Raw genomic sequence first — 114,214 nt, forward strand, 5'->3', positions numbered from 1 at the left:
GAATCTAGGTAAATCATTTAGGTAAACCAAGTTTTTAGAAGTTGTCCTTTTTGCTTTTTAGATTGATGTTTTGCCTCCATGTCTGTGCATGTGTACAGCCTACAAAAGCCAGGAAGAGGGCCTCAGATCCCCTGGAATTACAGATGATTGGCTATGGGGATTTTGTTGAAAATTATAACATTGGAAAAAAATTCAAAATATACTGTGTTCATAGATTGGCAAGAGGTCTTGGCTAGTTTTATGTCATCTTGACAAACTAGACTCATCTGGGAGAAGGGAACCTCAAAGAAAATGTCCCTGGTGACAGTGGCATAGACCTACCTTTAATAACAGCATTTGGGAGGCAAAGGCAGGTGGCTGGAGTTCTAGGTCATTTTACAACTGTCCCCACATCACCATATACTCTCACCCCAGCACTGCTAACATGACGATTATTCTGTTTCTGTGGACACTCTGGAGTGTTCAAGAAGCAGACACTGTAGTCCAGTTTATGCCAAGAGTGTTACCCTAACAAAACATCCAGGAGCAAGCACCCCATGCAGACCTTGAGCCCAGCATAGCAGTTACATACTGAACACCTGTGGAGGAAAAATACCTTCCCCATGATTGCTGGGTCTTCCCAACAGCTGCTAATTTGAGGGCAAAAGCCCTCTTTGTAGAATGTTCTATTAAATGGAGCTATCAACAGATGTCACGTGGAAGTAAAAAAAAAAGTTCATAAGGTACAGGCTAGCCCCGAATACCCATACAAAGAGGAGTTTTCCATTCTAAGACTCAAGAGGAAACATTTCAACCTATCAGATTGAAATTGTTCACGAAGGAAAACGTCAAAGCCCCTACCTTCCCAAGAAAACTTACAAACAAACCCAGGCACACCCCCTTACCCTGGTTGACACCACTGTCCTTCAACTAGGCACGCTGACCAACTTTGCTAAACTAAAGGGAGGGAACTGAGAGCAACAGCTCTCCACCATGTCCTGAGAGCATGCTAGGATCCCCCCAAGTCCAAGACTAGGCTTCTAAGTGTTCGGCACCCCCCAACAGTAAGAACAATGCAAACTTGTTTTCAGGTTTATTGAAAATATGGCATAACAGACTAAACAGCTCCACGTGGTGTTTTGAAATTCATCCCAACTGTAGGCTGAGTGACCTGAAGGTTAGAGAGACTGCCAAAGTCCTGCAAAACAACAGACACATGGTGAGTGGGCACAGGTGTACTCTGCCAGCCCTGCCTGTCTGACAAGGGGCTTACCACCCCCAGGAACTTGTCAACACATACCCAACTGATGAAACACCCCTCAAAATGAAATTCTCTACTTCGATCCAAACCGCCAGGCTTCAGCAGTATTCCCTAGCAGGACACAGAACTGGCCTACACACCACCAAACCCCATAACAAAAACCACGCCTGGCCTCCACCTCCAAGGATTCAACACTCTTTTGCCACTACACTGCACCTAACTAAAGCCTAAAAGCCTGTAAGCATTTTCTTGGCCAAAGTAAAGCTACAGAAGCAGTACTGGTCACACTGCACACACCCTGGTGGTCAGAGGGGCTTAGAGGTAGAGCCCAAAACACTCCCCCAATACGCAAAGCACTAAGGAGTGGAGGACCAGGCCTGTCCCCATGCAAACTCAGCACCCAGGAGGCCCACCATGCCCTGGAGCCAAATGGTTTCAGAAGAAGGGCTATGCAGAGACCAGCAGTGGGTACACGGGGAGAATATTTTGCTATTTTTTTAATGCCTCAAACTGCTCAAAATCACTAAAAGCATGTTGGATTCCAGAGCCTATCTTACCTTCAGATACTTATGAAAACGGGCCAAGTCTCAGTCCTTTTGCCTGATAAGCCACATTGAAGACACCTGAGCTGTGACTAGCCTATTCTAGAAATGAGGGCTTTCTCCAAGGAAAGCAGGTAATCACAGAGCCAGAGCTGAAGGGGGATATCACAATTTAGAAGCCAGCCCCAGAACAAGGAAAAAACAGAGAACTCAGTATATCCCACACTCCTGAATTGTCTCGTGAAAGCTATTTCAGCACAAGGAACAAGCAACCACAGCCGTTTAGAAACCAGCCTCACTCAAGCAGTGGGCCAACACTCACCAGAAGCTTCAGCATTTCCTTGGTGTCAGGATCTACCTCAATGATCTCCTGGTCTAGGGCTGAGACCTAAGAGAAAGAATGAAGTCCAAAGTATGTGTTATCTTTCAACTCCTCTGCTCCCACTCAAGACTAGAGTTTCTCCATATAACCTTGTCTGTCCCAGAACTCACTATGTAGACCAGGCTGGCCTCAAGCTCAGAGATCTGCCTCTGCCTCCCAAATGCTGAAATTAAGACTACTTTATTATTATGTCGGAATCATCTAGTGTGCATTCAGAAAGCCTTAAGGTGGGTTCACACTTGTATGTCAAGCTAAGAAGTCGGAAGGCACTCTCACTAGAAGGAGGAAACTGCATTTAGATATGGCAGAAACGCTAATAAATAGGCTGATAACAAGCACCCCAGCTGGGCGCGGCGACCACGCCTTTAATCCCAGCACTCACAAGGCAGGGGTAGCCAGATCTCTTACCAGTTTGAGCCCAGCTAAGACTTCCCACACATTCAGCTGAGTTCCCACCACAAATGAGCCGCCATTACCACCTGAGCAGGTAAGAGGTACAGAGAAAGACCCACAAAGTTTACCTCAGGAACATAATTATCTCTCCTCTCTCTCTCTTCTTCCTGCAACTTGATAGAGATACCTCTCACAGGACCTCTCTGAATCCGCTTCATCAGATGCGTGACATAGCTACAAGCACACAAGCCAGGAACAACAGTGACCACTTGCAGCCTAGTACCCAGAAGGTCTGGATACAAAACCTACTTCGTTTCCACATCGAGGTCGGACTCCCCGTCGGAGAGCCTCGCCCGCCCCCACAATCCTCACACTCCACCAACACCCCGCCTTCCGTCCCAGGCACCACTCTCTGGCACTTGTACCTTGACACAGCACTGCTAACTTTTCCTACAACACGGCCACAGTGACAAATGCTGAAAGCAGGTACCTCAGCGGCCCACCGAGAACAGCGCGCGGCTGCGGCTGCGGCTGCGGCGGCGCGACAGCTGTCCCAGGCAGCCGCCGGGCCGCCACTCACCCTGCTATCTTGTTCCGAAGTTTCTTGCTGGGGATAATGGCGATCTCCTCGCACACGCGCTTGTTGGTGTGGAAGTCATTTCCCAGGCGCGTGTAGTACTTCTCGATGATGACCCTGGCCGCCTTCTTCACAGTCTTGGTGCGGACGCGGCCCTGAAGGTGGAGAGGGCAAAGTCACTGCGGCGGCCGAGCCTCCCGTGGGGGAAGCCGGCGCCGGATCCCGGAGGGGCCGGTGAGGGCAGAACTTCAAGCGGAAGCCCGCCAGGCCGCCAGCCCGTCGCTGCGGACTTGAGGCCGCGACAAGCGGAGGATGGGCGCGGATTGAAAAGGACAGAGCTCTCAGAGCCAAACACCTACCATGTTGGCGGGTCTCGGTAAAAGAGGAAACAGGAAACACAAGAGAGGCCTATAAAGCGCAGGCCAGAGAGCCGCTTCCGCCCGGCTTTAGCGGCGTGAAGCTCGCGAGAGTACCACAGCGGCCCCTAGCGGAGAGGAGTGACAGTGCCTGGCTGTGGGCGGGGCGAAAGTCTGCGCGTGCGCACGCCGATAGCTCGGCCGTCTTGGTTCCCGTTCCAAATAGTTCTGTGCTTCTCTCGGGCGTTCAGTGTGCTTTAATCTAGGCGATACTTTAAGGCTCTGAGATGAGGCAGCTAGGAGGCCCGAGCTATGAAAGGTGTAGTAGCAGAGGGGGTCATCCCTGATCTCCGCTCCGCGCGTGCCTCTCTACTCAGAGCTTAGTAGAGTCTAGCCTAATTGGAGAGGTTCCTCTCCTTTCCCGGTGTTAACACCAATCAACACCCAACCAGAGTGGCTTTTCTTTACATCCCAGCACAGTATTCCATTAGAGCTGCTCTTAAACGTCTTAGCATATTTTACTTTTCTCAACCGTATGAGCTAAACAGGAAGGGCTAACCTCGAGTGCTTAAAACAGCGGCTGGCTCACAGAGAGCTTTCAAACATATCAACAAATTAAGATCTGTTAACTATACTGCTCCCTATCAGTGAAGACACTATCTCCAAGCTTCAGCTTCTTCAGGTTATTCTGCCATACCCAAGCCCAAAGCAAGCTCTTAGGCTTTGATCTAATGGCCTCATCTGTCCAGGGAGGACAGTTCCTTCAGCTGTTTCCTGGGACAGGGTCCTGTGCTCAACCCTAAGGAGACTGTGCTGGCCAATGCATATATCAAGGGGCCAAGGCTGTGCTTCATCCTTCAACTCATCTATGTCACTTTGGTCAGATAAACAGCAGAAAGCCCTTACTCTAAAAGTAGCTCATGGAGGGAGGAAAAAAAAGATGACCTTGTCTATGGAACTGGAAGACAACTGAAGGGATCAAAGCATCAGTCATCTCTGGGGGTTGCAGCTTAGTTTACCAGTGAATTTCCAATGAAGTGGAGGCCAGGCTCCAGGTAGAAGACTAGACCTTACAGTCTTGCAGGAAGAAAACTCTTGTATTCTGATTAGTAGTGAGTTTTTGCATCTTACAAGGATGTTTAGTACCTAGGAGTCCCTCTCCCTTGGACTAGTTTCCCAAAGGATCTGTTCAGCAGGCTGACTCAAAACTTCTCTACTTGAAAAATCATCAGACCTGTCATAAAGCCATGGAGTCTATAAGAAAACTAGTGTAAAGGCTGTCAAGAAACAAAAGTACTGCTGGGTATGCTGTGCATACCTGTAATCCCAGTACTTGGGATGCCTAACAGGCAGATTTCCTGAGGCTAGGCTGGTTTACATAAGGAGTTCTAGGACAAGGCCACAAAGAAAGACCCTGAATTAAAAAAGGAAAGTAGTGGGCTGGAGAGCTGGCTCAGGGGTTAAGAGCACTGACTGCTCTTCCAGAGGTCCTGAGTTCAATTCCCAGCAATCACATGGTGGCTCACAACCATCTGTAATGAGATCTGATGCCCTCTTCTGGTGTGTGTCTGAAGACAGCTACAGTGTGCTCAAATAAAAATAAATAAATAAATAAAAAAGTAGTAATCAACACTCAGATACTACATCAGAACAAGTAAGTCCAAGAGGAAGGAGGAACACATCAGTGCTCACAGGAAAGCAGCTAACAAGTGGCTCCTGACATCTTGGCAGTTGTGCTTCTAGCATTGGGGCTGCACCTTGAGGGGGCGAAGAAGTGAAATGTATAGGCCTCTTATTTCAGACAGATTGTAATCACCCAAGTACTGGATACTCCAGAGTGACTGACCAGGATGTAACAAAGTTCCACATAGGAGGAGGTCTCCAAATACACATACCATCCCTCCGGGCTGGTATCCCATTAGTGAGAATCCATGAAAAGAGGACTTGTCTCTGGAATCTTCTTCCCTGCTTGCTACCACACACCTCAGACACAGAGACAAAACCACAACTCTGCTGCAACGTGTTTATTATGTGCCAAAAAAAGTACACCACAGCTTACTCCACACATCTGTAGGAGAGTGCAGTCTTGCCTGCATATACAACAATGAGGTAGAGACTTCACACACAGCTTCACAAAACCCACAGAGTAGCTGGGATATGCAACAGTGCAACATCAGCTCAGCAGGGGGGGGTATGACACTGGTTCTTTGGCACACAGCATCCCTAAGAGGGGCAAGTCGTAATTAAATTAAAAAGAAAAGAGTCAAGTTTTCAATTCCAGTAGCATTTTTGTCAACTGTAACTGTTGATTCATACATTCTTCAAATAAAAGTTGTAAGGAAGGGTACTTGCCCCTCTAGGAGAAAGGGCTCCTGTGAGCCTTCACCTGCCCCCACCAAAAAGCAGCCCTTTTTTTAAATTTTTAAGCTTAGTTACAAAAGAAAAAGTCCTGTGACTGTGATTAAAAACTTCTATCCACCCTCCCCCAACGTAAGTGCAACATAAGGTGCGACAAACCATTTAAAACTATATACAGCAGCTGCTCAGACTTAATTTTTCCTCCGGTCCAGTTTTAAATAAAATAATTTTTCTCTTGGTTACAAATGCTTTGATTTGCAACTGTGACCAGCAGTCCCCCAGACACAAATTTGCTATAATGTTAAAAGCTGCCAAGAAAGAAAAAAAAAATCTATTGTTCCAAACGACTTAAAAACTGTTTTAAGGAGTGTAAAAAGGAACCAGTAAAAACCCTCGAGCGTAAACTATGAAATATGATTTGGTTTAAATGAAGAGCAAAGTCTCCTTTGTTTATTACAGTAAAAAACACCAGCTGAACACTCAATTTATGCCGTTCAGGTGGGGGTTAAATAAATGGAAAGGCACTGTATGGCAACTGCAGAATGAACCAATGAGACCTGCACATCACCACCGTCAGTATTGCAAGGAATGTAACAAGCGCTTTAATAAATAAACCTAAGTGTAGGCATCTGTGTCAACACCTTCTGGACACATAGTTTTTTGTTGTTTTCATTTGCAAAATGAACTAGAATCTGGGAACACTACAGTAGCTTGAGGGTGCGCCTGAGGGTCCTTGCTCTGACGCACCCCACTGAAAACAAAACCTGACAAAAACTCATTGTGCATTAATTAGTGCAGAAACAAAGACAGAGTTAGCAAGTACAAAGGTGACTACAATTCTCCCTTGTCTGCGGAAAGCTAGCTCCTTAGGCGCCTGTGCAGGGAACAGGCTGCTGCCTGACTTGCCAGCCTCTGGCGCCACAGGGCACTGGGCAAGGCCAGCTTCTCTAGCTGGAATCTCAGTTCTTCTGGTTCCTCATTAGGGGGCTGTGGTGGCGTAGGCCTTCCATGCTGTGTCGCCAGTGCCAGCAGCTTCGGCAAAAGTACTTGAAGCAGACCTAGGTTAGGGGTATATATAGAGAGAAGTGTGTTAACACTAGATATAAAGGTTCTGCTTTAAGAGGAAATTAAAACCCCTGGCTTTTGTGGGGGCTACAAGAGAGACGTCCTGCTAGCCCTCTCATCCCAACAGAGCTTTGGCTGACCAAAGGGAACGCAGCCCTGTTTTTATGGGTAATCTTATGCAAACATTTTAGGCTTCTGGTGTGCACATGTGAGATCATGCAGCTTCCCAATTTTCCACCCTTCTCTTCTACACAGCAGTTCAATTTCATGGCTGCCAACATGAGAGAATGCTGAAGAACTGGTTACAAATTCAAGTATTAGGAGACAAGACTTTCTCTTCTCAGTAAGAAGTGACTGGCTTTGCTAGCTGGGTAACCAACCCCAAGCAGTCATAACCTCCTAATAAGAATATGCAGTTGAGGAGTCACTGTGAAAGTTACTAATCCATAGATGCTGACTTAGAAAGATAATTGTTTTCAGGCTTTATCTTTTTTATTTTTATTTGTTTGTTTATTTATTTATTTATTTGTTTGTTTATTTTTGGTTTTTCGAGACAGGGTTTCTCTGTATAGCCCTGGCTGTCCTGGAACTCACTCTGTAGACCAGGCTGGCCTTGAACTCAGAAATCCGCCTGCCTCTGCCTCCCAAGTGCTGGGATTAAAGGCGTGCACCACCACCGCCCGCCTAGGTTTTATCTTACTATCTAAACCCATTGTAAACTCAAGGGAGCCTCTGTTTGACTATTTATTTATAGTCTCTATAAAAATAACAGCATCATTTTAAGTCAAACTAAGCATGGATGGATTGCTCAAGTCTGGAAGGCTCCCAAACATCTCATATAAGGTTGAAAATGTGGTTCAATGGTTGTGCCTGTACAAGATTAACCCAGTGAACATTCCAGAATGAATGGCAACAGGAAAAGGCTCACAAGCAACTTCTCCTAGCTGAGAGCTACTGATAGCTGATGGCTTCTGGAAAAAGGAAAGCAGGTTTTCTTCAAGAGTTAACTCTCTGGTAGATGAACCACTGCAGTGTATGAGTGTATGAGCAGCGTAAATGGGACTAGGTGTTGATACACACACACACACACACACACACACACACACACACACGTGAGTGAGTGAGTGAGAGAGGCAGACAGACAGAGACAGAGACAGAGAGAGTGTGTTAGTTAATGGTGACATGTGCCAGCGATTCTAATGCTCAGGTAGGAGCAGTGGGTAACAGGCTTGCTGAGAGATCAAAGCCAGCTTAGTTATAGCCAGGACTGAACAGTAAGACCATTTCCAACAATAATAAACAAAGCACCCACCATTACCAATGCCATATTGTACGACAGCAGCAGCCCAGGAAGGGAAGGGCCAAAAATTCAACAAGCACTTTTCCTATGCCTAGAGTGGATCAATCTATGTACAGGGTGTTCTCAACTACGTGTCTCTATGCTCTCAGAGATAAGTTACCTCAGAAGTCTACTTCTCATGTCATAAATGTGCCTTAATAATTTTTAAAATGTGGTAGGGACTTCATAGACATCTATATGCCCAGAGGACTCACCTGATCTCGGCAGAAGAAGGGACCAGGCTGTGAACTGCAGATAAGACACAGAGAATCTTCTAGATAGGGGTCAATCTGAACCTGAGGAACAAAAGAAGATAAAATGGCTCTATGGGTCAGAGGAACTGTAGTTACACAGTATTGAGTATACAGGAAAGCAGGGTGTTTGTTCTTAAGGAGGCTAGACAGAATTGTAGGCAAGGGCTGAATACAGATCCCAAATGATAGGCTTATCTCATCCAGAGACAGAGCTGGTGGCTTGTAGCCTTTGGACACCACAGACCTTACTGCCTGCTCTTTCAGGTGGAACGAACCCTAGTCCTCTATCAATCAGCAGCTAAGTGTTCAAAGGATTAAAGTTGCTACTTAGCAGTTTCAGACAAATGTCACAATAAGAACACTTCTTCCCACCCACACTCATTTGCACACAAGCAGCTGACAGTCTGAGTCTCCAGAGGTAAAATCCCACCTCAGTCCCGAACTCAGGTTAACTCTGCAGTTGGGCTCACTTCTCCAGTCTTGGAACTACACTATTTATAACTGATCCGAGTCTCAAAATATGAACACTAACCACACACTCACCTTCTTAGTAAACTTGGTGGTTTTGATCTCCACAAAAGCAGCGGTGACTGCTTTCAGGTAACTGCGTTGGTTATTGAAAGTCACACGGCCAGACCCTAGGAAAATAGGCACAAGCTTATACCTTCTGCTCAAATTCTCTTAAATCCTCTTCAACATTCAAGAAACCTTGTTTCTACACCAGTGCTATCTGACATAAAGGTAAGTGTTTATTAATTTCTAATTTAATTGTGGTTGTCACAGCAAAATCAAAAGCAGTGGAATTTTAGTAATATATTTTACCTAAGCGTTCAAGTTATTTTAACACACAGGAGAAGCTGCATTTCAAGTACTTTAACAGCTATCACACTGGTCCGAAGACACATTGATATAAACCATTAGGTAATGAGGAAAGGAAAGGGGCTCCCCTCTAGTGCAGGTAGAGGCACAGAGAAGGACTAAGGGCTCAGGCAGAAACCACTGCAGACTAAACTGCAGGAATAACAATCAAGCCCTGACTTGCCCAGAGGTACTGTAGAGAACTAGAAACTAGCAGGAGAGCTAGGAGAATCCCTGTCTTGCCAAGTGCTGCCCCCCTGTCCCGCCCCCTCTATAGCCTCTCAAGTCCTAGTTCTCCATCTGCAGCTTAGTACTGACAAGCACACAGTGCTTCTCCCTGACCAGACTCATTGTGGGTGGGCAGACCAGGCATCTGAGAAGGGGCTTAACTACAAGCCTTGATCCAGCTCTACTTCTAAGCACAATCACTGAGATTACTGTACTATGTCTGGAAAACCTCCTTTCTCAGAAAGGCTGATCAAAACTCAGTCAAAACATGGACATCAAGATAGAACAGCTCAATGGGTATGCCATTTAAAAAAAAAATTATCCAGAAAGTACCTGACCTTGTCTGATTCTAGACATTATCAAAGATTTAAAATCAAAAACAAATTTCCCTTCCTTTTCCTTCTTCCCATTTCCCTTCTTTCCTGACACGGTATCAATATGTAGTCCTGGATGCCTTTGAATTCAGAGATCCACCTGCCTCTATCTCCCAAGTATTGGGATTACAGGCACATGACACTTTGCCTGGGAAGAACTTTTAATGAAGGAAAGTTCTTAATAAAATGTAGTCTTTAGGCCTGGCGGTGGTGGTGCACGTCTTTAATCCCAGCACTTGGGAGGCAGAGGCAGGCGGATTTCTGAGTTTGAGGCCAGCCTGGTCTACAGAGTGAATTCCAGGACAGCCAGGGCTACACAGAGAAACCCTGTCTCGAAAAACCAAAAAAAAAAAAAAAAAAAAAAAAAAGAGTAGTCTTTAAATGCATAGTTTTTGACTGTGTACTTTGAATTTCCAACAAACTTCTTTCATCCTTTTCACCAATACTACTATAGTCCTACAATTACCCTTTTTCCCAGTATGTGAAACAGTAGCAGAAGCAAGATGCAGATGGGCCAGTACTGTTAACTTCTAGAGGAAAAGATGATCTGCAAACCTGGGTCAGGTCTCTCTACACTCCCAAGGGGTAAGTATTACAATCTTAATCTACTCCCAGGGGCACCAAGCCTTCCCACACAGAAGTAGGACACTCACCAATGGGGTACTTGTGCTTATCTGTGTCAATCCCAGCATACACCACTCCACCAAATAGGTCATTCAAGATGGCAGCCAGAGCCTCAGCATTGAGCATCCCGTGCAAGGCACCAACAAACACCGTCCTGCTGGGATCCAGCCTCTGAGATGGGCTCCAGACAAAGTTGCTGTCAGCCAAGACCCAAGGGATTACCTGTACCTGAAAACCCCGAAAAGGTTTATCAGCTGACATCTTCAGAAAGACGGAGCTTCCTGAGCAGTAGGGTGCGTGCTCTGAATACTACAGCCGCAGCTACTGTGACTACACAGAGGTGAATGGGCACCGTCACCCATCTGGGGCACACAGGCTTTACCCAACACAATTTAAGTTGAATTTCCTTTGTTCATAATGATAAAAGTGAATACAACAGACCTTGCTCATTGTGCAGAGTAATCAGAAAGGACCAAACTGACAGGCCCAGAATAGTATAACTCCAACCAAGGGCCACAGGAACTAACAGAGCATGAGGTCTCAAGAAAGAAAACAAGAGTCCTTGTGACAGGAGATCTCACAGAACATTTCAAAGTTAGAAGCATGAAGGATAGAAAGATGGAAATGCTTATATCACTGAGAAAGTTACTGGCAAAACCAAGGTATTTAGAGGCCTTTGTGCCAGCAACAGTGAGAACATCTCCCCCTGCCCTTTGTATGTCTGTCTGTCTGTCTGTCTGTCTGTCTCTCTCTCTCTCTCTCTCTGTGTATGTCTCTCCATCTGTCTGTCTCTTTGTGTCTGCCCCCTCGCCCCCCCCCCCCCGCCACCTCTATCTCTCTGTGGCCATACACAGATATCTGAAGTGTTAAAAATTTCACTAACACCAGTGTAAGTGCTGACATCTTTCCTCTGAGTCTCTGACCCCAGAATCAAGCCTAGTATAGCAGGCAGAGGGCTTTACAATCAACTAGGCTTACAGATGCCAGGAACTATTTATGTTAAATTAGCTAGATTTTCTTTAATGTTTTGAAGCAGGAAGAGAACTGAGGCAAACACCAAGAGGTGTTAAAAGAAGATCTGAACAACGTTGGTGGCAATGGTCACAGGTCACAAGATATTCTTCAATGGAAATCTGCAGAGGTCATACTTTCTGAGTGGGAAGTAAGGAGGAACCAGAAAGGGCCTGAAGTCTGAAGAACCTGGTAGAGAAGGTGCATGGGAAAGCCAACAGCCATACAAATTCAAAAAAGACTACTTTGCACATAGGGCAATCTACAGTTACAGGATATATCAAAGAATATAGGGCCCAGGTAGGACAGGTTAGACAGGTAAATCTGGGTCTAAAAACAGTAGAACCACAAAATGAATACATTAACTGAGGTAGAAAAGATGACAGGAGGATGGAGGCCACAGTAGGATGTGCAGTCACAGAAGAGAGATGGCTGGGGGAGCCGGAGCATCAAAGGGACACTCAGTCTCTGAGGTGATATGGAGGGGTGGGAGATGGGAAGGTATGATCAGGGCGTGAGCAGGCTGGCTGTCCTGTAGCTATGCCAGTCTCATGTGTGAAGGCAGGGGACAAGGGAGGAAAGAGTAGATGATGTAATCTTACCTACAATGAGCTGCTTGAACAAGAGAAACATGGGGGAAGCTTCTATAAAGCAAAGAACCAGACGAGTCAATAAACTATCTAAAAGTGGTGTGGCCATCCCAATTAGCATTTCCCTCTTTTGAGATACAGATTTTTAAAAAAACGGACTTTAGTTTCTAAGAATTGATTTAGGTTCACAGTAAAACTGCACAAAAGAGCTGACATTCCCACATACTGCCCCCCTCAAGCCCCTCAACTAGCAATGCTCTGTCTGCACCAAAAGACCAGTTTGTTCCAGCTGATGACCTCACACTGACAATCATCATCACCTCAAAGCTAGAGTGAGCACTGGGCTTTCTCCATGTCTGCTGCACAGCACTGGTTAGAGGGAATGTGTGGTGACTTTCTAACACCGCAATGGCAACTGAACGTCATCTCACAGCCCCCAAAAAATCCTTTGTGCTTTACCTAGTCTGTTTTCCTCCCCTGGAAAGCACTGGTCTTTTTAATTAGAGATATTTTTGGCTTCCTGTCTTACAGATGAGCAATACAATTTCACAATAGCTTTATTTCACAAAAGTGGTGTTCTTTAGAATCATCCTAATAAAAACAGGACAACAACTTTTAAACTCAAAACAACTGGTTCTCAAAACTATCCAGTTAGGGAGCCTGATTAAAAGAGATTCCTAAACTCTTAACAAATGATTCAATAAGCCTGGGGTAAGAATCAGCAATGAGGTTCCCCAATGTGAAATCAGTATGCTATCCAGGACACACCAGCTTCTGTCAAGAATATGTAGAGAGGTATCATATTGACAGAGCTATGTAACTAAGAAAGGCCCAAGAGGGAGTGAAGCAGCCACGGCTGGGTGTGTGCTGAGGGGACTAACTCACTCATCATACATTATGGGGTCAGGAAGCAGAACTAGAGGGAAATATCTGCAGATTTTTATCAGTTTCATACAAGCTGAAAAGCTTGCTGCTTTCAATTTCATCTCTAAGATGAGGGTTGAGATTTAAGTGTAGATCAGAAAAGAACAGAAAAGGCTGGGAAGGCTCGACCCCCCCCCACCCCCCACACTGGTTCCAGGATTGTGTGTGCACATTCACATACCTCCCTTTCATCTCAGTAAGGCTTAACAGCTGGATTTTTAAAAAATGCAATCTAGAAAATAGTGGATGTATTTACCGTGGGCCAAACAAAACAAAACAAAACAAAACAACCAACCAACCAACCAACCAACCAACCAGATGTCTTTCCTTAGCAAGAACTGGTGCCAAGAAAATCTAGTGCCATGATATGTCAAATATCAAGAAAGGAAGGGTGTGTTGGTTTGAATGAGAATTGTCTCCCAAAGTCTTGGGTATTTGAATGGTGTCCCCAGTAGGTGGTGCAGTTAAAAAATTTTGGTGGTATAGCCTTGTAGGAGGAACTGAGTCACCCTGAGAAGGCTTTGAGATGAAAATTCTTTCACTTCCAACTTGCTCTCTCTGTTTTGTGCTTATGGTAAAGGATGTAAGCTTTTAACATTTGTTCCTGCAGCTATCTTGTTCCTGCCATTATGAACTCTTATCCTTGTAGAACCATAAGCCCAAATAAATTCTTCTGTAAGTTGCCTTAAGTCATGGTGACTATGACTTAAGTCATGGTTTACCAGTGACTATGCTGGTTTCAGTAAGAATGTTTGAATGCTTAGTCCTCAGTTGGTGGAACTACTTGGGAACAATTAGGAGCTGTGGCCTTGTTGGACATGGAGTGTCGGGGGGGGGGGGGGAAGAAGGCTTTGAGGTTTAGAATACTCCTGTCACTATATTTCCCACGTGCTCTCTGCCTCCTGCTTAGGCTGAGATGTGACCTCTCTGCTGTTGCTGCTGCCACGCCTTTACTCCACATGAGCTTTAACCTTCTGAAGCCATAAGCCAAATTAAATGTTCTCTTTTATAGGTTACCTTGGCCATGGTGTTTTATCACAGCAATAAAAAAGTAACTAACACAGCAACGTAAAGTAACTAATATAGGATTACCAAACTAACTCACCTCTTTGCAGCGCATCCTCCGGCTGGACATCTTGAAATAATATTCACTCAGGCCATCTGGGCTCAGCGGGTCATGAGAACAAGCCTGAAGCAAGGCCCGGACGGACTTCTCTAGTTCAAACACCAAATATACATACCCTATACTCAACAAAAGAAAAAGAAGCCTTAATACCCCTCAGGTGGCAATTTAACATCCTCTAGTGTGGCTGAAGAGTCAAAGCTTCGAGCAGGGAGTTTCTTCTAAGGGAGGAAGTGTCAAGTGCAAGGCACATTTTTTGGAGGGTACTGCATGCTAGGCAAGCACTCCACTACTGAATCGAATCCCTTACCCCAAGGTACATTTTGTTCTACTTCTGAAAAGGCTTCTCAGACCATTTACTATGCCTTATGCTATACTAAGGGAGAGAGATTTATATCAAATTTTGCTAAGGAAAGGTCCTGTCAGGCTGGGACAGATGACCTCATCTATAGCCATATAGCTCTCTCTACCCCAGAATACAAGAGTATGCTCAGGTCAACAGAGCCAGGAAAAATAGCAGGTCTGTGGTCAGTTTACAGAGAACGCAAGTACTGCTTTAAAAGCCTAGTTAAACCACTGGTTCAAGTTCAGTGAAGATGGGGGATGGGGCAGAGTGAAAATAGCACCCGCTTCTTTCTACAGGGCAGAATCTCATTTTAGACCAGTGAGGAATCAGCTATTTGGTCCTCATTCCTGCCAACTCTAAAGGGAATCTCAGAAGTGGGTCAGACAACAACCCTTGGGGCAGCAAAGGCAGGCAAAAGAACACTCTTGAAGTGAATACCTTATTCAAGAGGGAAGGCACTGGTGGGGGTTTAGGTTCAGAGGGAGGTGCTCAGGAAGGGGTCTGATGGCATCTCCCCACATCACTGCAAGTTTGGACAGATGGACAAAGGAGTGTGCAAAATAGAAGAGGGTGTGTTGACTTTACCCTGGAGTGCCTACTTTACCAGCATGCGTCTGTGACAGCCCAGCAACACATGGTGCAGTACATGTGAGGGAGAAGGGAAAAAAAAAGTCCTACCATGTCTTTATTACCTTTAGGCATATTACCTTTGGGAGGACACCGGGGGTGCTTGCCATCCTTACCAGGCCACTCCACACTCAGAGAGCCAAAAACACGGAAGGTGTTAACCAATCCAGCTGCACAGATGGGGAAGAACAACAGAAACCAATACATAGTCTACTCAGGAAAGACAAACACAGGATCACCAGTACTCCTCCCAAGGTTCACTGCTCCTGAGAAACAACTCAGAACTGACTTCTGGTCTCGTGTGTAAGCGGACACATAGAGCTCTACAAAAGCTTATGAAATGTACTTTCTCTCTCAGCTGCTTCTGTAACACCTGTGCTGAGGCTCAGGCTCTAACCTGGAGCCTGGGGTTCACACTCTTGAAAGATATGCTCCACTTAACTCGTAAGAGATCTCAGAGGCAGCTCACCTTCTGTAATATCCCAAGGAACACCTCCTAGGAACACCTTGCATGAGTAGATGGGGTTCTTATAGTTCCGGGGAGGAAGCTGGCCACTCCAGGTACACGTAGCTTCATTCACAGCTTTGGGAGGAGACAAAAAAAAAAAGGGGGGGGGAGGGTTCAGACAATCAACGAAGTCACTACCCTTCTCTGAAATAGACTTGTTGAGGAAATGGAACATTCACAATTCCAATTGGGTTTCCCAGGAAAGTATCCATGATTATTCTGAAAGACAGAACACTTTATGTCTCCTCAAATATTTAAGGTAACTTTGATAATCCTACCTCATCAGCTTTGCCTCCAATAAAATTGAAAGGAGTACCAGATGTATAGGGTAAAAAAATATCACAACTAAAGTTATTTTGACTATATAACTTATTAACTATCAACGAAGCAGCTTTATCTTGCTATCTATAGTATTAAGTAGATTTGTAAGATTTAGGAGTAGATTGAATGAGCACATATCCAAGTTCCTGACCCTAGCAGACTTTCTCCCTCAGTTAAAGGAATGCTCTGCTGTTTTCTTGTCTCTGAATTCATCCACCACAGAAGTCAAGACACTGTCAGTAGAAACACAACTCAACAGTAAACACATCTCCATGCTCCACCACCCGACCCACAAGCACTGGAGTAGGCACTGAATTTCCCTGCTGCCCACACAGTATGATAATGGATTTCTGTCCAAACCCTCTGCTTCCTACTTATGTCAAACCCAAATATGTCAAGAGACCCTTTTTGCTGTATATGCTTGGACCGCTCTTCAGATTGGCTTGTCCTGCTAATTTCCAGAGGTCTGTTCTCAGAGGTCAGTTGAAGCCCTTCCCATTATAAGGTGACCTGGGTGAAGACTTCTCGACACATTACCCTTTCCTTCAGCACTGAGGAAGACATTCAAGGAGACGAGACATTACCCCTCCCATGAACAGGGCTAATGTGTTCTGTGACAGGAAACTGGGCACCACTCTCTCACATAAAAACAGGTAGCCTCCAGAAAGCATCCGGAACAGTGACCACACAGTAAACACAGACATGGGCGATCAGAATCACTAGATGAACAGGGTATTCACACTACTAGGGAGAACGAGATAAGGATGAGCTCTATGCAAAATGTGTAATAGAGAAATAATGTTCATTCAGTCAGGTACCAGACCACAGAGCCATTACTTGGGTGGAAAACAATGAAGACATTAGTAGTTAATGATATAAGTAGCTCATTTTCTTCCAAGCTCAGGTGTAATATTAAAAAAAAAAAAAGATTTAACATATACTTAAGACTATGCACCTGGACATGGTGGCACATAACTCTAATCCCAACACTCAGGAGGCAGAAGCAGGTGGATCTCTAAGTTCAAGGCCAGCCTGACCTACAGTGCAGTCCAGGACAGCCAGGGCTATGTAGAGAGACCCTGTCTCAAAATTCAGAAAAAAAAAGACTATTAAAATGATTTTTAAGATTTTTATTTTTTGACCTCCAGTTGAACCAGCACCATTTGCTGAAAATGCTGTCCTTTTTCCACTGGATGGTTCAACATGTAGAAGGATGCAAATCAATCCATTCTTATCTCCTTGTACATAGCTCAAGTCCAAGTGGATAAAGGACCTTCATATAAAACCAGATACACTGAAACTAATAGAAGAGAAGGTGTAGAAGACCCTTGAATACCTGGGCACAGGGGAAAAGTTCCTGAACAGAACACCAATGGCTTATGCTCTAAGATCAAGAATTGACAAATGGGACTTCATAAGATTACAAAGTTTCTGTACAGCAAAGGACACTCTCAATAAGACAAAGTGGCAACCAACAGATTGGGAAAAGATCTTTACCAATCCTATATCTGATATAGGGCTAATATCCAAGATATACAAAGAACTCAAGAAATTATACTTCAGACAACCAAATAACCCTATTTAAAAAAACGGGGTACAGAGCTAAACAAAGAATTGTCAAAGGAGGAAACTCGAATGGCCGAGAAGCACCTTAATAAATGTTCAACATCCTTAGTCATCAGGGAAATGCAAATCAAAACAACCCTGAGATTCCACCTCACACCAGTCAGAATGGCTAAGATCTAAAACTCAGGTGATAGTAGATGCTGGCTAGGATGTGGAGCACTCCTCCATTGTTGGTGAGATTGCAAGCTGGTACAACCACTCTGGAAATCAGTCTGGTGGTTCCTCAGAAAACTGGACATAGCATTACCTGAGGATCCAGCTATATCACTCCTGGGCATATACCCAGAAGATGTTCCAACATATAACAAGGACATATGCTCCACTATGTTCATAGCAGCCAGAAGCTGGAAAGAACCCAGATGTCCCTCAACAGAGGAATGGATTAAAAAAATGTGGTACATTTACACATGGAGTATTAGCTATTAAAAATAATGAATTAGAGAAATTCTTAGGTAAATGGATGGAACTAGAAATTACCATCCTGAGTGAGTTAACCCAATCACAAAAGAACACACATGGTATTTACTCACTGATAATCGGATGTTAGCCCAAAAGCTTGGAATAACAAAGACTCAACTCACAGACCATATGAAGCTCATGAAGAAGGAAGACCAAGTGTGGATGCCTCAGTCCTACTTAGAAGGAGTAACAAAAATACTCAAGGGAGCAAATATGGAAACAAAACATGGGACAGAAACTGAAGGAGGGGCCATCTGGAGACCATTCCACCTGGGTATCCATCCCATGTACAGTCACCTAAGCTAGACACTGATGTGGATGGCTGGAAGTGCATGCTGACAAGAACCTAATATAGCTGTCTCCTTAGAGGTCTGCCAGAGACTGACACATTCAGAGGACGATGCTCACAGCTAACCACTGATCTGCTCAAGGGTTTTCCAATGGAGAGATTAGAGAGAAGACTGAAGGAGCAGAAAGGGTTTGTGACCCCATGAGGAGAGCAACAATACCAACCAACCAGAGCTCCCCAAGGTCTAAACCACCAGCCTGGGAGCACATAGGGAGGGACCCATGACTCCAGCTATATATGTAGGGGAGGATGACCTTGTCGGGCATTGGTGGGAGAGGAGATTCTTGGTCCCATGAAGGATGAACACCGAGTGGGGGGGGAATGTAAGGGTGGGGAGGTGGGAGGGGGTTAGGTGGGGGGCACAGCCTTATAGAAGCATGAGGATGGGGGATGGGATAGGAGGTTTCTGGGTGGTGGGGGGAGGTAGTGGGGTAAGGGAATAAAATTTGAAATGTAAATATAATACCCAATAAAAAAAGATTTTTATTTTTTATGTATATAGGTGTCTTGCTTGCACATACACTGTGTACATACCTGATGCCTACAGAGGCTACAAAGGGTTTGAATCCTCAAGAACTGGAGCTATAGATAATCATAATGTGTCATATGGCTGGTAGGAACTGAACACCGGGTCCTCTGGAAGAGCAACCAGTGCTCTTAACCACTGAGCCATCTCTCCAGCTTGCACATCAAGATTATTTAAAGAAACTAATGGACTTCAAAGAGATCAGAGCACTTGGTGATATCCTACATCTTAGAAGTTAACAACAAGACAACCTACCCTGAATGTACCAATCCCCCCACCCCCCAAAAAAAATCTCGGCAGAAAGTCAGAAAATGAACTTTGGATGCTATGACTTCCAATTAGAAATAAGGAAGGTAGACAAAACCGTAGACATTATTTTCAAGGTTTTGTCTTTCTCATGCAACAATAAAAAACAAGGGCACTGAACATCTTCCACAGAAGCCCAGAGTAAGAGGTGGGCCAGCCATCTTCTGCTGCAGCACGGCCTGTGTACCAGGCTGTCTGCCCTCCTTCACTCAATCTCAAGGCTGTCCTTTATTCTACAGAACACATGGCTCTTTAGACCTGGAACTTTACCACACTATCAAACCCTCTTCCAGAAGAGTTCGTCACTATGTGAATAAATAATAATTTTTTTCACTCTGTGAAAAAATTCTGTCTGTAGAAAGAGGTCTCAGGCTTCACACATAGCCACATCTATACAGCACTTACCTGCAGCCTGCCGGTGGAGTCTAGCCTCTCTCTCTATGCTGAATGGGTCTTTAGGAGCTCCAAGAATGTCCCAAGATGGCCACACAGAAGCTCCTGGCCATCTCTTTGGAGCACTGGTTGGAGAGGGAGCAACTGCAGCAAGAGCAGCTTGTTCTTGGTCCATTCGAGACCCAACTCCCATCTTTAGAGGGTCTCTGGGACCATTTCCCGTCATAGAAAGAAAGGGCAGAGGAGGGGAAATGCGAAGGCTTGACTAGAGGAGGAAAAAGAAGACAAAGATTTTAAAAGACAGTTTTGTTATAAAGTAATAATCACATAGCAGAAATAGGAAAACTATCTAATATAACATTTATAATTTGCATTTATAATCTGATATATTTTCTTTCAGTCTGTCTTCCTATTCATTTTTAAGATTAGTTATAGATCATTTTTAAGATTAGTTATATAGATAGTTATATAGAGATATAATTAAAATAAACTGTCTCTCAACATAGACATTTTTTCTTGCCAGAGAATTTTCCTAAAAATTTTGATAAATTTATCAAATTTTATTTATCACCAGTTACCTATTGCTACTATTGCTAAACATCTTTTTTTCCTCTGACACATTTATGTTCTATTAGAAATGTATTTGAACATGTTATACTATATATTTGTGTTAAAGCTTGAAATTCTGAGAGTCAAACTTGTGTATTATTAAAATTTAATAGAATATTTTCTATAAATACAAAAACTTTCTCATTTCTTCTTCTGTGTTAGCTTTGTCTCCTTCCAAATTAATCCTTAGATGTGGTATCTGAGAGAGCTATATTTGTCAGGCATGAGGTAAATTCCCAAGATGAGTTCTAAGTAATGAAACAAAGCAAGTACCTTGTGAACCTGTCCCACAGGGTATAACCTCAAGTCCAGAGAAGTAAAGGACCTGATTGTAGCTGTTATTCTAGAAGTTAGTCTGGACAGAGTAAATGAGTGGGCAACTAGAATACTAATCAATGCCAGTGTTCAAAGTTCAGGACAGGTGGAAGATGACAACAGGGTGGGTTCTAAAAGCCATGAATGGGTAACCATAAAGACAAGAAGGTGAGAAATGAGCCCTCCTATTTGGTTAAACATTTAGCTCATGGCATTTAGTAACTGAAAAGCAAAGTTGAGGTGGTACCTTAAAATGTATCTTATTTTGGAAAATTGTCTCATTGCCTCTTTACCTTCAAGACACATACGTAATTACTTTTACCCTCTAGCTAGACTGTCTATGCTATCCTATATATGCTATTTATACCATCTTCCCCACCCAGCCTAATCCATTTCCTAACTGTAATTAACATGGAGCCTGCACATGTCACCTTTCACTGTAGGTTTTATATATATATTTGATGATAGTTTCTGACTGTGAGTTGGCATGGGTCAGTGTAAAAGTATAGGAGCTGAAGTCAAATCTAAGTCAAAATTCCAGTGTTAATGATTAATTATGACTTATTAATGTCACTTATTAAAATACCACTTATGAACTTTGGGACATTATACATAGAGGTATATAATTATAGTTTTTAAAGACTAAAAAGAAAACATCCATGTACTTCAACACTGACAAGATGCTTATATTTACTTTGAAATCTACTGTTCTCTAACAGCTCTTTGAGTAACAAGTAAAAGATACTGGGTTCTAAAATATATTTCTCATGGACATTCAAAGTGTCTGTGAGTTTGCTAAGGATGAACAGCTATATAAAGGTGCCTGATGACCCATCTCTCTTGCCTGCATCCTACTGTGAGGCACCCATTTCAAGTTCTAAGACAGACACTGTAGCATCTTTCCCCTAGGACACACAGATAACTCCACCTCTACACTCCCACTCCTGAGCATGTTACATACAATCAAATCTGAGAGATGGTCTGATCCAGAGCTGAAGCCACTCGTGTCTGAGTCAGAGGGGCTGCTAGAACGGGAGTCCAGGATGGGCCGGGTGTCCAGGCGAGATCCTCTAACTGAGGGTGCTGGGAACTTGTCCAAGTCAGACCCAAGGGGATCCAGAGACAGGAAGCTCAAGGGGGTTTTTCCTAAGACATTCCCCAGTGGATTTTGGAGCATGCTTAATACTAGGATGACAAAAAATAAACAAAAAAATAAATAATAAAAAAGAAAAGGAATGCTCGTAACCTTTTTAATTTTCTTTCCAGACAAGACCTCCTCCCCCCTTTTTTTCTCCCATAGTCACCCAAGGCAGATTTAACCTTTGAGAGCAATTCAGAAACACAGAACATAATGTACAAATAACTGATGGTTTGGGAGAGCTGGTTACCCAGTCCTCATTAGAAGTTGCAGGATGACTGAATACCAGAACTCTTTCTACTAAAGCAATAGCAAAACTATTCTCTGCCACCAGGCTTAAGGAGTAGTGCCACCATCTGAGACTTTGCCACTGGGGACTTTGGTTATAGTTGCTATTAACGTCTGGATACACCTGCAGTACAACTGGGAAGTCAAAACCATATTCCTTCACTGGCTTTCAGTGTGTTTACTAGATTATTGCTTTTCTGGTGACATTTTGTTTAAACACAGCATTGCACGTAACATACCACAGACTTATACAGCATAAGCATGTCTCATTTGGTAAGTTCTCTTCTGAAAACTTCTAGCATGCACAACTTTTCTATGCAGCCCCAAATTTCAAATATTTAGGATGGAAGCAGAATGATTTCATAAAGCTCACTATCTGAGGAAGCAAACCTGGTACGAAACCCCTGGTATGAGACCTCTTTCAGACAGTTGTAACTCTGAAAAGCTCACCTGGATCTATCTGTCTTTGAGTCTCGTCTTTCTTCGCACTGGCCTCTTGAGTGAAATACTAACTATTTCATAACACTGCTCGCCAGGTTCAATAATCAGACCATAGATGGAAAGTGCTCAGCAGAAATGCCCACTCATAATAAACAAACGCTTACGTCAAAAAGAACAAGCCAGACGTGGAGACACTCCTGCAACCCCAGTCACCTGAGAGGCTGAGGCAAGAGGATTTTGAGTTCCAGGAGAGCTTGGGATATTGTCTTAAAAAAAAAATAAGTAAGTAAGGAAGGAAGGAAGAAGGGAGGGAGGAAGGGAGGGACGGAGGGAGGGAGGGAGGGAGGGAAGAGGAGGAAAGGATTGAAGGAGAGAGGGGGAAGGGGGAAAGGAAGGAAAAAGAGAAAAAGAGAAAGGAAGGAATGAGAGACCCGAGAAAACTGTATCTTTCATCTACAAGGACAAGGAAGAAAAGGGCTTTACTATGAAGTGTGGACGCATTAATGTTAAGATAGAAGCTTTGACACTTCATTCATCTGAAGAATAAAGAAAACAGTTGTCTTAGTGTGTCCATGATGACAAAGCAGAGGCAGCAGGCAGCAGGCAAGAGCTCAGACCACAAGCTAGAGGTCGAGAGCTAAATGGACTGAGTATCAGAAACCTCAAAGCCCACCCCCAGGAGACAGACTTCCTCCAGCAAGGGCACACCTCCTAATCCTCCCCAAGCAGCCAACTTGGGGTATCAGAAAACAAAAAACAAACAAACGAACAAAACCAGGCTTATGGGAGTATATCATTCAAAGCACTGCACCATCCATCTCTCAAGATAAATCCAAATAACACAAGTATTTAACAGTGAGTACAACTGTCCCATACTTCAGCCCTGAGTAGCAATTAAGTGAAACACAACCCATCTAGAGCTGGTTTCTTACCAGATGTCCAAACACAAGAATAAACCTGTCCAAGTCTGGAATCAAAATCAAGGCATCACTTGGGGTACCAAACTAACTGCCATTCATGATAGATCATGACAGAACTTTACACACAAGACTCAAAATAGCTGTTTCCATGGCATTAGGCCATACCATTATCCTCAGGCAAATGACCTCCTCCCAGATAAAGACAAGATATATGTGTATGTTTTTAGCCTTTATTTCCTAAAGTCAGGCAACATTGGTTTTTTGTTTTGTTTTGTTTTTTTTTTTTTTTTTTTTTTGGTTGTTTTGTTTTGGTTTTTTTTTTTAAAAAAGGTTTCTCTGTGTAGCCCTGGCTGTCCTGGAACTCACTCTGTAGACCAGGCTAGCCTCGAATTCAGAAATCTGCTTGCCTCTGCCTCCCAAGTGCTGGGATTAAAGGTGTGTGCTACCACTGCCCGGCTTGGCAACATTGTTAATGTGTTTATCCAATTATTATTCTATAGTGGCAAAAATGCTTAAATTAAATGTCATTCCCATCACAAGTTCAGTCCCTTTATATCTTAACCAATACCTGGTACAATCAATCTTTTATTACTGCTATTGTTACCATATTGGTTTGTGTGTGTGTGCACGCGTACACATGCGTGTGAGATATGTGATATGTGCGTGTGGGTACCATGCCATGATGTCCAAGAACAACTCTGTCAAGTTTAGTCTGTCATTCTAACTTTATGTGGGTTCAGAGGATAGACTTTGAAGCACAAGAATGAGTGGCACATGCCTTTACCACTGAGACATCTCACCAGTCTGTGGTCACTTTTTTTTTTTTTTTAATTATAGGATGTGTATTATCTACAGGGCACAGGGAGCCAAACTTATCCACAAAGGAGTTAGTTTATTATTTTGCTTTTCAAGGAAACAGGTTTTTTTTTTTTTTACCCCAGGCTTTTCAAAGTGGTTTTCAAGTACTAGCACTTAACTGCATGCTAGAACTAAATGTCTCAAAATGCTTAGATTCTAACCCAGCACAAACAATCCTTGATAAATTTCTCAAGTAATCCTTGTTTTATCAAACTCCTTGCCTGAAATAACTGAAATAATCCATGCTTTTGAGATCATGCTTTAAAAGGACAAGAGGTGAGCAGAGTTCAGCTTCCTCTCTAGTGTTCCAAAGCCTGGCAAAATAGTACTGTTAAATGTATAGACCATTATACTCACTAGTTATTAAAATGGCATCATACCCTAGAGCAGTGGTTCTCAACCTTCCTAATGCTGCAGCCCTTTAATACAGTTCTTCATGTTGTGATAACCCCAACCATAAAATTATTTTCATTGCTACTTCATAACTGTAATTTTGCTGTTACAAATATAAATATCTATGTATTCAGATGGTCTTAAGCAATCCCTGTGAAAGGGTCATTTAACCCCCAAAGGGGTTGCCACCCACAAGTTGAGAACCACTGCCCTAGAGGGACACTTCCTTCCTCACATTTTACAAAAACAAGCTTTGAGTTGTCAACAATGAAGTGACAATCAAATCATAAAAGAGGGGCAGGAGGATGACTCAGTGTTAAATGCACTTGCTATTCTTGCATGGGACCCAGGTTCAGTTGCCAGTCTCCATATGATGGCTCATGACCATCTGCAACTCCATTCCAGAAGATCTGATGCTTCTGACCTCTGTGGATACGTGCATGTGATGCACATACTTGCATGCAGGAAAAATACACACATGAAATATAATAAACAAACCTAAAAATCACCACAGAGCCAACTATGATAAAAAGTTTTTGGTTCTGTAATAGAAGATAAAAAAGCCACTGAAGAGACGGTCTGAGGAGCTACTGAGGATGGCAGAGAGGCTGGCCACAAAACCTGAGGATGTCCTGCCGTATCTACCATCCAGGTGAGAGACAAAACACTTAAAATTGGACTTCAGCATATTCTCCATCACAGCTAAGGAACCCACAGTGGGCCATGATCATTTTCCCTTATGGGACATGGAATACTATTAGATGGTGACAACTAGAGAGGGGTTAAGGAGCTGGTAACATGCTACAAGTTAAAGACAGAAGCATGATAAAACAGATCAGGAGCGAATGAACAGTGGGCTAAGGAATGGAGAAGGCAAGAACACAAATCCTTCACAGTTCTAAGGACAATGAGGTCCAGGATGTGGAACTGTAGGTGGCTACATAGAATATATTAAGTCTAAACACTGGATAGGTTTAACCAAACAGACATTTGAGAGATCCATGGTTGATAGCTGAATCCAGGGTTTAAACAAATGCCAGGCAGTGGTGGTGTTTGCTTTTAATTCAGCACTCAGGAGGCAGAGCCAGGCAGATTTCTGAGTTCAAGACCAGCATGGTCTACAGAGTGAGTTCCAGGACAGCCAAGGCTACACAGAGAAACCCTGTCTCGAAAAACAAAAACCAAAGCCAAACAAATGAAAATGCAAGGTGTTGAAAGAATCTGAGACAGGGAAGTACTTGCAAGCAGAAAAGGGCTGGGGTGAGGAGGAACAATGCTGAGGTAGATGAGGCTGAGAAAACAAATAGGCTCCATACCTGGGCAAAACAGCAACTTAAAAGCTTCAAATCCATCCTCCCTGAGGATTTATGTGCAGTTGACAGAGGAGTGACATTTTCTTCAACAATGGAAGCACTGGAAAACTAAGGTGCCCATATCCTATAAACTATCCTAATGAAACCCTTTAGATCTATCTCTGTCTCTCCCCTCCCTTCCCTCTCCCCCCACACATCCCTTAAGAAAATTCTTTTGGAGCTGAACAAATAAGCCCCAAGCTACCACTATCCCCAAAGGCTAAGAATGTCAACAGATAACATCTGAAGTTTATAGCAGAGACTTTCAAGCTTTGCTATAATCTGTCTACCTGGCATTTCAATCAGTGGCTTTTTGTTTGTTTGTTTGTTTGTCTATTGAGTCAGGGTCTTACCATTAATCGCTTGCTGGCCTAGGATTGTCTATGTACACTAGGCTGGCCTCAAACTAGTGATTTTCTTATCTCCCAAGTGCTGAGATTACAGCATATAACTACTACACCTGGTTATCATCAGTGTATTTTTTATAGGTATTGATGCTTGCAAAAAAATTTTTTTTATTGGAAATTTTATTTACATTTCAGATGTTATCCCCTTTCCCCATCCCCCCCTTATCCCAGGAATGCAGGGATGGTTAAATATTCAGAAATCCATCAACATAATCTACTATATAAACAAACTCAAAGAAAAAAAAACACATGATCATCTCACTAGATGCTGAGAAAGCATTTGACAAAATTCAACATCCCTTCATGGTAAAAGTCTTAGAAAGATCAGGAATTCAAGGCCCATACCTAAACATAGTAAAAGCAATATACAGCAAGCCAGTAGCCAACATCAAACTAAATGGAGAGAAACTTGAAGCAATCTCACTAAAATCAGGGACTAGACAAGGCCGCCCACTCTCTTCCTACCTATTCAATATAGTACTGGAAGTCTTAGCTAGAGCAATTAGACAACAAAAAGAAGTCAAAGGGATACAAATAGAAAAGGAAGAAGTCAAAATATCACTATTTGCAGATGATATGATAGTATACATAAGTGACCCTAAAACCTCTACCAGAGAACTCCTAAACCTGATAAACAACTTCAGTAAAGTGGCTGGATATAAAACCAACTCAAAAAAAATCAGTAGCCTTCCTCTACTCAAAGGATAAACAGGCTGAGAAAGAAATTAGGGAAATGACACCTTTCACAGCAGTCACAAATAATATAAAATATCTTGGTGTGAATCTAATCAAGCAGGTGAAAGATCTGTATGACAAGAATTTCAAGTCTCTGAAGAAAGAAATCAAAAAAGATCTCAGAAGATGAAAAGATCTCCCATGCTCATGAATTGGCAGGATTAATATAGTAAAACTGGCCATCTTGCCAAAAACAATTTACAGATTTAATGCAATCCCCATCAAAATTCCAACTCAATTCTTCATAGAGATAGAAAGAGCAATTTACAAATTCATTTGGAATAACAAAACAAAAAACAAAACCAAAAACCAAAAAACCCAGGATAGCGAGAACTATTCTCAACAATAAAAGAACTTCTGGGGGAATCTCCATTCCTGACCTCAAGCTATATTACAGAGCAATAGTGATAAAAACTGCATGGTACAGGTACAGAGACAGGCAGGGAGATCAATGGAATAGAATTGAAGACACAGAAATGAACCCACACATCTATGGTCACTTGATCTTTGACAAAGGAGCTAAAACCATCCAGTGGAAAAAGAACAGCGTTTTCAACAAATGGTGCTGGATCAACTGGATGGCAGCATGTAGAAGAATGCAAATGAATCTATTCTTATCCCCTTGTACATAGCTCAAGTCCAAGTGGATAAAGGACCTTCACATAAAACCAGATACACTGAAATTAAAAGAAGAGAAGGTGGGGAAGAACCTCAAATACCTGGGCACAGGGGAAAAGTTCCTGAACAAAACACCAATGGCTTATGCGCTAAGATCAAGAATTGACAAATGGGACCTCATAAAATTACAAAGCTTCTGTACAGCAAAGGACACTGTCAATAAGACAAAGTGGCAACCAACAGATTGGGAAAAGATCTTTACCAATCCTACATCTGATAGAGGGCTAATATCTAAGATATACAAAGAACTCAAGAAATTATACTCCAGACAACCAAATAACCCTATTAAAAAACTGGGTACAGAGCTAAACAAAGAATTCTCACTGGGCAGTGGTGGCACATGCCTTTAATTCTAGCACTTAGAAGGCAGAGGCAGGGGGATTTCTGAGTTCAGGGCCAGCCTGATCTACAGAGTTCCAGGATAGCTCACAGAGAAACCCTGTCTCGAAAAACAAAACAAAACAAAAAGAATTCTCAACTGAGAAGCACCTAAAGAAATGTTCAACATCCTTAGTCATCAGGGAAATGCAAATCAAAACAACCCTGAGATTCCACCTCACACCTGTCAGAATGGCTAAGATCAAAAACTCAGGTGATAGCAGATGCTGCCGAGAATGTGGAGAAAGAGGAACACTCCTCCATTGTTGGTGGGATTGCAAGCTGGTACAACCACTCTGGAAATCAGTCTGGCCGTTTTTCAGAAAATTGGACATAGCATTACCTGAGGATCCAGCTATACCACTCCTGGGCATATACCCAGAAAAGATGTTCTAACATATAACAAGGACATATGCTCCACTATGTTCATAGCAGCCTTATTTATAATAGCCAGAAGCTGAAAAAAAACCCAGATGCCCTTCAACAGAGGAATGGATACAGAAATGTGGTACATTTTCATCAGTGTATTTTTAAAGTGTTTTAATTTATGACCTTTTTTTACTATAAAAATTGTATCAAACTGTTACCACATTGGAACACAGTATTTGGGATAACCTGAATTTGTGTTCCCAAGCTATGGTCATTCATACTGGGCTCAAATATAAACTACTTCTATTTTCTTTTAGGTGAGACCTGTGTTTTTACATCATCACATAGCACAAAGACATATGCAAAAAAAATTCTAAGAGAAAATAACTAGATTAAAGGGGTTATACCTACGGATACCAAGGACAAGAATGGGCTATGGGAATTATGCTTTTACCCCAAATGGTTTTGATTTGGTTTTGTAAGTGCATTGTAAATAGCCCAAAACCAACATGGTAGCCAACACAGGTGACTTTCCTCATCTTCCAGTTTACGATACTCTCTTGTATTGATGCATGTTTTACCAGCTACAAATTCTGTTTATCTCCGCTAACTTGCAAACAGTTAGTATCTTGGTATTCTTGCAAATTATCCTGTCAACAGGAATTGTATCTATAGAAAGCTTCTACTGTGTGACTTGGCGTGATGGCATGCTCCAAATCCCAATACTTGGAAGTTAGGCAGGTGGATCTCTGTGAGTTCCAGGGAAGCCTGGCCTATACAGGATGCTTTAAGCCAGCTAAAATTACAAAGTAAGATCCACCTTCCTCAAATATCAAAAAGAAATCCTCTACTATGGCAACAATCCTATGATTTGGATCAGGTTCAATTAAGTTCCTACTAATAGCAACTTTTCTATTTACTGAACATCAAAAACACATCTCAGATATGAATCTTTCCCTAAATTCTAATAAGTATTAGCCTATCTTAACAAAGTTTTGAGGTTAGCAATGTACAATCCCATAGTACAGCACAGTCCAGAAGTGCATCATTCACTAGCTACATTATAAATCATTACTGAGACCTTGTGTCTACTTATTTTTATGTCCTTGGCACATCTCCCTTTTGTTCAAATCTTTTAAGATCATCAACCACAGATGAGAAATCTCACCTACCAGAAGGACAAGGGACCTAAAGGAAAAGTTTCAAAAGTTAGCAATGGCCATAGTAGGAACTCATTAAAATGTACCTTAGACACTGCTTGAGGTCTGGACCAGAATCTGCATTTTAAGAAGATTCCCTGTGAGATTTGTATATATACATTAAAGCTTTGAAAACTCCAGCCAAAAAACCCTAGGTTTTATTACTTTACGTTTCTAATTACTGTACCCTTACTACACCCAAACATGCTTCATATGAAATTATTTATCTTAATTTAAAGATTAGAGCTTATAAATAAAGCTCTTACACTACAATGAAGACTAACATTCAAGGACATAGGAAGCGAAAATGACTATACAGGACATTTCACAAAGAGCCTGATTTCTAAAAACACTGTGTGGGAGTAGGGGGAGAAGCAGAGAGGCAGAGAGACATAGCATCACGAATAATAAAGACTATAAAAAGAATGACATGGAATATAATACTTTCAGGAAAGTGATGGCCGGAACTAGCTGCATCCTGTAAAAAGCTCACATTGAACAGAAACAAAAGAGCTAAGGCCTACTGCTTCAGGCAGATATGTGTTTTAAAAAGCAAGACAATTGCTACAGAAGACATTGCTGGAGCTAGAGATGGCTCAGTCATTAAAGGCTAAGGGCATACACACACAAAAAGACATTACTGCATCACTGGGCACAGGACACATTTAGAATATAAAAATAATAGTTTAATAAGTGAATGTATCTATTTTAAACTGTCCAAAGTTCATTACTGTTTTGTTATTAACAAATTTAGGTAAGATTGTTCACAAAGAATGTGTATACACAAATACATGTAGAGGAAATGCACAGCTGATAAAGGGGTAAAACAAATGTCAACAATAGGAGAATCTGAACTAAGCTGGTTTGAGATCTCTTTCAGCCAACAAAATGAGCCAAGTTTCTGGAAACTGTGACCCACAGTCAGATGCCCTCAAGTGACCTGACTGTCCCTTTACAGCCCAACCCGGCAGAAGGTTCCAACTCATTAATGCCATTTCAGAGCACAAGAGACCAAATCAGCAGTAATTATTTTTAGACTGATTTTAAACTTTCTCTACTTTCACCCTTCTCTCTATGCCAGGTCTCCAGTTTTTCAGCTGAGTCATTGTTGGAATTTTCTGAAGCCTCCCTCTCCAAGAGTCTAAAGGTGCCCAGATCTGATGATAGCATTGGCAACAGCAGCAGGGCTGGACTGGATGCCTTTACTACAAGATACACCTCTCAGCTCAAGCTCACAGTTAAAGTGGGACTAGGCCCAGGACACAATCATCAAATACTTGTAATCTAGTAAGAGTAGTTACAGAGAAAATCTAGGAACCATTGTTCCAACACTAGATATATAGCTGTATACTGGAAGTCTTCATTCCTATGTGTACCCTTAGTTCTGAGGCTGCTTACAGAGAGTTGAAGCAAATCTGCAAGATAACTTAGCTGGGCCCTGGAAATCCATATTCCATATAGGAGAAACCTAACCCTATTTGGAATGTTGGCTCATCAACAGTTTGAAAAAGGTTGGGAGAGCAGAACAAAAAGGTATTTGTATCATCCCAGGCTGCTCTACCCTGGGATGTCTGCAAATGAAACAGCACAGGGAACATTACATTCAACTGGTTAACAGGACAGAAACCAAAGAAGGTGACTAGATTAATCTCATGAGACTTCTAAAAGGGAATTAGAATAGACAAGAGATGTCCTCTGGCATCCTCAGGCTGAGTATCTCACTTGCCCACTGGGCTTCTGTACAAAGTGGCCATTAAGAGTCCTTTTTTTCCAGGTCCCTCAAGGTAGATTTGAAATGTCACTTCACTCTCCTGCTGAGTAATGCTGCATACAGAAGCGTCATAAGGGGAAAGGCAGAAAGACAAATCCAGTGGGTGGTTAAGCTGATGAACTGAGACCAAGGGTGGACAGTGAGTGGAAATTGTCTGTCAAGTGCCCTCATTTTAAGAGATTTCATCAATGAACAGATCACCCCAGGCTACTTAGCCTTTGTACTACATGAGGTTACCTTAAGTCTGGTCTAACATATTAAGGTTCTGGTCCTAGAAAAGGGGTTTAATAGGAAGAATGGGAGTTTTAGAACAAAAGACACCAGGTTTGGAATGCTCAGACAGTATGCCACTTTTATGTACTTTTATGTACTTTTGCAAGTTTTTCCTCATCTGTACAAGCATTAAAATCATAAGGTATGTTCAGCATTAAAAAAATCAATATATGTTGGTTGTACATTACTCCATTCCTTATCACAGGGTACATAGCCCTGACATACTATTAAAGGACCTTTCCCTTGATAGTCATGGTGATTTTCTTTTTAAAAAAAAAAAAATCTGGGGACTGAAGAGATGGCTCAGTGGTTAAGATCACTGGTTGCTCTTCCAGAGGTCCTGAGTTTAATTCCCAGCAACCACATGGTGGCTTACAACCCTCTGTAATGGGATCTGATGCACTCTTCTGTGTGTTTAAAGACAGCTACAGTGTACTTGTATAAATAATAATACATTTTAAAAAATCTGTTTATTTCCTCTGGGTGTACCCATATATGCACATGTGTGTAGGTAAGAAAAATTTTGGGAGTTGGTGCTCTTCTTCTACCATGTGGGTCCCAGGGATCAAGTTGTCAGGCTTGATGGCAAGTGCCTTTACCTGCTGAGCCAACTTACCAGCCCTGGAACTTCTTAATGATAACGACTGCATCTTATTCACTGACATACCTTCAGTACCCAACAGCTTCTGGCAGATAGTGTTTAATGCCTGAGTGAATATTATAGTCAAGATCTTCAGTCAAGAGCCCTACTCTCCAAAAGTGGTAAAAGACAGTTTGGTGTGGCGCTACAACTTACTGGAGAAAGTATCACCAACCAGAGTCTAAGCAATAACAGGCTCCACACAGACAACAAAATACTAGGCTGCTTGCAAGTACGACTCACAGATTTTCTGACGATACTGAACTATCTCCTCCCTTCCTCAAGAAACTGAGTGAAATTGGTTTTCAGATGGAAAGGCAGTGTGGGCACTGGAATGTGGGCTGTGTGTTCCCGCATTACTGGCAAGGGTGCACGATCTGGCACTGCAGCTGGCTGGTGGGAGGGCTCCATCCTACTCTAGGAGATGGCACCCTCATATGGGCTTTCCACGAAGGCACAAAGCTTAGGAAAAGGAGAAGGCTATCACAACAGCTCCTAAAGACAAACACAGAATGGAGACGAGGAATGAGTATGTTTTAACCCCCAGAATGCAAGAGATACTCATGTTAACCTAGCCAGATCACTGCATTGAGGCCAGTATCAGGTCTTTATGAATGTTGAAATTCAGACTGCAGCCCTTCCCTGGTCCACAAAATCATGTAACTATTTATTACTAAGTGCTTGAGATGGAAGGTAAAGAAAAACACTCCTTTTCAGACTAACAACTATAAGATCTGATCTTCAGAGGGTGGGAAAGCTGATACAATTATGCCTAGACCTAGCTTTTCTTTTTCTTTTCTTTCCTTCTTGAGACAAGGTCCTGCTACATTGCCCAGGTTGGCCATGAATTCCTGAGCAGACAACTACCTTACTGTATAGCTGTTAGAACAGGCTTTCTAAGCCTCAAGATGGACACATCTAAATTTCCATAGAACTAGTTATAGTTCAGAAGCTAAGTCTGTAGCTAAGAGAAACAGGAGGACAGAAGGGCCACACCCCAATTGATGCCAGCACAATCAGACACTGATGACCACACACAGGTGCCCATCTCCTGTGTGAGCTCTTCTTTTGCTCAGATCCTGTAGGAGTAAAAAAAGGACAAGGCTGTTTCAAAGAACACATAAAAGGAAGTACTGTGGCCTCCAAAGCAAATGACATTGAATAGTGACACATTTCCTGGCCTAGGAATCAGAATATTTATCTTTTCCTCAACCCCCCCCCCACCTCAAAAAAAGCTAGATAGCATTCAAGATAACTTTACCTTCAAGGGATCCTACCAACTGAAAAAAAAAAAAAAATCAACCTTCCTCTTCCCCCAAAGCAATTTACTAAAACAAAAGGGCATTAAAACGTCTAACAAACATTAAGTGTACCAGACTCTGCAAAGCATTCTTAAAAAAAAAAAAAAACAAACAACCCACCTGCACCACATAGGATGGAGGCCAGAGAAACCAAGACAGTAGTACCTTGCTGCCATGACTCCTGGTCCCAGACTGGGGAGGTATGTGAAAGGACAGCAAGCTCAGTGTACCCCACTGCCAACGTCAATAGCAAATGGCTACACACACACCAGTTCTCCATTTCCCCATAGAATCTGCTAATACTTTTGTATTGTGACATAAAGTAAAATATATTGATTTTTGAGTAATACTACAGCATTTAAATTCACAATTCTTCCTGGAAAATTTTACGATTTTTATCTGGCTAATCTTCCCCCAAATACCACAAGAAGGAAATAAACAGGTAATGGGAAGGTCTGAGCAGAAGCAGTTCAAAGATTTGTCAATAACTCCCTGTAATGTGTTCCCATTAATCCTATATCAAGAAGATAAGAGATCCTAAAGGGGAGTGGCCTCTTATCCATTAGTTACCTTCAACAAACAGACAGCCTCCTCCTGTATCTGGGAGTTACTCTATCTATCCTCCTCCCCAGCCAGTTCCTTTCCAGGATTGATGCTCTTAACCCAATGTTAAGGCAGTCCCAATATTCAAATAAAATTGCTCAGTTAATCTTCTCTCGCTATGACTCAGGGCTACCCAACCTTCACATATAGCTCATTAGTTTTAAAACCACTAAACAGAATTTGGTCATCCAGTAATCAGTTCCTTAACTCCCCTCCCCCACCTAAAAGTGTTTTGCTTCATCATCTCCAAGACGGCCTAGGCACCAGAGGCTTAGATGGATCATATCTGCATAAGGTTGAAACCTTGGGGACCCTTGTCAGGGCTACCTCAGGTGTATACTAAAAACTCCAGGGAATTTGTCAGGGCAAATAGAAAAGCCGTATCTGCCTTTGCTAGCAGTCTCTATCTGTCATGCAACACTCACAGCTACCATTGCTTGCAAAACAGCTCGGTGTATGTATATAGAGGGAGTGATGCAAAGGGGAATAGAACAACTGTTGCTTTGGCATCATAGCTCACCACCCCACTCGGCCCCCTCCCCTAGCCAGCCACAGTATTTTTGCACTCACCTGACTGTGTGCTGCTCTGGGCTGAGGAGTCTGAGTCCTGGGTGCTCCAGGGTCGGTCCCAGCCAGTCAGACTGAGTGATTGCAGGCCAAGGCACAAACCATTTGCATCTAGGAGGCCACGGGGAGATTCTTGCGCAGAGGTGGGGAAAAGCATCCTGCTTGTAACTGTTTCTTCAGAGTCCTGGAAGTCTGCTTTGGAAAGGAGAACAGCAAAACAAACCCCTAGAGTTAAGGGTTGTTTTTCTCAATACTATCAACAATAAATACCACCAATATTAGTTTCCTCAGGTTTAGGGACAAGACCTCCAAGCTGGCTGGATGCTGCAGCTGCTGCCTCTGTACTTTTGGCAGCGTTCAAGCAAGAATAGTTGCCATATATCCCCCTCCCCACACACACCCCTATCCCGTCTGCATTACAGACTAGGTAGCATGTGATCAGGCTGCTGATGCTTCCCGCTGCCAGTGACATCAGCTGGCTGAGCCTAGCAATAGAGAACCGCATCATCTCTCACAGAACGGGGGGGGGGGGGGGGGGGGGGGGAGGAGCAGGAGGGGACGACTGGGAGGAGACTCGCCTCCAAAAGAAAGATAGCATGAGAGCTACTTGGAATAGTCCGATGCAGTATGGTTAAGTCAGGGCTGTGAACAGCGCCGTCCCTCCAGTCTCGCCAATGGTGGTCAGTCTGCTGACAGCAAAGCCAAAAGCAAAGCAATGTGGACTGCTTGCCTGCACTGCTCTGCGCTCCTGCCACTCCCTCTCTCTCCTCCTGCTCTCCACCTCAAACCCCTAAACGCACTAGTCCTGGACTTTCTCCAGCTGCTGGCTCAGACCCTGGTTTTGTAGCCCAATGAGAAGCTTCACAATCCTGCTAACAAAAATAAATAAGTAAAGAAATAGTATCTGTGTTCGCCAAGTGGCCTCTGAGAAGCACCTTGACACAGCATTGTTTACCACTGAAGAATGGGATAACCATCAGAAAAACACTGTATATTTGGACCCTTGAGAACAACACCTGGTGCTCTGGGATTGTCTGGAGCTGCTTATCACAGAGAAGAGGGAACAGCCTGTATGTGTGTTGGGGGGTGAATTTATGAGGCTGTTCCAGGTACATCTCACAGGGCCTAGCCCACAACTTATGTATCGGAGGGATACGGGAAAGATCCATTTTACCCAGGCTCCCTTATACACCAACAGGATATATATTAGCCACAGGTGGACAGCTCTTCTTTTCCCTCTTGCAACTAAAGGCACAGATGGAAGAACTACTCCCAAAGTAGTATCTGACAAACCACACTAAGAGAAACAATCTCAGAGCTACTGTTATGTTCAATTAGTACTCAATACCCAGGAGCTCACATCATCTGGCTGTCAGTACTGTTTCCCTTGCATTTGTCTTTTCATGATCCCTCAGGGTGATGGTTGGCAAGCTAGGAATACTACTGACACCTTTAACTCCTATGCTTTCTTCAGCGATGCTGCCCAGGAAGAACCTATTCCAGTGACCCCACCCCTACCAGCTACGATGACAAAATTCAACTTTTTGAGCTTCTGTCATTTCCTTTTTACTAATATCTCCTTCCATATAAATCTTTTCCCAATGTCTTCTTTAAGGGCCAAACTTGCTTATGCCTCTACAAGGCTGGCTGGCAGTATTCCACTTGCCTGTTCACACCCTTGTTGCAAGGGAAAGCAAGCAGGTAATCAGAAATATGCCAACCTGCAACTGATCTTGACAGTCTGAGTCAGTTAAGACAGTGGGGTCTGTGATGTTAGCCTGGGGAATGTCTGGTCACAACTTTCTGCAGCATATTCTGAACACACTCAGGCAAAGACCCTGGAGGGGGAAACATCAGTCTTGGGGGGGTGTCCTTCCTTTGGAGGATTTTTTAAAGCTGTGCTGCTGTGTCATCCACCTACATTATTCCTGTTTGGCTGAGATACCCTGCTTGCTCTCTGTCTCTGTGTCAAAGCTGTATTCTTATCACTGAACAGGCTGAGGAAAAATGCACCCATATTAGAGCTGTCCCTACCCCAAACTCCGCTTTTTTGCTCTGCTATGCCCACCCTTCCTCCAAGCTAAGACTATACTTTTAAATTAACTCATGTCTTAAATACAAAAAAAAAATTCCTTTTAAGCCATCCACATATAGGTCAGCAGAATGGCTCAATGGATAAAAGCACTTGCCACCAAACCTCATGACCAAGTTCAATTTCCAAGACCCACAAGGTGGAAGGAGAGAACCGATTCATGCAGTTGTCCTCTGATCTCCACACATGTGCCTTGATATGCACATGCATGAACCTGCGCACAAGCACGTGCACAATAAAGGAACAAATTGACTTCAAGAAAGCATTAGGTTGGGTTTATTCTGGAGATACAGAGATGGTCAAATATGGATAAATCAGTGAATGTTATAAATTACATAAATGAACTCAAGGACAGTGTTCACCTAGTATCTCAATGGATAAAGAAAAGACATCTGACAATATCCAACATCCCTTCATGATAGCAGTCCTAAAATAATTCAGAGTAGAATGAACAAACATAGTTCAGCATAATAAAGTCAAGATATGACAAACTTATAGACAGTATTATGTTAAGTGGGAGGCTCAAGCATGTCTACTGAAATCAGGAATGAGAAAAAGTGTTTACCTTCTTTATTATCATTCAATATAGTGCTAGCTAGAGCAGGACAACAAAGAAAGGGGACACAAATAGAAAAACAAGGAGTCAAAACAACACTATTTGTAGATGTTACAGCTCCATATATGAAATCCTAAGGACTCCACCAGAAAACCCTTAGAATTGACAAACGCTTGCAGCAAAGTGGCAGGAAACAAAATTTAGACAAAACCAGTAGCCTTCCAAGATACCAATAACAAACTGAAAAGGGAAATAATATAATTCACAAGTTAAAAAATAAACTTGGGACTGAAGAGATGGCTAAATGGTTAAGAGACCTCTGGCTGCCCTTCCAGAGAACCCAGGTTCAATTTCCAGCATCCATATGGTAGCTCACAACTGTCTGACACCTGCACACCAAAGGACATAAAATTAAATAAATTATTTAAAAATATACATTATATAATATTATATGCTATATACTATATTAGAACATAAAATAAATTATATGTAAGTATAAATTATAAGTATAAATTATAAAACATTGTTTTATTGTGCTATATTAGCACATACAATTATACATTATATAATAACCTATATATTATATAATTTCTATAACAAAATAGTGTATTATAAATAACATATATATACATATATGTATGTGTATATATACATATATACATATATACATATATATATACACACATACACACATATGTATATATGTATATATACACATACATATATGTATATATATATATACACACACATACACACACACTTTAAAACATTGAAAAAAGAATCTGAAGAAGAACCAGAAGATAGAAACTTATACCACGTTCATGAACTGGGAAAAAATTGATATTATGAAAATGGCTATATTACTAAGAGAAACATGCAGACTGACTGCAATTTCAAGAAAAATTTCAGTAACATTCTTCACAGAAATACAACAATCTTTAAATTCATGTGGAAGCACAAGTGACCCTGGACAGGCAAAGCAGCCCTGAGCAAAAAATAATATTGCTGAAGGCTTCACCACTCCTAATTTCACTGTGCTACAGAACCAGAGTAATACAGACAGACATATATTCATCAACGAAAAATAACAAGACCCAGATACTAGACCACACAACTATAGGCACCCGATTTGGAGAAAAGACAGCATCAACAAATGGTGCTAAAAAACAGGATATATACACATAGAAGAACAAATTTAATCCCAACCTGCACAAAATCCACTCCAAAAGGATTAAGGACCTCAACTTAAGATCAAAAGCGACAAGAGGGAAACAGCATGAGGCACCCTTTAAGGGCTTTCAGAATAGGACTCTGATTTCTCAAGAAGGTCAATAATCAACAATTAGTCTTCATAAAATTCAACAGCTTTTGTTCATCAGAGGAAACTGTCAAGTAAGTGAGGTGTTTCAGCTTACAGAATGCCAGCTATGTATTGGATAGAGGACTAAATATTTAGAATATATAAAGAACTCAAGAAACTAAACATTAAGAAAACAACCAAATCAAAAAAAAAAAAAATGGGCCATAGAACTGAACAGAGATCACAAAGAAATGCAAATGGCTAATAAACATTTTTTTTGTGTTTTAAAATTTTTGTTTGGTTTTTTAGACAAGGTCTCACTGTGTAGCCCTGTCTGGCCTGGAACTCACCTGCTAACAAGGTCAAATTTACAAAGACTGCCCTGTCTCTGCATCTCGAGTACTAGGATTAAAGGTGTGTGGTACCATGTCCAGCATCTAATAAGTAATTTTTAAAATGGCTTATGCTCTAAGATCAAGAATTGACAAATGGGACCTCATAAAATTGCAAAGCTTCTGTACAGCAAAGGACACTGTCAATAAGACAAAGTGGCAACCAACAGATTGGGAAAAGATCTTTACCAATCCTACATCTGATAAAGGGCTAATATCTAATATATACAAAGAACTCAAGAAATTAGACTCCAGACAACCAAATAACCCTATTAAAAATGGAATACAGAGCTAAACAAAGAATTCTCAACTGAGGAAACTCAAATGGCCAAGAAGCACCTAAAGAAATGTTCAACATCCTTAGTCATCAGGGAAATGCAAATCAAAACAACCCTGAGATTCCACCTCACACCAGTCACAAAGGCTAAGATCAAAAACTCTGGTGATAGTAGATGTTGGCGAGGATGTGGAGAAAGAGGAGCATTCCTCCATTGTTGGTGGGATTAGCTGGTACAACCACTCTGGAAATCAGTCTGGCGGTTTTTCAGAAAATTGGACATAGCATTACCTGAGGACCCAGCTATACCACTCCTGGGCATATACCCAGAAGATGCTCTAACATATAACAACAACACCTGCTCCACTATGTTCATAGCAGCCTTATTTATAATAGCCAGAAGCTGGAAAGAACCCAGATGTCCTTCAACAGAGGAATGGATACAGAAAATGTGGTAAATTCACACAATGGAATATTACTCAGCTATTAAAAACAATGAATTCGAGAAATTCTTAGGCAAATGGATGGAACTAGAAAATATCCTGAGGTAACCCAATAACAGAAGAACACACATGGTATGCACTCACTGATAATTGAATATTAGCCCCAAAGCTCGAAATACCCAAGATTCAACTCACAGACCACATGAAGCTCATGAAGAAGGAAGACCAAAGTGTGGGTGCTTCAGTCCTTCTTAGAAGGAGAAACAAAATACTCATGGGAGCAAATATGGAGACAAAGCATGGGACAGAAACTGAAGGAGGGGACTGAAACTCGTCTGGAGACTGTTCCACCTGGGTATCCATCCCATGTGCAGTCACCAAAGGTAGATGCTGATGTGGATGGCAGAAGTGCATGCTGACAGGAGCCTGATATAGCTGTCTCCTTAGAGGTCTGCCAGAGTCTGACCTCTAAGATGACCTCTAAGATCAGAGGATGGTGCTCATAGCTAACCATTGAACTGATCAAGGGGTTCCCAATGGAGAAGTTAGAGAGAAGACTGAAGGAGCTGAAAGGGTTTGTGGCCCCATGAAGAGAGCAACAATACCAACCAACCAGAGCCTCCAGGGTCTAAACCACCAGCCTGGGAGCACATAGGGAGGGACCCATGGCTCCAGCTGTATATGTAGGGGAGGATGTCATTGTCAGGCATAGGTGGGAGAGGAAGTCCTTGGTCTAGTGAAGGCTGGATGCCCCAGTGTGGGGGAATTCGTGGGTGGGGAGGTGAAAGGGGGCACATCCTCATAGAAGCAGGAGGAGGGGGGATAGGATAGGGGGTTGCTGGGTGGGAGGGAAATGGGGAGAGAGGAATCACATCTGAAATGTAAATAAAATATCCAATAAAGAAAAAGAAATAGAATGTTCAACACAAATGAAAAATACAAATTAAACTACTTTGAAATTTTATCAAATTCCAGCCAGAATTACTATCATCAAGAAATCAAAGAACAGATGCAAGCAAGGGTAACACTAAGTAGGGGGGACACTAACTCACTGCTGGTGGGCATGTAAATGGGTGCAGCCACCACAGAGTACGCGGAAGGCCATGGCTCCAGCTGCATGTGTAGCAGAGGAAGGCCTGTCAGTATCAATGGAAGGAAAGGCCCTTGGCTATATGAAGGCTCACTGCCCCAGTGTAGGGGAATGCTAGGGTGGTGAGGTGGGAGTGGTGAGGTGGGAGTGGTCAGGTGGGTGGGAGAGCATACTCATAGAAGCAGGGGCAGAGGGGATAGGATAAGGGTTTGTGGAAGGGAAACAGGGAAAGGGGATAACATTCGAAATATAAATAAAATAATCAATTAAAAAATTAGTGTACAAGTGTCTCAAAAAGCTAAAAATAGAACTCCCATGATCTACCTCTACATTTTAAGGCATATACTCAAAGGACTTCCTATCTTCCTATAGAGAATCAGACACATCTATGTGCACTGTGGTTCTGTCCAGAGTAATTATGAATGGAATCAGCCTAGATGTCCATGAAGTGATGAATGGATAGTGAAAAATGTGGCATATAAATGCCAAATTTTACAGGCATAGAAATAAAATGAAAATTTCAGCTGAAATACATGCAGCTGGAAAAAAAAGACACTAACTGAAGCAACCCAAGTCCAGAAGACAAATGCTGCATCTTCTCTCTCATGTGTAGATCTTAGCTTCAAAATTTTTCATTTAAGTATTTAATTTAGAGTAACTGTAGAGGGCATTAGGGATACAAGGGCTTATAAGAGAGAAGGGAAAGGACTGTAAGGTAAAGGGATGAGAGCAGAACACATATGATATGGAAGGAGGTGGCGATCTGAAAAAGTTTAAGTGAGGCTGAGTAGAACAGGTGAGTGGAGGGTATGGAGAAGAGTAACTAAAGATAAGGATGTATGCTAAACTCTCATAGAAATCTACTACTCTGTAGATAATTCTTGTATTAGTCGCAGTTCTATCACTGTGAAGAGTCACTATGACCAAGGCAACTCTTATAAAAGAAAGCATTTACTTGGGGGCTTGCTTACAGGCTTAGTACATTATCATCATGGCAGAAAGCACAGTAGCAGGCAAGTGTGTACTGGAGAAGTAACAGAGCCTAGCATGTAATAATCCTGATCCATAGGCAGAAAGGCACCGAGCTTCGCTTGAGCATCTGAAACATCAACACACTCCAACAAGACCCTACTTCCTAGTCTTTCTAATCCTTTCAAACCCATCTACTTCCTGGTGATTAAGCATCCAAGTTTATGAGCCTATGGAAGTCATTCATATTTAAACCACCACAATTCTAGATTTATTTTTATGTCAGGCACTGATGGAACATTCCTTTAGTTCCAACAATTGGAAGGCAGAGACAGATGGATCTCTGTAAGTTCAAGGCCAGCCTGGTCTACAGAGTAAGTTCCAGGACAGCCAGGGCTACACAGAAAAACCTTGTTTTAAAAAAAGAGGATTTCTTTTTATCTTACATTATAGGTTTTTATATGCATGTGTGTATTCCTGATGCCACGAGAGGCCAGAATGAGCACCAGTGGCTTTGGAATTAAGAGTTATGGTTTGTTGTGATTTTAATATGTGGGTGCTAGGGCTTGAACACAGTCACTTTGGAGGAGCAGTCAGTATTTTCAACACATGAGCTCTCTCTCTCTCCAGCCTTGGAAACCCATTACTTTGTAAGTTAAATTAAAAATGCAATTTAAAAAAGGAGTTGAAACACATTCGTAGACTATACTTCTCATAGAAGATATGAGTTATTAAATGAAAATCTCAGTACTAGTGTCTATACTTTCTTACCAGTTATTGGTCAGGTAAGCCTCCACAGCAACATTGGAATTGCCACTGCTCTTAGTTGCACATCATAACTAGATAAAAATACTTACTGAACATACAACGCACTTTGGTTGCAGCAGTATAAATATAAGCCAATCTGGAAATGACCTGAAAGTTTCCGGCTGCCTGGCCTTCACCTCAATTAAAGTTGCTATGCAAGCCATTGGAGGAGAAAAGTCATCAATGGTCTTACTCAGCAGTGAACTCTGAATGCTGCAATACCAACTTGCCAGGTAAGATGTGCCCACTGGTAAAATAGAAGTACAGAAGTTACAGAGATGTAGCCGGGCAGTGGTGGCACACACCTTTAATCCCAGCAACTTGGGAGGTAGAGGCAGGCAGATTTCTGAGTTCGAGGCCAGCCTGGACTATAGAGTGAGTTCCAGGACAGCCAGGGCTACACAGAGAAACCCTGTCTTGAACCCTCCCCCTCCAAAAAAAAGTTACTGAGATGTAAGGAGGGGTAACCAAAACTAAGAATGTATGATAAATTCTTAAAGAATCCTACTATTTTGTAAGATAGTTCTATATACAGATCCACAGAAGAGACAAAAATGGTTTGTGAATTATGAAAGCCCAAGGTGAAGCCCCAGTGACACACTTCCTCCAACAAGGCCACACCTTCTGATCTCTTTCAAGTAGCACCACTCCCTAATGACCACAAATTTAAAGCCTATGGGAACCATTTCGATTCAAACCACCACATGAGGGTAACCAATCTCTTTCTGATTGGATCTAATGCCTGAACCATAGGTGGGAATTCATGCCTGGTACTGTAAACCTGTTCCAAAACTCATGGATAGTGAGGTTATGGGTGATAGGAAGGAATCCACTAATGGTGTTTTACTAAACACATTGCCAAACTGCTTTCTAATATTATGTTTGTAGTGCTACTCTTAACCTTAACCAGAGAATCTTCTGTAGTGCATGGCAGTTAATGCAAAGACTCATAGTGGGTCCAAATGGTGAACTCTAAATGAGGTATCTTCTTCAATACCCCATTATCAAGGCCTCAGGAACACCAAAGAATCTAAGTCAGGGAATGGGGAGGAGTGCTGTGACATGTCTCCTGGACATGACAGGACTGCTGACTAATGAACTCATTCCAATTATGCCTCACTGCACAAGATCAAGCCAACAAGACCAGCTACTATTTCAGCTGGCAGCACTAACTGGACTCAAATAATTTTCAGGGAGGGAAAAAAAAGCAAAGACATGAAAGTGTGACAGGGATCTGTTGGAGCCTGTCCTGGAGAATTTCAGAAGGTGGAGTTTGCCATGGATATGTTAACACGTGCAAAATTGTCAACTAAAAGGAGAGAACTTGGAGAAGCACACCCTTGCCCACACAGGCGATGGAGAAATAGGAGTGATAGAAGAGCAGAGCTGAGCAGTGAAGTGGAGCAGTGAATGCAGTGTGTGCACTCTGGGGAGACACAGAACTGGTGATGAGACAAGTGTGAGGTGGCAGAGGTAGACAGCAGATCATGTCATTACCCAATAGGGTCAAAAGCAGCCTGGAGCTTAAGCAGATGCACACTCAGATCTCAAACAAGCTGCCTGGCTATGGGATCACTCTAGCTCTGGGTAATGACTGAGGCCTGAGATGAGAACAGTCTACTCTCTAGATTGGACTTTCTTAAAGGGCAACCATAACCTGTGATAGCACTGAGTAACCTGTGGGTTACTGGTCCTGATGTGGCTGGGGTCCAGGTTGATGTCCATAGACTGTGTAATCACCTAATGACATGTAGATGGTCATGGCCCATGCTGTGGCCTGAATCCATGTTAATGTCCATGTGCCATGTTGCCTCTGGGAACCATATTAGTGTGAGTAGCCTGCTCTGCCACCTGACACTTTGGTAGTGTTTGAGTATGGGGTGTTACAAAGGACCGTGTCTGCATCCTGCTACAGGCAGGGTTTGAGTTGATATCCATGGCCTGGTGGTACCACCAAAAGCCAAGCAGAGGTCCTTGGCCTGTGCCATTGCCTGAAGCCCTATTGCTGTTTTTGGGCCACTATTGGGGCTATACTGATCTGAGTGACCTGCACTGCCACCTAAGGCCATGTGTCCAATTTATGCTGCCATAGAGGACCATGTCTGGGTTGATGTTCTTACTGCAGCTGATTCTGTGTTGATGTCCATGGCCCATGCCACCACAGAAGGCCAAGGGGATGTCTGTGGTCTGTGCTGTGGCCTGAATCCGTGTTGATGAACATGATCCCAGCTGCATTGAAGGGCTTTGTCTGGGTCAGTAGCCCTACTTCAACTGGGAGCCATGTTCCTGGTCTCTGCTGATGGCAGATAACATGTAGAAGACCATGATCTATGCTCCTTCAAACCTTAATGAGCAAATAAGCAACTGTGGCCATAGTATCGATGACTACAGACACATAGTGGAGAAAGAAGGGCATGAAAGACTTCTGTGACCTCAGCCCACCCTCTAAACAGTAACAGTCTAAAACAAGAAGTCTTCAAAAAGAACTCTTAAAAACTGTGATAGGATGCCAAAGTGTTGATCTCCACAATAGAGAGCTTCCAGCAGGGGTGCATGAGGGGAAGGACTCAGCTCTATTTAAGGTGTAGGCCACTGAGAGTTTGACTACACTCCAGTGAGTGTACAGATAACACAAATTAGACTTTTTTGTGGTGGTGGTGGGGGTCACAGGGGTAAGAGGATGAACTGGGAAGCAAATGTGATAGGGGTATGTGTGAAATTCCCAAAGAATCAATAAAAATATTATATTGGAAAAAAAGAAAAGAACTTCAAAACAAAACAAAATAATCAGGCATGTTGATGTAATCCTTTAATCCCAGCAGGAGGCAAGAGACAAACAGATCTGAGTTTGAGGCTAGCCTGGTCTACGTAGTGAGTTCCAGCACAGACAGGGCTACATAGACCCTGTCTCATACACAAAACAAACAAAAAAAGACCCAAAAATAAATAAAATATAATCAACCTTTAGAAACAATCCATATTTAAATACCTATTCTTGACTCTGTTTCTCTCTACCCTAACTAAAACACATTTATTATCCAGAAGTAGCTATTTTCCTTCTATGTTCAAACTCAGAGTATATGTACGCATGGATACTTTGCACCTCAGGCAGAGAAATGTCACCATTAGCTTTGCTCTCCCTACGCAGTATATTTAGTAACATCAGCAAATCTATACCATCAGTATCATTGCAAGTCTGTTCACGAACTCTCAGGAGCCACTTGAAATCTACGGAATTGAACTTCCATTTTGGTAAGATTCCTAATTACTATCTATGAACAATGTTCCTAATGGCTATATGAACCCACAGCCTGGAGGGCTACATGTGGCATAATTTTAACCCCATCTCTAGAGGTCTTAAACTCAGACATTCATTAACCCAATGTTTCTCCCACATAAAGTCTTTTTTCACTACCACTAAAGAATTCTTTAGCTAGATTTAAAATATAAAAGGCCAAGTGTGATGATGCATACCCTAAATTTCAGAACTTGGAAGGCAGAGGTAGGTGGATCTCTGAGTTCGAGGCCAGCCTGGTCTATAGAGAGTTTTCCAGGACAGCCAGGACTATGCAGAGAAACCCTGTCTTGAAAAGTCTCAAAAAAAAAAAAAAAAAAAGTCATAACCATTAAACATTGGTACAGAAATCTGTCAGAAAGCAAGCAGCTTTGGCAGACTGACAGATACTGCCTGCTCATCAAGTCTACTACCACCATGTGACCTCATCACAATACTCTTTCATAATGTTTATAAAGTATAAGAACAACTATCCACTCAGGTGTTTTAATAATACTAAAGAAATTAATCTAGTGCTGTATCTTGCAGAAAGTGTTTGCCCCTACAGTGACCATATTATTGGTTATCCACACCAGGGCACTTAAAGAAGAGGGGTGGAGATTGGTACTACTAGGGCTAGGACTTTCAAAATCATCTGTGTGAGACAACCTGAGAGGCATCATCACTCTACTCAAAATTTACTTCGAAGTCTCTTTTCCAGCTGCTCCCTGATCCTGCATCTGGAAATGTAGCCATTCTGTTACAACTCTATCTCATACTAAGAGGAAGGCTGAGAAGTAAACAGGTAGCACAGGCTACCACATAAAGTATCAAAAGGCCAGATGAACAAAGATTAATTGTAATAAAAATAATTGTCTTTCAAATTTATATTTGAAGCCAGGTAGGCATTTGGACCTTTTTTTTAAAATCAGAAGATATTCTTCATAATTTATTGTCAAGACCTACCTAAGTACTGAAGACACTAAACACTGGTGCCCAGCAGACCTGAGGGATTTTTTTTTTTACTCTAGTAATCTTTTGAATAATCATCTTCAATGCTTTCTCCTAAAGTTTCTTTGTAAACAAAACTGCTCCCAGTAGATGTTTTATATCTATACAAAGCTTCCAATTAAGCTTAAGACAGCTCAATTTTTTACAAATTGTTTCCCTTTTAAAATGTCCTCTTTTCCAGGGGCTAGTAAAATGGCTCAGAGGTTAGGGACATTTACTACTCTTGTAGAGGAGCTGGATTCAGTTCCAAACCCCCACACAGCGGCTCACAACCATCTGCAAACTCCAGTTCCAGGGGATCAGATGCCTCTTCTGACCTCCTCAGACACTGCATGCATGTGTTGTGTTCCCCCCACCCCCACACACTTTAAAAATGTTAATTTTTCTATAGTTCTCCTGCCAAATTCCAGAACAGCTGAGCAAATTCAGGAAGTAAACTAACTCAAAGTTGGATACAGCCTGGCTATGGTTCCAGTGTGTCCCCAGAAATTCATGTGTTAGGAATCCAAATTCCTATCTTGAAGATAGTGGGCTTTGAGAGGTGATTAGAGCTAGAAGATGCCAACTGGCTCCCTAGATGAATGAGGCAAGAACAGTACTGGAGCTAATGAAGACTTGGCACCCTCTGTTATACTAAAGCACAGCAGAAAGGTCTATATCAGGTACTGACAGATGTTAGCCTCAGATTTCTCCTCTTCAAAACTGTAAGCCAAATAAACGTCTAAAATCACATTTATTGTGTTGAGGGTACAGGTGTGCTTGCATGCATGTGGTCATAGAACAGCTTTGGTGGGTCATTCTCTTGTTCCAACAAGTGGGTCCTAGGGATCAAACTCAGATTGGCACTTGGCAGCAAACATTTTTATCTGTAGAGCCATCTCAACAGCCCAACTTCTATTCTTAAAATTTTTTTCACTTTTATTTTTTATTTTATGTGGTGTAGATATGCATACCTACCTGTACATCACATGTTTGCCATGCCTGCAGAAACCAGACTAGTGGGTCAGATCCCCTGGGATCAGAGTTATAGATGGTTGTGAGATGCCATGTGGGTTCAGGGAATTGAACTTGGGTCCTCTGGAAGAGCAGCCAATGTTCTTAACTGCTCACCTATCTCTCTAGCCCCTAATTTCTATTCTTGATAATAAAAATTACTCAGCTTCAGATCTTTAAGTCATAGTAACAAAAATATAGAAAGACTTTTCTAAAATAGAACATCCTTTCACAGGTACAGACCATGGACAGACTAATTCCAGGGCTCCTAGTGTTAGAGTAACAACTCTTATCTTCTCTAGCCTCAACAGTAAGAGCCTGTCGATCTGTGATAGTGTTCCTCTGCTAAACTGCCGAGTCTTCCACAAGGAACACTCTTAGGTATCTGACAAGCAAGAGAAAAGAGAAAAATGCCTTAATGCTTTGGGCCCTCCTTTTTGACATCATTAAGGCTGAATGTTACAAAAGTCTCTCCTTTAACAGTTAAAGGGGAGAAGCAGGTAGATACTATAGCAAATGGAAGAGAGGCCAGGCTGAAAAAAAAAAATGATGTACCCAGATTACCAAATGGAATCTACACCACAGCTCTAAGAATTCTGACGTTGGTGAACAATGTTGATAAAGGAACATGACAACTACAGCTAACATGAGTGGGTAGCAGGGTGTTAAATGGATCATTGTATTTTTCATTATTACAAATACTGCAACAAGGAAGAACAAAAATCTAACCTCCCTTGTTCTTTCTAGACAGTACAGCAACCATACTTGTGCTCTTTTCAATAAATCTTTATTTATTCCAGTTACAAAGTTCAGTACTCAAGAGTAACAAAGATAGGACACTGAATCATTCGTCCTCGTTATGTTCTTTCAAACAAATGATTTCAGTCAATTGAGACTGTTGTGCTGGTCCTGCAGCTGTTGTAATCAATGATTTTTTCTTAATATTCTTGAAAGTCAATGATCCTACTATATACCTCAGAATAACAAAACTCTAATACCAGAAGTAGGTTCCCTCTTTTGGAGTTGTTGGCCAGTAAGGTCCTACAGACCCTCAAACATTGCATACAGGCTCTTGCTAATGCCCTTGGATGATCATTCAGAACTTAATAGTAAAACACCACAGGCTTGAGTCATAAGATACAGAGAAATCAAGCAGGTACTTACCTGAAAGCTTCATCTCTACCGGCTAGCTTTCATAGTGCTGGAAGCTTCTATGAATGTTATAAGAGTTACAGAATTAAAAAGATGTGAGTCATGAGAGCTACAATAATGACCAGCCTGACAAGCCATGCTCACTAGTGCATCACTGTCACAAATGTCATGGAAGTAACCAATCACTTTCTGATTGAAGTCCCTCTCCACAAGTTGAAGCCCATATTTAACACTGTTGTAGAGGCCAAGAACCTGTGGTTGGACAAGTCACAGACCATAGGGGAGAAACTACTATCATTCTGCTAAATGGACATAGTATTAAACTCTAATGATTTGTCATTATACCTATAGATATTCCATCTCTCAACCATCATCAGAGAAGCTTTTCTGTGCAGTATATAGTGATTGACATCGAGACAGTCAACTGATCAGTGTATAGAGAAAAGAGACTGAAGAATGCTCAATCTTAAACGAGACCACACACTTCTTCTGACCACTCAAGAATGCTTGTGGAAGAGAGAGTTTTTAAGAGGCAAAGGTAATGAATAACTCTAACTGTTTTCTGGACACAGCAAGGCAGTTGGCCCTAAGAATTCACAGCAGTTGAGATGGCATGTACAAGAGCTACACAAGCTAAGGCCAGACAAAATTTCAGACAGGTGAGGTGAACGAACATGAAATCCCGCTTCTGCAGAGGAACTACTGGCAATTGACAGCTGCTAGGAGATGGAGCATTAGCCACACATACAAGAGCATGTGGGCAGCAGAAAAAGTTACTGGATGGGCTCTAAAGGTAGGTGGTTGGGTAGGCTGGAGACGGAGGATGGATCTAGAAGGAGTGAAAGAGTATGACCAAAATACATTGTGTAAAATTTCTCGAAGAACTAATAAAAATATTTTAAAAGTCTTACAAGCCAATACAGCTGTATTTCTGACTATTTTTTGGATCTTTTGAAACTGGATCTAGCTGTGTCACCTAGGCTAGCTTGGGGCTCACAATGATCCTCCCAATTTAGTTCCTCAAGTTCTGGGGCTACAGATGTATGTCACAGAGATGAGCCTAAAATTTGTATTTATAACAAACTCTCAGGTAGTAGTGCTTCTGGTCTACTGATCACAAGCTGAGTAGTGAATAGTAACTACATTCTAAATTTGATTTGCAGAGCCGGAAGGTGCTCAGTGGGATAAACTGGATTTGCTTTTCACTTCTCTCCCAGCTTCTCACTTGCCGGTATCTCACCCTATCTTCCTTTCATACTACTTCCTTCATGGTAATCAAGCTCCCAGACAACACTTTCAATGGTTCACTAAGATCGAAATCCATCTTCAGGCCCTGGCTTACCGTTTAACCGCTCATACTGTTCACCAAATGTAAAAGGCTAATGGGAGTTAATGACAGCTCCCTAGAAGTTCGTACTCTAGAGAAGGACTTATTGCTAATCTGAGTGCTAATAGGTAGAAGAGCTCAAAAGACAGAAAACACGATAGCCAGAAACCTTAAGCTACACACTGATCTGTGACATCAGGGATCAGGTGGGACAAGAGCATTAAGCTTCCTTTTTATTTCCTATCAGAAAAGTATATTTTTTAATTACTTTAACCAATAGCTCTTAATAATATTCAATAAATTCTGTAAATTATTTCAAACTAGTTTCTATTAACAGTTCTTAATATAAACATTAGCATGTTTAGATTTTACATTTTTATTCCATTTTAGTAAGGCTCAAAGAGAAGTGAACTATATATTATACTATCTAGGGTAAAATATACATGTGTTCATGCCACAACAGGTGTGTAGAAATATGAGAACAACTCCAAGTGTTGGCTCTCACCTTCTACTTTGAGATAGGGTCTCTCTTGCTCACTGATACATCTGCCAGGCTAACCAACCTGCTTGTTTCTGCTGATTCACAGATATTTGCCTACTAACTCTCTGTAGGGACATACTAAAATTGATTTTTATATGAGTTCTGTGGATTTAAATGAACTAAGCTTGTCAGACTTGCATAGCAAGCATGTAACTCAGTGAGCCATCTTTCCAGCCCTTGATTTTTTTCATTCTTGATCCACAATTCATCAACCTGTGCTCTGATACCAACAAATTCCACCTCTCTCTTTCCCACAAGATAGGTTTTCTCTGTGTAACCCTGGCAGTACTGGAATTATCTCTTTAGACCAGGCTGACCTCAAACTCAGAGATCCACTTGCCTCTGCCTACCAAGTTCTAGGATTAAAGATACCACCACTTGCCAGCTTCACCTTCTTAATATGAGACAAACCTTTTTTAAGTTGCCACCTACCCCAAATGGCCAATATATCGATCCCTATAACTCAAATTCATTATGTCAGGGGTCACATCTTTGGAGCCATCATTAATGTAGACATTCTTTTAAAATCTAGACTCATAGTTTGGTCCACACTGAATTTTCTTTTGTAAATCTTCCTTAGAAGGCTTGACTCCTACAAACAGAGGGCTGTATTCACTGCCTGTGTGGGTATTCTCCACAAGTTTGATGTGAAAAACCACGTTGGGATTCCTAATTAGATAATCATCATTGCCCTTCTTGTGGATAACAAGTTTATAGACGATTGTGGTTTTTACTTTAATGTGGGTTTCTTCAGATATTCTAATCTTAGGGCAGAGAAAACATCTTGTCTATCCACAATTTTGAATCCCTTCCACATCAGAAACCTTACCAGGTATGTCACATATCCTGTAAACACACCATCTGAGTATCCATGACTTTTTCAGGTCTCACCTCTGAGCTGAAAGTACCAGCAGGCTTTCCCGAAGTCATCACTCACCTAAGCCATGATCAGTTTTAAATCTCTATATCAACATAGCCTTGGGACTGGTTGCAGAGTGAGGAGGGAGTCACCAATCAATGCAATAGCATCAGTGTTTTACAAGTGCCATAGAAAAACTCCGAAGGCTATGTAGACAGACACTCAGATAAAGTATGCAGGAAAATCAGTGACAAGAGGTTCTGACTTATACTTGGGGCAGTGAAGTGAATCTGAAGTTGATACAAGTCATCATTCTCTGGAGTATCCAAGTCCTACCTACAGAATTAAAAACCTCCTTAGGTAGAACATCTAAGGTTTATGTAAAAGAAAGTGCTTTTCTTTTGTCTTCTTGTAATAGTTGAGACCCTAGCTTTTAGGGACACACTGGGTAATAACTGCTGGCAATCTGTTATGGACTGCATGGATAGTACATCTGAGGACTGCTTAAAGCAGAATTTTTGAGTGAGCAAAGTGCAATATTATTTATAGTCTATTGCTCTATTAGGACACAGACTTTAAACCAGTAGATCCTGAGTTTATGAAGCATTTATATCAAACAGTACCACTTCACTTATTGTCAAAGCAAGCATGCTTATACAGCAGGAACATAAACCACTTAAAATTGGATAATAAAATAAATTTAGGAACATAAAGTTTAAATATTTTCTCTCAGAGCAAGTTCATGTAGTGCTGCAGCCAGATGCTGAAGGATGTGATGACATGCTTAGAATGCAGCCTGGATCAGCTGGACTCTAGGGACGAGACGAGGTGGAGACTGAGGATGAAATTGCAGCATGTCCACATGATTGAAATCATCACACACCTAAATCATCACTAGAAAAGCATGTGGAATCTTGCAGATTGAGGAAACTAGGCTATGCCAAAAAGGAAGATGATGCATAATCCTGGTTTGTTTGTTTTCTGTGAGAAGAAAACAGTTACTTTGGATAAGGATTCACAGTTCCAGACAATTAAAAAAGCTAGAATTGAAGTTGGGAAAGGGTGATTGTTACAGTTAAGTAATCACAGACTGTATCCTTCAGTGCCTGTAGAAGTTCCTCTCAATCATAAATGGTCTGTTTGTGATCTCACCTCTTGCCTTTTATGATTGTGTTATTGAGGAGGCAAAGAAAAAAGTGCTCTGGTTCTCAAGTCATTGAAAATGACAGTGATCTATTTGTAGAATTGGTTGTTAAAGTCAATAAAGAAAGTAATCAAAAACTGTACAAAATCTTACATAATAATCCTTGTAGAAGAGAAAGATAATAAAAGAAGACACTGGTCTTACAAAGCTAAGAATGTTCATATAACCAAAAATCATATGCTGAGGAAATTCAGGATGTAATAAAAATGCATATAGAAGAACTCAGTAACCATTGACAAGAAAAATGAAAAAAATCAGAGAATGGTGTTGAAAAGAATGAAGGCCATCAGTGACAGTCTGCTGACAGTTATTTAGCTAGCTGGATGTTGATAGTTTATAACATGGCAAGTTGTGAGTAGGAGCCAATACAAAAGAAAAGGAAATATAGATAAAAATTCTGATTCAAAAAGAAGAAAAGGGAATAGTGGAGAAAAACATCATAGTCAGAAAAAGGCTAAGATTATAAACAGAATGTTTGTGAATGCATTAATTATGCTTATAGCATTACCAATATGCTGATGTTTTCATTACAGTTTTTGCATAGGAGAAGTACTGTGTAATGCTCATTATTTTAATAAATACTTATGCTTCAAAATACCTTCTCCAGTAAGACATAAAAATTACAAAATATTTTTGGAACCTATTGTGAGAAGATGTTGAAAAGATGGTATGACTCTGGCTCTTAGAGTAGTAAGTAGCAATCCTATCACTGAAATTAATAGTAAAAGGATCCCAGGAGACAGCATTCTTGGGTATCACTGTAGCTGAAAAGAGTGAACACTGACTTTACCATAACAAAAAATATACATAAAATATATATAAAAAATATGTAAGAAGATACATGTAGACAGAATATGTCAAAATGATGTACACCTTGAGAATGAAGTGTAAAATCTGCAGTTTTGACTCATTTTGCAGTCAGTAACAAGAAAAGGCCATTAAATAAGGGCACTTTGTCACAAAAGGAGAAAGAGAGCATGTAGTTAAAGTGTTTCAGACAGAGAGCAAAGTTGAAAGATTCTGAAGTTGAGCTCCAACAGTGCAATGATCAAATGAAAATTAATTTGAAAGCACAGCTATAAGAATTAAATAAAAAATGTCAGTTTTAGGATGAGAAAACAAGCCTGAGGCCTGACAACATACTTAAACAAGGAAAAGACCAAGAGTGCCTTTTAAAACCCACTGGCTGGTGCTGTATGTTAGTTACAGTATCAATCTTGAACTTCAAGGTTTGTTGATTCTGACCACTTTGTACTGTCTTTATTCCTAACAATGAATTTAAAAGCATGACAAAAGCATGACAAAATCATCTTCTTCTTCTTGATAGCAAAATTAAGGTGTGTGGAAATATTTAGAAATTTAACAGTTCTACGCACCTTTCTACATTCTCATGCTCCTTTTTTTTTAATTAAACAAAAATGTCTTCAATTTAATTCAAGAGAACATTTTATTGTTGTATAAGCATGTTCTGGTGGTTTGGTTGTTTACAGGATATTCTAAAATAAAAGGACTCTGGAATGTTTTCATTTAGTATACATTTCCATAATATGAAACAAATTATAGTTCTTCCACATGATTACAATATGAAAGTTCCTTCAATGTAGCATATACAATTATATAATTTAATCTACAAAAATTCATCTTGTTTTCTGACATTTCCATTGTTTAAAAAAAATAGGGAAAACAAGCCAGCAGTGGCACAGTGGCTAGGGTAGCCACCTGCAGAGGGCAAGCCTGTGCCCTTTGCTCTCTCTCTCCCAGTTCGAATCCCGCTTTCCCTGTGTGACTCTGCCCGAGTTTCATGGAAAAAAAAAATAGGGAAAAGCCCAAGTTTATGTGGTACCTAGAACTTTTCTGTAACAACATTTTGTTTTAGATCCTTTATATATCATTCTCATTTGTTTCCCTCTTTAACCAGAATCCCATAATTAATTCACATTTATATCAGTGGAGCATGAGAACACACCTACCACACCACTCTGATGAATAGAGCTCATTTTGCCAGTATTTGGTTTGCCAGAATTTCCATTCAATGAATAGTACAAACATTTTGGAACAAGGCTGCAACTTCTTACAGGATTAAGCACACAGTACCCAGAAATTCTACTCCTAAGGAATTCAACTAGGAGGAATAAAATCTATGTATTTCTCTAATTAATTGTACAGGGTAGTAATAGCTTTATTAACAACTGCCCAAACCTGGGTAAAGTCCAAGATAAAAATATAGTGTTTTAATATAGTGCATTGTTATTTCTTAACAAGGATATGTAATACTGACATTAAAAAACCAGAAAACTATGAGTGTTGAGCAGAGTTAATGGTGCATGCTGAATATTCAAGTGTGAGTTATATCCCTATCTATAGCTTACTTTGGACTAAATCATAAAAATAAAACATACCCACAAGTGGTTAGAGGAGTAAGTAGCCATATGATAAAATGAGTATGACAAAATATCAAATGTTGGTAGTAGATATTACAGGTACTCAAGTCATTTTGCAATTCTTTCAACTTTCTTGCTGTGATTGAATTATTCACAATAAAATGTTAAAAAAAAACTAAATGGCTAGACTAACTGGCTTTATTAAATAAGGCGTTATAGTAGATGTTTTCTGTTTAAAAATCAATAGGCTAAAGATTTTGATAATAAACAACTTAACTCAAATGATAAGAGTCATTTTAAAATTTATAATGGCTAAGGTGTACTTTCAAATAGACAGTATTTTAATCTCCCCTAATTCTTTAAGTGTATCTAGTAAAAACAAGGTATCTCTAACTAAAAATTGAAGCAGTCATCTGAAATTTCAAAGCACCATTTTGGCATTTTTAAAAATGAATTAACATCATAAAATAGAAAGCTCTCCCACATTCACAGAGCTGTAAGATTAATACAGTGAAAATGGCCATTCTAACAATAGCAATCCACAAATTTAACCCAATCCCCATCAAAATCTCAACACAATTCTTTCCCAAACTTTAAAGGATAATGTGTAACAGTTTCCAAGATTGAAACATTCTATCCTACAGGGAAGCTCCATAAACAAAAAAAGGTAAAACAACTCAAAATAGCTTTAGAAAGTCCCTGAAACCAACTAGATCATACTACAGAGCTACAGTAATAAAAACAGCATGTCAGGCTGGAGAGACAGCTCAGTAGTTAAGAGCTCAGTAGTTAAGAGCTGACTGTTCTTCCAAAGGTCCTGAGTTCAATTCTCAGCAACCACATAGTGGCTCACAACCATCTATAATGGAATCTGATGCCCTCTTCTGGTGTGTCCTAAGACAGCTACGGTGTACTCATATCCATGAAATAAATAAATAATTCTCAAAAAACAAAAAACAAAAAAAACAAAAAACAGCATAGCACCGGCATAAAAACAAGATATGTTGAGCCAGGCATAGTGGTATACACCTGTAATCCTAGCACTCAGGAGGCAGAGGCAGGTGGATCTTTGTAAACTAGTCTGGCCTAAAACTCACAAAGCAAATTCCAGGACAGCTATAGAAATTCCAAGGCTGCTACACAGAAAAACCCTGTTTTGAAAAACCAACCAACCAACCAACCAACCAAATTAACCTAAATCCAAATGAATGTTAATAAGTGGAATTGAACATCCAGACCTAAGTCCACAATACTTATGGACACCTGACTTTTAACGAAAAGTCAGAAAGTAGATACTGGGAGCGAGGGGAAAGTATCTTGAATAAATGGTGTTGGTCAAATTGTATAGCTGCATATAGGATGTTGGTTAGACTAAATGGCTGCATATAGAAGAATGCAAACAGATCCCTATCACTCTGCACAAAACTCAACTCCAAATGGATCAAGGACCTTAACATAATGCCAGATACCCAGAATCTGACAGAAAAGAAAGTGGGGAATAGGTCTGAACTCACTGGCAAGAGAAAAGACTCTCTGAACAGAACACCAATAGTATAGGACACTAAGACCAACAATTAGTAAATGGGACCTCATGAAACTGAAAAGCCTCTGTATGGCAAAGGGCATCATCATTTAGACAAAGTGACAGGCTACAAAATGTGAAAAGATCTTTACCAATTATATATCAGATAAAATGGTTAATTATCTAAAACATGTAAAAAATTTTAAAGACTGGACATCAAGAAAACAAATAAGCCAATTAAAAAGTAGGGTACAGAACTTATCAGAGTTCTCAAAAGATGAAACACAAATGTCTCAACATCCCTAGTCATCAGGGAAATGCAAATTAAAACTACTCTGAGATTTCATCTGCTACCACTCAGAATGGCCAAGATCAATAAAACAAATGACAGCTCATGCTCACAAGGATGTGGAAAGGAGAAACATATATTTATTGTTGGTAGGACTGAGAACTTGTATGACCACTGTGGAAATCTGACAGTTTCTCTGGAAGCTGGGAATAGATATACCCTCAAGATCCAGATATAATCACATTCTTGGGTATATATCCAAAGGACTCTACATCCCACCCCACAGATACTTGCCCAGCTATGTTCATTGCTGCTCTATAATAGCCAGGAAATGAAAATGACCTAATGTCTTATTACAATGAGTGAATAATGTAAATGTGGTACAGACACACAATGAAATACTATTCAACTGTAAATAATTTTGAAATGATGAATTTTGCAGGTAAATGGATAGAAAATATCATACTAAGATAACTCAGACCCCAAAAGACAGATGTATTTTCTGTTATATACGGTTATAGCCTTTGCGCTTTGATATGTGTGCTACAATCCAAATAATCTGAGGCTAGTTATCTCTAGTAAGGGAGTTGGGGAGAGGAGAGGATCTTCCAAGGAAGAGGAAACAGAATGTGCTGTTATGAGAAAGAAAAGGGGGAAACTTGATTGGTAAGATTAAATATAGAGGGGAATGAAAAGAATAGTAGAGGAGGTATACGTAGAGGAGGTATATGGGGAAGGACAACTGATACTAAAGGCCATTTGAAAAATCATATAGAAACCTACTACTGTAAGAAGTTTCCTAAAAATATATACAAATATGAAAGGAGTCTAAATAGAGTCACCAAATTATAGGGAAGACAGTGCCCCAAGCAGACATCCTATGCCACCAAGTAAAACCTCTAGTTACATCTTACTGAGTTTGTTGGCCAAGGAGCCCCATGGAAAGCCCCAAGCATCAAAGGCTATTGCCAAAGATACTGGTTATTCACTATAACCTGATACGGCCCTATTGCTGAAAGAAACATTTACTTATGTCATGGAACATGGAGAAGTTCAGCTGGTGCCTAATTAGAAGCTTATATGATCATACACTTGTGGGGTGAATCTGTGGAATGCAGAGGTACACTAGTATCTTCTATTCATACCCTTATTTCTTGAGAGTTTTTCACTGAATTTGGCTGGTTCTCACCAACTGAGCTAATATGGCTGGCTAATGAATTCCAGGCGTTCTTCTGTCTCTGCCTCCCTAGTATCAGGGTGGTAGGCATACTTGCAGGCTTAGATTTTTCAAAATCTACTTTAATTAGGGTTCTTAATTGCTTCAACCTCCCTTCTAGCCCATTGACTAGAGGTAGCAGAGAAAGAAGGTTGACAGGAAAAGAAGGTTGTGGTCCTGTTTAAAAGTATTGTTCATTTGTTTGTTTCAAGCAGAAAAACTCTGCTTTACTTTCCTTGCTTGTAAGAAAATAGCTATATTTTGGCTGAATGTATGTTATCCAGCATTACGTCACTGTGGGCCATTTACACCTTTCCGTACAAGCATAAGTCCTACATTGTGGGAATGAAGTGCTCTTAAGACCCCTTTTATTTTCCTTTGCCTCGGAGTAGCAGTAGAAGACCAGAGTAACTGTGACGAAAGGCAACTGGTCTATAGCGCATGCCTGGCCTCCTGACCTTTGTTACCAGTAGAAAAACAACTATATATACTAAGTCTTCACTGCCTGTTTAGTTTTATGTTTTATCTAGTTTAACCATCCCAATATAGGAAATATTGGATTTATTCTTTTTAGTACAACTTGGCAACATTATTGTGTTTCTCATTGGCTGTTTTCTGTTAAAGGGGTCTTTATTTAAGATCACTGTTTTCATGCTTGTTTTACAGTTCATGTATTTTGAAGTGCATTATATTTACTTAGAAGTTGTAACTTGAACGACTTCACTGAATATGTACCTTTTGGTAATTTGTAATAACTTCTTCCAAATGTTAATACTTTCCCCGGTAATTGTATTACATATGTGAAGATAAAAGGAATAATTTTCTGTATTCTGCCAATCATAATTTTAAATAATAAATCATCAACTTTTAAAAAGTAGTTTTTGGGTACAATTCCAATCTTTGTTGTCAGGATATCAGCAGTCTAGTCCAATAGCAAACACCAAACACAAATCAGTAAAAGTGGCTAGATCCAGCAGAAACTGCAAGGCTCCACTGAATTGACACAAGTCAGTAGAAGCAGCAAGAATCAATCAGAATACCACAAGAAGTTTGGTACATTTCTCTCTATGAAGTGAAGACCAGGAAAGACCACAGAAGACCAGTGAAGCATTGCATGGCTAATGAAGATAAGCAAAGCATTGCGCAGCTATCAAAGACTAGAAGAGCATTGCAGGTATAGCAATGCAAGAGCATCTTCTTACTGTCTATGGGGTTATATTTATATTATTTCTATATACCATGTCTGCTTCAGCAAAACATCGTCTCACAAGACATATTCCAGAAAAACATCATGTGACACAACTGAGTTTCCACAGAAACCAGAAAATTCCACTTCACATACCCTACTGTACTTCACTTTTTGTTTGTTTTTGGGAGACAGGGTTCTCTATGTAGCCTTGACTGTCCTCATAGAGATCTACCTGCCTCTGCCTCCTGAGTACTGGGATTAAAGTTGTGCACCATTACTAGACCATGCATCTCACTTTCTATGAGGGAAGTAGGGACTGGACACAGGTCCTCATGCTTGTAAGCACTTTACCTATGAAAGTGTCCCCCAAATACTCTCGCATCCCCTACTCCCACCTCCACACACAATGGAGGAAGAGTCATTTCCCAACTGCCCATGATGCCAGATTGTATGCATATAACAGGTTGCTTAGACAATATGCAAGTCTACAAAGATAAAAAAAATTAACCTCACTATGGTGGTTTAAATGAAAATGCCCCCTCACAGACTTATAAGTAATGACATTATTTAAAAGGATTAGGACATGTGGCTTTGTTAGAGAAAGTATGCCACTTGGGTTGGGCTTTGAGACTTAAGAAGCTCAAACCAGGCCCAGTGTCACTTCCTGCTGCCTGCCAATCCAGATGTGCAACTCTCAGCTACCTCTCAGCACCACGTCTCCCTGAGTGATGTTTTTTTTTACCATCACAATAATGAACTAAACCTCTGAACTGCAAGTTAGCCCCAATTAAATATTTTTCTTTTTATAAGAGTTGTTGTGGTCATGGTGTCTCTTCACAGTAATAGAAACCCTAAGACATTCATTTTGAAGAAGCAAAGGAAAATCGATCTTGATGAAACTGGAGTCTTAGCTTACACATTCCTGGCTTTTCAATCATTCCTTTCTATTTTGTGAATGATGTACTGAGAACCTTCTAACATTTTTTCAACTTTTGAAAGTTAGTTCTCACTAATGTAGTCATTTTTCAAATAAGAAAATGTGTGATTCACACCCTTCCACAAGAATTGATCAACCAAGCCAATAATATACACAAAGCAAAATTCTCTGGGATCAAAGCCCTCACAGGTCTAGTACCAGGCAATAGAGCCACAAAGAAAAGTAGTATAAGAACTGAAGGGCTTCCTGTTTGTTCTTCACTGGAGAACAAAGCTTAGAATAAACCAAATGACACTGCTACCAAAGGCAGAGGTAGACTCTCAATCTAGACCTGCTGTCATAGCACCAAAATACAATGAGCAACACGTGTTCTCACTCCTGTTCACTCAGATCCCCATGGAGCCTTGCATTAAACTAACCCATCCTACCAAGAATTCAATTAGTTTAAAGATTTATTTTTATTTTATGTGTATGAGTATTTAGCCTGCATGTATAAAGTGCACCATGTGCATGCAGTACTCATGAGGCCAGGGGAGGACGTCAGACGTCCTGGAATTGGAGTTGCAGATATTTGTAAGCTACCACATGGGTGCTGGGAACCAAACTTAGGTTCTCTGAAACAGCACTAAGTATTGGTAACCACTAGACTGTCTCTCTAGTTCCAAGAACTAAATTATTAACTCTTGCTCTTTCCCCTTTTCCTAAAATTTCCATTTACTCTTTAAAAAGTCAGCTTGATTACTCTGATGCTTCCAAGGTCTCATTGCCATATGCATATATTATATTTGAAGATGATAATTTTAATTCCTCAAGGAAATAAAAAACAAAGCCTGTTGATTCAAGACCAGGTTAATACAATCGATGGATTTTGGAAGAAAAGTTAAAGCTAGAATCTAATATTCTGTTTAGTGCTGTCCCCAAGTTATACATAAAATCAATTTAGCTGAAGTGGTAAGTCAGTGTTAACTGTGCTTTCCTTGTATGAATGGACCCACAAACAAACCAACCAACCAACCAACCAACCAACCATTTATGGGACTAGGGCAAGTAACTTGGTGGTAAAATGCTAACCTAGTGTGCACAGACCCTGGGTTCAATCCCTAACACTCGGTGATAGAAATAAAGATTAAGCTGGTCAATTTCTGGAGGATTATCAAAGATGTGCACTGAAAGTTCAAAAGGGGGCTAGAGAGATGGCTCAGCAGTTAAGAGTACTAGCTGCTCTTCCAGAGGTCTTGAGTTCAATAACCCAGTAACCACATGGTGGCTCACAACCATCTGTAATGAGATCTGATGTTTTCATCTGGTGTGTCTGAAGAGAGTGACAGTGTACTCACATACATAAAAGAAATAAAATAAATCTTAAAAAAGAAAGCTCAAAAGAATATTTATTCTTAGATGGTAAAGCCTACTTTCATGGATAACCACAGATATAGCAAAAGTTTTAACTTCAGGTACTTCTCACTAGTGTATAAAACAGATACTTATTTTTATCAGTCTAAATTATGGGAGCCCTGAATTCTATTTATGCATTTAGACTCCTATAATGCTTCTATTTACATAGCAGAATGTTACACAAACCTATAAAACATAAAATAAATTAATAACAGAAAAAGAAAGCAAAATGGGGAATTAACATTCTGAAAGACTTCATGTAGATGAAACTTGTATGTTAGAAAATACTGGGTGATTGATCAAAATGTCTGTAGTAGTTTTATATGATGTCTCTCAATTTTCGGGGGGGGCTATTTTCTACAAAAACTTTTAGAACAAGCATTACTAGAAGAAAAAATACTTCTTACTAAATAGGGTAAGGTACTCAGATTTAACAATCTCCAAGTAAAATTAAATTTTTTTGGTGTTTGCAAAAAATCCAAACTAAAATGAGATTTTAAATTTTACATGAGACCAATGACAAAATGAAATTAGGATGATAATACAATGTAAACATACCAAGTTTCAAATAAAAAAAGAGAACAGTAAAAACTTGAACTGTGATTTCTTTCCCCTTAAATTATATGCCTCCTTTCCTACCTTAGTCTTGTCTCTAAAATGTAGCTTTCCTAAGTACCTGTTGGTCCTTATTGTCTGTTCATAATTAACACCAACTGATTTACTTGTGGGCCGAATGGGCTTTATATAGACAGAACTTGTCAACTTGAGGCTTTTACTTTAGGCCTGTCACTATGGCTTATGAGGTTTATCTGCCGAAATAAATCTCAATGACTAAAGCAAATAAGAAACTAGTTTTCTCTTGAACATAATACTTTAGAATAAATGAGCTGTCCAAAAAGTAAATAGCTGGATTCCATAAACAAACTCTCTCTTTGGAGCTGGTTTAAGTTTGATGTTAAAATCTCATTCCACAGGAAAGCTGAACAAAGACTAGAAGAATAAGCAGTGTTGCTGGGAAAAAATCTGTAAGCAACACCCATTTCTCCAGTTAATACAGAGTATTACCAAGCTGTAGGAGAGTCTGGGAAATGTAGACTTTCTTTTAGTGTATGTAGACCCAATCCTCTTATTCTGTTATCCTTTTTATTGCATCTTGGGAAAGAAAACAAAAAATAGACTCTATTTTTCTCAAACCAGAAGGGAGACTGTTGTATTTATATACTCTCAACCAAGAATGCAAAGATTTTCCATTTTCTAATGTTTTGGCTCTTGTGGGAGTGTTCATGGAACTTTGTTTAATGCCTTACTTGTTCTTTGACTATTTATGTTTATTGTCTTGCTTGTTCCTTGACTATTTGCATCTGTTGTATTGCTAGTTCCTCGACCTAGAACTGACCTTAATACTTGCATGTGATTAAAATGGTATAATATGGGGAGCCGACAGAAGGCGGCTATCATCCTTGCAGCCATCTTGAGCCATATACCCTGACAAAAGAGTTGATTACAATAGCCTACAACAGCTGAGCACACTCTGATAACATTTTGTTTTAGATACCCAGGATTTTCCCTTGGGTGTGTGAGACTTAAAGGTGTGTGACTTAAGGGCGTGACTTAGAGATCAGATTTAGAGACAAGACCTAAGGGCATGACTTAAAGGCGTGGCTTAGAAGTGAGACATATAAAAGTCGAGAGGCAGACAGAAGAAATTATTATTAAGTATTAGGCATTTGGAGTAGGCACTTGAGACTCGAGACAGGCAACTAAGATTTAGACATTAGGCACTTAGCAATTGGCAGAAGTAACTTGGAACTTGGAGGCACTAGGGACTAGGAACTAGGAACTAGAAACTCAAGACTTGGGACTTGGACTAGGAAGAGAGACTAAAGAATAAACGGGATTGAATCACACTCTGTCTGGTCTCCATTCTTCGAGTCCATCCTCACTCTCTCTTGCTGAACCCCGACCTGAGGACTGGAGCAGCTTGGGGCAGTGCGGGCTCTGACAATTTAGCCCCCAAGGCTTTTGGCAGTGCGGGTTCCAATACTGATAGAGAGGTCTGTGAGATTTTGCCCCCAAACGTGTGGCAGCTCGGGCCACAACAGTATAAAACCAAAAAGAAGGAGAGGGGATGAGATAAGGGTTTTCTAGGGAGAGGAAACAGGGAAAGGGGATGGCATCTGAAATGTAAATAAACAAAATATCCAATAAAAGAAAAGAAAACAAGAAATCAAGCTCTCACTCCTTATTTTGTAAACAAGGAACTAAAAATCCACCTAGAAGAAAACACTATGAAGAAATTGAGGGGTATCCCAGGAATCTAAGTACTAAATCTCTATTCCAAAATGCTCCAAGTGTAGTAAGTATTCCAAAAACTGGCCCTGGGAAATGTGCCCTGAATATGATTAGAATCACCACCCCTATACTGAAGTCTAAGACATACTAAACTTGACACAAGCTGACAAATGCCTCCATCAGATTGCCTGTAAGCAACTCTGTACTGCATTTTCTTAATTAGTGATTGATGTGGTGAGCCCAGTTCATTGTGGGTAGTGTCGCAATGGGCAGGTGGTCTTGGGGGATAAAAGAAGGCAGGCTGAGCAAGCCAGTAAGTAGCAGTCTTCCATAGCCTTTGCTTCAGTTCCAGTCTCCAGGTTCCTTCCGTGAGAACTCCCTCAGTAATGGAGTATGACCTGAGAGTTGTAAGCTAAAATAAAATAAACTTCTTCTTCCGAAAGTTGCTTTTAAGTCAAGAGTGTTTTATCACAGCTCTAAGACAACAGGTATGTGACCAAGAGAAGAGAAATATTCCCAGATTCTTGCTTAACAATGTCACTCTTCCAGGTGGGAACATTCTTTTCTAGATGCTTTCAGATGCTGTCCACCGCATTTGGGCCAACATATTGACTTTTGAGATACCAGATGCTCGCTCGCTCACTTGCTGCTGCTGCTTCTGCTTCCCCTCCCCCCCTCCTTTTTCTTTTCTTCCTTCTTTCTTCCTCCCTCCCTTCCTTTCTCCCTCCACCCAAGAATACCTCCCAGCAACATTCTAAGGCACTCACAGGCACAGATGACCACTTAACAAGTCAAGGAAAAAAGGTCCCAAAATATGTTTTGTGGAAACACTAACCATCTGAGACTAAAGAGTGGGAACAAACTATCATGCCAGGGTTTTGGTTAAACAAACACTAACTGGATTTGACTTTGTATTATTAATCACTATAGGATCCATGTCTTCAATAGTAATTATTCCCATTCCAGAAACAAAAGTTTCTCCACTCATTAAAATCCTATTTCTGTATCCTTCAGAATACTTTCTCCATAGACATCTTACTTATTTAATTTACATATCTATTTCATAAGGAGTTGACATGGAGCACAGGATTTTTGATTTAAATTTCTAACTATTATTAGGATATGACAACTATTCTTGTTTTATAATTATTTTGTGCCTTGTTCTGAATATTTGCTTTATATCTGCTTTCTTATTAGTTGTTAATAATTTTCTTTGAGATAGTGTCTCTCTATGTAGTCCTGGCTGTCCTGGAAGTTGCTATGTTGACTAGGCCTCTGATCTGCTTTCCTCTGCCTCCAAGTGCTGGGATTAAAACGTGTATCCTACCATAACCAGCCATATAATAATTTCCTACTGATCTTTTGAATTCTCTAGAAATTAAGTGATGATATATCCTCAACAATGTATTAAATTGCACAATAACATATAGGAAAAACTTTAAATACCACACCTAATACTTATTCCTGAAACCTTAATTTTCATCTCCAAGTGGCCTCCTAGCCTGTAACTATAATCATTTTTTTCTAGTTAAAAGAGGTAAAATATCTACATTTGGAAATTGAATTCTGACAGTGATTAAGACATGATCAAGTTTTCTTAGTAGCACAACTCTGACAGTCCAGCAGATGGGGATGGTGCCACATAGACCAAGGCTTTTAGAGATGGAATGAAACACCAGTCTTCAGTTTCACAAATAAGGGTTGAGGGAAAGAACAAGAAAACTAACTTTTTAGGTTTAAGAGGGCCATACAACTTATAAACTATGGAGCAGGAAGATATCATGCCAATTTAAAAAATATTGATTCAAAAGAAGTAAAGCAATTTTTACCAAGGTCGCATAGGTCCCATTAAACCAATGTCACTTTGTCCTGATGTTCTTTAAAGGTTATTTAGCTTTGTAAAGTCACAAAATAAGATTACTTCATACTCTGCAATGTTTCTCATCCTCATCCTGCTTGCTCTGAGCAAACAGTTTAAAGCATATTCCTTTTATGCCACTTTCTTTGTATCTTTCCTAACACTGGTATGACTTACCTAAGTTCCATGAACATTATAGGCTAAAAAAAGATTCTAAGGACTGAATATTGTGTATTAGCCATTAGGAAAGCAATTAACTGAGGAAAAACAGCTACAAGTCTTGATTTCATGGATTTACAAGTTTTGTGGCAGACACACATTAAATAATCACACAAATGAAGTATTTGTAACAGATATGGAACACTAGAGAGTTCCTGGATGAGGGTAGGATGAGTGGGTTTCAAATTCTCCCAGGAAGCACATTTTTCAGTTATCTTGTTAGTGTAATTTACTCTGTCCTTCAGCATAAAATGGCTGAAGTATTTTTTTCCAAATAAAACAACCAGGAGCTCTGCCCTACTTTTTTAAATCATGAATTCTAATCTCATACCCTTTCCTTTATGGCAAGTTAGCGTTTACTGTCCTCTGTAATGAATGAATACCACACTCAAACAAATTACACTCCAAAAACATCTTAATTGCATTTCCTATGTACTAGGTAATATTTAAAACTACAGATTTATTATTTGTTGATGTTCAATTTAGTATACTGCCTTTATTAAACAGTTCTTTCTCTGGAATTCAGTCAGAAGACAGTTACTTCAGTTACTTTTTGTTCAGAGTACCAAACTGTATAAAATTAAATCCTATAGTTTACAAGTTTGTGTTCATTAAAAAAGAAACTAAAGATGCTGGTTCAAACTGGTTTCACAGCTATCCTAACTGAGGAGTTATGCTTGTGAGCACACCTTAATACTTAAGGGCAGAACTATAAAAGTGTGAATTCACAATCATTATTCCTAGCCAGAATTAATGTTTTAAAAAGTTCAATTTGTCAGTTAAAGATGTATAGTTAAGTAAGCTGATTTTATAGGACTTTCCCAGAGTTATTTATTGGGGACTAGATAATAATGAATTAAAAACTGTCTATCATCTTTTTAATTTCTTCAACAATGGAGGCAATCACAACTCTCTAAGGCATTTTTCAGATAGCCTGGCAGCTTCCTGTGCCAAGGGAAAAGATTAAAAATACTAATAGCTTTAAAAAGTTGTTCCACTTATTAAGGAAATGGGAATCAAAATGAGAATTTTACTTTATCAAGCGGTAAAAATTATAGTTACAATATTCAATGGAGTCATTCTGATAATTTTCTTCACTCATATGGTGTGGCAGCATTATCCAACTGTGGAAGGGACAAAAAGGGATAGCATTTCCATACATGTAAGAGTTTTAAAGTTTTTGAAACTGCTTAACCTTATCTTAGTAGTTGCAGTACTATAATCTCTTGCAGTGTTCAGGGTATGCTTCAGTAGTAGAGTCAGTTAGTTCTAAGTCCTTCTCTCCAGAAATATAACACCTACATAAAACACATTAACATTCATTCCTAAATAAACACAAATGCCTGTGTTTGATTTGCCTGTAAAGACATTCATGACAACATTATCAAAGATGAAAAACTTTTAAGTAATTATTTCCCTTAATATGAACAATGACTTTAATCAATAAACACAGGCTCAATCTAAGACCATGCTGTTTTGCCCTCTTTCTTATCCTTGACTAAGAACACTCTAGCTGAGTATGACGGCACATGCCTTTGATCCCAGAACATTGGAGATTAAGGGTAGGAGGACCGTGAGTTCTGTTGACCAACTTGGGCTAACAGTGAATTATAAGCCAATCCAGTTATTTAAGGAGACCCTGTCTTAAACAAGTCTTTACATGTCTGGATTTGTCATCCTGGTATTCCCCTTAAATGTCACTTTCACAAATAAAAGAGACAGAGACGCAGACACCACACACACACACATACACACACACACACACACACACACACACACACACACACGGGGGGGGGGGGGGCTCTTTCCTAAATTCTCACCCATCCTGACCCATAAAAACTATATAACCACTGAATCTCAGGCCCAGTGATTCCCTATCTGACACCACTGTTTAGTTTTCAAATTATATGGAATAATCTGGAAAGTCTTGTTTGTGCTACCTTCTACCATCTTTCTGTACCCACACACATACTATTCATAGCTTTTCTATAAAAGAGCAGATGCCGTGTTATCTGCTCACATCTGTAGTTACAGCATCCAGAACAATTTGATTATTATGTGTTAACTAAAGAATTGTCTCTTTGTATGTGTCTTTAAACATGGTTGATAGTCTTATTCTCAAGAACACTACTGTAATTTAAGAGTTAGTTCTCTGTGTACACTGTACATACTTTTTTCCTTTTTAGACACATATATTCATTTAAGTTATACAACTCAACCATGTTAACCTGACTCCTGTACTCCTGAGGATCACCTGACCCCACAATTCCATATCAGTCTAAGAAACACTGAGAGACACCATCTCAACAAAATTTATACATATACATGAAAACAAACAAGCTTGTTATACAATTCAGTGGTTTTTAGTGTCAGAACACTAAAGTTTAAAACATTCTACCACTCCCCAAAGAAACTGACCAGTAGCTATTCCTATTCCCCCTCCCACTCCATCTGGGCAGTCATTAGCCAGTCAAACCAATTAATTCAATCTCTTCTGGATATTCGAAAAAAAATGGAACCCTACAATTATACAGCCTTTTAAAAGGTTTGTCTTAGCGTGTGTTCAAAGCACATCCACACTGCAGTACCAACGAGGACTTCATTCTTTACCATTCAACTCAAATCATGTGTTCTACTGCAGCAGCACCTTTTGTTTATCCACTCACTAGCTGTTCCTACAATCTAAGACAGTATGAAAAATGCTGCTGCAAAAGTCTGTTTACAGGTTTTTACTTAGATCTATGATTAATTCTTTACAACACTGGGGGACTGAGTCCAATGCCTCACACATGCTAACAAGCAGCCTTGCCACGAAACTAAGCCTCTAGTCTTTGAATCTATGTTTGTTTGGGTTTTCTAAAGGTTTCTTTTTTTTAAGATTTACTTTTAAAATTGTGTGTGTGTGTGTGTGTAGGTATGTGCATGTAAGGGCCTGAAGAAGCCAAAGGCATTGGTTACCCTGGATCTGAAGTTATAGGCCTTTGTAAGTCATTTAATGTGGGTGCTGGGTACTAAACTTGAGTCCTCTGAATGAACAGTAGGTGCTATTGAGTAATCTCACTAGCCCTCATTCATTCCTTTAGATACAGGCTGAAGTCAATTTTCAGGTGATAATTGGTCACATGATCACAGGTATACTGATCACACTCGAGGGCAGACCCCATGCCAAGGAGCAGTTGGCCAACACAAACTGGACTCATTGTGGAACTGAGGGGGGTATGAAGTTAGGTGGATAGGAGAGTGGGAGGGAATCTGGGAAGAGTTGGGAATATGATTAAATTCTCAAAGTATAAAAGCATATAAATTTTTTTGTACTTTAAAGGAGACCTATCAAGAAAGCCAGAGATAGCACCCACAATAACGAAACTTGTATGTCTGGTAAGGGTTTAGTATTTAGACTTGTATAAAGAACATTTATACAAATAGCAAAGCAACAAAGTTTCAAATTATCAGTTTGATTAGGTTAAATTTGTAAATGAGCTAAATGGTAGTTATTAGAAGATGGGGAACTACTTTTAATGGAGAAATGGAAAGAAGGCACTAAAAGGGTACAAAGTCTCAGCAAGATATGAGGAGGTTTTTATTGGACATGTACCACACAGTATGATTAAATATTAACATATTAAAAAAAAATCAGGGTAATTTTCAGTTGTTCTTACCCCCTAAAATTAACACTTAAATAGAGACACTGATTAACTGGGTTATTTTACATTTGATGTAAATCATGGGTTTTTTTTTCCATAAACATATACAACTGTAATTCAGTTTCAGCTCAAAATAGAAAAAAAAACTGGGGTCCAGTTATAGCTGAGTGGTATATGCTTAGTATTCATAAGCCCTGGGCTGGATGCTGGGTTGAGTCTCCAGCACCAAAGTAAAATAAAAGGAATAAACAGTGAAATCATTTGTCCAAAGAAAACTCATTATCAAAACCATAACAAAGGGCTAAAAACACAGGTAGAGTCTTACCTTGCATGTACAAGGCCCTGGATTTGATCTTAGCCCTAACCCAACCACCTCGTTTCTCCTTGGACTGCATTTGACTAGTGAAAGAGATAAACAATAGATATTAACAGTGACATGAAGATTCCTCACCCACTGCCTGTAGAAATGTAAAATGGAGAAAGTATTTTAGCATAAAAGTATTTTAACATGAGAAAAAAATGCTCAACATCTTCAGCCATCAAGGAAATGTAAATCCAACTACAATAATATTCTACCTCAGACAGAAAGGCTATCCAAACAAACACTTGTGAATATACACGGGGAAAGAGAACACACTGTCTGAGACAATTTATGAAATGAATAAAAGATTCAACTAAAGCTATTGAGTTCTTTCACAAAGGTTCTTTTCCAACACCCTGAAATGAAAATATTGCACAGGAAAACTATCACCCTGTTAACTGAGAGGTGCTTCAGAGAGTAAAGGAATGAGATAAGTGACCAGTATTTGAGTTCCAAGTATACTCAACTCCAAACTTATTATAAAAATTGGATAGAAAGAAAGATCTGAACTTAGAAGTTCTTACTACTCTTGCAGAAGAACCAGGTTCTATACTCAGTAATAACATGGTTGATGACAGACCTCTATAACTTAAGTTCTAGGGGTTTCAATGTCCTCTTCTGGTATCCTTGGGCTGCACCCATGAACTTAGTATACATTCATGCAAATAGGTAAAAGCTCATTTACATAAAATAAAAATTAAAAGATAGTAAAAAATACTGCTGGTAAGAACGTAAATTAGTGCAGTCAATATGGATGTCCCTTAAAAAATTAAAAATGAAACTTCTGGGGCTTTAAGAGATAGCACAGCAATTTAGACCTTTCAGAGGATCCAGATTAAATGCCCAGCACCCACATCACAATTCCCAACAGTCTGTAACTCCACTTCCGGAGAGTCCAGTGACCTCTTCTGACTTCTGTAGGCACCAGGTGCACAAGTGGTTTAGAGATATACATGCAGGCTGTTGTAGGTAGAATTTCTATTTCTGTGAAGAGACATTATGACCATGTCAACTCTTTTAGAGCAGAATATCTCACTGGGGGAATCTGGTCTGGCTTACAGGTCCAGAGGTTTAGTTCTTTATTTTCATAGTTGGAGAAGTATGACAGAGCAGAGGCAGACATGGTGTTGAAGGAGGAGCTGTGAATTCTGCATCTGCATTGGCAGGCAGCAGGAGGAGAGAGACACACTAGGCCTGGCTTTAATATTTGAAACCCCAAGGCCCATCTCCAGTGACATGCTTCTTCCAACAAGGACATACTTCCTAATAGTGCCACTACCTAATAACCAAGTATTCAAATATAAGAGCATATGGGGGGCATTCCTATTCAAACCACCTCACAGGTGAAATACTCATTCCTAAAATAAAACAAAAAACAGACAAAACTTCCACTAGTCTCTGGAATCTGTAGTTTAAAGTTTGAAACATCAACCTCCCTTCTGGCCTGCACCTTCCACCAGGGCAGATCATCAGCTTGTCTGTCCCTCTGAAGACTCCACAGTCTGAAGGCCTCCCAGGAGATCTGCTGCACCCAGGGCCACAGGTCTCCCAGGAGACCTACAGCAACCTAGGGACATAGGAGGCAGGCTCCAGATGGAGAGACCCAAGACAATAACCAGGTGGCAATAGGCAAGCACAAGACCATAAAAAACAGAAGCCAATGTACTTTGGCATCATCAGAACCCAGTTCTCCCACCACAGCAAGCCTGGATACCTCAACACACCCAAAAATCATGATGCTGACCTAAAATTTTATCTCATGAAGATAGACTCTTATTTTTATCTCTCTTAAGGAGGATATAAATAACTCACTTAAAGAAATACAGGAAAACACAGACAAACAGGTAGAAGCCCTTAAAGAAGAAACAAATCCCTTAAAGAAATACAGGATAACACAATGAAACAGATGAAGGAATTGAACAAAGCAGTACAAGACCTAAAAATGGAAGTAGAAACAATAAAGAAAACACAAATGGAGGCAACACTGGAAATGCAAAACATAGGAAAGGGGTCAGGTGCAAGCATCAACAACAGAATACAGGAGATGACAGAGAGAATCTCACGTGTAGAAGATACAGTCAAAGAAAATACAAAGCATAAAAACTTCTAACTCCCAAACATCCAGGACACAATGAAAAGACCTAAGAATAATAGGAATAGAAGAGAGCAAAGATTCATTCCCAGCCCAAAGGACCATAAAAAGTCTTCAACAAAATCATAGAAGAAAACTTCCCCAACCTAAAGAAAAAGATGGCCATAAATGTACAAGAAGCCTATAGAACACCAAGTAGATTGGACCAGAAAAGAAAATCCTTCCATCACATAATTATCAAAACACTAAATGCACAGAACAAAGAAAGAATATTAAAAGCAGTAAGGGGGGAAAGGCCAAGTAACATATAAAGGCAGACTTATCAGAATTACACCAGACTTCTCAACAGAGACTGTCAACACAGGAAGAGCCTGGACAGGGGTCATGTACACCCTAAGAGAACACAAATTCCAGGCTACTATAGCCTGTAAAACTCTCAATCATCATAGATGAAGGAACCAAAATATTCTAAGACAAAACCAAATTTAAACAATGTCTATCAGCCGGGTGGTGGTGGCGCATGCCTTTAATCCCAGCACTTGGGAGGCAGAGGCAGGCGGATTTCTGAGTTCAAGGCCAGCCTGGTCTACAGAGTGAGTGCCAGGACAGCCAGGGCTACACAGAGAAACCCTGTCTCGAAAAAACCAAAAAAAACAAACCAAACCAAAACAAAACAAAAAACCAATGTCTATCAATCCAGCCTACAGATGATTCTAGAAGAAAGACTTCAACGCAAGGAGGGTACCTACCCCAAAGAAAAAGCAAGAAATCATCTCACAACAAAACCAAAAAGGAGAAAATCACATACGCATAATGCTTCCTACAACAACAAACATAACAGGAACAATCATCTGTCTTTAATATCTCTCAATATCAATGGACTCAACTAAATAAAAGGACATACGTTAACAGACTGGATTCACAAGCAGGATCCAGCATTTTGCTGCATACAAGAAACACACGTCAAGAACAAAGACAGACACTACTTCAGAATAAAAGGCTGGGAAAAGGCTCATATATTTTCTTCCAAGAAAATGGTCCCAAGAAACAAGCAGGAGTTGCCATTCTAATATCCAATAAAATAGACTTTCAACCAAAAGTTATCAAGCAAGCTGGGGAAGGACACTTCATATTCATTAAAAGAAAAATCTACCAAGAGAAAGTCTCAATTCTGAACATCTATGCCCCAAATGCAAGGGCACCCACATTCATAAAATAAACTTTACTAAAGCAGGCTAAGAAAGGAAATAGGGAAACAACACTCTTCACAATGCTCACAAATAATATAAAATATCTTGGGATACCTCTAACCAAACAAGTGAAAGATCTGTATGACAAAAACTTCAAGTCCCTCAAGAAAGAAATCAAAGAACTCAGAAAATGGAGAGATCACCCATGCTCATGAATTGGTAGGGTTAGCATAGTAAAAATGGCCATACTTCCAAAAGCCACCTACAGATTCAACGCGATCTCCATTAAAATTCCAACACAACTCTTCACAGACATGGAAAGTGTAATTCTCAATTTCATATGGAAAAACCAAAAACCCAGGATAGCAAAAACAATTCTTATCAATAAAAGAACTTCTGGAGAAATCACCATCCCTGACCTCAAGCTGTACTACAGAACAATCACGATAAAAACTGCATAGTATTGGTACAGAGACAGGTTCACCAATGGAATAGAATAGAAGACTCTCAGGATTCAAAGGGAGGGACCTTAGATGAAATGCCCAACAGTGGGGAAAGGAAACTCATGTAGAGTCCACCTCCAGTAGAAAGACAGGGCATTAAATGGAGGGATGGGGTTGCCATTCCACAGTCAAAAACTCTGTCCCAGAATTGTTCCTGTGTAAAAGAATTGCAGAGAAAAAAATGGAGAAGAGACTGGAGGAAAGGAGGTCCACTGACCCACCCAACTTGGTATCCATCTAAAAGGGAAGCTCCAAAGCCTGACACTATTACTGATGCTATGATGTGCTTACAGACAGGAGCCTCTCATGTCCTCTGAGAAGTCCAACAAACAGCTAACTGAGACAGATGCAGATACTAGCACCCAACCATTAAACTGAAGTTGGTGCCCCCTGTGGTTGAATTAGGGAAAGGCTGGAAGAAGCTGAGGAGTAGGGCAACACCATAGGAAGACCAGCAGTCTCAACTAATGTGGACCCCTGAGATCTCTCAGACACTGAGCCTCCAACCTGGCAGCATACAAGAGCTAGTCCAAGGCTCCGGACACATATGCAGCAGAGGACTGCCTACTCTAGCCTCAGTGGGAGAAGATGGGCCTAACCCTAGAGAAACTTGAGGCTCCAGGAAGTGGGGAGGTCTGGTTGGGGGAAGGGGGAGTTCATTCTCTTGGAGACTGCTGGGAGGAGGAATGGGATGAAGAACTGTGGGAGGGAAGACCAGGAGAGGGGCAACGACTGAACTGTGTAAAATAAAATAAAATAAAATAAATAAAACAAATACTAATACCAATTGGGGAATAAAAAAATCTCAGTTTCCTCCTAAGTCAGGATAAGTTAACAACAGTACAGTTGGCCCTCCATATCTACTGCTTCCACTCTGGCACACTCAAACCAACTACTGTGAAAGGTCAAGCAAGTACAGAGGTTCTTCCAACCTGAGGCCATTTAAAATTAACTAGAGTTTAATCTCCTGGATAGAAAATCTTATGGAAAATTACCCAATTCTATTCTAGGACCTGAAGCTAAGATGCCTCAGCTAACTTAGCTTCTGTTAATCTGTCCGCCTATGCAAACTCCCCCTGCAGCTGCAGAGCAGATACTAGGATATGTTTTTTACCTTTAAAAGCCTCTTGGTCTAAATGTTTCGAGGCTATACTGAATTCCCAAATACCTAAGTGTAGTCCCATTGGGCTGGAATAAAGACTTTCAATTGGATATAAACTGTGTCTGAGTGGTGGTTATCTCTGGTGGGCTCTCCATAACATTTTGGAGGCCCCAATGAGACTCACTAAGTTTAGACTCTGGCACTTAAGGGCCTTGGTAATCCCAGAACCAGGGAAGTGTGCACCACCTGGAAAGAACTCTTAGGAAGGTACACATCTTGAGATGTTCCAGGGCCCCATAAAAAAAGCCTCTCTTATTGCTGATGAGTCTGAAGGTACCCCAACACCACCACCCAAAAGAAAACAAAAAATAAATCAAAAGTTATCTGGTCTGAAAACTTCCAGAGGTAAGTTTGGTCTGTAAGAGATATCATCTAGTTAAGACACAAGAAAGGAGGTTGGATAGAACCAAAGATCCTATGCCAGGGTTCTATGTGAGAAGTCAACAGAAGCCCCTGCTCTGCTCAGGTGTATGAATGTGTGATTGTCTTTACTATGTGTCTCTGTATGAGTGTCTACCTTTTATCTATGTATTCCTGTCAGTTCTGTTGGTTGGAGAAACATATCTAAAATGGAAGGAGGAATAAGCTCTCCTGGAATATTCAGTTCACTAACCCACTGCCCCTGATTCCTCCAGCAAATGAACAATTTCCTGCATGCTCATAGGCCACACTGAGCTGCCTACCTATGCTGTGATGCCCCTCCCCTTCAGGTATGGCTGGATGCTGCTGTTGCTATGGCAATGCCAGTGGCCATAGCTACTAGTTTCCTTGTAATAACCAAAGGGCTTCTCTGATGCAAGACCCCTCCACCTCTTCCTCTTGGCTTAAGACTTGTGTCCTATTGTTGGGGACTTGAATCCTTTTGGCCCAGCCAAGTTTCCCAGAGAAACTAAAACTAAAAACAACAACAACAAAAAAAAACCCACCTCCATCTGTTCCTCATCTACTCCAGAAGAAACAGCCTGCCTGTCCCCTTAACACTCTGCCTTGCTTGCTTCCAGCCTGTTTAGTTGCCTGATTCCTGCTCACAGTCTTGGTCCTGTTTTCCCTAGGCAAGTGTGTTCTCTGCTCCTTCCCCAACCTGCTCTAAGTAGTGGGGGGGGGGGGGGGTGTCAAATTTCTTCCCTGTTCATGGTTTATGTTCCTTTCTCTACCAGTGACTTGTGTAACTGGAAAATCCCCCCAAAGCCACCATTTTCTTAGAAGCCTCAAGCTTTTATCAGTTTGTTGGAAACTGGTTTAAGGTAAAGAGGGCATTAGAAGCCTTTCTGGCCAATAATTTGGGGAAATTAAAAGCAGCAGCCATAAAACCTTCCAGTGTATTTAAGGTAGGTTAGGGACTTGATGAGTCACCTGCTGGGTTTCTGGAAAAGCTCTATGAAACATATCAGGTATTTGCTCCCATAAACCCAATTGCCCCTGGAAACCAGGGGGCCATAAATGTTGTCATTCTTACATAGTTTCCTCCAGACATAAGGAGAAAACTTCAGAAACTAGAGGGATTTAAAGAGATTATATTTCAGCTTTTGGAAATTGCTTAGAAAGTTTATAGCAGTTGAGATTCAGGCAGTGTCAGGCAAAGAAACTCTCCTGTGAGGAGATCCTGTGATATCCCACTGGTGACACCAGATGAAGGATTAGTCACAGATGGGAGCAGTTTCATCCAAGATGGAATCAGGTATGCAGGGGCAGCAGGAATGATCCAAGATAAAGTTAAGCACTGTGCTGGGGGAAAAGACAGGGTATTACCATATACACTGAAAGTCATATGCTTTCACCATATCCCATGGGCTCTATACAGGGAAAGAGGATTGCTAACCTCAGTAGGAAAAAAAATCAAAAATAGAAAAGAAATATCAGCCCTCTTGGAATCAAAAAGATGATTCCTCAGAAGCCAGAGCAAAAGAGAGGCTGAGCTGATAACCAGGAAAGACAACCTATCCCTGCTGGATCCTTTATCAGACTGCGCAGAATGCACTCAAAGGCAAGACTGAATGAGAGACAAAAACTGGCCGCACAGCATAAGCAAAGATGGTGGATGCTGCAGGACAGTCTGAGAAGGCGCTGGGTCTGGATCTCCACCACACCACCCACCTAGGGGCCACAGAACTAACTGCTCAACTCTTCAGACCCAGGTAGTCACGCTCCAAATTTGAGAAGCCTGATTAAGGACATCACTTTAGATGTGCCACTTGGGCTCAGGTAAACCCCAAAGCAGGAAGGAAGATCCCACAAGAGATCTGGGCCTGAGAAAATGGGCCTGGGGAACATTGAGAGTTGGACTTCACTAAAATATGGCCTAATGGTTTTGGCTATAAATATTTGCTGGTATTTGTAGACACCTTCTCAGGACGGGTAGAGGCCTACATCACCCAAAAAGAGGTTCCTCCAATAGTTGCTAAGAAACTTTTTCAGGAAATAATCCTATGTTTGGACTGTTCCTAGATTTGGGGTACAACAATGGCCTAGTCTTCATAGCCAAAATGTCTCAAAATCAGGTATTAAATATTAGAAATATTAATTATTATCATTAAATATTATTATTAATTATTAAATATTAATTAGAAATATTAATATATTTTCTGGAGGGGGTTGGAGAGATGGCTCAGCGGTTAAGAGCACTGACTGCTCTGCCAGAGGTCCTGAGTTCAATTCCCAGCAACCACATTATAGCTCACAACCATCTGTAATGGGATCCAATGCACTCTTCTAGTGTGTCTTATTAAGAAGACTCTGACCAACTTGATCCTAAAAACTTGTAAAAATTTGGGGTCAACCTCCTCCCTTTGCCCTTCTCAGGGCCCAATGTAGTCTTTACCTGGAGGGATTTAATCCTTTTTGAAATTATGTTTGGTAGTCATCCTCCCACCCTCTCCAAATCCCAAGACATTCTCCAGGCAGAAATGTCTAATTACTCCCCTCCTAATTTCCTGCAGGCTTTTCAGCAAGCTTGCCAGGCCATTGACTAGACTATGAGAGGGATTCCTGCCATCTCCCACCTCTGAATTCACCCATCAGGCTCCAGCCAGGAGATATGATTTGCATAAAAAGAATCTCTGATCAGACAGACCCTGGAACCTGTCTGGAAACAACTCTACTTAGTCATCCTCACCACTCTAACTAGTGTTAAAGTAGCTGGTGTCATTCCTTGAAAAAAGGCCACGGAGGATGATGACAGAGGGATGGTCGCTCAGACCCCAGGCCCCTTAAAGATAAGAGTGACCACAGTTTACTAGCCCATGACACACACATCAGCCTCAAACCTGGACATGGAAGTTCAAAAAAACCAAGAATGGGAAACTCCCTTTCAGATGGACCTCTGTGCTATTATGCCTCCTTCCAGGGGTAGGATAATGTGGATCTAAGAGAGAGACAAGGGTCAGGAAATCAGATTATAGAGAAGACTGGCGAGAAAGAGGCCTTCAGGAATGCATGCCAATGGTGAGTCATCCTGCCAAGGACAATGTGTCTGCATCATGTCCTCAAATTGCTTGACTAAAATGTGGCACCTGGAAAGCCACACTCCCCCACACTGTTATCTCCCAGGCATATGCCCATAATGTAGAAGAGGAAAGAGCTCATACTGCCTTGATCAACAAAGGTCAAATGGGTCCCAATTCTGGTCTCAGTCCTAGCAGGGACAGGAATAGCTGGTGCAACTGCCATAGGCACCTTAGCTTTGATTGTTGGGAACCAAAACTTCAGGGAACTTAGGCAATTTAGAGAATTCTATTTCTGGGCTGGAGAGCTAAGTTGGCTTCCTCAGAGAAAGTCCTACAGAACTGAAGGAGTTTAGACCACCTTTTTTATGAAACAAGGAAACTTTGCACGGCATTTAGGAAAAAGTTGTTTCTTTTTTTTTTTTTTTTTTTCTTCTTCTTCTTCTACGAGACGTGGGAGGAGGCGGACAGGAGCAGGACTCGAACACAGAGAGGGCGCAGACGGACCCGCGCCCTCTGCAAGCGGACGCCTTATAGGCTGTGCCACCACCGGTTCGCTGAAAAAGTTGTTTCCACGCCAGGCAATTAGTGGTAATTAAGGAAAACCTTGCCATGGTCAGAGAAAACATCAAAGGAATGAAAGAAGACATAAATCAATTACTTGGTATCAGCCTCTGTTTACCTGATCCCTATGGCTAACCACCTTGCTGTCAGTGTTAGCCAGACTGCTGATTCTTACTCTGATCAGGCTAATGACCCTGGATCCTCAACTGCATGGCTAACTACACAAAACAGTGAATAAGCTCAAGTTACTAGTCCTTAGGACCAACTATGCCCCCTCCAGAGCAGGAAAAGTTAACAATTTGACTAGTGACCATAGAGCCAGTGGAGAACGTGACAGGGCAAGAAAATGCAGAGATTCTTCCATCTTCTCTTTTTGTTGAGGCAATTTCAGGTTTAACTAGAATTTAATCTCCTTGATGGAGAATCCTGTGAAAAAAATCACCAAATTCTATTGTAAGACCTGAGGCCAAGACAATCCAGCTATCATCTTATTTTAAACAGCCTGCTTATGCAAACGTTCCCTTCCAGCTAACTGCTCATCTTAGTTTCTGTTAAATTACCTGCATATGCAAATCTGCAGCTACAAAGTAAGATATCAGGATGTGGTTTTGGCCTTTTAAAGCTTCTTGCTCTAAATGTTTGAGGCTATACTTGGGTTCCCATTGAATACCTGAATATAGTCCCATGGCTGGAATAAAGACTTTCAATTGACTATAAAGTAAATGTCTGAGTGGTCATCTCTGCTGAATTCCCCGTAACACCAAACAAAAAACACTCCAAAACTAAAAACTGTATCTGAAGATATTCCCAGCACTTGAGAAAATGCAACAGGAAGATCTTGAGTTGCAGCAAGCCTAGGCTACCCAGTGAGACCTTGTTTTAAACAAACAATAACAAAACAAAAAGCACCAGGGGTGCTGCATGTGTTGTAAGGCAGGAAAATCTCTGAGTACAAGGCCAACCTGGTATATGAATTCTAGGCTAGCCAGAATACAAAGTGAGATCATGCCTAAAAACAAAGCATGCACACACAACACCATAGCCACAAAGGAAAAATCAAAACAAAACACTTTCCATGTGATCCAGCTAAACCACTCCAAATCCTACCCTACCCCAAATCCAAGTTAGCTTTTATTTATTATAGAGATCTGCACTCGTGTCTACTGCTGCACTGCTCGTGAAAACTAGATTACAGGATGAGACCAGGTGCCCATCAATGGATAAATAGATAAAGAAAATGTGATAAATATACACATTAGGGTCTTATTCCATAATTAAAAAATAAAATGTTATTTGAAGGAAAATGGATGGAACTAGAGATTATCATATTAACTGAAATTGAAGTATCACATGAGTTCTTTTGTCTGTGGAATCCAGGGAAGAAAATAAGGACATGAAAGTAAAAGAGATGTGTTGGTTAGTGTTCTTATTGATGTGAAAAGACACCATGGCCAAATCAACTCTTTTGTTTGTTTGTTTGGTTTTGGTTTTTGGTTTTTGGTTTTTTCCAGACAGAGTTTCTCTGTGTAGTCCTGGCTATCCTGGAACTCACTCTGTAGACCAGGCTGGCCTTGAACTCAGAAATCCACCTGCCTCTGCCTCCCAAGTGCTCCAAGGCAACTCTTAAAAAAGGAAAGCATTAAACTGTGAGCTGGCTTACAGTTTCAGAGGTTCAGTCCATTATCATCGTGGGTAACATGGCAACACACAGGCAAGACATGGTGCTGGAGGAGCAGCTGAGAGTGTCTACATCTGAATCCACAGGCAGCAGCAGGAGAGAATCACAGGGCATCACTTGTGTTTTTGAAAACCTCAAAGCCCACTTCTAGTGACACATTTCCTCCCACAAGGCTAAACCCCTAATCATTTCAAATAGTGCCATACTCTGGTGACCAAGCCTTCAAATCTATGAGTTTGGGGGGGGGGGGGGTCATTTTCATTCAAACACTCACAGGACCTTTTAGGACTGTAAGAAGAGAAACAGGAAGAATGATAGAGGAGATTAACAAGATCAAAGTACATCATATGTATACATAGGAATGTCAAAATGAAACACCTTACTCTGTACAAAAAAATTTGAGGGTGAGATGTGTAAGTAGTGGAAGGAGTAGAGAATGAATAAATCCAAATAACATTGTATGAAATTCTCAAATATATTGTATTTAAAATTTAATAAAACTAGTAACAGGGATATGAAGCCTGAATCTAGACATCTGTAACCAAGCAAGGCTTCCAGTGGTGGGCCTAGGACATCAACCCAGACACAAAACCATTGACCTACAATCTGTCCTGCCTGCATAAAGTGCTAGGGTAATGGTGGCACAGAATTTCTGGGAGTGGCCAACCAATGATTGGGTAACTAGAGGCCTGTGTGCCAGGAGAAGGATCCTATGCCCAACACTGCCTGGATGGCCAGGAACCAAAGGCTGGAAAGCCCTCAGTCCTAAGATAGAACCAAATATGCCTGGTAAAACCAAAAAACAAAACAAAACAAAACAAAAACAGTCACTGAAATTATTCCTAATGGTATTCTTGGTGCCTGGTCCAATCATCATCAGAGAGGCTTCCTCCAGCAACTAATGGGAACAGATGCAGAAACCCACAGCCAAACATTAGGTAGAACTTGGAAAACCCTGTGGAAGAGGGAGAGGAAGGATTGCAGGAGCCAGAAAGTTTGAGAACATCAGAACATGGCCCACAGAATCAACTAAGCAGAATTCATAGGGTTCACAACAATCACGGAGCCTGTGTGGGTCTGCACTAGATCCTCTGCATATACACTATGGCTATTAGCTTGTTCTTATGGAACTTCTAACAGTGGGAGTGAAGTAGTTTTCTGAATCTTTTGCCTGATCCTGGGACCCTTTCCCTCCCACTGCCTAGTCTTTTTGTATCTTGATATGCTGTGTTCAGTTAGTATCTGGAGCCTGCTCATTTTTTCAAGGGAAACTGAAGAGGAGTGGATCTGGGGGAGGTATGGAGGAAGGGGAAACTGTGATTGGGATGTATTACAGGAGATAATAAATTTAAAATATATTTTAAAATGTATTAAGTCCAAAGAAAAAAGCATTAAGAACATTAGGCATAAAAATAGTAATGATGAAAAACCCAATGATGTTCAAGTCAGTGATCTCCCCATCCCAATTAACTACATAACAGGATGGAGAAACCAAAACCAAGATCTTATTTTAAAATTTTAACAAAATCTTAGGAAAACATTTAATAGTATTAAAAATACTGTTAATTAAGAAGATTAAAAGAATCTAGTACATAAAAATTTATACCAATGACTTGGCAATCTAAAGGAACGAGACATTCCTAGAAAAAATACAGCTTACCAAAACTTAGAATACATTGTCTTAATATGTATCTACTTTAAAAATGCAATCTATAATTTAAATTTTTTACCTTAGAAAATAAAAAGCACTCCATATCCAGATGGTTTCACCAATTAATTTCATCAAAACTTAAGCAGTAACATCAGTTTTTTATGCAGACTTATAGAAGAAACAAATTTCTAATTTGCTTCAAGGAGCTAACAAGGCTGACATTAAAAATACATTAAAGGCAACTGCAAGATAATCTCTCAGATGCATGAACAAAAAATTCCTAAGGACAACATATACAAAACTCAAGTTTAGAAACATGCTAAAGTAAAATATATTATGAAAAATTTGTATTTACTGAAGGGATGAAAATCTGGTCTTATTTTGCTATTCTTTCCTGAATGTTCACACATTTATAGAGGTAATAATGTTTGTTGATTGGTTAATTTGAATTTGCTTTCTAGTCATGTTTTTTTTTCAATAATGGAGACTGAACTTGGGTGCTAGGAAAGTAGTCTACCACTGAGATGTAACCCAGCCCTAAAAGTACGCATAGAGCTAAAGTAGCATACAAAAAAAATTAATGTAACTTAAACTTCCATTCATTAGCTGGGCATAGTAGTTCACACTTAGAATTCCAGTCTCAGGAAGGCTGAGACAAGAGGAATGCTGTGAACTTCTCCAAGCCAACCTGAAATACACAACAAAACTCTGCAAAAAAAAAAAAAAAGACAAAAATAATTCATGATTTTTCTCTAAAAACTCATTCAGAAAACTGAATTTTTCTTTAATAATTTAACACAACAATGCTCATACGATCATTTCTAGTTAACCTTGGACTACAAGAGAATAAGAGGGAAAGCTATGACAAAAAGGAAAAGGAGTAAAAAGAAATCATTATCATGATATGATTTCTGGAATTATAATTGTATGTATGTATGTATGTATAATGTATGTATATTTTGGAACAATCTATAAATTAGTAGTTATTATTAGCATTTATAAGTGAATTTAGCAACATTATTGACTGTAGTGTCAATGTACAAAAGGCTTATCTTCCTACATACTAGCAAACAACTAAGAAATAAGAAAAATGCAGATGAATATGAAGAAACAGCTCAGAGGTTAAGAGCACTTCTTGCTCTTGCAGAGGACCAGTTTGATTTCTATCACTCATACAGACAGCTCATAACTGCATGTTAACTTCAGTTCCAGGGGATCTGATGTCATCTTTTGTCTCTATGGGTATGCATTCACATGTGGCATATAATCACACATATACATATACATAAAAATAAATCTTAAGAAATTTAAGTAACATATTAATTAAAAGAGATCAAAGTTTTTCAAAGATAACACACTAATATTTATGTCCTTGAAAAAGACAAAACTTAACTATAAAGTTCAAATGCTAACTACAAAGATCAATAAATTGAAATTACCTTAAAATAAATAACTTATGTTCACTGAGATATTAGCCAAAAACTGGAAGGGTAACTGCATACATCTAACAAGTTTACTCCAGAATCTATTAGAATGCCTACACAACTTAGTTTCCCAGTAAGAATGCATAAGAGGACTGTACAAGCATGGTACAAAGTAAGATTTCAAATGGTCAATAAAAATCTGAAGATGTCCAACCTAAGCAGCAATCAGAAAAATACAAAATTAAAACCGTATGTAGCCATGTTGGTGGCGCATGCCTATAATCCCAGAACTTCAGAAGCTGAGGTAGAGCAATGGCTACTTGAGACCCTGCCTCAAAAACAAAGAGCAAGCAAACAAGAATCCATATGTAGTATTATTACACTCCATAAAAATAGCTATTTGAAAAAGAATAATAGACAAAGATGTCAAGCAACAGGCATAGAAGATATACCCTTCTGGTGGGAATGAAAATTGGTCCAACCTCTTTTAGAGAAATGTTGGTGTCATTAATTTAATAGATTCCCATATATAAATATTCTTCACCATAGTATATAGCTTTGATAATTTGTCTATCAGGTTTCATATACAACAATGTTCATAGCACCAATGTTTTAACAGCCAGAACAACTAAATGTCAACATATACAACACCAACATCAAGTTTCACAAACCCCTATAAATGAGTACTGTTACTGCTCCCAGGCCTAATCTCAGAGTTGGACATAGTCAAAGCACACAAGCAGCAAAGCCAGGATTTGTTTCAGGTCACCTGTGTCAGAATCTGTACCTCTATTTTGTGTAAAACTTACTTTGAAATGGGCTGACTGAGGATGTTTTGTCAAAGCAGCTCCTTTTCTTCTCTTCCCCATTTTTAGACTACAGCCACAAAAGAAAGACCTAACTTCATCCCAAAGCTACACAGATGGTAGAAATGTGAGAGGCAGAAAGTAAGAAAAAGTTTTCAGAGGTGACAATCAAGCCACCATTACATACAAATAGGTATTTCTTTTTATAAATTGTGTGTATGGGGGGAGGAGGGGCAGAGGGTTGCACATATGCCATGGTGCACATGTGGTGGTGGTCAGAAGACACCTTGTAGGAACTGCTTCTTGCACCATGTGGGCTCAGAAGGTCAAACATCATCAGGCATGACAGCAAACTCCTTAGCTGCTGAGCTATCACCTGCCCAAGAACAGAACACTTCTAACCAGACACTATTCAACCCAACTGTCAACTATGCAACAAAAGACTATTCCTTGTGTCTACATAAGACTGTGTATGTGTATACATATGTAACATATACACACATATCATATATGTACATATAACACATAAAAATTTGGGGGGGGTTGGAGACTCAGTTGTGTCATGTGATTTTTTTTTTTTTTGAAAACTGTCTTATGAGAGGATGTTTTTGCTTCAGCAGACATGTGGGAGGATGTTTTGCTGAGAACAGACATGCGGTGTTTTTCTGAAAATAGCCTGAAAAGGGGGGCATGTGATGTGTTGCTAGAGTGGACGCTTGAGAAAATATGTGATTTTTGGAAAGGGAACAGATATAACCCAACAGACAGTAGACTATGTTGTGTGGTATTGGTTTGCCTTGTCATTTTTTGCTGGTCATCATTGAGCTTTGCTGACGCTAGTCTTCACTAACACTGCTGTGTGGTATTGGTTTGTTTGTTGTTGTTGTTCATCATTTGTTGCGATTTTATAGAGAAAAATGCACCAAAGAACTTTTGGTGGTGTTTTGGTGACTTTTTGTTGCTTTCATAGACTTGGCCCAATTAGCAGAGCCTCCAGGTTTTGTCTGGATAAAACTGTTATTGCTGATTTGTAAATGGTGTCTGTAAATGGATCAAGCTACCACTGCTGATTTGTATGAACTGAACTGCTGATATCCTGACAACACACAGATTGGATTTGTTCTATAAAAACTATTTTTAAACAGGCCCACATTTTTGCCCTATTAACCTTTTTTGGTGGGTGGTGGGCTAGAAGAGAGGTTAAAGCATTTAAGTATACTTATTAAAGTAGGTTTTAAAAAAATATAAGCCAATACATAGCATATATACATATAACAATACACACACATATACATAAACAAACATACAGAGTGGATATAGTTCATTGATAGTTCGCTTAATCAGCAATATAGGTAAGGCCTTCTTTTCAATTCCCAATAAAACACACACACAGAGAGACACACAAATGGTGCTGGGCGAACTGGGAATCAACACAAGAACAAAATGAATCTTAACTCTTTAACCTTACACAAAACTAGATTCTAGGTGGGTCTCAAATCTAAGCATAAAGGTAAAACAGCTTTTGAAATGATGCTCATGAATTTTAAAAAAAGTAAAACAGTGAAAATGGCTATACTACCAACAGATTCAATGCAATCTCCATCAAAATTTTAATGCCATTGTAACAGAAATTTAAAAAAATATTTTAAATTCATATGGAAGCAGAAAAGACTACAAATATAAAGCAATCCTGAGCAAGACAATAATCCTGAAGTAACATTATACCTGATTTCAGGTTATACTACTGAGCTGTGGTAGCAAAAATAGCATTACACTGTACAAAAGCAGACATGTAGATCAATGGTCCTACAGAAGAGGACCCAGCTATAAACCCACAGAACTACAGCCAGCTGATTTTTAACAGATACCAAAAATATACATCAGAAAAAAGACAACTTCTTCAACAAATAATGTTGGGAAATGGGATACACAAGTAGGAAGAATAATAGAACTAGACCCCTGTATCTTGCCTTGAATAAAAATCGATTCCAAATGGATAAAAGACTTGAAAATTGATCAAAAGTGGAAAGCAGAGAAAATACTACAAGATATACATGAAGAGCAAGAACATCAGTAGCTCAAGAATACTGGCAACTGGGATCCCATTAAATCTCAAAGTTTCTGTACAGCAAGGAAACAGCCTGCAGAATGGGAGAAAATCTTTGCTAGCTACACATAAGACAGACAGTTAACTCTAGGACTTTTTTTTTTTTTTTTACATCTGGGGAGGGGGAATGGAAGGAAGAACTTTAGGATATTTTTAAGTGGGTTAATGAACTGATAGTTCTCAAAAATAAAGCAAAATTCATCAAACATATAAAAAATACTCACTAAAAAAAACAAACAGGAGATGCAAGGAGGTGCATACCTTTAACTCTAGCACCCAGGAAGCAGAGGTAAGCAGATCTCTTGAGTCTGAGGTCTACATAGCAAATTCCAGGCCAGTCAAAGTAAGGCTATATATCTGAGACCTCATCTCCTACTCCAAAAGACAAGAGGCAGAGAGGGAGGGAGAGAGGGAAGAAAATAAAACAAAACAAGGCCCTAAGACAGCTCTTGGGTTCAAAGTTCTTATTGTTCTTACTGTGAAGACAAGAATTTGTTTCCCAGCGCCCACATCTGGCACCTCACAACTACATCATTAGCTTCAGCTCCAGAGGATCCAACACTTCTGGCATTCATGAACACCTGCACTTCACGGTGTGTACAAATACACACACACACACACACACACACACACACACACACACACACAAAGGTTTACCACATGACCCAGGTGTATTACTTCTGGGTATTTACCCAAAGGCCTCTGTGTCAACATTGCACATCAATGATTACTGTAACATTGCCCTCAGCAGCAAAGTTGGGAGAACCAACTCAGGTGTCTAACAGCAGACAAATGGACAAGAGGTGCGTTTACTGTCTTAGTTAGGGTTTTACTGCTATGAACAGACACCATGACCAAGGCAACTCTTAGAAGGACAACATTTAATTGGGGCTGGCTTACAGGTTTAGAAGTTCAGTCCATTATCATCAAGATGGGAACATGGCAGCATCCAGGCAGACACGATGCAGGGAGACCTGAAAGTTTTAGATCTCACCTGAAGGCTGCTAGGAGAAGACTGGTTTCCAGACAGCTAGGATGAGGGTATTAAAGCCCAAGCCCACAGTGACATATCTACTCCAATAAGACCACACCTACTCCAACAAGGCTATATACCTATACCTCCTAATAGTGCCACTCTCTGAGCCAAGCATACAGAAACTGTCAAACATACAGAATTTAATTTTTCAGTCATAAAGAATGAAGTTATGTTGTTTTCAGAAAACCTGATGCAACAGAAGGTAAACATATTGAGTTAATCTAGTCTTAACAAGACAAGTATTTTATTTCCTATTATAGACCTATATTATGTACTGATGCATACAAATCATGTATGTATAAAGGACATAAATTAGAAACAAAACTATCAAAGGAGATAAAAAGAACTAACAGGAGAGAGAAAAGGCAAGGGGAGAGAATGAAAGGAAATATGCCCAATATGTAACATTTATTGTATGAAAATGCCACAACACCATTTACAATGAATAGAGGAATGCTATGGGAATGTTTTGTTTTGTCTTTAGAAATCTTTTGAAACAAAATGTGTATTACCTTTATGGTTTTGGAACCAACACTCTATAAAGACAATTCAACAACCTTGCACCAACTGAAAAATTATCAACCAAAGAAAATTTATGTTTGACTGAAGCAACTCACTGAGGTTAAGCCACTATTGATGGTCATTTTTTAAATTCTTTTCAACTAGGAATCAATCCCAAGGCCATGTATTTGCTAAGTACACACTCTTCCATTAAGCTATATTCTCATCCCAAATCTTAGTAGAAAATGTAATCATATAGTTTTCTCAAAGAGTAATAGAACATGTATTAAAAACTAAGGAACCTTCATGAATTTTACTTCACTGTAAGCTAATGGAGAGCTTAGTTAGCTCATAACTTACATGTCTATGTACTTCAGGAAGCTGACAGAATCAAACATCCAGACTCTCAAAAGTACTTCCCATACCTTCCTGTGCAATGCATCAGAAATAAATTCGATAGATACCACAGGCCAATTTAGCTTTTTTGTCTTTGTATTTGAGACAGGGCCTCACTCTAACAGTAACTTAGGTTCCCGACAGTACCTGTATCTAGCTTCCCAAGAGCTGAGATTATAGGTGGTCACCACCACACCCAGCTTCGATTTTATTCTTTTTAAAATTGTGTGTGTGTGTGTGTGTGTGCGCGCACATGCCTGAGTCCATGCATCATGTGTGTATTGCTGATGAAGTTAGGAAAAGCCTTTGGAAGCTGCTGGAACTGTGTTACAGGCTGTCATGAACCACCATATGAGTGCTGGAAGCCAGACCTGGAGTCTTCAGCAAAGGCAGTAAGTGCTCTTAACTGCTAAGCCATCACAGACCCTTCAGTTTTATTCTTAGTTTTTCCTCCAAATGTTTAGCTACTTAATGCTCATGGCCCCTACATTTTCATGAGAATTATTTCCAACACTAAATTTAAAAAATTAAATCACAGGTTTTATAACTAAAGAACAGTACTTGCCAGTCATTCTGGGAAATCTGTTGCTATTTTTCAAAGCCCATTCTAAAAAATTAAAAATGTAATCTTTCTTCTAAAATGACCCAAGCAAAACATTACATCAACATTCTTAAAACTGTTGGAGTTCTGTGCAACTCCCACAGAAGACAATGAAACACTGTCAAGGTATCCATAATTTCATGGCAAGAGTTATCTTTAGGAGATTTCCCATTCCCTACTGATCAGCAGTCTCCTACATATGGGAAAATTACATGCCTGTATTCATGTTTTAAAGACTGCACCACCTAATACAGTTGTTACCAGTCACAAGTGGTTACTGAGTATTTGAAATATAACTAGTCCGTTATGACAAATTTACTTCATTCTCAAGTCTTAGTACTAAGATAGAGCTGAGCTAGGGATAGTTTGGTGGGTAAAAGAGGCTTGCTACACAGGTATATAGAACCTGAGTTCAGACCCACAGCACTCATATACCTATAGGTGGCCATATGTGTCTATATACCAGGAAAGGGTGAAAACAGGGAATTGTTGGGTTTTGCTAGCTACCAGTTAGCAGAAAGCTGGGGGTGGGGACACCAAGAAACTGAGCTCCAGCTTCAGTGAAAGACCTTGTGCTCAGAGGAATAAGGCAGAGAGTGACAAAGACAGAATACAGCGAACTAGCCATTTTCATACTAATTATATATTGACAAGACAGTATTTTATATATGTTGAACTAAATATTAAATTTATTTCAATTCTAACTTTAAAAAAAACCTTGTTTTTATATGTATGTGTGAGTGCCTAAATATAAGTACCATGTATGTGATTAGTACCATGAGGGATCAATAGGGTATCAAATTCCCTGGAACTGCATTTACCGGTGTTATGAGCCACTTGATGCTCATGTGAGAAACAAACTCAGGTCCAAACTCAGGTCCACTGCAAGAATAGGACATACTCTTAACAACTGAGCCATCTCTCCAGCCCCACAATGTAAATAGCTACCAAAAATCTTCAACAATATGATTTACATTATATCCTTTCGTCATATTGGGGATAGAACCCTAACAATTGGTGGCTATGTTCTGTATTTCTAAAACAAGATCTTGCTGGTTATCTTATGCTAACCCTGAAATGACTATGTAACCCAGGCTGTCCCTGAATTTACATTTCTTCTTGTCTCCATCTTCTAAGAGCTAGAATTACATGTCTGCACTTCACTCCTAGCCCCTTCACTGCACACACAAATACTGTTATTTTCAGTCTTTTAAATTCAACTCTTCCTGTGCATCACACAAAACAGATTATTCTATAATTACAGGCAGTCTCCACACATGAGGGGATCCAATCCATAATACAAACGATGAAATGGGCAAGTACTGCCAGAGACTCAGTGTGTTCTCCATAGGCCTTCCAATAAGCCCTATAGCATGCACTGCTTAGCCGCAGTTCTGTACAAGCCTTGTACCTCTGATTTTCAAATCCCATATTACCTGGCAACTGATCATGAATTCCTCGATTTATAGGTGTTGTGCAGACTTTACTGAAGTCCAGTGAATCATCCAAAATGGCATTTATCCTTCGAAAGATATTGGCATTGCTGCACGTAGAGAGTGCAGGAACTTCTTGGTTGTCCCAGCAATCCTTTATTCTTCCTGCTTCTTCCTCCTAGAAATTAAGAAAATATGGTTGGGTTTTCTAAATTCACATAGAATGCTATTTTCAACAATACCATGAACTAGAAAAAGTAACAAAGACTTCAGTTTACTGCCTACATATCAGTGCACTGAATGAATGTTTATTATGAACAAAGTACTCAGGACACTGTATTATCAAAAGTAAAAAGACATTTCCTCAAGAACTTCCTAATCTAGCAGCACACACATAATAATTTACATGACATGGTAGCAACAGATGAACTTCAGAACCAGACAGATTTAGTTCAAATATTCAATCTAACAACACAATGGAGTATCGGCGGACATAAAGAAATGTACTGAGACATGGTACACTATGGATAAACCTTGAAAACATGAAAGAAGTCAGTCACAAAAAAGGAGAGAGAGGCATTTTTATCAGTGGTGCTGCCACTGGTACATTTCCAGTGCAACTATTCTACTGTTCTTTAGAGACAATTAAATATCACCATTTATTAGTACCAAGGTAGCTACATAGCTGATATCATTCTTCACACTTCAATTTCCTCACTTTCTACATTCAGGGCCACATGCTTTAAGTAATAACACACTAGCTGACAGACTGAATTTTCTTTTTTCTTCTTTTGAGACAGGCTCTTATATAGGATGACTTTGAACTCCTGATTTCCCTGCCTCCCCTCTGAAATTACATCATCCCCTGATCTTTAACTGCTGTTTGAGAAATGCTAGCCTAGAATTCCATAAGTAGCCTGAAGGGGCGAGGGGAGATAGAGTGGAGATACCCAAAGTTATCCTTCTGCTTCAGCTTCCTAAGTAAAGGGATTACAAGTATGAGACTCCATACCCAGCAGACAGACTTAACTTTCTAAGAAGAAAATCAGCTTAAGGAGTGCAATCATTCTAAAATAACTTGGGAATCAGAACAAGTAAGGAAAACTGAAACTAACTTATAGCTTCATTCATCAAAACAGAACAGAACAGTATGATGTTACTCTGTCTAGCTTATTAAAATCCAGGTGATCATGAGAAAGAACAAATGCATTTACAGTTTACAAACTGCAGAATGGCACTGAATGAAAAAATTCATACCCTACCTTAGCTTCAAGCTTTTGAAAACAGATATCCTCTGCATCCTTTGAAGGCTATCAAAATACTCAATTCTGCACAGCAGTTTTGCCAAGCCCTACTGACTCACACCATTCATAAGATCTTTTCACAATTGCAAGTTTATAAAAGATGATTTTCAACTTCACTTTGTAACCTCATTAAGGCATGCATTTAAAATTTGCACATGTAAGGCTATATACTTCACTCATTCACTGCTTAATAAATATTAATTAATTATCCTCTATCTATAAGCAACACCTTAAGGGTTAATAGTGAGACAATGATTTAATCACAAGAAAGTTCAAAAGTTAGGACAAAGAACTAAGATCTGATCATGTCATAAATAACCATAATACAAGCTACAACATGCTGTAAACATTCTGTCCTCTAATCCACATGACTTTGGATGGAGAATGTCTTTGGAGGCTGAAGAAAGGAGGGGGTCTAGAGAATAACACAGAAAGCAGAAAGGCATTATCAAAAGTGTTCCAGTATGGCAGAGTGTTAGGTATAGAATAAAGGAGACTGGAAAGGCCTCATTCACAAAGTACTTACCAGTATCTTTATTATCAGAGGTTACCAAAAAATTTAAAGCCCCCCTTTAACAATTCAAATCAAGAAAACCCTAATTTTTTGTTTATTATAAGAGCTATAAATAAAATCTAAGGATCTTGGCCACATCTGAAGGCAAGAAAATGATCAACTACTTCTAAGTCTATAGATTGGCAGCAGGTGCAGGAGAGATGAAGACCAGTGAGAAAAGTATGAAAATAGACACACGCAGACTTGGGAAGCCTTCTGAGAGAAATTCACTCTTCATTAGGGAGGTCTAAAATGCTTATTGTTTCAAATACCCTGAAAAAAATCTAATTTAAGAATGTATCCAGCCACTTTGCCTCACTCCTAATACCATTAGGAAGATGCATCATATCCCTGAACTGGACAAACGTTACCTGGCATGCTTCCCTCCTTCTCTTATATACCAAAATTAGAGGTCTTGTCTAAGGCAATGTGTAATTAGAATAAAAATAAGCAAAGTGTTCAATTTACACCTTAAATAGTTTAACTTACCAGTAAGTAGCAATGTTTGCCATGAATAACCACACTTAGGGGTGGGGTAAGTAAACCAGCACTGTTAGATGGAGAACAGTCCTATCACTCTTCTTATATGTACACTACACATAAAAGTACAATACTATGACATGTAGGGGTTCTGAATTAATATACATGTAGTGCTTACCACAGTGCACGGTACCTAATTATGTGCTGAGCAAATTAATGTTATCAGTACTACTATTATTATGCCATGAGTCAGAGCAACTACAAGGATCTTTGAAGAAAGGATTTATGTGCTCATTAAATGAGAAAAAAATATATTTAAAAGCTAAAGCAACTATTTTATGATCCCAGGCCCTTCTCTTTCCTAATCATTTGACTTCACAAACTTAATTAAAATATTTATCATACAACTACCTAAAACTTTACTCCACTATAGACTGATTTTTTTAAACATACCAATTAAAAGAATTCATTATTTCTCATTTTCAAAATTAAAATTATCTACTCCCATAGTAGCATTGACTTTATATAGTCTATCTCAGTGGTTCTCAACCTGTGGTTTATGACCCTTTGGGACCACATATCAAATATCTAGCATATCAGATATTTATCTTATGATTCATAACAGTAGCAAAATTATAGTTATGAGACAGCAACAAAATAATTTTATGGCTGGGGTTAACCACAACATGAGGAATTGTATTTAAGGGTTACAGCATTAGGAAGGTTGAGAACCACCGGTCTTCAACTTTAGCAACATATAGTTCTGAATTCAGACCAATATTTTACCATAACAACATTTTTTCTTGGTTAATCTTCTGTTGCCTAATAACTTGTATTGTTTTGGTATATTCTGCCATAAAATGAGATCATCAACAAGCTTTTTTTGTTTGTTTTTACCTCAACTTAAGTCTTATTGTGGACAAAATAATTATGCTTTTATATGAATCAAAAACTTAGTATAGCCAAGCAGTGATGGTATATGCCTTTAATCCCAGCACTTGAGAGACAGAGGCAAGTGAGTCCAAGGCCAGCCTGGTCTACAATGTGTGTTCCAGGACATCCAGGGCTATTAAATAGTGAAGCCCTGTCTCAGAAAAAGAGATAAACATCATAAAATTGTGTATGTCTGTGGTAAAATAAATATATATATATGTATATATATACATATATATATATACATATATATATATATATATATATATATATATATATATATATATATTTAGAACTGCTTTATTGGAAACCCATGGCCTTGGCTTCAGATAGTATATGCCCTAGGCTGAGCATATGGTAACCATTCCTCAGGTCAAAAATCTTAGCTAGGTGACACTCAATTCTCATAAATGAGTACAGTACTACCATCTCTAGTTTTTATTCAATATGCTTTTACTCAAGAACACAACTCCCTACACTAGAGATGCCTTCAAGAGAGTTACTGTTAATCCCCTTACAACCTTGTAAAAAGCTAGCAAAGAAATTTAAGTTTGGGCCAGGTGTAATGGTGTATGCCTCTAATCCCCACACTTGGAAAGCAGAAGCAAGCAGATCTCTGTTAGTCTGAGGCCAGCCTGGTCAGAATGAAAAAAAGAAAAAATAAATTCAAGTTTATCTGAAAGATACAGTTTATTCCTCCAGATGAGAATCTTAAAGACAAAGTCCATGGATTAGAATTTATAAAGCCTTTTAAAAAACTGTGTTTATACTTGTTTTCCCCCTGAGAATAAGACTTTTTGCATTTAATTGGATTCTTTTTAAGTTAAAGATCATTGGTCTTGTACATTCAAGCCTTTAAAAAATATTGTCAAAGTAACAGAAAAAAATCTACTTAGATGCCTCCCAAGAACATTATACTGTACTGTACTTTGGCAATTTGCCTTAGACTTATACTAAATATACAGTTGAAAATTTATATTTTGAAGATTTTGAATATACTTTTTACTGCAATTTTAAGCATAACGAGCCACACAAAAAATAATTTAGGGATGATGAATTAGGAACACGTTTTTCTTGCAAAATAATGCAAACCTAGATACATTTATTTCTATGCTTGCTTTAAATCTCCATCAGGAAACTGAAAGACTTGGTTCAAGGCCATCCTGTTACATGATAAAACAGTCTCAAAAAGAAAAAAACAACAACAAAGGGAACTATGCAGAGAGAAAAGCTAGGGTAGGAGGATATGTGGAAAAATATGCTTAATATCGTGTGTGTGTGTGTGTGTAGTTTTTGTACTATTCATACACATATATGTATAAAATTGAAAGAGAGGGAAAGAAAAGGGGAAGAACAGGGTATCCTTGTCAAGGTCTTTAAAAAAATGTAGTCTCTGAAAAAAAATACAATGAATAAAATTTTATTTTGGTACATATAAAATTAGTAATACTAACCATTTTAGTAATAACTAATCATTTTAACCAAAAAATAGAAAGTTCACACAGCTCAATCTTATATTTCATGAATACTAAAAAAAACTGCTGGTTAGAAATTGAGATCACAGAATGGATAAAAACAGTTCATGTCTCAGAAGAATTCATTTAATGGGATGAGTAAATTCAGTCAAGCCAGTGGAAAACAAAGAAAACAAAATGCACAAGAAAGTAATAAATCAGTCTCAGAAATGGTTTCACAATGAAAACTTCTAAGTTAGGGAAAACTGAACATGGTGAGTTTCAATAAGCAGACATTAAAAAAAAAGCATAACAGGCAGTACAAAGTGTCAGGGGATAGAAAACCCAGTATATTCAAGGAGAGACGTGTTCCAACAAGAATGAGTGTATTTGAATCTTAACCATCTCAGGTGACCACTGACCACTCTTCTTCTTTCATGATCTTCCATCATTTCTACAATGTCTCTTTCTCCTTATTGTTGTAAGTGTGTGCAAGGCTCTTCTAACTTAATCCTCCTCAATCCACTGCCTATCTTGTCTGCTTTATGACCAACCAGTATTTATCTCCAATTCACTCCTTCAATCTGTAACATGGTCAACATGCCTTCCCAAAAAACTTGACACTACATAGCTCCTAAATCAATGACTTCATAGTTGCCAAAGCCAACCAAATCTTTCTTGACTTTGGGGGTGAGGGTGGGGGAGCCTCAACTACTCTACTGAATTCAGGAACTTCTCCTGGTTCTTCCTCCTTTGGTTATTTTTGTGTATACACACACACACACACACACACACACACACACACACACACACCCTGATCACCCAGTCTTAATTCCATTGTCAGTTTAAGAAGGAAACAGAACAGTATCTAGAATACAATTATGAAAATACATGAAAAGATTTTCAGTTTTAGATTATGTTTGTGCATGTGTTTATATGGATAAACATGAATACTGCCGCTCATGGAGGCCAGAAGTTTTCAGATCCACCAGAATTGGAGTTACCTGCAGTTGTGACCTAGGAGCTGAACTTGTTCCCTCTACAAGAGAAGAGTAACTTCTGAGCCATTTCCCTAGGCCCAGAATGGGAATATTTAATACTAAAATTGCTCAAAAATAGTTGACAGCACATGACCACTGTAACTATAGCTTTTGTCCACAAATACTAGTCACTATTCACTGTAGGCATCACTAACTCTACAATTTGATAAACTGTAAGGCTGTTCACAGCCTATATCTATACCTCTGCAGAGGTGCCCAACATTAATATCTGCTATATTATCTATCCATCCATCCATCCATCCATCCATCCATCCAATGTCACTATCTGCAGACACACCAGAAGAGGGCATTGGATCCCATTACAGATGGTTGTGAGTCACCATGTGGTTGCTGGGAATTGAACTCAGGACCTTTGGAAGAGTAGTCAGTGCTCTTAACCATTGAGCCACTTCTCCAACCACAAGATCTGCTATATTTTCAAGCTCTCAATACATATACCATATGATAGCTAGATCCATATTACACTTCTGTCATAGGTATGTTGGGCAATTTAATAGTACTTGCATAAACAGTAATGGTTTCTTATGCTTTAGAAATAGGATATTTACTCACTAATTTTCTTCTGTCAAAACTCAACGACTACTCAGAATTTGGGTTTTAAGTTTTGACCACAGAGAATTCCTCAAACGGAACTCTAAGGTTCCAGAGTTATGTCAGAGTTGTTTCCCAAACTCCTATCTCCTCTCCAGTGTTTCTCAAACTGCCTGATGTAGAAAGAAGGAAAAAGGAATCTGAAGTTTGGGACCTCAATTTTAATCCTAGAGTTCTATTAACTTCAACCAAGATTTTCAATCTAGCTAAGCATACCTTTTCATTCATGATAATGACAGTCTCAAAAATCATTGTTGTCAAAAGATACTGAAGGCCCTAGACAACCGGTATCTAGGTTCTATTCATTCTGACATAACTCTTTCTACTATCTTTTCTTCTATTACCAAAGAAATGAGTTCTATCAAAGAACAGTTTTGACATCCATCTTTCCTTATACCCTTGAGACCTCTTGATAGTTATTGTTCCTGTTATATATTCATATTTTCTGTGAATAGGATCAACTCTCTTCAAATTTTAGACTGTTCCTTAGCCCCACACTCCCTTCTGGTAGTCTTCCTCTAGCTTCTCTGTACAGAAACCTATTACCTCTAACTCCCACACCCTTGCTTATATCTTTAATCCTTGAAGTTAAGCATCTGATGCCACTCTCCTTCCCCACGAGTTCAGAATGCCTTAGTTGCTCTTCTATTGCTGTGAAGAGACATCATGACCAAAGCAACTCTTTTTTTTTTTTTAAAGCATTTACTTTGGGGCTTGCTTATAGTTTCAGTATTAACTTTTTTTTAAGCATTAACTTCTTTAAAGATAGTAACAGCATGACAACTGAAAGTATATGAATGTGTCCTTCAGGTGCTGTTAAATTAAAATTCTTAAGTCCAACTCACATTTTGGATGGACTTTTTTTAACCCACATCTGACTTTGTAACACCTATGTCAGCCATGTGACATTCTTCAGATATTGTAAATGTTGACATACTTCTTGACAGCACCACAGCTCTCATCAGGAGTCTTTTAAATATATTATGTATAGTGTCAAATAAATGTTTTCTAAAATTCTAATTTCTTCTGTGCTCATATTTTATCACTGGCAACAAACACAAACTGTCAATCATTTTTAATGAAACTGACATATTCTGTTTGTTTTAAATAAATCTAACAAATAACCCCAAGTTGAACAATCATAGTTTATCAGTGTTCTTCTAGGTAAGAGATGTATTTTTCTTGAAATAAAATCACAGAAATATTACAAACCACTCTAGTTGTATATGAAGCAATAGTGTTTTCCATTAGCTTCCTACTTGTCATAGTACACACTCAAGAATTAGTAAGCTTTATATTTTTTTTATTGCTTCAAGGACATTTGAAATTGGCTTGCTTATGGAGTGTTGTATAAATAATTCAATGATGGATGCTACAATTTAATGGCACTGCTAAGGTGCAAGTTGACTGTATTTACCCCTGCCACTTCTGCATTATCAGTGCAAACACCAACACAGTTTAAAAGCAACTGATGGACCAAGTGTGGAGAATATGAATATAATGTCATCACTTATAGGTAGGAGGGTTGTAAGTTTGAAGTCAACCTAGGCTATACAGAAAGTTTCAAACAGCCTGAGCTATGCAATTCTGTCTCAAAAGGAAGGAAAAAGAAAAGTTCATGGTATGTCAGAATTATGAAATACTTGACTTTGGAGACCTGCAGTCTTCAATCTAGCACCGAGAATTTCTGTCATAAACTCGAGGTGCCTTAACCATAACATTAAAAAAAAAATCCCTTCATCTTAGTGACCAACTTATTTTCCTTTTAATTGAAAGATAGCACATACGTAAAGGGCATGAAAAATAAGCTTATGGCTTAATAAATATTGACCTATTTGTATAAGTACCACACCAAAATAAAAACACATCTACATTATAGGTTTTTCTGTGCTCTTTCTCATTGTTTTTGTTTCAGCCCATCTCCAAAGGCTTACTGTTCAGATATATGTTTGCATGCCTGTACATCTGTACATGTGGAAGCAGGAGTCAAACTTCCTGTTCAGGCATCTATGTTGTTTGTTGACACAAGGTTTCTCAATGACCTGGAGTTCATTGTTGTTGTTACCAAATTGGTGTGTTCAGTTTTTACTTGTGATTTTTTTTAGTCAGGGTCTCAGGTATCCCAAACTGGTTTCAAATTGGCTATATAGCCAAAGACAACCTTGAAATTCTGATTTTCCTGCCTATACCTCCCAAATGCTAGGATTACTACTATTCTCCATGTTGTGTGGTGCTAGGAATCAAACTCAAGGTACTTTATGCTAATAGGCAAGTACTCTAGCAACTAAGCTATATCTTAGTCTGGTTTGGTTTATTTTTGGACTTCTATAAATGGAGTTATATAATAGGCAGTCTTGTTCTCTGGGGTCTGGCTTTCTTATTTAATTTTTAAATTATTTTTGCTTTGAGAAAGAGCTCCACTATGTAGTATTAACTGGCCTGCTATGTAGACCAGGCTGGCCTAGACCTCAAAGATCCATCTGCTTTTGCCTTCTGAGTGACGGGTTTAAAGGCATTACACCCACACACACAGAAGGCCTGTTTTTTTCATTATTTTTCTAGTGCTAGGATAAAACCTAAAGCCTTGTGACTTGAAAGTGGTCTACTAATAAGCTACATAACCATCCTTTTAACAAATTGTTATGAAGGAATCTAAAGTGTCCAGACTAGCCTACCTCAGTCTTCCAAGTAGCTATAATTACAGGTATATACTAGCAGTATGAAATGTCTGCATGTTAACAAATGTAGTTAATCACAACTTATGGACATATAGCAAAGAATTAAAACAGTAGAGATTACAGCTGTCCTCTGTCTTCTCTATATTTTTTAAAAAATAATTTTTTTTATTTTATGTATTTGCCTGTATGGAGGTGTTGGATTCTCTGGAACTGGAGTTACAGACTGCTGTGAGCTGAAATGTGGGTGCTGGGAATTGAACCCGATCCTTTGGAAGAGTAAACTGTGCTCTTAACCATTGATCCATCTCTTTGGCCCTTCTCTGTATCTTTTGACTGTAATAAATCTTAGCTATTGGTACAACTACTGTTTGAACAGTAGTTTGATCCTGCTAGTGAATCGTCCTACCTGAGCATGGTCTTGGGCATATCTGACCAGCAATGGTCACTTGTCATTATCATTGTTGTCTTCTCATTCAGACTTTAATAGTCTTGCTAAAATCTCTGTTAACTGTTCTTTTAAAATATCACACTTAACCTTCCCCCTCTCACCCCAACCCCATGTGTGTTTATGTGGGCACATATGCAAAGGGCAGAGAACAACTCTTGGGAGGTGATTCTTCCTCTACTATGTGGGTAGCAGGGATCAAGCTCAGGTCATCTGGATTACTGTCAACAGCTTTCTACCTGCTGAGCTGTCTTCTATGCCTCAGTGTTGACTATTTTTATGTATTCCCTTTTATAGTCAGATGTACTTCTTTATTCTGTATATTCCTTTGTCTCAAGATGTTACACGTTTGTAAAAAGTCACCTTCCTTTCTAAGCCTGTTTTGGAAGTCTTTAAATTTTTACATACCTACCCAAGTTATTTCTGTATATTTTTGCTTTTACTTACAATATAATAGATGCCTTGTTTACATGTTTATGTTCCCATTAGACTATTGACTCCCTGAAAGCTGGGAGTTTCTTATTTAATCCCACAGTGGCCCTTGGCATAAGATGAGAAAGAAGCAAAATATTGGTAGTTTTTGGATTCCCAAGGGTCACATTACACTGTTCATGGACTCTCTTTTTTGTTTATGTGTAATGGTTTTTTAATCCAAATTTAAAAACCCAAATTCTGATATGACTGAGTGACTAAGAGCTTTGACAGTGAAGACAGAAAGACTGATGACTAAACTTTTTTTTTATCTTGAGAGGGTAAAAATGGGAAGGATTCATGAAAAACACTCTCATCCAGAACCAAGAAGCAAGGAGATATGTCTAGGAAGCAAAAGTAACACTAGTTGGACTGTGTACCATGAAAGTGACAGATATAAACATGCAACAACAGCTGAGAAGGGTGGTGGGAAACGCAGACTGATAATATTCATGCAAGGTAATGCAGAAGAAATAGAAGCATGTAAGAGCCACAGGAAACAGAGCATACGGTTATAGCAAGTCTTTATGTAAACTAAAAGTTTCCAACGGGAAGTTTCCATCATTTCCAACAATGTACTTCCCTAGCATCTTTCTATAACAAGCCTAGTGTGATAGAAAACAGTAATAGCCAAACAGTTCTTGCCTGTTCAATGGCACCAGAGCAGCAGTTCTCAACCTGTGGGTTGTCTTTCACAGGCAGGGGTCACCAGAGACCATCAGAAATATCAGATATTTACATTACAATTCAAAACAACAGCAAAATTACAGTTATGAAGTAGCAATGAAAAGTTTATGGTTGGGGGTCACCATAACAAGAGGAACTGTATTAAAGGATCCAAGCATTAGGTTGAGAACCATTGCACTAGAGTCTCGAATTTAGTTGGAAAAAATGTAGACTAATTGGGTAAAGGAATAGAATTATATTAGCTCTACTAGAAGAGCAAAGGGAATAAACTAGTTCTGTTCTAGACTTGGAAACTGGAAATTGGAGAAACAACTCAGTTGGTAATATGCTTGCTACACAAGCATGAGAAGCTGGGTTCAAATTCACAAGACCCTCAAAAAAAGTGGAGCATGACAGCATGTTCCTGTAATCACAGAAAAAGAGGCTCAGACAGCTGGATCCCTGCAGCCCCTAGCCAACTAGCCTAGCTGAACTGGTGAGGTCTAGGTTCAGTGGCCTATAAAATAAGATGGAAAGTGATTAAAGACACCAGAAGTAAATATCTAGTATATACACACACACAATCACATACCAGCACATACTACAAACACACCAACACATAAAACCTGCCACATTTAACATGCATCAGATAGACCAACGCCTAGATCTTGAGAATAAACAGCAATAAACAGCCTAAAATTTGGTCACACAGATAAATGGGTACAGCTATGGAAAATCATTGCCCCCTATACAGATGAATAGGTCTGAGCTAACAGGCTGAACCATAGGGAATACATCACCAAGATGGAAAAATATAAAGGAAGCCTATAATCACCGAGACCAATGGGTCAGAAAAAAAAATAAGAAGCATTAATAGTAATTAAGCAGAAATTTTAAGTAAAATAAAATCAACATAGCAGAGGGTCAAGGTGTAAGAATTCTGGAAGGAATACTGGACCTGAAAATGAGTTCCAGTTCTAGCTATATGGCAATCATTGCACACAATTAAAAACAATCACTTCATTCTAAGCCCATTTCCTTTGTCCATTAAAATAGTAAGAAATTATAACCTGGGCTTGATGTCAGCTCCAAATTATACCTGGAAGGCAGGTCTCTAACATGTTTTGAGCTTTAAAACACTTCCAAGATTATAGCTTTAATAATATTATCAACAACAACAACCACTACCACCACCACCACCTCAGAAAAAAAGGCCAACTCAGAAGACAGATGGCATCAGAGCCCAAAACCAAGAACATCAATTAAAATGCAGGATGCGCAAGTGTAACAGCATCAAGTGTTGTGTCAGAAGACCCCTTCATTCACACATACACGTGCCTACCCAGCAAGGTAACTATTCTCTTCCAAAAGGAAGGCTATTTTTACAACTTTATCAAAGGAGATATCAGGTAGCTGTACTAAATCCATCATACCAGCATATCACACTGGTGAAGAATAGAGACCAGTAACACTATTAGTCAAGTTACTCCTAATATCAACAGTGAACCCATTTTTAGTACACAAATCAATCTTTAGACATAACCTTTTGGGGATTCTCCAGTTACCTCAAGGGAAGTCAGCACAAATGCCTTAAAAATAAAAACAAGAGTGTTAACTCACTACTAAGAGCTAGAAATGGCTAAGTGATTAAGAGCATTTACTGTTCTTACAGAGGACCTGCTTCCAGGACCCAATACCCCATCAGGGACTTACAACCATTCATGGACACACACATGGAGCATATACATACATTCAGGCAAAAACAAAACTAATAAGCAAATTTTTAAAAGAGCTATTCAACCCATAAAGAAATACTCAAAGAAGTGAAGTTTAATTCAAAGGTAACCCATATCCAAGTGTTCATCTAAACTAGTCAGGAACACTGCCACCCTATTACTTAAGACACATCAAATATTAAGGCAATAATGTAATCTCTGACACAAAGAACTGGAAATTGTGTCTATAATGTCATTCTAAAAATTAATGTGATTACCAACTTCTCATGAAAAGCCAAATACCTTCCTATAAAACTGTAAGAGGGCTCAGTAGATAAAGGCACTTGTCACCAAGCCTGACACCTATGTTAAAGCCAGGAACTTAAGGGCTGGTGAGATGGCTCAGTGGTTAAGAGCACTGGCTGCTCTTCCAGAGGTCCTGAGTTTAATTCCCACCATCTACATGGTGGTTCACAGCCATCTATAAAGGGATCTGATGCTCTATTCTGACATGTAGGTGTACATTCAGACAGCACTCCTACATTTAAAAAAAGGAAGAAAAAGAAGAAAAAAACAAAACAAAAAATTAAGTAGGAACCTACATGATGGGAGGAAAGAACTGGTTTTCTAAGCTGTCCTCCACTACCCACATACACACACACAAAGTAAATGTAAAAAATATGAACTACCACATTTATCATGTATCTTTTAGGTCAGTCTTTTCATCCTGTTAACTGAAAGTGAGAAATACCTAATAGTTGGTGGTCCTGTCTTCAACATAAAACCTTTCAGCACTTGGGATCTACGATTACAGATGAGACTCTTCCATAAGGAGCTTTGAACTGAAACATTGCAAACAGCAGCAGGGGAAATAAGAGGAATTTCTAAAGCTGCAGTGTGAGGAGCAGAAGTGGAGTTAGTAGCATCCAAGGACTTAATGAACACTGAAAGGGTGCAATCAATACTTATTGGTTTTAAATCAACAATGGATAAAAGCCCAAATCATTTGTGCAACTGCCTCACCCTAAGCTCTATGTACAACTCTACTTCTACTACTTTGTCCCTGGAGCTTTGGGTCAAATTTTACCCAAAGTCAGTTCAGTTTAGATTAGGAAAAACATGTACAGACAAAATTAGCTCAGTTCTTCCAACACTGAAAAAATTAATTTTTTGCTTGATCCCAACTTTTTTAATACCTCCACCACTAGCTGTTGAAGACAGAAGTCTAATACAGTAAAACCTGGGTTGCTTAGATATTCCTGCCCAACTTTAACTAGAATTAAATTCACTAAAGAATTTGCCCTTTAAATGGATATGATTTTAGGTCAATTATCTAAGGGACCTCATACCAGTGAATTAAACTTACACAATACTTAGCAATAAAATAGACACTAGAAAGAAAGAACTTTCGTGCAGATGCCCCAGACTCATCCACTGCTCTCTGCTTCCTTAATCTGTCAATACCGAACTCAGACCTGATTTTCTTGGCTTGTAAAAGAGGCTAAAGCCACGTAACATTTTGAAGTTCTTATCTTTACTAAAACCTTCCAGGCAATGGGTAAAGAATACACCTGGTTTGTATTAGAGCTTGTGTTCTCAAATAAAAATCTACTTGCCAAGGGTTTTGAATATACTCATTACTACTTTAAAGCCTTAAGAGTAAGATACAGAAATAAAAGTTCCTTCTTTAACCTTCCAAGCCCTATTAGAATGACTAGATATAATGTTGATACTAAGATCCTAAGCTTTGCCCAGAATTAAAGACCCAGCCCCTCATTACTGGGTCAGGGTCCTTTTTTGTACCCTGGAAGATTATTCTTTAGTACATACACCAAAAACAAAACAACAACAAAAAGAAAACCCAACAACAACAACAGAAACAAAACAAAACCCAGCCCAGCTCAGCCCAATCCCAGCTTTTTTACTCAGAAGGAGGCTGCTTATAGGTGTTTTGGGAGTTCAAGGCCAGCCTAAGGTCACATAAGGAGATCCTGCAGAGATGGAACAGAGAAGGGGAGGAAGAGAATAGGGAGGAAGAGAGGCTCACACTTTTAACAGTTTTACTAACTCTTCCTGGAAATCTAGAAGACATCACTAAAGGCATTTGTTAAGGACAGAAATGGTGAGATTAAGCACCACTCTACTTTCATCAGTCTTAAAACAATTATATAAAATTTCAGGGTTGACAATATGGCTCATCAGGTAAAAATACTGAGTCTGAGCCGCAGGATCTTATGCTGAAAGGACAGAACTTGACTCCTGCAAGTTGTTTCTTCCCAATATGCAATTATTAAAAATATAATAAAAATGATAAAATTACTTCAAATCTGCCTTGTCTGTTTTCTGTACAGTGGTTGAGAGGGTCAGAACACAGTGGGAGGAGCCTTTCTCCATCCAGACCTCTGGCTATCAGGACCAACTGCTCTGACACATATCATGGAATAGTAGACACAGCACATTCCTTCCAGGCACCAATGCTCAGAAGACCTATACTGACTTCTACAGCAATGGGAGATTCCTATCTCTACAGACAACTATAAAAATAGGACCAGCCTATAAAACCCTTTCTCTACATCAACCATCACCAATAACCTTTTGATTCTTGACATGCCAAGGCACACAACATGTAATAGGTTGGGATAAAGCAACAAAAAGACCCAGGATCTGATTCCATCACTTTTTGAATTGGTATGTGAGCCTCAACTTCAAACTAGTCTTCAGGTTGACTCCAACATTAAAGATGCTGTATTTGATCCAAACTGTTTTTTTATTGCTGCATTTATAAACCAGGGATTCTTCAAAATGGGGAGGTGACAAAGGTCCATCAACTCTGGGCATGAAGTTTTTCAGTAAACAATTAATGAATGCTTCCTTCCTTTAGAGTGGCATATACATATACACTATAGGTCAGTGGTTACTACTCTTCCCTCTTCAACTCATTTATTTTATGTTGGTATAATTTGGGTTTATAAACCACTTAAATTTTTTTTTTTTAATCGAGTCGACTTCACCAGATGCAAATACTTATCCAAACAGCCATTACCAACAGCTCCTTGTTAACAAGTTTGGTGCAATTCTTAGAATCATACAACTTCATCTTCCTCCTTCACTTTTGGCTTTATGAACACTTAAGTGTGCCACTGCAATTTAACTGCCTATACTGAAAGGACCTCAGAACCATTCCTAACTGCAAATGTCCCCATGATCATTAAATGCATGTGTCAGCTAACTCCTGTCTGCTATACAGGCTGACACAGCTTCCCTTCCAGGGAAGTTGTCTGTAAAACAATCATTGGGAGTGGAGCAAGTGTTTTTTTTATACTACAAAGCTGATTTACCTCTACGGTTGTCAACTTTCTTTAAACAGAGCAGGCAGTGCCAAATGACTCAAATTTAGATAACTGTGATAAGTGGGAGTGTGGGACACAGTAAACACTACAGAAAATGCCCTGTGAGTTCCAGGCAAGCTCTTAAAAGGAAGGGTAAATGATCAGTGGTGAATCTTGAACACTACTGACCTCAGGGGTTCCTAACAGGCTAGAGCCTCGGTGTACATTCAAAGTCAGAGGTTCATTCCTTTCTACATACGGGAAAAACAATCACCAGCTTGCATTTCTGAGGTTTTGTTTTGCCTGTCGTATTTTTTCCTTTCTTTTCTTTTTTTTTTTTTTTTTTTTTTTTTTAAATCTCGTATCCCTACACTCTAAAGGAGCATGTCAAAGAGAAAACCGTCCTCATCAAAGTCTCCACTAGTACATGTGGCCCGAAGCACCTAAGAGGTAACCTGTAGAAAGCTGGTATATGCATGCCTTTCCAAAGCACTAAATTCGACCCACTTGCCTTGGCCCCAGCAAATGACGCAGACCAGCAGTTTACCCAGGTGCCAGAAGAGAGTGGGGAGGCAGCCCGGTAGCCAGGGAGACCAAAGGAAGCAGTTGCCAGAGAAATGCGTTCATCAGAGTCGGGCCTGGAGGCCGCCGTGGGGGATGGGGAGGCCTGAGGCTGGCAGCCCCAGGCTATTCCAGGTCTCGGGTGCTTCCGACATTTCCACACGCTTAATTCTATCTGAGGGCACAGCAGGCTTAGCCTGCAAGGCACAAAGTGCCACTCCAGACCATGGTGCTAACACATGCGAGGCTGCATAGAGCGAGGCTGCACCGTACCCTGGAGCCCAGGTGCTCCATGCTTTCTAGTGCTGAGGGCCACTTGTAGGAACTGTGGCCTTGCAGAGCCCCCTGGAAATGAAGCTCACCGTCGTCGCGTGAGGCTGGAACCGCAGAGCAACACACGAGGGTGGAAAAGACCCGAGCAATTCACCGAGCTGCCCCCCAAGGGCGCTTCTTCCTGACCTGGGTCCCCTTGCCCCAGGGACCCTAGGCAGGCATGGGCCTTCCCCCGGGTGGCGTCTAGGCCCCAGTGAAACAGCCTGTCAGCCCTACCCGCCCAGCGTCCAGTCGCCGCTCCCCCAAACCTGAGGTCAGAGCCCGAGGCCACGCGAACCCATCTGCAACCCGACACACCCCCGAGTTTGGGCACCTGGCCTCGCCGGCTGAGAAAAGCTGAAAGACACCCTCGAGGCCACATGAGTGCGTCTCGCCAGGCCGCTGTGTGAGGAGCGCGGGCGCCGCCGAGGACTAGCAGGCTCCACGCCTGCGCCCCCTCGCGGGCTGCCTGACTCCACCTCCGGCCCCGCGCCCCCAGACCCGCGAGGCTCCTGGGGACAGCCCTCGAAGTCCCCGTCACACGCACGTGCGACCTCACCTGGCCCGGTCCACCCTCAGGGATAGGGCTCCGGGAGCAATCGAACGTGTGAAGCCACGTGACTTCCCCGGGCTCGGAAAGCGCGCGGCCCGCACGAGGGGCCCGAATACTCGGCTTTAAAGGAGCCATGTCGGCGCCGTCGCGGCGCGCCTCCCCCAGCGCGGACCCAGCCTGAAGGGGTCTCCGCTGCTCGCTGCGCCGCCCGCTGCGAGCCGCCGGCCCCTGCCTCCTGCGGGACGCCAAGGCGACTCTCCAGAGACGGGAGCCGCCGGCGCTGCCGGCCGCTCGGGCTCTCACGTGCGGTGCGACGGCTGCGGGAGGAGGAAGTGTTGGGGGCGCCCGGGCTCCCGTCCGCGCCGCAAGCTCCGGTCTGGACGGATGTTCGAGGCCACCGGGAGTCTGCAAGCGCAGCTCCGAGGCCCCGGCGGCCGCCCCCGGAGGGCCGCGGCGCCTTTAAGCCCAAAGGCCTGAGTCACGAGGAAGCTCCCTGCCCCTCCCCGCGCGCCCCACACCGCTCCACGAGGCCCACGACCGCGGGCATGTGACCGGCGCCCCGCCCGGGACGCTAACCCGGGCGGCGGTGGGGGCCTGTGAGGCGGCGAGACTGCGCGCGGACCGTTAGCTGAGGCGGCGGGGACAGCAGCCGCGCCCGGCCCCGCCCCGCCCCAGCGGCTCTTACCAGAGAGAAAGCCATGGGGTCCGGCGTGGCCCTTAGGGACTGGCGGGCGAGCCGGCGGGTCTGTGCGGCGCGGGACGCGCACACACACGTGGGCACTATTTTTGCAGCGAGCAGCGCGCGACTCCGCGCCCCGGCGGCTTATGAAGCTCCGCGGCGCTGGCCTGATGAGGAGCACCTGTGTCGGCCCCGCCCGGCCTCGTCCCCGCCCCCGCCCCTGCGCTCCTTCCTGCCGTCCATACCGGCGCTCCACCGCCCACCCTGGGCCTGGGGGTCTGACCGGGAGCTACTTCTGAGGCTCGAGCCAATGCAGGCCACCGCTGCCTCCGGGAGCCCGAGGGTTCAGGCCTGAGCACGCCCCTTGCCCAGTGCCCCTGGCCAAGTCACTCTCCCGCAGGCCTCAGTTTCCCTACAGATTAACAAGACCCTGTGATGCAGCTGCTGGTGATGTGCGGCCCCCTTAACACCGTATAACCACGCCTCCCCTTTTCTAGTGACCTCGCGGGTGGGAGCCCCGTTGCACCGAACCCAGCTCCTCCACCCACCCCCACCTGCAGCAGACACGCCGTCACTTCAGACCGACTGCAACTGCATCTGGAGCGAGCTGGAACAGGGAGCGCAGGCGTCAGGGGATTCGGGAAAGTTCCGAAGACAGCGGTGATCCTCTTCGGATTGCAGTTCCCCAGGGAAACTGCTTCCGACGCTCCCTCTAGATATGACAGGACGCTTTACCGAGAAAATTCCGGCCAAGAGATCAGGGTGAACTGAGCTGTTGTTCAGAAAGGCGTCATGGGCCAGCTGGGGTGGACCGGACCGGAAGCCCAAGCGAGCGCAGAGGCGGAGATGGCATTCCGGGCAGGAGACCAGGGAAGGCGGAGAGGGAGGAATGCACTGAGCGAGCGGCTCAATCTGACTAGGACCCAGCTAATGCGTGCTAATACCACGGGAGGGAAGCCCGAGCCCAGTTTATGAAGGGCTTTTATTCTACAGCTAGCTGGAAACTAGGAACGGTGAATGGAGCTTGGAAGTTGCCAGGTCTCTTTTAAGGTGTTGCTGGAGACTTGGAGGTTGGAAATAAGGCACTGGGGTGGATAAAGAAGAGACCAGAGCTTACTGAACATTTCTAAGTGTTTTATATGTCATACTTTCTATACGGCACGTATTATACTCAAGGTTTCTCCTGACAGGTGGGAAAGAAGCTGCTACCAACTTGCTGGCAGGTTTGTGAGGTAGAAGGTGAAGTCTAGAGGGAGCTGAATGACAGCAAGAGCTGGCTAGTATCCATTCTGGGGCGTTCCCAAGGGTTGCTGAAGTCCTGAGCAGAAAGGGTGGTTACTATATGGGGAACCCATACTCTTAGGAGCAGACCAACTGCAACCCCATCTTGGCAGCACAGGCCTGATACACCAAACCTAATATTTCTTGCTTCTCTTCCTATTCTGAGAAGGTGCCATACTTACAACATGGGCACTGTAAGTGAGGGTGTGTGAGATGCTCTGAAGGCCCAAGGCACATCTGGAAAGACTGGTCAGCCATCTATGGTTGTTTAGGCCCATAACTGCAGTACTATCACAGATGAGGCAGAAGGAAGGGGTGCCTTGCATTGGAAGGCAATTAAGAACTACAATCTGAAGAAAGTCTACCATAAATAAATAAATAATAAACAAATGGAAGGGCTAGGTTATCGGATAGGCATCAGATACCTCTAAAACCTCTCATATGCATTGTAAAGCCAATGTCACCATGTACCTCAGTAGATGCCAATCTGTTATCCTTCACATCCAGTCCACTCTGGCCACAAAGTTAAACAAGATAAGAATCTAAGACTTGAAATGCCACCTAAGGGCTTATAGGAAGGGATATCTGAAAAAAAAATATAAAGTTTCAAGCTCCCAGCTTATAAGAAATTAACTTTGAACACAAATTTCTGCTGCTAACTCACCGTCCCTAAACCTAGCCGAAGGCAGTAAGAATGGAATATTTTCTGGGCACTCAACCATGTGCTTAGCACACTTCAAAGTGCTTTGCTTGTGTTAACTCCTTTTATAGATGAAGAGACTGGTGTTCAAAGAAGTAACATGTTTGGCTTTAAGCTGTTTGGGAGACTGAGGCAGGAGGGAGGATTACAAATTTAAAGTCAGCCTGGACAACTTAGTGAGCCTTCATGCTCCCACCCTACACCCCCATCAGAACATCCCCAGACTCAAGAGTAGAGCTGGGTATACAATCAAAAGGTGTACTTGACTAGTACATAACAAGACTCCAGGTTCTACCACCAGTATACTACAACAGAAGGCAATTAAGTAACTTCCTCAGGACCCCTTGCCGACAGGAGAACTCAGACCTATAGTTTTCTGTTTTCATAGTCTGATGAGAGTAAAACCTCTGGCATCTCCAGCCTCCTTTCATGTTTTACCTTTATTATTTGTGTGATATGGACACAAGTGGAGGTCAGAAGACAGTTTGCAGGAGTCAGCTCTCTCCTTCCACTGTGTGGGTCATGGGGCTTGAGCTCAGGTAGTCAAGCCCTGCGGCAAATGCCTTTACCTGGTGAGCCAGCTTGCCCTGCTTCACCCCACCCTTGGTTTTTGAACAGGCTCTCAATATGTTTGTACACTGGCCTGAGCCCTTGATCCTCCTGTCTCAGCATGTTACCGGATATATGTGTGTGGTATATGTCTATGCATGCATGTGCATGCACATACATACATACACACACACACACACACACACACACAGAGAGAGAGAGAGTAATCTTTTAAAAATATAGAGGATTAGCCCTACTTTTTATCATATATAAATGTAAATTTTAAATAGGTTAAATATATAAATGTGAAGAATTGCTTTTGGAATTTTAAAGAGGAATATAGGAAGACATCTTTTTTAATTTGTTAAAGTCTAGGCTCACAACCAAAAATATTTTAATTTGTTGTTTCGGTTTGTTGAGACAGGGTCTCACCATGTAGCCCAGGATAGTCTTGAACTAAGATTCTCTTGCTTTTACCTCTTAAGGTAAAATTCATAGGGTTATAAGTCTGTGCTATCTGGCCTGGGAGGAGAACATTTTTATTGCCTCAGCCTGTGGACAAATTCTTCAAATTAAAAACAATAAAAATATGAAGATGATAAATTTGACCACACTATAGTTTAAAACTTTATGAAAAATATTTAAAACTGGAAATGCACACTAAGGTCTTCAAAGATCTAAGATAGCTTAGGTATCTAAGAACTTCTGTCCTCTGCAATGCAGTCAATCAAAGTGTTCTGTGAGCAAAGTTTCCCAAGATCAATAAATAACTGTGCATGTGTTTGTGTGTGTGTGTGTGTGTGCGCGCGCGCGCGCGTGCGTGCGTGCACATGAGCATGTGTGCTTATGCAGAGACCTGAAGTTGACATTGGATGTCTTCTTCCATGGCTCCATCACTCCTTCCTGTTTAAAAATAGTATCTTAGTGAAATTGGAGGTCACAGTTTTGGCTAGACTGGCTAACCAATGAGTCCCTGGGATCCTGGGTTTCAAACTCAGCTCCTCCAGCTTATGTAGCAAGCCCTTTATCCAGAGCTATTTCCCAATCTTTCCGGGTTAATATTTCTTAGAAATTTGCCTCTATCCTCTGTCAAAGCTGATTCAGAGGTAAAAATGAGGCTAAGTCCAGCATTCAAGTGGCTCTCAATTGGTGGCTCAATCTCAGACAAAACAGTGATAAAAACAGAAATCCTGGGGGATAATCCAGGGCCCCCAAGCTCTCCTGAAATCAGCAGCTCCAGCTGCTGTCTGGTGCCACAGTGCCTGGCAAATCCCCAGAGCCAGATGCAGAGCTGTCCCCTGGTACTGCTTTTGTTCTCTTTCCCGAGCAGAGGGCCACACCTATTTCACTCTGTCATACTTCTAAACAGATAGGCACTTAAGAGACAGGGCTACAGGGACCTACTGCAAGAAACTGGAGCCTTGGTCCAGGGGCAAAAGCTGGAGCACTGTATTTCAAGCTACTAATGTCTGGAGGCTATTTTCCACGACCCAGTCAAACACAATGTTCTGTGAGAAAAGTATCCCAAGATAATAATACCAACCTTGAATAACAGTGCATGCTCTAGTCCCCCTTGTGGGGGAGGAATGGTCATAAGCCCCATTGGAATAGTAAAGGTTCTGAGAAGACCCATAGGAAATAGTTACTTTATGTAAATTGGCAATTCCTCCTAAACTTATTTCATGGCATTTTTTTTTTTTTTTTAGAACACATGGTGATTGAATCCCTGTTGCTCCTCACCAGGAAAGGCATCAAGGAAGGTGTGGGGGAGGCCACTAGGTTTGTCACAGGTGTGAAGGCTCTAATCCTCACTATTCCCTGTTAGCTGCTGGAGGTGCCACAATGCATACTCACCACAGAATCCGAACTTTGTTTCTTGTTTTATGTTAAATGTTAAAGATTGCTTCATGCATTATGATTACTTTTGTTTTTGTTTTACATTTTAAAACACGAGGAGGGGCGTTGTGCCATAGTAGAAGTGTGGAAAATAAGAAGACGACCTGAAGGAGTTGATTCTTCCTTTCTACCAGGTGGCCTCAGGGACTGAAGACTTAGGTCATTAGGCCCCTTTGTCTGCTCAGTTATCCAGCAGGCCCAGAATATGAACAGGATCCCCAGAGACTGCAGACAAGCAGCTTGAGAAGCATGGCTATTTCTTCTGTTCCTCTTCCTCTACAATGGCTAGTTGGGTCATCTCTCAAGCGGGGAGTGGGTCAGAGTGCTAGGCCCTCTATCCAGCCAGATATAATGGATATTATTTTGAACTGTTCAACTGTATTTGAGGACTTCCCCATAAGATGGATCCTTTCGTCCCAAAGAGCTTGTGAAGGAAACCAAGGCAAATTGCCAGCCATCAATGGGAACTAGGCTCTGCTCAGACTTAGAAACACACTGTGAGATCTGTGGGGATGGCTCAATGGTTAAAGGGCTTTCCAGGCAAGGGGAAGACCCCCCAAGCCCACACAAATACTGTATCAGTGTGGCAGCCTACCTGTAATACCATCCTAAGAAGGTGAAGGCAGGATTCCCAGAGCAAGCTGGCTGGGGACACTAGCCATACCAGTGAGCTCTGGATGCTACTGAGAGATTCAATGAGTATGTTGGAAGAATGAGCAAAAATGATTGCCAACATCAACTTCAGGCCCCAACATGTTCATACATGTACATATCCACACATGTATGGGTACATATGCCACCATGTGTCTACAAGTATGCATAGCTCACTCGTTCTCTCTCTCTCTCTCTCTCTCTCTCTCTCTCTCTCACACACACACACACACACACACACACA

General features: G+C 40.6%; 2 protein-coding genes and 1 pseudogene across 10 annotated transcripts; 1 reads left to right on the forward strand and 2 right to left on the reverse strand.

The window, feature by feature from the left end:
- Positions 1–1,059: 1,059 nt before the first annotated feature.
- Positions 1,060–3,610, reverse strand: Rps17 (ribosomal protein S17). Its single transcript, XM_034493870.2, has 5 exons — positions 3,494–3,610; positions 3,138–3,289; positions 2,686–2,791; positions 2,105–2,170; positions 1,060–1,177 (listed from the first exon to the last, which is right to left on the reverse strand). The coding sequence occupies exons 1-5, from the start codon at positions 3,494–3,496 to the stop codon at positions 1,097–1,099; spliced, it is 408 nt and encodes a 135-aa protein (XP_034349761.1). The 5' UTR covers positions 3,497–3,610; the 3' UTR covers positions 1,060–1,096.
- A 1,889-nt stretch (positions 3,611–5,499) lies between these two features.
- Cpeb1 (cytoplasmic polyadenylation element binding protein 1) lies at positions 5,500–109,694 on the reverse strand. 9 transcript variants are annotated; one of them, XM_034506885.2, is made up of 12 exons: positions 109,448–109,694; positions 91,112–91,286; positions 34,938–35,126; positions 21,585–21,808; positions 19,712–19,964; positions 15,681–15,794; positions 15,292–15,381; positions 14,221–14,357; positions 10,620–10,818; positions 9,050–9,144; positions 8,468–8,548; positions 5,500–6,906 (listed from the first exon to the last, which is right to left on the reverse strand). In XM_034506885.2, the coding sequence occupies exons 3-12, from the start codon at positions 35,089–35,091 to the stop codon at positions 6,808–6,810; spliced, it is 1,446 nt and encodes a 481-aa protein (XP_034362776.1). In that variant the 5' UTR covers positions 35,092–35,126; positions 91,112–91,286; positions 109,448–109,694; the 3' UTR covers positions 5,500–6,807. The 9 variants fall into 9 exon arrangements, with proteins under 9 accessions (XP_034362776.1, XP_034362760.1, XP_034362786.1 ...); XM_034506869.2 differs by having other exon boundaries at positions 15,277–15,381; XM_034506895.2 differs by having other exon boundaries at positions 34,938–35,129.
- LOC117712422 (U11/U12 small nuclear ribonucleoprotein 48 kDa protein pseudogene) lies at positions 50,045–53,740 on the forward strand (annotated as a pseudogene).
- Positions 109,695–114,214: the final 4,520 nt, after the last annotated feature.

Source organism: Arvicanthis niloticus, chromosome 1, assembly GCF_011762505.2.
Source record: "Arvicanthis niloticus isolate mArvNil1 chromosome 1, mArvNil1.pat.X, whole genome shotgun sequence".
Classification (NCBI taxonomy): domain Eukaryota; kingdom Metazoa; phylum Chordata; class Mammalia; order Rodentia; family Muridae; genus Arvicanthis; species Arvicanthis niloticus.

Excerpts from the sequence above, each read along its gene's own strand:
- Rps17 (XM_034493870.2), bottom strand. Across the intron at positions 2,171-2,685 it reads GAGATAATTATGTTCCTGAG|GTCTCAGCCCTAGACCAGGA; the intron begins GTAAACTTTGTG and ends TCTTTCTCTTAG. Across the intron at positions 1,178-2,104 it reads AGGAAATGCTGAAGCTTCTG|GACTTTGGCAGTCTCTCTAA; the intron begins GTGAGTGTTGGC and ends GTTGTTTTGCAG.
- Cpeb1 (XM_076936850.1), bottom strand. The coding sequence starts at position 108,349 with ATGGCTCCTTTAAAGCCGAGTATTCGGGCCCCTCGTGCGGGCCGCGCG. Across the intron at positions 15,382-15,680 it reads TCCTTGGGATATTACAGAAG|CTGGATTGGTTAACACCTTC; the intron begins GTGAGCTGCCTC and ends CCATCTGTGCAG. Across the intron at positions 10,819-14,220 it reads GGAGGATGCGCTGCAAAGAG|GTACAGGTAATCCCTTGGGT; the intron begins GTGAGTTAGTTT and ends CGGGGTTTTCAG.